We start from the raw sequence: 144,179 nt of genomic DNA on the forward strand, positions 1-144,179 counted from the left end.
ACAGAATCATCAACAGAAACAATGCTTTGCTTTTAACAGGTAGAAGAGCGAAATGGAGAGGACTGTGTTGATGATATGATGTTCCAGTCGCCAGTGGAAAAAGGACAGGAGAGGTTCCGAGGGATAGGGGAAGTCAGAGGACATGTCTCAGCCAGCCTTCTGGGTCTGGGCAAAGCAGTGTCTAGTAGGGGGGAGAACCACCCCCAACCCGTGTCATCTGTGTGTGAAAGGTACAGTATATAGAGGCAGCGCCAAGGCTCTACAGAGAGAGTATCTGCCCTTTTTTTGTTTACTGAGATATCTTAACAGCCAGTCTATCACAGTCGATCCCTCTTCACCTCTCTCCCCTTGGCCTCATAGTATCTTCCCTTTCCCAGAGTCATGGTGCCCTTGAGATACCTGAGAGCTGGAGGAATACGTTAATAAACATTCTGTGAGGATAACTTTTCTCTATACAGCCATTGGCCACAGGAAGATAGCACAAAAGACGTGGAGGTCATTCTCTGTGTAGTGAAGGAGTGGGAGATTGTTATATATAGCCACTAACCTCTGCCCTTCCAGGAACAAATGGCAAGTGATAAACATGAACATACCCTTTGTGCTTCATACAAGTGGAAACCTTTCAATACCGCTCACTGAAGACTGTCCTTCAATAAGATAGAGACCTAGGCCAGGATTCAAGCAAGCTGCACTGTGACGACATCACACTGCACTTGACTTATGAAGGTAATTTACGCTTGAGCCGACATCTGCAGTATTGACCAATTGAATTTACCAGTAAAAAAAACTATATGATATTGGTCTAGTTTGTTGGAATCCTGGCCAGAGACCTTAATTGATAGGCAGAAGAGCTTTGACGCGAGCGACCAGTGTGCATCATAACATCTCCAGACACACACACTATTGTTTCTCAATGCATAGAGACACAGGTTGGGTGGCTGAAACCAGAAGCAACACCCGGCCACAACGTGACAATTATCCTGATTACTAAATGCTTCAAGGGCCTGCTCTGACCCCCTCTGCCTCGCCATCTCAATCTCTCCCTGAGATCTGTCACAGAGAGCAGAAAGGGCCCCTCAGCCAGCCAGCCAGCCAGCCAGGGCCAAGGCACATACAGCAATCAAACAAAAAACAAATTCCCCTCCATCATCAAAAACAGCAGGCCATCTTTCAAAGGTGCCTTTGCCGCCTCGGAGCCCAGGGTGGTGTGGAGGAGGAAGGCCATCCAAGATGGCACTGCAGTGGCTGTGGTTCAGTACCCACCCACCCACCCCCTCCCTCCACACGTCCCCATCCCGTCAGTCCTCCTTACCCTGGGTTTGTTTAAGCACTGGTGAACCCTGTTGGCCCTGGATGAGGGGGAGGGAGGGAGGGCGTAGATAATGACATGCCATATGCCACTCTGCAGCCGAGGGAGGCCCTGCACGGATGGAGCCATGGATGGGCGGTCACAAGTCTTATTGAAAATGTCATTCCATTATCCTAATTTGGACTGAGCATCCATTGTCGCAAAGGAGCCTAGAAATCCTAGATAGAGGCCAGTGCAACAGATTCCACTAACAGTAACCTCCCTTGGGACAGACGGTTTGGAGGCTGTGTGGGACCTAAAATAAAGCCCCCTATCCCACTCCATGAGGGGTACATGTTAATAGTATTACTCCATACTAATACTAACAATACAAAATAATCACTTTCATTGACCAAGGGAAATGTTCTCTATTTTTATCCATGGAACGATAAATTGAAGCGACTTTCTTTTGGGATGTTTAAAGATTTGGCCCAGTTAAGATTTGGCTCATTAAGAGATGTTAGCGGCCATGACTGAATTCAAACATGAGTTGGTTTCAGGGTGTGGTTTGATGTGGGTGTCTCTCGTGTATGTTCACAGGTGGGAAGAGTCATTTAGCCAATTAGCTGGTGTGGCAAAGTTGGTTTGACCTTTTTGATTATTTATTTGATTGACATTTGGAGCTATTGACCTTTTTAATATATTGTCCCGTGTACATAGTTTAATTTACTGATGGTCCCACTTGGGCTCCCGAGTAGCGCAGCAGTCTAAGGCACTGAATCTTAGTGCTTGAGGTGTCACAAAAGACACACTTGTTCGAATCCAGGCTGTATCACAACTGGCCGTGATTAGGAGTCCCATAGGAAGGAGCACAATTGGCCAGCATCGTCTGGGTTTGGCCGGTGTAGGCTGTCATTGTAAATAAGAATTTGTTCTTAACTGACTTGCCTATCTAAATGAAGGTTACATTTTTAAAAAAAACAGCCCCATAGTGATGTCAAATTGAATGTCAGGTCATGGGCATTAAGATGGGGTCATGTGCAGCGCTCAGAATTGACAGCAACTTACTGTTGGCATGTGAGCAGGGTCATTTTACGGTACCCTTCATTCCGTGACACATTTTCTTCCTATCATCTCGCAAATATTTATGACCAAAATTATCTTATTTACACTTCAGAGTCAAATTTGACACTAGAGTAAAGGTTGCTGACTTATATCGATGCCACATAAGCCATTTTCAAAAAGAGAAGTTGCTTTTCAAGGGCAGTTGCTCTTTAATTCTAAACCACAGTATTATCCTCTACCCTCTCATAATGACAACTCTGAAAAAGCAGAGAACTGCAAATGGACATTAAATAAATCACTTGTCTACAGGACTAGAGTTTGAGAGAATAGTGTCCATAATGGAGCTCAGAGCTTTATATTTGGATATAATATAAGCCTCAATATAGGTCTGTGTGGAGCACAGACAGGAAAGACGAACCAAGCTGAGTACTAAAGTCCTGCACATCCACTGTTAAAACACAACCTCCCAAAAGATGACAGACAGATGACGACAGGCCAGGCCGGAAGAGATAACCACCTAGAAGGGTGCTCCGAGACGTTCCTTTTGTGGTGACAACGATCTGACAGACACGACCAAAAGAAGAAAGACAATCCGTCACAATGCCAAGTCCCCGGGGACTTGTGTGGTTAACTTGAGTGTCTGCCACAGTGACGTCAGAGGCAGTGAGCTCACAGTTCAGACCTGTTCCTAACATAGCTATATCCTTTCAATTGTCCAATGATGAAAAAAAAACATGAATAAATTCTAATGTATTTTGTCATTATCTAAAAAAACAGTAATAGACAAAATATGTGATGGGAAACAACAGGAATTAATAAGGGATATATTCAAATATTTATCAACAGTTTTATGGATTATTCTCTCCCTAAAGATAATCCCCCTGCTCTCTGAAAAACAGGGTAAATTGCATTACAATCCTGTGGACAAATGTACGCCACTCCCACTGTCTGTCGGCCTGGCGTTATCCAATACTCCCATTAGATGGGAGGCGCAACACCAATAACCTCTCCTACACCAAATGCTCCACACACTGCCTGTAGTCTCACTATAGCTCTCCTCCAACATCATGTGACATGGTTTAATGCTTGGGTGCTGAAGCCAAACGGAAAAGGATTTGGAATCTGATACATCTTCTGTCAAAATCTGTCAAAATACTTCAACAAGACTGAATAAAACGATGCCAGAAACATGTGGTGGGATGTTAAGCTGTTGAAACAACGTGAAAATATTTCACTGTGGAATGTTAAACGTTGCACTAATACTTACTGTATTAGTGCAAGTCTAGATACTCCTTGGTCTAAGAGCTTTGCTTTGTCAGCCTTCCAAGGATTTCCACAAACACTACTGTTTTACCGTATTAATTTAAAGTGGCAATCAGCTATGCTACATATATTTTTGTACTTTTAAATGAATGATATGAATACAGTGCCGTGAAAAAGTATTTGACCCTTTCTGATTCTCTATTTTTGATTTTTTTTTTTTAATACTGAATATCAGATCTTCAATGAAAACCTAATATTAGATAAAGGGAACCTGAGTTTACAATAACGAAACATATTTTATTGATTTAATTAACAAAGTTATGCAACACCTAATGCCCCTGTGTAAAAAAAGGTTTTGGCCCCTTACTCAATAACTGGTTGTGCCACCTTTAGCTGCAATGACTCCAACCAAACACTTCCTGTAGTTGTTGATTAGTCTCTCACGTCTCTGTGGAGGGATTTTGGCCCACTCTTCCATGCAGAACTGCTTTAACTCTGCAACATTTGTGGGTTTTCAAGCATGAACTGCTCATTTCAAGTAACAACATCTCAATTGGGATTAGTTCTGGACTTTGACTAGGTTTTTCCAAAACGTCAAATTAGTTTGGTTTTTTAGCCATTTTCATGTGTGTTGTGGATCATTGTCTTGCTGCATGACCCAACTGCACTTCAGCTTACAGACGGATGGCCTGTCAGTCTGTGAGCTGAAGCTAACGCCCAGATGGGTCATGCAGCAAGACAATGATCGAAAACACACAATCAAGTTTACATGAAAATGTTTAAAAAGCAGCATATGTGAAGTTTTTGAATGGCCTAGTCAATGTCCAGGCCTAATCCCAATTGAGATGTTGTGGCAGGACTTGAAACGAGCAATTCATGCTTGAAAACCCACAAATGCTCCTGAGTTAAAGTACTTCTGCATGGAAGAGTGGGCCACAGCTACATGAGAGACTGATCAACAACTTGAGGAAGCGTTTGGTTGGAGTCATTACAGCTAAAGGTGGCACAACCAGTTATTGAGTGTAAGGGGGCAATTACTTTTTCACACAGGGGCATTGGGTGTGTCACGAACGTCGTCAGGGAAATGACCGGAGCAAGGTGCAGACTGGTGAGCATACATTTATTTTTATTATGAATGTCGCCAACAAAAACAAGAAACAACAAAACGAACATGAAGCTTACTAGGGCTATATAGGCCACTAACAAAGTCTGCCTAAGTATTATTCCCAATCAGAGACAACGATAGACAGCTGTCCCTGATTGAGAACCATACCCGGCCAAAACATAGAAATAAAGAAACTAGAATGCCCACCCTTGTTACACCCTGGCCTAACCAAAATAGAGAATAAAAGCCTCTATGGCCAGGGCGTGACAGTACCCCCCCCCCCCCCCCCCCGAAAGGTGCAGACTCCGGCTGCAAAACCTGACTCTATAGGGCAGGGTCCGGGTGGGCATCTACTTCGGTGGCTGCTCCGGTGACTCTATGGGGGAGGGTCCGGGTGGGCATCTACTTCGGTGGCGGCTCCGGTGCGGGACACAGACCCCGCTCCACCTCTGGCTCCCCCCACTTTGGTGGCGCCTCTGGACTGGGGACCCTCGCCGTAGGCTCCGGACTGGAGACCGTTGCTGGAGGCTCCGTGCCATGGATCATCGCTGGAGGCTTCGTGCCATGGATCATCGCTGGAGGCTTCGTGCCATGGATCATCGCTGGAGGCTTCGTGCCATGGATCATCACTGGAGGCTTCGTGCCATGGATCATCACTGGAGGCTTCGTGCCATGGATCATCAGTGGAGGCTTCGTGCCATGGATCATCACTGGAGTGAGGAGACTTATAGGCAGCCTGGTGCGTGAAGCTGCCACAGGGCTTACCAGGAGACATACTGGAGGCTTGGTTCTTGGAGTATGCACCGGATACACTGGGCCGTGGAGGCGCACTGGAGGACTCGAGCGTAGAGCCTGCACAACCCGTCCTGGCTGGAAGGTTACCCGGTAAATGCGGGGCGCTGGCACAGGACGCACTGGGCTGTGCAGACGCACCGGAGACACAGGGTGCAGGATATCCTGGGCCGAAGAGACGCACTGGAGGCTAGGCGCGCTGAGCCGGCACCATCCATCCTGGCTGGATGCCCACTCTAGCCCGTCCAATGCGGGGAGCTGGAATGTAGCGCACCAGGCTGTGAATGCGCACTGGAGACACCGTGCGCTCCACCACATAACACGGTGCCTGACCAGTACCACGCTCCTTACGGTAAGCACGAGGAGTTGGCTCAGGTCTGAATCCTGACTCTGCCACACTCCCCGTGTGCCTCCCCCAAAAATGTTTTTGGAGTGGCCTCCCGGTCTTTCGTGCCAGCTGTGACCCTGTGTAATCCTGGGCCCTTTATCTCGCTGCCTCCGCCTTCCTCGCTGCTTCCACCTGCTCCCACGGCAGGTGATCCTTTCCCGCCAGGATCTCCTCCCACGTCCAGGATCCTTTCCCATTCAGGATGTCCTCCCATGTCCATTCCTCCAGAAAAAGCTGCTCCTTCCGGCCACGCCGCTTGGTCAATTTGTGGTGGGTAGTTCTGTCACGAACGTCGTCAGGGAAATGACCGGACCAAGGTGCAGCGTGGTGAGCGTACATTTCTTTTTATTATGAATGTTGCCAACAAAACAAGAAACAACAAAACGAACGTGACGCTTACTAGAGCTATACAGGCCACTAAACAAAGTAAACTACCCACAACTAAGGTGGCAAAACAGGCTGCCTAAGTATGATTCCCAATCAGAGACAATGATAGACAGCCGTCCCTGATTGAGAACCATACCTGGCCAAAACATAGAAACAGAAAACATAGAAATAAAGAAATTAGAATGCCCACCCTAGTCACACCCTGGCCTAACCAAAATAGAGAATAAAAGCCTCTCTATGGCCAGGGCGTGACAAGGTGTTGAATAACTTTGTTTTGGAAATAAGTGTTTAATTGTTGTGTTATTTGTTCACTCGAGTTCCCTTTCTCTAATATTAGGATTTGGGGGAATATCAAATAATATTCAGTATCAAACATACACAAAAGTAGATAACTATAAAAGGGAGCAAATACTTTTTCCCAGCACTGTATAACTTGTTTAAAATATATATATATATTTTACCTTTATTTAACTAGGCAAGTCAGTTAAAAACAAAATCTTATTTTCAATGACAGCCTAGGAACAGTGGGTTAACTGCCTGTTCAGGGGCAGAAAAGCAGCTTTGTACCTTGTCAGCTCAGGGATTCGAACTAACTTTCGGTTACTAGTCCAATGCTCTAACTACTAGGCCACCCTGCCGCCCCACCCTTATATATGCCTCATGAGCTTAGTTAACTGTCGCACTCCATCAGAACACAACATATAAGCTCTTTATACTCCATTGTTTGTAAACATTGTAAATGTAAACAAACACTGTACAGCCTCATAACATGGTTAAACTATCATTTGGATACCATGGATGGTAAGTCCTTGCATCCATAGCTGTCTTTAAATTTGAGAGTAATTACATTTCTCCAGCCCCATCACCCTGCTTTTTACCGAAATAGTGGTGGGGAAAACGCTTTGGTAATGTTTCAACTGCTGATTGCCACTTTAAGGTTCATGGTAAAGGGGGTTATCTTGAGGGGGAAATGCAAATCACATTTGCTGATGCGTTGAGGTGCAAAACGATGAAAGTTTCAGTTTTGCCGTTAGTCATCTCTAATAAAGCTAAGGTTATAGAGTTGGAATATCTTCAAATCCTGGGATAGAAAAGACTGTAGGTCGATAAATACTTTCTTTCAGCGGTAGGCCTATATGAACAATGGTATGGACGCGGCTACTTGAACACATTGTGGCAAATTTAAAAGAAGATCAATCCATTATATAAAGGTTCGTTTTTGTGGAAGAGGTTCCACGGTGATCACAAAAGCATTTATGAAGCCTTTGGGACATGGTTGTTGATCGTATAAGGTTATTAAAAAGGACCCTTGCTTCCTAAATGGTTTCAGTTCAACTTTAACACACATTCCACACACAAACCTCAGATCTATACACACCACGATGAGACTTGCCAAAAATATGACCCTCTCAAGAATCATAGATATTTGGCTTGAGTCCATCTTTTTCTCTATCAATTTTTCTTGTGCGGAATATAAAAAATATAAAAAATAATGACAGACCTCACAGCCAAGATGTGGCTTCTGAATATATTCTTAAATAAGATTTATTTTACACCTCAAAACAGAAAAGTATGGGGATCGGGCACGTGGTACATTGGGAATGTATTTACAACTGTAGTTTACATTTTTTTGGTGTAAGCTCAGAGAAAAATGTTAATACAGTCATAATAATTGCACTTCATAAATATCCACTGTTGCCAGCATTTCCACATGACAAAGCCTCAGCGCTCTCTCCAGTTAATAAACTCAATGTACCAGTGAAATTTGACTGACCAAGGAAATGCTAATTTAGGACCATAGGACTGCTGCACTGATCAATTATTATAATTTTTTTTTTTTTTATATTTTCACTCGAGTCCCTCAAGCCAAGGCATTAGACATTTCAGTAATTTAAGTGCAGTACATTCAAGGGAAACTCACAGTCATAATAAATATTTCAATGTTCTGAATCCTAAAGTCAACAAATGACTCGGGCTCAATGCGTCTCAACCATGGGCTGAAACAGACCAGGAAAAAGCAGTGTACCTTGTCTCATCTCACATCACCCGAGAGAACAGGGCATGATTGTTTCACATCAAGACTCCCTTTTGGTCCCAGCTCTCACTCCTCCTATATGATAGTGCCCAGAAGTGAAAAGGGATATCCCACTTCTACCATACTTATAAAAGGGAGGCATGACAGGAATAGCACTATAACGGAACAAAGTCAAAAGCATCCCATAGCAAAAAGCTGATTCAGCCTCATTTTTCAGATTCCTAAACTGTTGTTTTTTTTTTGGGGGGGGGGGGTGAGTTTAGGGAAAACAAATCTAGGGATTAAAAGGAATATATTAAAATAAATATATTAAAAGATGTATAACTAAACCACACACAAGAGGTCATGCTGGAAAACCTCCCAATCAGACAGTAACAATCTTCAATAGAGAGAAAAAAAACATTTTTTTTTTGTTGCAACATTTTCTTTTTAGTAAGTGTTTTCAAGATGTACTGTAGATTCCAGTGTTGTTTAGAGAAGATAGCTCTCTGGCTAGGTTACAGAACCAGAGCAGCGACTATGCCTTATACCAGGACATCAGAAACTGCACGTCAGCTTGAGGAGGAATAACAAGAAACAATAAAAAAATTTGAGACACTTTTCCCCCATAGCAGCCTATGCATATAATATACCTACAAATATAGAAAACAACAAAAATAGGTTCAAGTTTTCAAGTTTCTTAAATATATCATATCCAAACTACCCAATTCCAAACTCCAAAGTTAACAAAGTTTTAAACTCCAAGCAGTGCAATTTATGGGATCAATTATAACAACAATAATTACTAATATTGTCATATATTTTTCATTCAACATTGTGACATGTGTGTATGTGTGTATGGGTTTTTGAGTGTGTACATGTGTATGTATGAAAATGTGTGCGAGTATGATGTATTTCTTTAGGGACTTTAGAAAGCAGCCCTACCCTTTGGCCCTTTGGGGCCTTCTTTGTGACTATAGCACCCCAGTTGCTTTGTATTTGGATGGGGGAACAACAGAGGTGGCTGTATGCACTTTCATAACCAGCTAGAATTCTCACCAAAAAAGTTGAATCGACTCAAAACAACAACATCAACAATAAAACAAGAAAGGAACAAATACAAATAAAATCACCCCCAAATTCCTGTTGGCAAACCACACTATGGGACATCTGAAGAATCTTCTGTCAGGGCACCCAAAACCACCGAAACCTTTTTTCTCCCTGACTGATAAATAACCAGTCTGGGCTGGGAGGGAGAAACCCCCCAGCCCGTCACCCAACACAAGATCCACTCTAACACCATCGCTTCCCTCCCTGGAGCCTCCGAGCTGCTTCAAGCAGTGCCAGTCTCAACAGGCCTATATGTCCCCAGGAAATCAAGGTCTTCTTCTCTGTCCCTCAGCTTTTGATGCAGATTTCGCATCATTCATTCATTCTTGTCCCCTGGCTCTCGCCCTCATCCCCCCACGCTCTATCTGTAAACTGGGAGGCGGATGTGCGCGTGCTGGTGGTCCAACAGCCGTGGCACCGACACAGTCTCGTAGCCTTTGCCCAGCATCTGCTCTTTGATGCAGGGTGGGTGGACGTCGTTGATCAGGTACTCCAGAGACTGCAGGCTGCTGCTCAGCACCGATGTGTTGCACAGCTGGTTCTTACTGGGCAAGCTGCAGCACAGGCATCCCCCGCTCCCGCTGTCTATTGCGGGGTGGTGATGATGATGGTGGTGGTGATGGTGGGGATGATGGTGGTGGGGGTAGCCCATCTCCCTGTGCCCCCCAGTGGCTGGCCCTCGGCTGGTGGTCCCCAGGAGCTCCTGGTGCGGGTTGTAACAGTCACTGTCGGGGGTGACCAGCACGCTGTTCCAGGGTGGGGCAAAGTACTGGCCCACCGAGAAGTTCCCATGCATCCCCATGCAGTTCAGAGGGGAGGAGCTGACCTTGTCCAGGCACCCCCCACCCCCTCCACTTCCCCCCGTCAGGTGGTAGGGTCTGGAGGAGGAGGAGGATGACACCTGCGCCTGGGCCATGATCCCTGCTCCCCCCGGGGCACCACAGCTTTCAGGGGACTTACTGATGGCCCCTCCTCCCCCGCTGCCCGCACTATACATGCGAAGCACAGCCTGCTGCTGCTGTTGCTGTTTCTGCCACAGGATGTAGTCCATGCTGTCCGAGTACATCCCGGCCTTCATGGCCTCGCCACTGTGCACCGCCAGCGGCAGCCCTGCCCCTGTGTACACCAGGTTAGGCTGGGGCGCCATGCCGCCCACGTAGCCGCCTCCCGAGGAGCAGGAGGATACCCCCATGATACCCCCCGCACCCTGCTTGGAGGGGCTGGGGTTGGTAGAGGGTGCGGTGGAGGAGTTTGCACCCTGGCACACCTGCTGCAGAGCCTGGGCCTGGCAGTGTTGGTTGATTTGATAGATGATGCTCTGGATGGAAGGGAGGTTGGACTGTGGGGGTAGCTGGACCAGGCCTCGTCCCCCTGTCACAGGGATCCCAGAGCCGGCCACAGTGACGTTAGGCGGCACCGAGAGGGAGAGGCCAGGGGCCTCGGGGGGCTGCGAGGGTCCAGTGTGGTACACCATCCGGCAGTGGCCATTGGCTAAAGTACTACTGCTAGGGGGAGGGTACGGAGCGACAGCTATTTGGGCTGGGGAGAGCTTAGTTCGCCTGCCTTCCGAGTTCTTGAGGACACCCTTAGTAGGGGCGAAGGGGGAAGAGACCTTGACAATGGCCAGGAGGCCTGTGTAGCCGCCGGTATGGAGGTGTGGGTAGGGGCTGTAGCGCTGGCTACCTGTGGTGTCAAAGCCGTTCACAGTCCGGTTAAGGTGCTTGTGCTGGGGGACTCTGATGTTGGTGGGGAAGATCTTGATGGAGAGTGGGCTGCTCTGCGTCTTCTGGGCGTAGGCATCCAGCTCAGCCACGCTGGGGTAGCGGGGAGAATGCATGGGAACCACCATGTCACCTGCAAGATAAATAGACAAGAGACACATGGGAGTGAGCACAAGAGACAGAGCTAAGCATGGAATAAAGTAATAAGTCAGTACAGGTCACCACACTTATAGGGTAGGATATTCAACAAGCACAACACTTACACAAATGACTGATGACTAGCTGAGAGAAATTGATGATAAAAATATTGTGTGATCTGTTTTGTTAGACTTCAGTGCGGCTTTTGACATTATCGATCTTAGTCTGCTGATGGAAAAACATATGTGTTATGGCTTTAAACCCCTTGCTATATTGTGGATAAAGAGTTACCGGTCTAACAGAATACAGAGGGTGTTCTTTAATGGAAGCCTCTCCAACATAATCCAGGTAGAATCAGGAATTCCCCAGGGCAGTGGTCTAGGCCCCTTACTTTTAAAAATCTTTACTAATGAAATGCCATTGGCCTTGAATAACGCCAGTGTATCTAGGTACGCGGATGACTCAACACTATGCAAGTCAGCTACTACAGCAAGTGAAATCACTGCTGCGCTTGAGAAAGAACTCATCTTAAAGTTCATCTTAAATATTTCCAAAACTAAAAGCAATGTACTTGGGAAAAAGAATTCACTAAACCTTAAACCTCAACTAAATCTTATAATAATGTGGAAATTGAGCAAGTTGAGGTGACTAAACTGCTTGGAGTAATCCTGGATTGTAAACTCTCATGGTCAAAACATATTGATACAACAGTAGCTAAGACGGGGAGAAGTCTATCCATAATAAAGAGCTGCTCTGCATTTTTAATAACACTATCTACATGGCTGGTCCTACAGGCTCTAGTTTTTTCGTACTGTTCAGTCGTGGGTTCAGGTGCAACAAAGAGGGACCTTGGAAAATTACAATTGGCTTAGAACAGGGCAGCACGGCTGGCCCTTAAATGTACAAGGAGAGATAACATTAATAATATGCATGTAAATCTCTCATGGCACCAAGTGGAGAAGGAATGGACTTCATCACTACTTGTTTTTGTAAGAAGTGTTGACATGCTGAATGCACCAAGCTGTCTGTTTAAACTACTAGCACACAGCTCTGACACCCATGCATACTCTACAGGACATGCCATTGGACTATTGGAGTACTACATAGAGCCATGGCTACATGGAACTCTACTACGCATGTTTTAAATAGCCGCTTAACAAGTGTCTATGGTATTAAATGAAAAGGGAAACCTTTTCGGTAGAATCAGATTTTAAAAAACTGAAAAATACACCTTATGGTGTACAGCGAGGACTGTAAAGAGATACACACAGGCACAGACACACAGACACACATACACATGATAAGACACGCACTCGACACACACACACGTGGATTTTGTATTGTAGATATGTGATAGAGAGTAGTGGCTTGAGGGAACAGACTTAATGTGTTGTGAAGTGTTATGAAATGTCATGTCATGTAATATTTTAAATTGTATATAACTGACTTAATGTTGCTAGACCCCAGGACCCCTCCATCTCATTTTCACCCCCCCTGTGAAAGTATATCCCGCGACAAATGGATCTTTAAAAATAAAAAAAACTAATTCTGTTGAAGGCTGGCACCTTAGGCACTGTTAAATCAGTGCTTTGTGAAATTAATTCAGACTCTCTTTAGCGTCGAATTGGGTTAGCCTTTGATATGAGGAGAGGGAGGAGGGGGAGGGGGTAGAGAAGCATATTTAATTGCAGTGGCACAGTTGAGATTTATAAGTAGTATCACTTACTGGGTTTTACCCTTCCTCAATGATTCGACCCAGGACTACTTGGAGATGGGGCGATGGAAACCCTAACTAAAATCACAATTAACCATCTGTAGGGAATTCTTAACCTGGTTTCAGGGTGAGCTAAATAATGAGAATAGCAAGTCACGTTTAATACAATGTGTTTCAACCCTGCTGCTACAAAACAATAAAGAATGAACATAGTAAAGTGTACCTCCAAAAGGTTTAGTTTTAAAATCTCTGATTTGTAAAGTTTAGATTAAAGTTGGCATATGGCTTATATAGTTGTTATTTCTCTGTAATTTCAGTATTGGGGTCCACAGAATTCACTAGAACACATAGTAATATGCAGTCATATGTAGATATGTATTTCTATGGCTGTAACACTAGCTAGATATCCTGCCTAGTGCCAGAATTCCACTATCATAGGCAAGATCCTCTGTCACTCACAACTAAATGGTGGTTGTGGTACGCTACCTAGTACTTGGAGCCATTCCAAACCCCAAATGAAATCCCACAACGTCTGAGTTCGGTCACACAGACTAGTATTATTGGCTTTTACTCAGGTAGCGACAGCTTAATCGACCCAGAGATGAGGTGGCAAATCAGGAAAATGTCCCTTTCTAAAAGCCCACCATTATTTGTCAGTGTTGGGGGGGTGGGGTACAGAGATTGGATTTAAATGATATTCAGGCAATTTCATGGCTACTTAAAGTTGACAGGCAAAGGTTTCCCTGTCTTTCCAAACCTTAACACTAAAACAGGCATGACTTACCTGTCAACATTATCTTTTGGAATGTTTGGAAAGGATGTCATTTGAGGGCATTGTGAAAGTTCCAGAATTTGAAAATGTTCAAATTCCACATATCACATGCTCAATATTGTACTGTTGAGAACACAATCAGAACTCAATTTCACATTTGATCAAGCTAATCTGTCAAGAGATAACCTTGATAGTCTGGCTGTAGCTAGCTACTGGGATTTCAAAGTAGTTTATATTTTTCACTAGTGCTGCACTGTGACAGTCGGTGGTCGGAGCAGATTTATGCTGCAGAATGAGAAGACAAGATGCTGTTCTCCTTCTATCTAACTATAATAAATCACTTGAAACGACACTACTGTTTACAGTGATCTTTATTAAGGGCCAGCTCAAAGTAGTAAGAGTATTTGTGTATGAGTATATGCTTTTAAAAGCAATTTCCCTAGGAGAGATCATGATCATGGATGTTTTTGGCTAGCTAAACCACACTTGGGCTAGCTAATGTTTGCTTACTAGCTAGCTAACCTTGAGTTCACAGTACAATTAGTAAGAAAGGGTCTAGCTATCTACATATGGTAACATTTGATCAGAAATAACTTCATTGTTTTCATGTGATAGCCACATTTTGGTTAGCTAGTTAGCTTTTTGTCTGCAATGGCTGCAGTCAGTGTAGCTAGCTAGATAGCATACATATTGTTTCCCAAGAAGTAAAGTTTAAGTTTATTAGCTAGGTAACTAGCTGGCTAACATTCATTATACATGTGTTGTTTCATACAACCAGTCTTACCAACTAAAACATTTAGCTAGCTAGTTAGCCAGCTAGTCTTAGCTGTTTGAATGGCAGCCTCAGCACATTACTTGGCAATACACTGTCTAGCTATAGCTAGCTAATTAGCTATCTAGATTATATCTCATTATCTGAATATGAATAATGATTGACATACATGTTTATTTTCCAGATATACAAGTGTCTTCTCACATCCTGTCAGTTTCATTCGTTTAATTTCTGACCCAGAAAATTACTCATAAAAGCCATGTATGTAGCTTGTGTTCCTTGCAGTATTAGCCATTGCTCTTTCCTTTCTGCTCTCAAATAACATCATCCATTCATTCTATGGCCAGAAAATGACATCTTCACCAAAAAGTAGAAATTACAACTAAAATATACTCATAGGCAAAGATGTTGTTGAGGCTTCTTTAAAAAAGGTGCACTATGCAATAATCGCTCCACCATTTCCTGGTTGATAAAATTCTAATATTTAGCCTAATTTCAGTTTATGTGACAAAACAAGCAAGTATAGTGCAGATAATCAATGTACCATCTAAACCGCTGTGAAATGTATTTTCCATAACCAAAAGTATTACATTTTCAGCTGTTTAAAGCTGGTGTACAAAGACGCAAAAACAAAACTTAAGAACGGGAAGCATATAAATAGGGCACAAAGAACAGATCTACCGCTTCTAAGACTTGCTTTCAGTGAGAATTTACAGATCTATACCTAACATTTCTATGTCAATTTGGTCGTGTCGCCCAAAAGGTTCTTTATTATTTAAGTGTTGTGGTTTTTATGGAGACCTTTGCCTGTCACCTTTAACAAAGTAAAACAAAAAGAGGGGCATCGGGGGAAGAACTCAATTTCACATAAATAAATAATCTGCCACCAATGACTCACAACCCCTTACATTTTTTTTATTTTTATGCAAAAGCAAACAAAAAAAAACACCAAGACAAAACAAAATAGAAACGCGCCAGTCAGCGAATGTCGTGGTGACCTGAGGAGTTGAGGCAAGGAGCTTTATGAGCGGGACTCACTCCATTTCAGTTTAAAGATACTTTACAGCCAAGCAGTCACCAACTCTTATTCTTCTGCTCCCATTACTGATAGCATGAGAAGTTAATTTCTACTATTCAATGGGCCTCCAACTGTGAAAATGATTAAATCTACAAGATCCATAATCATAAAGGAAATAAAGTGAGAGTTAGAACTTGCATATTATTTGCGTCTGTGAAATTGTGAATGCTCCAACTACAAGACAATACTATTTTATTTAACCTTTATTTAAATAGGCAAGTCAAGTAAGAACAAATGGTTATTTTACAATGACAGCCAAACCCTCCCCTAACCCGGACGACACTGGGCCAATTGTGCGCCGCCCTATGGGACTCCCGATCACGGCCGGTTGTGATACAGCCCAAGATCAAACCAGGGTCTGTAGTGACGCCTCTAGCACTGAGATGCAGCACTTCAGACCGCTGTGCCACTTGGGAGATTGTTGAAGTAAATAAAACATATTGATGCTTCAAGCAAATATATTAGGTATACACATCACAATGTTTTCAATAGTCAATGACAGTACGATCAGACTCCAGCATCACAACTGGTCCTAAATAAGACGAGAGACAATGTAGTATCCCTTTCCTGCAGTCAAATGACCAAATCACCCTCGAGTGGGGAATTTTATTCATATTTTTCATAATTAATTAAACAAATTTAAATGCTGGAAATCCAGTGTTTCTACGTGAAACGGTTTTGTTATATTTTAGTCTTCTGTGATATATGTATATAAAGTGTAATATCGGGATGCAAACTCTAAATATAATATGTTTCAACTGTATATCTGACATGGTACAGGTGTTTTTAAACCCATAACCATGAGTGTGAGGTGTATACTTTAGTTTAAAAGTAGATTTTTGTTTAAGACTATTTAGCCCACTGGAGTAAAAGGTTGAAAAAAAATACAATGTTATGTTTATGGCTGTAAATGAATCTGATCACATTGTAATGGGTTGGGCTGAAAGGGTCATATATGACTCGGAAACCAAGGAATGCTTGACTGTCCTTAGAAGGACACAGGCATGAACATAGAGATCCAGATCAGTGGGCAGCAGGACTGAGGCTGCCTGACTGGGGCACAATTCTCCCAACCTAACCTTCCCTGGTGACAGCGTTGATTGCAACACGCTTTGATGTTCCCACAGGCAGGGGAAACTGACAGAAGACTTATTTAATGTGCTCCAAAGAAGAAAAAATCTCTGCATTCGCCAGTCCACATGCAAATGGGCTGGCTGCATTTTTAAATAAACATATTTGATCATCACATGGTTTAAATGAGGAGCGATATTCTGCTTTGGCATATGAAGGGGCTGTGCCCCTCCTCACCCCCCCCCCCCCCCTGCAACATGCCCATCATTCCCCCTAATTACTGCCACATCAATTTAAAAAATGTTGCAAAACAACCAGAAAATTCATTCAAGGGTGGCAAATTCTCATTCCTTGTCAGTGACTGAGTCCATATTTTCCATGTCTGACTCTACTGTGCTGTCTCTCCTTCTGCTGCGGACAAAAGTTCCACTACTCCCGATCTCCTCAGTCTCCTTCCATCTCTCCTTGGCTCGCCCGTTGTTTGTCAACAGGCAGAGCCTTTGGGGAGCGACCTGGCATCAAAGGGTTTCACACTTCAGAGGCCACAGGGATTAGAGGCTTGACAGGTCCCACAAAACCCATCTCAGCCCCACAAAGGCTTCCGGTTATTAGAGCCTACTGGCACTGAGGAAGAGGAGGAGGAGGCAAATGAGCGTCTGTGCTCTTTCGGATTCTAGTTGTCTACCAGTTGCAGAGTTGATTAAATGTGACACACACACACACTTTGACGTGCTGTTTGATGTGCATGGCCAGGGAATCTTCATCCGTCTTCTCCCAGGAGGAGCTGTGGGTTTGCAGGATAAGCAAGCAAAGGGCATAGAGGAGGTGAAAGGAGAGCGCCTAACGGTGTTGAGGCCAGCTCTGCAGCGCTGCGGGACTTATTGGCTCCAGCTACAGTAGATCACAGCGTACAGATGTTACTGGCTGATAAACAGCCACCGAGGTGCCCGCCACTGCCTTCCGCTGAGCTTCCCTACCTCCTCCTCACAGGGCTTGGGTTTCCTGTACACACACTCACGTGTACACACACATGCACCTACGTGCATATGCGCACACAAACACAGTGGCATCAGTGGAGCATGTTGTTATGCTCTGCTCTGTGCGCTCTGCTGAAATGTAGGGCAGGGACGACAACAGGTGCCTGTGCAGGCGACAGCCTGCAATGCCTCCTGGGCTAAATGCTTCACACTTGCTTCATTTCAACACACGACAGCCTTGTACGGATTCATTATTACCCTTGGGGATGGAATAAGACACTTTTTATTTTCCACAACAAGGCATGAGGTGACGACCGGCACTCTCACATGCACATCTGAAACGGCATCACCGAACAGAGAAAAAATGGAAAATATGCTATGAAGCCGTGCTTGTCATGTTACAATATCACTATCCAAACCCAGACTTCATAGTGAGGTCATCCTCATACCATACGTTTCAATTGCGTATATACTATAGCAGTGAAGATAAAAGTGGCAGAGCCAGCACCGTACAGCTAGTGGTGGTGAGAGCTGGGAGCTGGGTTTGGCTCCCACGCCAGGGAGAGGAGATGGCAGGGAGGCAATTAACGGACTGACCTTCGTCCTTAATCACCCAGCGCCTGGCACACAATGCCTGTGTGTCAGAGCAGGCACATCTCGAAATGCCATGGCTCATTAGCGCCTCGCACCCGAGTGAGAGAGGCTATGTGTTTGTGTGTATACACCATAGCATGGCAAGACAGAACTGAAGTGAACTGAACAGCAGAGGGTCTTTCTCAACAGAATCGTGAAGCTCTTTAACCCCTAAGGTTTATAAGCATAATAAAAAAAATCTCCATACTCTGTCAGTTTAAGCTAGAAATATACGTTTTTTTTTTTTTGCATTGGATGAGTCTCAATCCACCAAATCCGCCTATGTCGCACTTCTGCATCTGCGGTGAAAGGTAACAGAGTTAGAGCAGTGTCTGTTAGACCATGAGACATCCTCAAAATCCCTCTATGGAAAGATGACCCTCACAAACACAATAGTGTTCTCCCTTTTACTCTACGACCTCCACAAGTGTCCGTCGGGAGACCAAGGAGAGTGATGAAGTGCTGCATCAGATGACCTGGCCTCCACAATAACCCTACCTCAGCCCAAATTGTTTGTATTTTTATTTTATTTAACAAGGCAAGTCAGTTAAGAACACATTATTATTTACAATGACGGCCCCAATTGAGATGGTTTGGGATGAAGTGGACCGCAGAGTGAAGGAAAAGCAGCCAACAAGTGCTCGGCATATGTGGGAATAGCTTCAAGACTGTTGGAAAAGCATTCCAGGTGAAGCTGGTTGGGAGAATGCCAAGAGTGTGCAAAGCTGTCAAAGGCAAAGAGTGGCTACTTTGAAGAATCTAAAAATATTTAGATTTGTTAAAAAAATGTTGGTTACTACATGATTCCATATGTGTCATTTCATAGTTTTGATGTCTACACTATTATTCTACAATGTAGAAAATAGTACAAGTATAGAAAACCCCTTTTGACTGGTACTGTATACTAAAAGTTATGGAGTTAAATACATGTAATAAATAAATAGAATAAATGTTTCCTGATATTTCTTATATTTACATTTGAGCCATTTAGCAGACGCTCTTATCCAGAGCAACTTACAGTAGTGAGTGCATACATTTTCAAAGTGGTCCCCTGTGGGAATCAAACCCACAACCCTGGCATTGCAAGCGCCATGCTCTACCAACTGAGCTACACGGGACCCCTCTCAGATATAGGAGAGGCACTAAGGAAAAAACGTCCTTTTGGTATGTTTTTGGGACCATTTGTTGTTCCATGTCATGAATCAGTTATTCAATGTGTCTGTATGGGCTAATGGCATTAAGCCCCCCGAAGAAAAAAATCCTCAAAAAAATGTTTTACAATATTTTTCAAACTTCAAGGGTTCTTAAAATTCCAAATCAAATAGCAAAATGATCCTTGGTATGACTTTCTTAAAACAATTCCATATACCAGAATTAATAGTACCCCCCTCCCCCGGCTTAGACAGGGCTTAGACACTAAAAGAACAAAGCAGATGGGGGGGGGGTGTAACTGTTCTCCCCACTGTCTTTTGAGTGACGTGGAGTTCCTCAAGCACATCATCCTTGGGGTGCCCTGTGCCATCTTTGTGGGTGGTTGGTGTGCTCGTGTGTAGCTCAATCCTGAACACTCAATTAACACTCCTTTAATTAGCCAGCGGTACTCTGAATTTTGATGAACACATTTTTCTGTGTATGGGGTTGGAGGAGGGAAGGGTACGAAACAGCAATAAGGAGAGAATTGGGAACGGGATCAGACTCTTAAAAAATCCATTAAATTTGGTGCACTTCTTCCAAGTGAGGGGTCAAATTGTGTTGATCAATAGAAGCAGTGGCAGATGGACTGAGCAGGAGAGTGTAGAGTTAGGCGAGGTGGAGGAAAAGGAGAAAGTAAGGGAGGGAGGGAAAATAGGAGAGCAGAAAAGGAGAGACAGACAGGGATGAGCAGTCAGAGGTTGTGCAGAGAGAGTGCAGTATGAAATTCAGAGGAGCATAAAACTGCTTTGCATTCTAATTAGTGGCTTAATTGAATATTCACAGGAATAAGCCGGAAAGAACTGCCTGAAATCCTCTCCCTCATTTCTCCCATTTATTAGAGCTCCAAATGTTCTGAAATCATGAGCAGGTTGGAGACATTTCTAGTTAGTAGTGAAACCAACGGGTAACACCGACACATCAGATCTGCTGTGTTCTCAATCTTTACTCTCAGCAATGTGGCGCTTACTTATACACATTCATCCATCCCCTTTCTTTCTTTCTTTTTCTTTCTTTCTTTCTACAGCAACAAAGCCAAAGAAAATACAATTTAAGTTAAAAAAAAAGAGGGATGTAAAGACCATGTGGTTGAGCGGTTTGCAATGATGTCTTCACAGAACGATGAGCACATAACACGCATTAGCTTTGACCAAATAAGCAGAGGCTGTGAGGATAACAGGGTTAGGGCAATTCCAACAGGAGTTGATTCGTAGTGAGAGAAAGAGCGACAGAGATGAAAGAAAACACTAGGTCAGCAGCAGTGCAACATCCACCAGGTTCACCGGGAACTTTTTCTCCAGAGAAGAGAAGCTGCTGTTAAATGTGCATGAGCTGTCAGCACGAGTGAAGCCCAGAGAGGGCATTATCCGCTGCAGTCCGGGGCCCCATCACCCACCCCCATGTGTCCTTTTATAACCACAGGTCCCTATAAATTACAATGCTTTTAGGCCAAGCCATGCTAATCTACTTTTTTCCCCCCTTCCACCATCCTGCTGCATATTCAATCTATCCTGTCTCCACGGAGCAAGCAAGCGACGCTTTGCCCTTTCCACCTCATTGTTATGGAGCTATTCAAGTTAATAATTCATGTGTAGAACAGCCTTCGAATCCCTCATGCTTGAATCACTTACTTTGGAAAAAGTTTGACTTGTTCAAACGCATTGCCGTTCGGGAATGGAACGATATGAAAATGCATTGTTGCGAAGGGACACCCTTGACCCGTGCCTATCGTTTGGTCCTGGGCTAGATAGACCCTGATCCTATGACAGACATCCTCTCCGCCCCCCTCTGTTACCAACACCAGACAAAAGCTGGGCCATGAAAGGAGGCGCAGGCGGGGGTGGAGGGGGGAGCTAGAGACGGCTTTGCTCGCTGAACAATACCTGCCTTGTGCTAATGGAGGTGTCATCTGCCACAGGGCTGACTAGTTAGCGATTACAGGCTGGCCCTGGATTGCCGTGACAACTGCTGCAATGCACAATGGGCCCTGATAGAGCCAGCTGTTTGGTCCTCTGCAATTAACCCTGCATCCCTGTCGTCTCAGCCGGGGCGCCGCCTCTAATTGACTATTGGGCACACAAAGCAGGGGCTGTTGGCCAGACCCCCAGGACAGCACCCCCCACCTCCTCGTCGGAGGTAAAAACAATATTAATAATGCTCTGCCGTCTCGGCCGTCAGCCAATCAAAAACCTGGCTCCCCCGCAGGAGCTTTCTGAGGAGAGCGATGGAGAGAGAGAGACACTGCAGAAGAGAGGAGGAGCATGTGTGAGCCAGCGATCAGCGGGGAAGAGTTGCCTGGTGGGGGGGGGTGGGGACACGTTGAATATGCCCTCAGCTAGGGGAACTAATCAATTCAAGTCTGTGTTGGGAGGGGGGGGGGGGGGGGGGGGCAGCTTGCTCTGCTCGGCAACAGGAAAAAAGGAAAAACATTCCAGGTACACATCTATCTAGGTTCATCTCAAGGTTGATGATTATTTGCTAGGGGACGGCGTAGTTTAAAAAAAAGATATACGATTCAAAGATTAGGCTAGCTATAATTGTGCAGATTTGTATCAAAGCTCATGATGATGATATCTTGAATTATGATGATGATGATATCTTGAATTATGATGATGATGATGATGATGATGATGATACATAGGTTCTACAACCCCACCCCCATCTGTGTACTCCCTGTCCCTGATGGTTACCCTGACTGAGTAACAGAGATGTAGACATACTTCCCATAAGGCTTTGGAGGGAATTGAGAGTGTTCTACTAATGGCCCGTTGAGGCACTCTGCAATCTCCACCGTGATCTATCACAGCCGGCTACTGAGTCATAAGGGCCGTGTCAAAAAAAATGGATTTAGAAATGAATATGGAAAAAAGCTCGGACATGACTCCCAAATGTAATATTTGATTTCATTAGAGTCTCTCGCCTCAGATTCAATCAATTGATTTCCTGGCAAAAGCTTTAGCCTTCGGACACTGTGAGCACCTTTCCTTTTCTCAGGGTCTCAGTACACTGGAGTATCTTAGTTTAGTCTTGGTTTGATCTGTATAAGCTTAGGTCTGGGAGATAAACTTCACTGTAGTACATTAGCTTTAACAAGTAGACAAGATCATTTTCTCCTCATTTTAGCATTTGTTCCCCAGAAATCTCAATATAACGCCTAATAAAAGTCCACACACTCCTTACACAGTCTTCACATTTTACTGCCCTGAAATTGAAAAGGGAATAAATTCACCGATGTCCACAACCTTTCAAAGTGAAACAAAAATGATTGAACATTTTGTAGAGGGCTGCATATCCCCGACAGAGATCAATGCGGCGCGGTCTGCATTTCTTCATGCTGAGGACGGGACCGGACGGTCAGATAAAAACTTGATACAAATCTATATTTTTTCCCCCCCGCAGATGATTTGGAAACGGCTGTCTTTCTGCGTTGTATGCGTCAGCCTACCTATTCACACCATCTCAGAACTCGCTGATTCAAGTTCAGTAGCTTACCACTCCTTTCTAAGCAAAGTCACATAAGTTGTATAGTGATTAACATGATTTCTGGTCCCTCAGTCAAGCAGTGAATTTCAAACACAGATACAACCACAAAGACCAGGAAGGTCTTCCAATGCCTTGCAAAGAAGGGCACCTATTGGTAGATGGGTGACAATAAAATAAAAAAGCAGACACTGAATATCCCTTTGAGCATGGTGAAGTTATTAATTACACATTGTATGTCTCAATACACCCAGTCATTACAAAGATACAGGCGTCCTTCATAACTCAGTTGCTGGAGAGGAAGGAAACCGCTCAGGGATTTCACCATGAGGCCAAAGGTGACTTTACAACAATTACAGAGTTTAATGGCTGTGATAGGAGAAAACTGAGGATGGATCAACAACATTGTAGTTACTCCACAATACTAACATAAATTACAGAATGAAAAGAAGGAAGCCTGTAGAGAATAAAAATGATTCCAAAACATGCATCATGTTTGCAACAAGGTAAAAGTAAAACTGCAAAAAATGTGGCAAAGATACTGACTTTATGTCCTGAATACAAAGCATTATGTTTGGGGCAAATCCAACACAACACAATACCGAGTACCACTCTTTTCAAGCATGGTGGTGGCTGCATCATGTTATGGGTATGGCTAAAATGCTTGCTCGTTAGCCTAACTCCCTTTCATGGGCAACGGTGAAGCAGCTAGTTAACATTAGACAATTACATCAAGCTACATATTGAACTACCATCCTCTCAGGCCAGGGGCACAATGTATACATTTATGTTTGGATCAGAATTGTCTTAATAATATTTAGCCGAAACGGAGAAATAACCACAAGTCCAAATCCCTATCGCCATTCACGAATAATTTAGCAAAGGGCCCATTTTAGCTAGCTAGCAACTAACTATCTAGACACCGGTGGAAAACAACATGAGATGCAACAATTCAACTTTTTTCCGTCAATTAAGTTTTGCTTTCGATGTGAAGTGATTGGTGGGAAGCCAAATCACTGGCTTCCCTTAACTTTTTTTGGGTGCGCCAGGACCATTCACAGTTGAACTCAAGTTTAGCTCAATGCTGATTGGCTATTATTTTATACTTTTTTTTATCAAGGGAGGTCAAATGCTCGTTTTGCTTCCCCTGCATTCAATGCTATGGGCGGCAACAATGTTATAGTCTTTTTGACCAGACAGCATCAGATAGATACAGAGACAGAGACAGAGGGGCACGGTTTCACTCGCTCGGATGCTTTCTCCGGAGAGATACAGTCAGCCTCTTGCGAATTGAAGGAAAGTTATGAAACACAGTGATATGAAAGATACATTACATGGCCAATTATATGGGGAAGCCTGGCTTCCCTTGGCATCCATCAACTCGTGCCACTGGAAGAATCTGGTTCAAAATTAATCACAGCTCTAATGGCTGCCAAAGGTGCATCCATCAAGTATTAACTATGGGGAGTGAAGACATACGCAAATCAAGACATCTTTTATTTTTTTAAAGAAAATGTTATTGCATTTTTCTTTCACTTTGAAAATGTGAAGTAGGTTGTGTACATCGGTGGGAAAACAACCCAATTGAATAAATCTTTAGCTTTTAAGGCAGCAAAATGTGAAATTTGTGCAATGGGTGTGAATACTTTCGCTAGGCACTGTATATAGCGCTACATCAAAACTACACTGAACAAAAATGTAAACCCAACATGTAAAGTGTTGGTTCCATGTTTCATGAGCTGAAAAAATAAAAAAATAAAAACTCACAAAAGCTAATTTCTCTCAAATGTTATGTACAAATGTGTTTACATCCCTGTTAGTGAGCATTTCTCATTTGCCAAGATAATCCATCCACCTGACATATCAAGAAGTTGATTAAGCAGCAAGATCATTACACAGGTGCACCTTGTGTGTGTGTGTGTGTGGGGGGGGGGGGGGCAATAAAAGGCCACTTTAAAATGTGCACTTTTGTCACACAACACAATGACACAGATGCCTCAAGTTTTGAGGGAGCGTGCAACTAGCATGCTGACTGCAGGAATGTCCACCAGAGCTGTTGCCAGAGAATTTAATGTTCATTTCTCTACCATAAGCTGCTTCCAACGTCGTTTGAGACAATTTGGCAGTGCGTCTAACCCGCCTCACAACCGCAGACCGTGTGTAACGACACCAGTCATGTGAAATACACAAGTTAGGGCCTAATTCATTTATATCAATTAACTGATGTCCTTCTATAAACTGTAACTCAGTAAAATCTTTGAAGTTGCTGCATATTGTGTTTATATTTTGGTTCAGTATAATTAGCTGGTTTGATGTAGCAACCTGCTTTTTATGGGCTTTTGGGGAAATGAGGACTGAGGATCGATTGTTTCTGAAGAATTCCACTGTACACAGGGCCTAACACACACATGTGCACGCACGTACGCGCAGGCACACACATACACCACATCCTTTTCACTTCCTCTAGTAACTAACACCGTGCATCATTTGAAGAAGTTTGGATTTTCTCCTTCCCTCTACCTCCTTTCCTCCTTCTATCTTTCAGTCTCCACCCCTCCCTCTACCCCCCTCCACGTCTCTTCTCTCTCCCCGAGTAAGTGAGGTCCATTGGGGGTGCTCGCCGCGTGAAATCACCTCGGGCGAACACTTTATTATCTGTAGTCAAAGAGTCACCACAAATACCATTCTACACACACAAGTGTCACTTTCCATTTGTCCGCTCTCGGGCTGCATTAGGCAAGCCCAGCCGAGCCTAGAGCAGAGCCTCGTCTCAAACGCGGCCGGCAGAGGGAAAGCAACAGCGTGGGAAAGCACCGCAGCATTCCTGCCCTGCAGGCACCCCTGCTACAACTCCATTTGACCTGGAATTCCTCTTATCATTTTTAGGATTATTATTAGAAGGAGGACTAATCCTAGTAGTGCTGGTGGCCATGTCGTTATGGTGCCTCTATAGTCTTTTTAATACACAGAAAGACCATTTCCATATGTCACGGTCAAATAACTCCTATGGCTGAAATTTCAGTGAAGTTGCCGTGTCTTGCTAAATATTCATGGGCATTTCTTGCTTGTTGGTCATCTTGGCTCCATGTAGGTCTGTCCTTGAGTTGTTGTTGCCTATTGACGTTTCGTATCATGCCGTGTTTGACATTCCGTGTGGACCCAGAGACGAGTAGCTACTGTGTTAGCAGCAGCCAATGTGGATCCTAATAAAGTACTCAAAACTAAAGCTCAGCGTTGTTTGTGCAGTGTGTCACGGACAGCCTGTATGCACCCTATTCCATTTGGACCCTAGACAAAAGTAGGGCACCATATAGGGAATAAGCTGCCATTGCACCAAATATTTATGTTTAATCCCCACAGAGAAAAAGGAGGTTGCTGACTATATTAAAACAGCGATTCTAGCCCTCCATCACCCTGTTTGCTAGACGAACAACAACAGGGAGAGAGAGACAGAGAGACACATACAGAGAGAGACAGAGAGTGCGAGAGAGAGAGAGAGAGTAAGAGACACAGAGAGAGAGAGAGAGAGAGAGAGAGACACAGAGAGAGAGAGAGAGACACAGAGAGAGAGAGAGAGAGAGAGAGAGAGAGAGAGAGAGAGAGAGAGAGAGAGAGAGAGAGACAGACAAACACACAGAGAGAGAGAGAGAGAGACAGACAAACACACAGAGAGAGTGAGAGAGAGAAACACAGAGAGAGTAAGAGACAAACACACAGAGCGAGTAAGACACACAGAGAGAGAGACAGATAGACACAGAGAGAGAGAGACAGATAGACACACAGAGAGAGAGAGAGACAGATAGACACACAGAGAGAGAGAGAGAGACAGAGACACAGAGAGAGAGAGAGAGACAGATAGACACAGAGAGAGAGAGAGAGACAGATAGACACAGAGAGAGAGAGAGAGACAGATAGACACAGAGAGAGAGAGAGACACAGAGAGAGAGAGAGACAGAGAGAGAGAGAGACACAGAGAGAGAGAGAGACAGATAGACACAGAGAGAGAGAGAGACACAGAGAGAGAGCGACAGATAGACAGAGAGAGAGAGAGACAGATAGACAGAGAGAGAGAGAGACACAGAGAGAGAGAGAGACACAGAGAGAGAGAGAGAGAGAGAGAGACAAACACACACAGAGAGTAAGAGACACACACAGAGACAGAGAGCGAGAGACACAGATAGACACAGAGAGAGAGAGAGAGCTGGCCCAGCCGGTCCCTCTTTGTGCTGGCTGGGGAGGAAGAATGCAGTCCGTCAGCAGCCGCCATGTCGGCTCTATTGTGGGACAGCGGCTTGTGCACCAAACAAACAGAGAATCTGGGGCAACATGTTTACCCCCACACTTCACGCGATACCCTACAAATAAAACAGGCCAAACAAAAAGAGCTATGCTTCGTTGTTTGTTCCCATGAAAGACAAAAAGGGTGTTCCAATCAATCCTGTAGAAAAAAAACTACTGAAAATGTTTCATCTCACACCGCCGGCAAAGCCTGTAGCCCCAATCTCATTTCAAGCCCTGAGCCTCGCCAGTCTTTTTCGTTTCCATTTGCAATAATTTATGGGGCCCAACGGGTGACATAATAAATTAGAAATTGAAAGGAAAATGACTTTATTCACCGGCCTGTCCTTTGATTCGATTGGAGTATGGCTGTGACGAGACTGCCCCTCTCCCTGAGGCAAGCCTGGGCCACCCTCATTGTGCACACAGCATGGTCTAGAATGCAGAGCGCTATCAGCAAATACCCCGAGTCAGCAGCACTAGCCAGCGGCGAGCGGTTATGCGTTGCGACTGGCACACCAGCCGATATTGTCATGTGCGATTAGGCCTGTGCTCAGGAACCTGTGAACTCATTCCTGTGGCATCAAAGTCAACCCAGCCCCCTGCCCTCTCCCTCCCTCTCGCACTATTTATCTCCCTCTCTAGTCCCCGTCCAGCCCTGCCCCCTCCAACACAATGTCCCCCCCCCCTTTCATTGTGTTCTGTGTTTGAAGCTGCACTAAAGAGCCGACATTCAATATCAACCCAGACTGGTTTCCAATTCCAAAACAGCACGAATGGACATTTCTAATATATATATATATATGCTGTGCTGTTTTGGAATTGGAAACCAGTCTGGGTTGATATTGAATATATATATATATATGCTAATGATCCCTGAGACATCGGGGTCACCCACCAGCATGCACTGGGGCACTTGTTTCATCTCACCACACCTCTCCAGATGTTGGCCCTGATAAACAGGGACAAAGGGAGGCTCTGTGTTAAGCAGCACACTGTACCCGTCTATATCACCTGTGATGACAACGAGGCACCTCTTCTGTCCTGGCTGCTGTCCTTCAGTAGTATCTGCCACTGTGCTACACTATTCCCTCGAGAGCCGAGAGCCGGTGGTTGCACGCGCACCCACACACACTTCCTCCACATGCACAGCCAAACCCAGAGTTTGAGTACGGGACCTGAGGCCTGGAGATTGTAGGAGCACACTGAGACAGAGGTAAGAGATGAGGCAGAGCTGAACGGAACAGCAGAGGGTGGGAAAGGGAGAGAGGGAGGGAGATATGGGGGGGGGGGCCCTGGGCAGGCCTGGGCTGTCAGACTGGAGGAAGCGCTGGTTCGCGGGCCTGCACGCAAATGGGAGAAGAGAGGCACCCGCAGGCTGCCTGAGGCAAAAGCCCGGGCCCTTCTGTTCTATCATTTAGGAGACAAGTCCTCCACTGATTCCCAATTAATATTTAACACTGCACAGACAACAAGGCCCTCCGCTGTCTGCACTACACCAGCAGCCAGGGAAGAGAGAGAGTGAGACACATGGAGAAGTAGAGGGAGCAAGAGGGAGGGAGGGAGCGAGCAAGAAGGGGAAAGAGAAAGGCCAAAGAGTTAGGAGAGCGATAGAGAGAGAAGGGGGAAGAGCCGAAACAGACCGACAGAGAGAAAGCAGCAGTAAAGATTACAGCTTTTCAGAAAAAAAACACCCTCCATTGACTCAAATCACTGTCCAATATGGATGGATACTGTGGTCTGGATATATGAGTAAGGAATTTTATCGGGATGAGTGGTTAGAATGATTCCTTTTAGCCCTCAGGGATCCCCAGAGCAGAGGTGACAGTCAGGGTCAGCAAGAACACTCCATCTATGTCACACATCTGACATTTACTGAACACTGCTCTAGGTCTAATAGCTTGGATGGCCGACCTTGACACAGTTACTGAACGCTGCTCTAGGTCTAATAGCTTGGATGGCCGACCTTCTGACACAGTTACTGAACGCTGCTCTAGGTCTAATAGCTTGGATGGCCGACCCTCTGACACAGTTACTGAACGCTGCTCTAGGTCTAATAGCTTGGATGGCCGACCCTCTGACACAGTTACTGAACCCTGCTCTAGGTCTAATAGCTTGGATGGCCGACCCTCTGACACAGTTACTGAACCCTGCTCTAGGTCTAATAGCTTGGATGGCCGACCCTCTGACACAGTTACTGAACCCTGCTCTAGGTCTAATAGCTTGGATGGCCGACCTTCTGACACAGTTACTGAACCCTGCTCTAGGTCTAATAGCTTGGATGGCCGACCTTGACACAGTTACTGAACCCTGCTCTAGGTCTAATAGCTTGGATGGCCGACCCTCTGACACAGTTACTGAACGCTGCTCTAGGTCTAATAGCTTGGATGGCCGACCCTCTGACACAGTTACTGAACCCTGCTCTAGGTCTAATAGCTTGGATGGCCGACCCTCTGACACAGTTACTGAACCCTGCTCTAGGTCTAATAGCTTGGATGGCCGACCTTCTGACACAGTTACTGAAAGCTGCTCTAGGTCCAATAGCTTGGATGGCCGACCCTCTGACACAGTTACTGAACCCTGCTCTAGGTCTAATAGCTTGGATGGCCGACCTTGACACAGTTACTGAACCCTGCTCTAGGTCTAATAGCTTGGATGGCCGACCTTGACACAGTTACTGAACCCTGCTCTAGGTCTAATAGCTTGGATGGCCGACCTTGACACAGTTACTGAACCCTGCTCTAGGTCTAATAGCTTGGATGGCCGACCTTGACACAGTTACTGAACCCTGCTCTAGGTCTAATAGCTTGGATGGCCGACCTTGACACAGTTACTGAACGCTGCTCTAGGTCTAATAGCTTGGATGGCCGACCTTGACACAGTTACTGAACCCTGCTCTAGGTCTAATAGCTTGGATGGCCGACCTTGACACAGTTACTGAACCCTGCTCTAGGTCTAATAGCTTGGATGGCCGACCTTGACACAGTTACTGAACCCTGCTCTAGGTCTAATAGCTTGGATGGCCGACCTTGACACAGTTACTGAACCCTGCTCTAGGTCTAATAGCTTGGATGGCCGACCTTGACACAGTTACTGAACCCTGCTCTAGGTCTAATAGCTTGGATGGCCGACCCTCTGACACAGTTTTTATTATTAATTCATTTTTTCACCTTTATTTAACCAGGTAGGCCAGTTGAGAACAAGTTCTCATTTACAACAGCGACCTGGCCAAGATAGAGCAAAGCAGTGCGACACAAACAACACAGAGTTACACATGGAATAAACAAACGTACACACGCGCACGCACGTACATACATGCATATACAACAGAGTTAAGATGGGCCACACTAATTCAAGTTACAGGTTCTTTAGAAGCCATGCTTTTAGCATTGTGCTGTGGCCAACATTCGCTGAAGTGTTTTCACAGTCCATCCCTCTCCTCTCTCTCCATCCCTCTCCTCTCTCTCTGTCTGTCTTCTCAGTCCACCCATCTCCTCTCCCTCCATCCCTCTCCATCTTCTCAGTCCAACCCTCTCCTCTCTCAGTCCAACCCTCTCCTCTCTCAGTCCAACCCTCTCCTCTCTCTGTCCAACCCTCTCCTCTCTCTGTCCAACCCTCTCCTCTCTCTGTCCAACCCTCTCCTCTCTCTGTCCAACCCTCTCCTCTCTCTGTCCAACCCTCTCCTCTCTCTGTCCAACCCTCTCCTCTCTCTGTCCAACCCTCTCCTCTCTCTGTCCAACCCTCTCCTCTCTCTGTCCAACCCTCTCCTCTCTCTGTCCAACCCTCTCCTCTCTCTGTCCAACCCTCTCCTCTCTCTGTCCAACCCTCTCCTCTCCCAGTCCAACCCTCTCCTCTCCCAGTCCAACCCTCTCCTCTCCCAGTCCAACCCTCTCCTCTCCCAGTCCAACCCTCTCCTCTCCCAGTCCAACCCTCTCCTCTCCCAGTCCAACCCTCTCCTCTCCCAGTCCAACCCTCTCCTCTCCCAGTCCAACCCTCTCCTCTCCCAGTCCAACCCTCTCCTCTCCCAGTCCAACCCTCTCCTCTCCCAGTCCAACCCTCTCCTCTCCCAGTCCAACCCTCTCCTCTCCCAGTCCAACCCTCTCCTCTCCCAGTCCAACCCTCTCCTCTCCCAGTCCAACCCTCTCCTCTCCCAGTCCAACCCTCTCCTCTCCCAGTCCAACCCTCTCCTCTCCCAGTCCAACCCTCTCCTCTCCCAGTCCAACCCTCTCCTCTCCCAGTCCAACCCTCTCCTCTCCCAGTCCAACCCTCTCCTCTCCCAGTCCAACCCTCTCCTCTCTCAGTCCAACCCTTTCAGTCATCCTTAACTGGACTGAAAGGACAGAGGCCAGGGGAAAACTGTCTGTCACCATAGGCAGTGCTGGATATGGACAGCAACTGTAAAATTATCCATCCGAAAGATGGCGTCGTTAGTAAGAGCACTACAACATTGTTTATGAAGAAAGAGTCCTAATCTTGGCAGTGACAACAGAATCTCACAGCCCCCATGACACCAATGTGCAACACCTCCGCAGCATCCTACGCCCCAGCCCACTGAGGGCTCAGCTCAGGAGATGGCGGGGGCTATCATGTCATTTCCTGTGGGACAGCAGGGGCCGTGGACACTCCTTCCCCTATTAGTAATATGGTGCTACTGTCATGCACCTGTGATGCCCAAATGCCAGCTAGCTGGGAGGGGGTTTGGCTTGGAACGGGAGCCTACAGTATGTTTCTAAACCAAGTCCCACTGTGGCCAAAACTAGAGCGGTGGCCTGCCTCCCAGAGCCTAACTGCACTATGCAGTAACAATACTCCACACCCCCACCCACACGCCACCTCCTTGCCCCATTAACAGACGGCAGAGGGCAGAGCAAAGAGGCATGGCACTGTGGGATGCGGCCCGCCGGAAATGATCATCTGAGTGCCAGCGCTGAGATGCCCTCCACCATCCTGGCACAACAGAGTGCCAGTGAGCATGAGACAGGCTGCTAGTGCTTGTACTGTTTGCTCAGACTGTGCCTGTCCTCAAAACCACGCTCAGGCCTGGGTTCAAATAGTCTTTGTTTTCTTCTTCTTTAAAAAAAAATGCCTTCCTTCGGTGCCAAATTAGGGCGGGTTTGAACTTTTGGGACTATTCCATTGGTTCCATGGTGCCAAGCAAGCTCAATCAATTGTAGGTAAAGTTGTTACCTCATGAAAACAAATTGGTGCGTTCAGAAATGTAAAAAATAATATATATGGGTGGCTGTTGTAGAGATAGACTTAGGCATACTGAGAAGAGTGTGTATATCAGGGAGTGTGGGCAGGGGGTGGAGTATGGAATTCTTGGCTGTCAATCACCTCTCATTTTGAAAAAAAAATCCTTCTGACCTCTCTCTCTCTCTGTTCTCTGGCTAAAGCAGAATAAGTGGAATAATGACGGCGGCAGGCTGGCCTTGTGCAGGGAGTCTGTGGAATTCCAAACAGGGGATGGAAAAGAGAGGCAGTTCAATCAGTGGGGAAAGGTCAAGTGCATGCAGATTCTCCCCAGGTCCACCGCTGCTTCTCTCCCTCTCTTATACCCTCCCTTTCTCTCTCCTCCACTCTGCATTTCCACTCCAATCCTCTCTCCCTCCGGGCTCAAAGGCAATCAGGGAAAAGGTTTGCTATTTCTGCTGCCACTCGTGACCACATTTAAATATTCTACAGAAAACCTTTCCCTTTTTCTCCCCACTTAACAGGTCGTGGAGGTACAGTACTTCAATTGGATATTGAAGGGTAATTCTACTGTCATGTCTACCTCTGGCTCAAACACGAGAGCGAGAGAAAGAGCGAGAGCGAGAGCGAGAGACTGGAAGTCATTATCTGGAACATAGGCTGTGTCTATATAGTACACTACTTTTTGACCAGGGCGCACAGAATATCAGCATAGAAAAAGAATGACAAGAACTGACATTCCCATTCTTTTATTTCTTGTTCTACTCATTCTCCATGCACCTCCCCGATTGGCTTCCAAAGGCCTGCTGGATGATGATGTCAGCATGCCTTCTGGACATTGGGTTTAGAGCCAGGGCCTGCTGTTGGCTGGAGGCATGACAGGGAGACACAGATTGAACCTGAAGTCTGATCCAATCACAGGACAGAGCCCGAGAGGTCTGATCCAATCACGGGGCAGACACAGGAGCGGCTGTGACATGTGCGGTCTAACGAGGGAAGGACCTACGGCGGTCCGACCGGGGAAAAGAAGAACCCACCAACGTACAGAACCCATTCTGACAGGCCTGTCACAAACACACCATATGGATAGCCATGAGCGTCATCGTCACTCCTGCTTATCTTGCCAACATTAAACCCACCATACAAGAAAACAAATGACGTTACAGAGAATAAAATGGCCTGGACACATTCTTACATTCTTGTCAAATTGTAGACTGAAATCGTGTAGGTGAAATTCTGTAGAGAGTACAGTACAGTGGCTTCTGTCTGGGGCTAGAAAGAGGTGCTATGGAAGGGCTGCTGCGTGCTGCGGTCCTGCCCAGCCCTCTTAGAGCTACTAACTCAAACCTCAGAACCCTTCTCTGTCCACACCTCCCTATCTAGGGAGAGGCCAGTTCCACGGGGGCTGAAGGCTGAGGAAGTGAGAGGGGGGGACTGAGGTCAGTGGCATCCTTCTCCCCGAAAGGCCCAGGGCCATCCCTCGCTCTCCTCTGACTGGGATTCCCCTCTCTGGGGAACTGCTTGACGAGAGACCCTGACTCCACCGCCGTCTCCTCCCCTACCTCCATCTAGGGCAGCGTATACATTAGCTGCAGACAGGCATGATGGGGGGTTGGAGGCTACAAATGTCACCTACAAAGGGAGATTTAATAAAAAATGACAGGGCCTGGCACCGGGAGTGTGCAGCCACATACTCTGGGAATTTGGGGATGCTGAAAGCAAGTGCCTATGATTTATAATTTAAGTAATGCCTCCACACTCCTTTTAATTCCACGGCCAGAAAGATAAAAACATTCACCCAGCGAGCAGTGGCCTGTATTCAACGATGCCAAGGGAAGCCAGCCCCCACAAAAAAATCTGCAATTTTTTTTTTTTTTTTACATATCTGTATTTCTGTATGTGTAGGCCATCTATCTAAAGTGCCGTCTGGTCAAAAAGAGTATTACATTGTTACTACCCACAGCATTGAATGCAGGGGAAGCCAGAGACCACTAGGCTTCCCTTGATATTTATCTTTTATAATAATAGCCGATCATCATTGAGCTAAAGTGAGTGAGCTCAACTGTTAATGGTCCTGGCTCACCAAAAAACAGTGTCAAGGGAAGCCAGTTTGGATTTGGATTCACACCCATCACAAGCCAAACATAATTTACAGAAAAAACTTGAATTGTTGTGTCTCTTTATGTCATTGTCCTTCGGTGGCTGGCTAGCTAGCTAAAATGGTCCCTTTCCTGAATTAGCCATGGATGGAGATAGGGATTTAGACTTGTGGTTTTACTTAGTTCTCCGTACAAATGATTATAACGGAGATTCTGATCCAATCATAAATTCATACATTGTTGTGCCCCTGGCCTGAGAAGATGAAAGTTCAATATGTAGCTAGATGTAGTAGGCTAATGTTAACTAGCTGGCCTAGTGCATCGTTACCCATGAACATAAGTTAGGCTAGGGAGCAAGCATTTTAGCCAGGTAGCCTAGGACAACAAAAACTAAAAGCGTGTACTATATGAGTCATGAAAGAGAGGAGGATGGCATTGGCATTTCTGAGAAAGTCAACATGTTTTTTCCCCTACTCAATCTCAAACACACACACACACACACACAGACACCCATTGAACTAAATAGTTTTTGGTACACGATATATACAAAAGTATGTGGACATCCCTTCAAATTAGTGGATTTGGCTATTTCAGCCACACCCGTTGCTGACAGGTGTATAAAATCCAGCACACAGCCACCCAATCTCCATAGAAAAGCAATGGCAGTAGAATGGCCTTACTGAAGAGCTCAGTGACTTTCAACATGGCGCCATCATAGGATGCCACATTTCCAACAAGTCAGTTCCACAAATATCTGCCCTGCTAGAGCTGCCCCAGTAAACTGTAAGTGCTGTTATTATGATATGGAAATGTCTAGGATCAACAATGCCTCAGCCATGAAGTGTTAGGCCACACAAGCTCACAGAACGGGACCGCCGAGTGATGAAGCTCGTAGCGTGTACAGATTGTCTGTCCTCGGTTGCAACACTCACTACAGAGTTCCAAACTGCCTCTGGAAGCAACGTTGGTACAAGAACTGTTCGTCATGAAATGGGATTCAAGGGCTGAGCAGCCACAAGCCAAAGATCACCATGTGCAATGCCAAGTGTAGGCTGGAGTGGTGGAAACACGTTCTCTGGAGGGATGAATCACACTTCACCAGATGGCAGTCCGACAGAGGAGTCTGGGTTAGGCGGATGCCAGGAGAACAATACCTGCCCCAATTCATAGTGCCAACTGTAAAGTTTGGTGGAGATCGAATAATGGTGTGGGGCTGTTTTCATGGTTCGGGGTAGGATATCTTAACGCTACAGCATACAATTACATTGTAGACAATTCAGTTTGGGGAAGGCCCTTTCCTGTTTCACCATGGCAATGTCCCCATGCACAAAGCGAGGTCCATACAGAAATGGTTTGTCGAGATCGGTGTGGAAGAACTTGACTGGCCGGCACAGAGACCTGACCTCAACCCCATCAAACACCTTTGGGATGAATTGAATGACCTCACTAATGCTCTTGTGGCTGAATGGAAGCAAGTCCCCACAGCAATGCTCCAACATCTAGTGGAAAGCCTTCCCTGAAGAGTGGAGGCTGTTATAGCAGCAAAGGGGGACCAACTCCATATTAATGCCCATGATTTTGGTATGAGATGTGTGACGAGTAGGTGTCCCAATACACTACATGACCAAAAGTATCTTAGTTGTCACTGTATAGGTGATTTGATGATGAAATATTGAAGTTGAAGTGATGCTGGAATAGTGGAGGCAGCTCCTGTTTTCTTTGCGACTTGCGGTAAATCTCTGTGGTTCTAAATCAATAGTTGTTTAGTAGTCCGAAAATGTCTGAAACATTAACTTGCTTTACCGTGCTGTAGTAGGTCATGTACAGTTGAAGTCGGAAATTTACCTACACCGTAGCCAAATACATTTAAACTCAGTTTTTCACAATTCCTGACACTTAATCCTAGTAAATATTCCCTGTCTTAGGTCAGTTAGGATCACAACTTTATTTTAAGAATATGAAATGTCAGAATAATGGTAGAGAGAATGATTTATTTCAGCTTTTATTTATTTCATCACATTCCCAGTGGGTCAAACGTTTACATACTATACACTCAATTAGTAATAGGTAGCATTGCTTTCACATTTTTTTTTACCTGGGTCAAACATTTCAGGTAGCCTTCCACAAGCTTCTCACAATAAGTTGGGTGACTATTGGCCCATTCCTCCTGACAGAGCTGGTGTAACTGAGTCAGGTTTGTAGGCCTCCTTGCTCGCACACGCTTTTTCAGTTCAGCCCCAACATTTTCTATAGGGTTGAGGTCAGGGCTTTGTGATGGCCACTCCAATACCTTGACTTTGTTGTCCTTAAGCCATTTTGCCACAACTTTGGAAGTATGCTTGGGGTCATTGTCCATTTGGAAGACCCATTTGCGACCAAGCTTTAACTTCCTGACTGATGTCTTGAGATGTTGCTTCAATATATCCACAAAATTTTCCATCCTCATGATGCCATCTATTTTGTGAAGTGCACCAGTCCCTCCTGCAGCAAAGCACCCCCACAACATGATGCTGCCACCCCCGTGCTTCATGGTTGGGATGGTGTTCTTCGGCTTGCAATCCTCCCCCTTTTTCCTCCAAACATAACAATGGTCATTATGGCCAAAGAGTTCTATTTTTGTTTCATCAGACCAGAGGACATTTCTACAAAAAGTAAGGTCTTTGTCCCAATGTGCAGTTGCAAACTGTAGTCTGGCTTTTTATGGCGGTTTTGGAGCAGTGGCTTCTTCCTTGCTGAGGGGCCTTTCAGGTTATGTCGATATAGGAGTTGTTTTACTGTGGATATAGATACTTTTGTACCGGTTTCCTCCAGCATCTTCACAAGGTCCATTGCTGTTGTTCTGGGATTGATTTGCACTTTTCGCACCAAAGTACTTTCATCTCTAGGAGACAGAACGTGTCTCCTTCCTGAGCAGTATGATGGCTGCGTGGTCCCATGGTGTTTATACTTGCATACTATTATTTGTACAGATTAACGTGGTACCTTCAGGCACTTGGAAATTGATCCCAGGATGAACCAGACTTGTGGAGGTCTACAATTCTTTTTCTGAGGTCGTGGCTGATTTATTTTCATTTCCCCATGATGTCAAGCAAAGAGGCAATGAGTTTGAAGGTAGGCCTTGAAATACATCCACAGGTACACCTCCAAATGACTCAAATGATGTCAATAAGCCTATCAGAAGTTTCTAAAGCCATGACAAAATTTTCTGGAATTTTCCAAGCTGTTTAGTCAACAAAGTCACTAAGTCAACTTATTGTATGTAAACTTCTGACCCACTGGAATTGTGATACAGTGAATTATAAGTGAAATAATCTGTCTGTAAACAATTGTAGGAAAAATTACTTAGAAAGTAAATGAAGTAGATGTCCTAACCGACTTGCCAAAATCATAGTTTGTTAACAATACATTTGTGGAGTGGTTGAAAAACGAGATTTAATGACTACAACCTAAGTGTATGTAAACTTCCCACTTCAACTGTACCTGCTTGCTTGTGGACTTCACCGGACAGATGTTGCGCTCTGGTTTTGTTATAAACAAAGGTGGGGTTGAATTTATCTTGCCCCCGTGTCTTCTTATTGTCTTTGCCACCGTTATATGTATATAGGCCTAGGCTAAGGATATGAACTTATAGGTTATATTGCAAACAACGCAACTGTCAAAACACATTTTTCCTGGCTTGGCTTCCTCAGTGGTATTACCTACACACTGGTATTTTTAAGCCCCCCCCCCCTCCCCGCCTCCCGTTTCTCCCGCTAAGCTCTGTGCGCTCAGGGGAAATTGATTGTCTGGCAAGCCGATCTGAATGCTTTCCGCCAGTTAAGTCCTTTTTTATTGAGGGTATGAGGTATTTTTAATGGGAGTCACGTCAATGAACTGTGCAGCCCCTCTGCATTTACATGCAGGGGGGGGGGGGGGGTCTAATACCCCTGCTGCCCCACTCCTCACCCCCCCCACCCATCCACCCACCGCCGCTTTCCTAAGCACCCACCCTCCTCACTGCTTTTGTGCAAAGGACAGAAGATGCAAATGGGAGAGCAGCTCCCCTCTCCTGTCACTGCCAGGTAACAATCTCCCTCCCACCCTCTTTCTCTCTGTGAGCGGTTGGAATCGTTCAGGCTAGGCAGAGACAGGCAGCAGCGTTCTACTGAGAGCCCGGGTCAACTTACCCCACAACGCCGCCTCCTCGTCCCTCATCTCTAACTGGGCCGCGGGTGATCGATCGACGATGACCTAGCTTTGCACGAGGGAGCTCAGTGTGTGCCCACATTCCCCCGGCCAAAGCCGACATCTGCCCCTCCGAACCCTTTTTGAGCCTGGCTGAACAATCCCCTCTCTCATTGAGGGGCAACGGCTATAGAGTACAGTACAATTCTGAAATCCAACACACAGTCTCACCTTCGCCGGGACAGAAAGGAGGCCAGTCTTCTCAAATCCACTCATTATAAACCTCAATGCGGCCACGGTGGTCATCTTTCAATCAACGGATTTAACAGGTGGACAGAGAGACAGAGAGCGAGAGAAGGGGGGACAAGGAGAAACTGTTCTTTTTATCTCCGACTCCCACTGGCTGCTCTTCAATAAGAGGCCCGGGGAGGAAGTGGGCTAATCCTGTCCAAATTGGAAGGAATCGATTAAGACGGCCATTCGAGGCCGACCTCTTTTGTCCTCGCACTCTTCATTTCTCCCCTCTTAATCACTTTCTCATTCACTCAACTGGACGGGCTTCACTCCACTATAGGTCTGCTCCATCCTCATGGAACCAGGAAACACTAACGTAAGGTCTGAACAACCAGGTCCTCTCTTTACCTCTCCCCTTTTGATAATTGACGCAGACAGGGGAAGGACATTGTTGAAAGCTAATTGGCCTGTCAGACCCAGGTTAGTATTTAATTTCTTGCCCTACAGCCAATCAGGGGTGTCGATAGCTGGGTAGAGCGAGGAAGGGGAGCAGGCACTGCCATCCCCATTAAAGGAGTAACATGTAACCTTTTAGCCATAATATTTGTGTGGGGTTTTTAAACTTGAGGAAGCGGAGTATCGCTTTACAACCTTATCGTACTTTAAAAAACATCTGTTACAAGTTGTCAACCTTGCAAACATGAATCAATCATGCAACAGTGAAAGGTGTACACAAGCTGGCCAGAACAATAAAGCTATTTTATTGTGGCATGCGGAAGTCAGAAAAGTATGTTTCCTTTACTACTGGTGATATGCTATTGAAAAGTAGGGCTATTAGCAGGTGAAATCGTTACGTGTACAATAGTTCCTTTAAGCTTCCCTAAGCTGAGGTAGACATTGCTAGGTTAGTGTGCTCCTTCTCTACTTCCCCTTTAATCGGCTTGTGAGGTACTAGGACTGCCACGCAAACATAGAACGTTCCCAGAGTATTTAGTGCCCTATAAGCGTAACAAGCCCGCCACACACACACACAGGACAGTTTTGTTCCACTAAAGGGTTAATCCTGAGGCTTCAGGGAATTTAGGCAGAAATTCACCTTCCAACGGGAATACGGCAGCTTTCTTTAATCCTTAGCTGGTCCAAACTAGTTTCTAGTTTCTTTCCCCTCCCGTTTTACATCATTTCCCATGGACATACAGTGTTTCATGTGAGGGAAGTTGGAGGCTTGTGTTCTGGGCTCAAACAGAGCAGCTGTGGTGCTTTACAGCCAGCCCACCGTGCCGCAGAGGCAGAGGCCAGACACTGTAAATGTTTACACACCCCGAGGGTCCCCGAGGGTCACCCAGGGCAAGGGAGGCACATTAAACACTAACACTGTTCAAACGCGGCGTTGCCAGGACTGCACAGTCAGCACAGCTAAACAGTCCCTCTCTTCACAATGAGGAACAACACGGCAACCCCAAAGACTCACTTTACTGTAAATGCACACCACATCAAATACAGTGCCTTGACTTTTTCCACATTTGTTGTGTTACAGAGTGAAATTAAAATGGATTAAATTGAAATTCTGTGTCACTGATCTACACACAATATCCCATAATGTCAAAGTGGAGTAGAAATGTGCTTAACAAGTTACATAATAAGTGGCATAGACTCACTCTGCATGCAATTATAGTGGTTAACATGATTTTTGAATGACTACCCCATCTCTGTACCCCACACATAGAGTTATCTGTAAGGTACACAAAGACCAGGGACGTTAATCAACGTAAGTTTCGCAAAGCAGGGCACCTATTGGTAGATTGGTGAGAAAAAAAAGCAGACACTGACTATCCCTTTGAGCATGCTGGAGTTATTAACTACACTTTGGATGGTGTACCACTACGCCCACTCACTAAAAAGATACAAGTGTCCTTCCTAACTCAGCTGCTGGAGAGGAAGGAAACCGCTCAGGGATTTCACCATGAGGCCAAGGGTGACTTTAAAACAGTTAGAGTTTAATGGCTCTGATAGGAGAAAACTGAGGATGGATCAACAACATTGTAGTTACTCCACAATAGTAACCTAAATGACAAAGTGAAAAGAAGAAAGCCTGTACAGAATACAATTATTCCAAAACATGCATCCTGTTTTCAATAAGGCACTAAAGTAATACTGCAAAAAAAATGTGGTAAAGAAATTAACTTTTTGCCCTGAATACAAAGCATTGTTTGGGGCAAATCCAACATATCACTGAGTAACACTCTTCATATTTTCAATCATGGTGGTGGCTGCATCATGTTATAGGTATGCTTGTCATCGGCATGGACTAAGGAGTTTTTTGGGGATACAAAAACAAAACAACACAACAAAACAAATTCATCTTTCAGTAGGAAAATTACAAACATACACTGGGGTTGCTTACCAAGACGATATTGAAATAATCCCAAGTGGCCTAGTTACAGTTTGCTCCTTGAAAATCTATGGGAAGACTTGAAAATGCCTGTCTAGCGATGATCAAGAACCAACTTGACAGAATAAATGGCCAAATATTGTACAATCCAGGTATGCAAAGCTCTTAGAGACTTACCAAAAAACTCTCATAGCTGTAATCATTGCCAACGAGGTTGAATACTTGTCTAATCAAGATGTGTTTTGTTTTACATAATCGTATACATTTTTCCTTCCAGTATGACATTAGAATATCGTGTGTAGATCATTGACAAAAAAGGACAATTAAATCCATTTTAATCTCACTTTCTAACCTAACAAAATGTGTCAAAAGTGGGGCTGACCCTATTTAGTCGACTGGTCGAGTTATTCGTTGTCTTTTGTTTGGAGTGCTCCTGTCAATCTTGAGTAAGGACACGCACCTGTTTATGCATAGAAGTACAGTCGGCCTAGGCTGCCTGGCCTGCGCGCAAATGTAGGCCTATAAATGTGCCCCATTTGGGGATCTGATACTATTTCTGATTGACTTTCTCACCATCACCGTGGAGCTTCTCAAAGTATTTTTTTATTTGAATCAAACAGCAAGTAAACAATGTCTATTTGACCTCCCTTGAGAATGACAATAGTTCCTTTGAAAAATATTTCCAGCGCTCTCCCTTTCTATAACCACTCAGCATGAAAGGAGAAAGAAATGTCATGCTCTGATCCGGTGGAAACGTCATAAAATAGGCCGATCTGATTATTTCTTATACCTTGCACAAATAGCCGACAGCTGTGGCTGTCTGTCCGGAGTTTAATGGCGCAGGAAAATCTGAGGGCCCAGAATATTTTATACAATGTTTCAAGTTTGCTAACACAAGATTTTGGATATAAGTTCATTGTTGATACAATGTTTCAAGTTCCTTGCAGACAGGCCATGCGTGGCCAATGTGATTTATAGGATATTTATCTTTAAATCGGGATATTTTCTACCTGCGGGCTGCAATGTTTTTACTTGTTGGCTTAAGGTAGGCTATTTGTACATATTGGCAATAGAAGTTACTTTTACATTTGTATCATTTTCATTTAGATATCATTTTGATTAACCACATGACATTGATTTGTAGATATTTAGACTTTATTATAAATTAAATTAAACTGTTCCACGAAAATGTGCATATGAAAATCATAACTGGCATGCAGAACAATAGAAATGGTACGATAACATGGCACTCCAAATGGAAAAGGTTTCAGACTGCTGGTGTAGCCTATTACCAGCAACTTCAGGAGCGTAACGGCAGAATCTGCTAAGGCCAGTAGCAATGGGCAGCGGGGGGAGGGGGACATTCCCCCCCCCCCCCCCTTCTGGTTAGGCTATATTGATCTCTGGCTCCCTCTTTAGTAATTTGTGTTTCTTAATTTTTAATTGAAGTGCATAAAGTTCAGTAGCCTACATATAGTTGAATTTATTCAAACAGTGTGTCTATATATGGAAAAATACACATTTTAACATTTCGACCAATCGATTGGTTGAAAGAACAGACGACTCTCGGTCGACCAAGATTTTCATTAGTCGGGGACAGCCCTGGTAAAAAGTCAAGAGGTGTGAATACTTTCTAAAGGCACTGTACATTTGGAAACAACAAATAACGTCAACCTAACAAAACACTTGACCTTTCTTATATTTCCTTGTCGTGGACTTACATTTTCGGCTGAGGGCTTGAGGCGGCTCCAGGGCCTTGCTAGCACACAGGGGGTGCTGGGAGGATGGGATGGGAGGGTTCTGCCTCCTCTGCAGGCAGGCCAGCATGGTGGGGGGGTGGGGAGACAACTACAGCCGGAGGACTGCCAAGGCCAACCTGGGGGAGAAAGAGAACGAGAGAAGAGAACGAGAGAAGGGAATGAAGAAAGAATGTGAGAAAAGCATCAGAACAGAAGAAGCAAAACTTCACGGGCATGGAAGTCTGTGAAGCTCAGTAGCAGGCTGGGACAAGGACTGGCTCGATGCCGCCTACAACTGCCTGTCTTCTTAGGAACTCTGTGACAATGATAAACATGCACCTGCCCTGTGCTGGGGGCAGAAGAGTTCAAACAGGTTAGAGGAAGGAGGGTCCAAACTGACGCTTTCAAACATGGCATCTGCTCTAGCGTGACTTCTGTCTATTAGATACACCTCTAACTAACACAAAGTGCCTTCAGAAAGTATCCACACCCCTTAAATTTTTACACATTTTGTTGTGTTACAGCCTGAATTTAAAATGTATTAAATAGAAGGGTTTTTGTCACTGGCCTACACACAAAATACCCCATAATGTCAAAGTAGAATAACGTTTTTGATTTTTTTGACTAATTAATAAAAAAATGAAAATCTGTAATGTCTTCAGTCAATACAGAGCATTCGGAATTTATTCAGACCCTTTGACTTTTTCCACATTTATTAATAATACAAAACGGAACTATCACCAGTGGTAAAGTATCAATTGTGATACTTGAGTAAAAGTATAGATACCTTAATAGAAAATTACTCAAGTAAAAGTAAGTCACCCAGTAAAATACTACTTGAGTAAAAGTCTAAAAGTATTTGGCTCTAAATATACTTAAGTATCAAAAGTAAAAGTATAAATAATTTCTAATTCCTTAAAATGCACTGATAGCCAGGGGGAACACTCATTTACAAATTATGCATTTGTGTTTAGTAAGTTTGCCAGATCAGAGGCAGTAGGGATGACCACGTGTTATCTTGATAAGTGCATGAATTGGACCATTTTCCGGTCAGCTTAGCATTCAAAACATAACGAGTACTTTTGGGTGTCAGGGAAAATGTATGGAGTAAAAACGACATTATTTTCTTTAGGAATGTAGTGAAGTAAATGTTGTCAAAATAAATAAATAGTAAAGTAAAGTGCAGATACCCAATAAAACTACTTAAGTAGTACTTTGAAGTATTTATACTTACGTACTTTACATCACTGAATAGAACATTTACATAAGCATTCAGACTCTTTACTCAGTACTTTGTTTAAGCACCTTTGGCAGCGATTACAGCCTCGAGTCTTCTTGGGTATGACGCTACAAGCTTGGCACACCGGTATTTGGGGAGTTTCTCCAATTCTTCTCTGCAGATCATCTCAAGCTCTGTCACGTTGGATGGGGAGCGTCGCTGCACATCTATTTTCAGGTCTCTCCAGAGATGTTTGATCGGGTTCAAGTCCAAGCGGCTGTCATGTGCCTTTTACTGAGGATTGGCTTCCGTCTGGCCACTCTACCATGAAGGCCTGATTGGTGGAGTGCTGCAGAGATTGTTGTCCTTCTGGAAGGTTCTCCCATTTCCACAGAGGAATTCTGAAGCTCTGTCAGAGTGACCATCGAGTTCTTGGTCACCTCCCTGATCAAGGCCCTTCTCCCCCGATTGCTGAGTTTGGCCAGGCGGTCAGCTCTAGGAAGAGTCTTGGTGGTTCCAAACGTCTTCTAAAGAATGATGGAGGACAGTGTGTTCTTGGGGACCTTCAATGCTGCAGAAATGTTTTTGTACCCTTCCCCGTATATGCTCCTTGACACAATCCTGTCTCAGAGCTCTACGGACAATTCCTTCATCCTCATGGCTTGGTTTTTGCCTTGACATGCACTGTCAACTGTGGGACCTTATATAGACAAGTGTGTGCCTTTCCAAATCATGTCCAATCAATTGAATTTACCACAGGTGGACTCTAATCAAGTTTTAGAAACAACTTTTTCCTCTGTAATGAATACGCTATTGTCCGGTTGGAATATTATTGAAGATTTATTATAAAAAGACCCTAAGGATTGATTGTAAACATCGTTTGAAATGTTTCTACAATCTGTAATGGAACTCTTGACTTTTCGTCTGGATTTTGCGCTCGCGCATTGTGCCTTTGGAATAGTGAACTAAACGCTCAAAAAAAATGGAAGTATTTGGACATAAATATGGACGTAATCGAACAAAACAAACATTTCTTGTGGAAGTGGAAGTCCTGGGAGTGCATTCCGACAAAGATCAGCAAAGGTAAGTGAAGATTTATAATGCTATTTATGACTTTTGTTGACTCCACAACTTGGCGGGTAACTGTATGGCTTGCTTTTGATGATTGAATATTGTGCTTTTGCCGTAAATCTTTTTAGAAATCTGACACAGCGGTTGCATTAAGAACAAGTTTATCTTTAATTCTATGTAAAACATGTATCTTTCATCAAAGTTTATGATGAGTATTTCTGTTATTTGATGTGGCTCTCTGCAATTTCTCCGGATGTTTTGGAGGCATTTCTGAACATGGCGCCAATGTAAACTGAGGTTTTTGGATATAAATATGAACTTGATCGAACAAAACATACATGTATTGTGTAACATTGAGTCCTGGGAGTGTCATCTGATGAAGATCGTCAAAGGTTAGGGATTCATTTTATTTATATTTCTGCTTTTTGGGACACCTCTCTGTAGTTGTAAAATGGCTGAATGCTTTCTGTGACTAGTTGCTGACCTAACATAATGGTATGTTCTGCTTTCGCCGAAAAGCCTTTTTGAAATCGGACACTGTGGTTGGATTAACGAGAAGTGTATCTTTAAAATGGTGCAAAATACTTGTATGGTTGAGGAATTTTAATTATGGGATTTCTGTTGTTTTGAATTTGGGGCCCTGCAATTTCACTGGCTGTTGGCGAGGTGGGACGCTAGCGTACCGAACGATCCCAGAGAGGTTAAGGACTGGGGAGTTTTTCAGGATAAAAAAGAAACGCAAAGGAGCTAAGCACAGGCAAAATCCTAGAGAAAAACCTGGTTCAGTCTGCTTTCCACCATACACTGGGAGATGAATTCCCAGGACAATAACAGCACAGTAACTGATTGTCAGCAGGACAATAACATAAAACACAAGGCCAAATCTACACTGGAGTTGCAAGTGTGGCCAAGTGGCCAAGTTACGGTTTTGACTAAAATCTACTTCAAAATCTTTGGCAAGACCTGAAAATGGTTGTCTAGCAATGATCAACAACCATTTTGACAGAGCTTGAAGAATTTTGAAAATAATAAATGGGCAAATGTTGCACAATCCAGGTGTGGGGAGCTCTTAGAGACTTACCCAGAAAGACAGCTGTAATCGCTGCCAAAGGTGATTCTAAAGTGTATTGACTCAGGGGTGTGAATATTTACGTCAATCAGATATTTCTGCATTTCATTTTCAATACATTTGCTAGAATTTCCAAAAACAAGTTTTCACTTTGTCATTATGTGTATTGTGTGTGGACGGGTGAGAAGTATTATTATTTTTATTCAATTTTGAATTCAGGCTGTAAAACAACAAAATGTGGAATAAGTCAAGGGGTATGAATACTTTCTGAAGGCACTGTACAGTACATACACACACACATACACTCCTGTGCCATGGTGATTGATAGCATTATCTCTGGACAGCAAAAAAATGGTAATCTTGAGAAACAGCAGTCTGTCTGTAGCAACTTAACATGCGACCGCTCTCGGAAACTGTCAGCAAAGGCCTGGGGGACCAAGATATGTATGTGTGTGTGTGTGTGTGTGTGTGTGTGTGTGTGTGTGTGTGTGTGTGTGTGTGTGTGTGTGTGTGTGAGAGAATAGGCAAATGGGTGGGGAGGGGGAGTGCCAACCCTGCATCAGGGCCAGTGACGGCACTAATCAATCTCCCCGTAGGCTATAAATCTCCAGCTCTATGACCATAAAGACCCAAATGCCTCACAGAATGTAAGTTAGTGTGTATAAACTCTATCGCCTCATTCGTTGTAGACTAAACACAATGTAAAAACAGTAGATCAGAACCTCAAACTATAAGTAAGTCTATAATGTTTAAAGCATGTGTGTGTGCATCCATTTCCATACCCCATTTAAAAGGGACTTCAATATTTTGTCTTGCCAATTCACCCTCTGAATGGCACACACACAATCCATGTTTCAATTGTCTCAAGGCTTAAAAATTATTCTCTAACCTGTCTCCTCCCCTTAATCTACAATGATTAGAATTAGATTTAAAAACTGGTCGTGATTGGGAGTGCCATAGACATGCGCACAATTGGCCCAGTGTCGTCCGGGTTAGGGTTTGACCGGGGTAGGCCGTGATTGTAAATAAGAATTTGTTCTTATTAACTGACTTCACTAGTTAAATACAGGTTAAATAAATTTAAATTAAAAGTTACAAAAATATGGATCAGAGCTTTCACCTGGGTTCACCTGGTCATTCTATGTCCTGTGTGTGTGTATATATATATATATATATATTATATATATGTTTTTTAGTTTATACATTTTCAGGATGAAAAAACACTTTCAGTGTAAACTTAAACAACTAAAACTCAGATATAAAGTACATAAATATAAATGGACCTACTGTCACGCCCTGGTCGAAGTATTTTGTGTTTATCTTTATTTATTTGGTCAGGCCAGGGTGTGGCATGGGTTTTTGTATGTGGTGTGTATGTATGGGGATTGTAGCTAGTGGGGTGTTATAGTTAAGTCTATGGCTGTCTGAAGTGGTTCTCAATCAGAGGCAGGTGCTTATCGTTGTCTCTGATTGGGAACCATATTTAGGCAGCCATATTCTTTGAGTTTGTCCATAGTGTCCTTGTTCCTGTCTTTGTTAGTTTTCACAAGTATAGGCTGTTTCGGTTTTCGTTACGTTTATTGTTTTGTAGTGTTTGTATTTAGATTCGTGTTACGTTTGTTGAATAAACATGGATCGCAATCTACACGCTGCATTTTGGTCCGACTCTCCTTCACACCTAGAAAACCGTTACACCTACATCTTTTTTTTATAACATAATCTTTGAGAATTTACAATCACCAAAAGAAAAGCTAAACAGTCAGGGAGAATTGAAAACCCCAAAAACACTTAATTTAGCAGCATTGATTTATTATGTTTAAGAAAAATAACATAGCTTTAGCCCATGGCAAAATGCATAGAATTTCAGCAAATTAGCTTTAAAACTGCAAAAAAAATTGCTTCACCGCCAAGACAAATAAAGCCTCTAAATCTTTTTTAGAAACAGTACCAGTCAAAAGTTGACACACCTTCTCATTCAAGGGTTTTTCTTAATTTTTTACTATTTTCTACATTGGAGAATAGTAAAGACATCAAAACTATGAAATAACACATATGGAATCATGTAGTAACCAAAAACGTGTTAAACAAATCAAAATGTATTTTGTATTTGAGATTCTTCAAAGTAGCCACCCTTTGCCTTGATGACAGCTTGCAGGCGCCCGACCTGCCACGAGGAGTCACTAGAGCACGATGAGCCCCCCGGCCAAACACTCCCCTAACCCGGGCGGCACTGGGACAATTGTGCGCCGACCCATAGGGCTCCCGGTCACTGCCGGCTGTGACACAGCTTGGGATCGAACCCCAGGCTGTAGTGGCGCCTTAGCTCTGGGATGCAGTGCCTTAGACCGCCATGCCACTCTAAAATATTCTCTAGAATTCATCCGCTCCGATGGGCCGACCTCGCTGATTGCCATGCCCCGCCCACCATCTAAGCCCCTTTTTGATGGACAAAAAGCCCTGGCGTTCATGTGCTGTATGCATAGTCAAAGAAGACCTATTGATTGCAGTATGTGCATGCACGCACATGCCAGGTGCCCCTGAAAAGCCTACTAGTGTGTGCAGTGCCATTTCCCCTCTCTCTCACACACACACACACACACACACACGAGGCAGGCCTGGCCCAAACACACAGGCACTTTGAGCTCATTACTGGCCATTCACAGGCTAAAAGCCTCTCTCTGTGTCCTCTCAGCCCATTTATTAAAGGTCCAATGCAGCCGTTTTCATCTCAATATCAAATCATTTCTGGTAACAATTAAGTTAGCACCGTTCATGCCCCGCCCACCTGAGGATGTATTTTTCAGCCATCTATTTCCTGTGTTTGAGTGGTGCAAAATCCACTTGTCACTCAAACCTCGCTGGATTGATATAGCTGTCACTTTACTCCGGTGGCTCTTTTTTGAGGCTCCAGTCTCCTCGGAGGCGTGGCTTCATGTCCCACCGCTGCCACCAAATGGGAACTAGGTAACGTGGAGATGTGGTCTTAAGGGTAGATATTCAGGAGGCTTTTCGAATAGTCCATCTGTACACGTTCTACAGACTATCAGTAACATTTCGATTAACTATAAACTAACTCTAGCTCTGATCCTTATCCTAACCCTAACCCTAAACTTAAGCCTTACCCTAATCCTAGCCCTAACTCTAACCCTTACTCTAAACCTTACCTTAACCGTACCCTTATCAAGCAGTTGCTTATCAACAGATCGTCAGATGCTTATGAACAGATAGTGTGACCATCATCTACAGATGGACTATCCAAATAAAGTGTGACTGAAGGTCTGGTGCAAAGGTGTCCATATTTATCCACAGTGTTCAATAGTGATAGCTGGCAAAGATATTCACAACACATACGAGTAGACAATAGACTTACATCTCAAACAAAATAACAAACCGCAATAGCTATTACAGGTTAGGAGTGTACCTCGCTCAAACAGACTCCCCACTTAAATTCTAAAGCAGAACTGAATTTCTCTCCAAAACGAGCCCATATACTGTATACCCAAGGAAAATACCAACATGTATGGCAACATGACACCAACATCGGGCTAATACCGATGTATTAGCTGTATTAGTAGGTTTGGTAATCAAGCCTACTACTGTTGTGTCGTCAGCAATCATCAAGTTTGCAGACGACACAACAGTAGTAGGCTTGATTACCAACGATGACGAGACAGCCTACAGGGAGGTGAGGGCTCTGGGAGAGTGGTGGGGGTGCAGTGGAGAGGATTTCAAGTTCCTTGGTGAACACATCACTGACAAACTTAAATGGACCACCCACACAGACAGTGTGGTGAAGAAGGTGCAACAGAGCCTCTTCAACCTCAGGAGGCTAAAGAAATGTGGCTTGTCACCTAAAACCCTCACAAACTTTTACAGCTGCACAATTGAAAGCATCCTGTCGAGCTGTATCACCGCCTGGTACAGCAACTGCACTGCCCGTAACTGCAAGGCTCTCCAGAGACAGGTGCGATCTGCCCAACGCATTAGCGGGGGCAAACATACTGACTCGACTCTAGCCACTTTAATAATGGAAAAATTTATGTAATAAATGTATCACTAGCCACTTTAAACAATGCCACTTTATATAATGTTTACATACCCTACATTACTCATCTCATATGTATATACTGTTTTCTATACTATTCTACAGTATCTCATTCACTTAATAATGCTTACATATCTGGCATTACTCATGTCATATGTATATACTGTATTCTATTCTACTTTATCTTAGTCCGGTCCGCTCTGACATCGCTCATCCATATGTGTTTGTCTTAATTAATTCCTACTTAGATGTGTGTTTTGTGTATATGTTATGTAATTTGTTAGATATTACTGCACTGTCGGAGCTAGAAGCACAAGCATGAAATATATTGTGTCCGAAACAGACATGAGCACTTCCATGTACACTGAATCATTAATGACAACTTCTGGTGTTTATGTCAAACAGTTTAGCTATAGGTCAGTCTTCTGTGATGTATGTAAAGTGTACTATTGGGATGCAAACTCAAAATTGAATAAATGTAAACTCTATATCTGGCATGGTACAGGTGTCTTCTTTTCTTTTAAGCCCATAACCATGCGTGTGAGGTGTATACTTTTGTTTCAAAGTAGATTCGTTTAACTCTACCAAGAATCACTCTGTGACCCTGATTTAGCCCACTGCAGTAAAAGGTTCAATTGGGCACACGTTAAACAACATCATGAACGGTTACATGAATGGAACCAGTCAATGGCGTCCGGCAACCTAGTAGCATATAGTGGTGCGCGCGATCCTAGCGCACAACCCAAATGACAGACACACGGAACTCCAACAATTCGGGAAGTATGAACAAAGAAAAGCATTAACAGGCCGAAATAAACCGTTTCTATCTCGTGGTGTTATGATGATTCTGTGCACCGAAACCTAGTTTCATCCTTGAGTAGGCTTAGAGACGGGTAAATAACTGCATGTATGTGTGGAAAGGAATATATTGTAATGAAACAGCAGGGAGCAGGTCTTGAACCCTCGACCTTCGAGCCCGAGGTCCGGCGCGCTATCGACTGTTCCGCAAAAGCATACTCATGCGGCAGGGTCGATTTCCGCGCTTATAAACCCAGGGTCGTTACACTATGAACATACCTTTCCAAACATTTTCCTACCGTACTGGGCATGAACTATAAACTGTATCTTACTGCTAACAAAGGAGCTAAATAATAATATAGTAATGTGCCGTATAATGTTTCTAGAAAAAAAAGAGCAAATTGTATAAATTAAATTGAATGCACTCCCTTGCGTTTGCCTTTCGTTGTCTGGCAACGTGACATTATTGCTCTGGAGCTCTAGATTTACCGTAAATATCAGTATCACAGTAGCCACCAGTTTGTCGCAAACTATTCAACAACGCAATAAACTTTACGAACATAAACTACTGTTGAATAATGCAACCAAACCATATTAGCTACACTCTTCAACAATTCACAAGCGTGTGCAGATAATTAATGTTTATTTTGTCATTCTTACACGCACTGGCTAAATGTCGCTTGCATATAAATGTGGCTTGCAATGACAATAAACACACCTAGGTAGCTATGCTAGCTAGCAATGTTAGTATATTAAACATAAACGTTTACCCCTCTCATACGAATATGTAAAAGTACAGTTCCACCGTATTAAAGCTATCTTAGAACAAACCAGGCTTAGTTTTATCAATGCCATGAAGTCATTATATGAGGTAAACGCAAAATGCCGATTGTTGATCAGTTGATCAGCTTCTTGCATGGGTGGTGGCTCACCCTGTTACTGCAATTTCAGATGAAAACTCAAGTCTAAAATTTAATAAAAATGTCTATACATTTAATCTGTTTCAAAAACAATGCTCTGCTGTTAGTATTTTTACTGTATGAATGTTGGGCTCAACGAGATAATTCTGTTTACACTGCCCAACTGTTGGGCAGGTGTCGTGCGCGCCCTACAGAGGTAGCGCTGGAACCCCGAGAAATATTCATTACAGTTATGTCTCTCAAGAATAGATATTCATTCTCATCAATGAGAATGAACCCTCAGATTATAGGAGGCACGTCCCCCTGCACTCAGGGGTCTGTCTGCCTAGACAAGCATCCAACCAGGTTGGGAGAGCAACCTCAAGAAAGGGCCTTGTACGCTCCAAAAGTGGAAGCCATTGTAAAAGAGTAGTCTGTCTGTTTGTGCGTGCAGCCCTGGTGATGCCCCTCCCCCTTCCACCAGAGCAGGTCAGGTCTGGGAGCCTGGTGGCGGGCTGACTGGTAGTGGGCGTGCTTGGTGGACAGGGCGGGGCTTGGGCCTAATTGAATAGTGACCCACCGGCTCACTGTGGGACGCCCCATGCAGCGCTTTTAACAAGCTGCTGTGTCTCCCCTGTTAATAAACCCAAACAAGTTAATCCAATCGACACACTCAAATCCCTTTCTTTTTTCTTTAACAAGGCACTGCCTCTACCCCGCAGATCCCCCAGCTCCCCCTCATGAATAGCGGGAGAATGAAAGGCCCCATTACCATTAGGAATGGCTGGTAAACTCCCCTGCCCTTTAACTTTCCTCCACGCACAGCACTATACACGCACGCACACATTGACGCATACACACTAGTCTACGGTGGATAGGGCACACAATAGAAGAGCTACAGACCCCAATTTGGACACACAAACACAAAGGGAGAGGCTCCCATAGATCGCAGACACACACTGCACCAGCACACACACAAATATAAACAACACACACACATACAAATCCTGAGAGGACATTTGCTGACAGGCACGCAAGCTGGGACATTAAATAAAGGCATTGTTAACCAACCCTCACAGCTCCACTAACAAGAGACACCGATTCCCTAGAACAATACAGGCCCCTAGACACAGTCTATACTCAACAGTCCTGCACAACCCAATACACCAGCAAAACAAAACTGGCCCTACAAAAGGCCATTGTGTGCTAAAGCCTACAGGAACTATTTGGTAGGTGACACATTATTTATATAACATGTATGGAGAATGGTCAGTGCAGCAGGATCCATTCACTTCACTGTTAGTAATCACGGAATGACAATACTTACAAAATCTTACCCTCTTCCACAGTAAACACGCCGAGCAGAAAGGAGCAGTTGTCACCAAACAGCCTAGTTTGTTTGCCTAAATACCAGGGCCCAGTTTCCCCAATAGTGATGGAACTTAGGCTTACGGGTGTTTTAGTGATGCATCTTTCCCACAGCGGCCGAAAGGCGTAACCCACGTTTCCCAAAACACGCAGAGAGAACCAAGTGCGTCGTTGGAGCATGTGTCGATACTGATAGGATCGAAAGAAAGGCCATGCTGCTCTCGGATCAGCTTTCTCAATTCAAATCTTACTTTAAGATTATAATTGTTTCACAATACTGAAGACGGATCAGCTCCTGGAGAGATATTATCACCTATGGCTGCACATATTGGTGTGGCTTACCCTATAAAAATGCACTAAATCACCGATTTGGCACATCATTGCTCACGTTAGGCTACACCATGAAATATACTGAGACAAATTATAGACCGTAGACTACAAGTAGCAAAATAGAACTACATTTATTGAACATGAAATGTATTTCAATGTGATTGAAATAGGCCTATAGCTACTGTATTTATATGTTAATGCAGTCATCGCACTTTTCATTTGTAGACTATTTTTATACGTCGCCTGTTTATCAATTGCAAAGACGCTGAAAGACGTTCTATTCGAGGTCAACTTTGTTCTGAGTTTATCCGCGGTCAAGAGACGGATAAACCATATGATCCTAAATTCAGGGGAGAACGTCTGTGTATAAAGTGTTGCGGAAGGGCAAAAAAAAGAAGCATTAACGACGCATTTAGCTGTTCTACGAGTGGTCTGAGGCAGGCGTTAGATTACAAGCGTTTTAAAGTGCAACGTCAATAACAATGGTTTTGGGACACAGCTCGGAGTTTTAACGATGCTCCTAAAAAAGGTTCCAAGGATTAACTTTGCTTTTGGGAAACCGGGCCTAGGTAAGTACCAGCTAAATCTGGGTTGTCAAATAAAATAAAGCAGTATCCTTTTGCTTCCATATTCCAGTCTGCGTCAGTCTTTCAGTCATGGTCTGCTGTCAGTCCAAAAGCAGTGAGTGGACTGCCATCTCGTATCACCACACGCTTGCATACACTAATGTCAACCATGTCATAGCAATGAGTACTAATTGACTTCTGGGCTGACTGCGGTGTCTCTGTGCAGGGCTTGTTCTATCATTAATGCCTAATAAAAGGCCACCCAAATGAGACAACCGTGACACTCTGACCAAGCAACAACCCCTTTACTGCAGTTCACATATGAAAAATGCATACAGTTAGAACCACATACATACATTACATACATACCTCTTAAAATGAGTGGATTTGGCTATTTCAGCCACACATGTTGCTGACAGGTGTATAAAATTGAGCACACAGCCATGCAATCTCCATAGACAAAACATTGGGCCGTAGAATGGCCTTACTGAGGAGCTCAGTGACGTTCAACGTGACACCGTCATAGGATGCCACCTTTCCAACAAGTCGGTTCGTAACATTTCTGCCCTGCTAGAGCTGCCCCAGTCAACTGTAAGTGCTGTTATTGTGAAGTGGAAATGTCTAGGAGCAACAACGGCTAAGCCGCGAAGTAATAGTCCACACAAGCTCACAGAACGGGACCGTCCTTGGTTGTATTACTCACTACCGAGTTCCAAACTGCTTCTGGAAGCAACGTCAGCACAGGAACTGTTCGTGGGGAAATGGGTTTCCATGGCCGAGGAGCCGCACATAAGCCTAAGATCACCATGTTAAGTATGCCACCATTTGACTCTGGAGCAGTGGTGTCGCCCTCTCTGGAGTGAGGAATCACGCTTCACCATCTGGCAGTCTGGCGGACAAATCTGGGATTGGCGGATACCACGAGAACGCTACCTGCCCCAATGCATAGTGCCAATAATGGTCTGGGCTGATTTTCATGGTTTGGGCTAGGCCCCTTAGTTCCAGTGAAGGGAAATCTTAACACTACAGCATACATTCTAGATAATTCTGTGCTTCCAACTTTGGGAAGGCCCTTTCCTGTTTCAGCATGACAATGCCACCATGCACAAAGCGAGGTCCATACAGAAATTGTTCGTCGAGATCGGTGTGGAAGAACTTGACTGGCCTGCACAGAGTCCTGGCCTCAACCCCATTGAACACCTTTGGGATGAATTGGAACGCCGACTGCGAGCCAGGCCTAATCGCCCAACCTCAGTGCCCGACCTCACTAATGCTCTTGTGGCTGAATGGAGGCAAGTCCCTCCAGCAATGTTCCAGCATCTAGTGGAAAGCCTTCCAAGAAGAGCAGAGGCTGTTATAGCAGCAAAGGGGAGGACCAACACCATATTCATTCCCATGATTTTGGAATGAGATGTTCGATGAGCAGGTGTCCACATGCTTTTTGTCATGTAGTGTGTATTGGTGCTGCTGTTGGCCTGTAAGAAACAAAAATACAAGTAGTCTGTCAGAGACGACAGAGGAAACACAGGAGCAAGTAGCACTTAGTCTCAGTGGTCCACTGCAAAGATGTGACTTCCCTGTGACGCCCCCCATGATGCTTCCAGCTCTTGACATGTCAGTGTGCCACTTCGATTGCTCCATCACCGACACCTCTGACCAACTGAGCATGTTACCACTCAAGTAGGACTTGATTACTGTTAAAAGCTTACTTATAAAATGATGCCTATATGCAAGTAGTCATGGAACGGAATCTCCCCCATCTCCCCTTCTCAATGCCTCGTCTCCAAAAAGTCTTCAAACCCTGGTCCAAAAAAAACACAGAAGTTTCATATCCCAGGATGTGTGTGTGTCACAGATAGATCTATTCATCGATTAGCACAACAACACGGTCTATTCTAGTACACACACACCCCCCACCCTCCTGAATATTCAAACACAGAGCGTCGTCTTCAGACGTTTTGTTCATTGTTTGTTGGTGCCATCGTTTCTCAGCTTGGCTCCGACAGATCAAAGAAAAGCCAACATCAGTTTATGAAGAAACCAAACAGACAAAAAGAAAGACGTAAATGGTGAAGCCTTCTCGCACAGACACCCACGCACACACGTCACATGCACGTTCGCACACAAAAGACTTCCGCCTGAAAAGATGCATGTCTGAAAATATATGTGTGGTGATCAATAAATCAATGGGATATAATTAAAAGGAAACATGATTTATTTCCTTGTTTCCTTCATGTTTAGTTCTGAACAAAAAACACTCCGTGCTGGTATTTAGGTGACCCCCAGGGTCTGACTGGAGGGTGTCACAGATCAAATGGTGGTGCAGGGTTATGAGGGCCTCTTCGTATATTGACACTGATCACATTCAATCAAACTGAGGGGTGACAGATTCCTTTATTTTTGTGCTGTTGGATTTGTCCACACAGCAAAACACAGTTAGAAACCTAGCAGGTGTTTTCCTCCTCACACTGAGTCCTGTTTTTAGACCTGAGACTAGCAACAGTTATCGGGAAAAAAAATGGACCGTTAAAAAAAAGAAATGGAACAATTGTAACTGTTGGACAATGGATGAAGATACTCAGTTCAGGCATTTTGTTGGGAATTAAGGTATTACATTTATTGTAAAATGTAACTTTTTCCTTTCTTATAATGCACTCATATATACACACATGTTCTTAGTATACCAGTTGTTTTTTGATACTTTCTGTTAAAATAACAAAAATGAGATGCCTCTTTTGCATATACCGCATATTTGCGTACATTAATAAATGAATATAAAAGGGCGGAACACCGCTGAAACGAACAAAAATGTGCTCTGTCTAGGCTACTGCTTGATTAATTATTCACTACTGTTGTGGTCACGTTCTCTTGTGTCAAGAGAAGGACACCCAGTGATTTAAACTAAAAACGCTTGGTTCTAGATGACACCTATCTAAACATACTTTACATTGTTTGTGAGATCGGACATAATATCACACTATTATCCCAGTGTTAATTTTCAGGAAGTTGCTTTCATTTCAGCACATCTAATTGGTAAACATTTCAACTGTATTAAATCATAACTTCTTTTTTCAAAAATCAATACCCGTCAAAACAAAGTTATTTATTATCTTTATTGTGATGTAGGTGTCAAGACGCTATTGTTAAATCCCCGACCAAGCTTCAGTGCTCTTATAGATGCAACGGAAAGCCAATGTATTCAGCTGAGCCCATTGCAGCCATTACCGGAGTGTGTTTGACAGGTCATTACAAACGTTTCCGCGGTCGTTACATTAACGGAGAGAAACGAATGGTACGAGCAAGAGTGGGAAAGAGTCGCCAGAGTAAAATGAAAGCAATCAATCCAGCGAGATTTAAATGACAAGTGGATTGTGCACCCCCTCAAACACAGGAAATACTGAGACTCAAAAATAGTCCTCCCTCTACTCTGTAATGCTGAGTAGAGACGCCACCAAGCTGTTACCATGGAACAAGGAAACATTTGATAGAGACCCATATGACAGGTAGACTTGTCTCTCTCAGGCTCACACAACACTGAGCTCTAAGACAAATCGGAGAGAACGAGTGTGTGGAAAGATGAACCGCAAATGTAGAGTGAGAGCGGTTGTCATCTAAAACAAAGAGGGAGAAAAAGGTGCGATGTTTCCCATGAGGATACTCTCCCGTTAACACAGCCCTTGTACATACAAAAAGCCATCCCTTCTGGACTATGGGTCCTTTTGCACGGTGTGTGCTAATATAACCTTTTCCTCCTTTACATACACCTCAGCCAAATACATTTCAACTCCATTTTTCACAATTCCTGAAATCCAATCCTAATAAAAATTCCCTGTCTTAGTGTCAGTTAGTATCATCACTTTATTTTATGAATGTGAAATGTCAGAATAATAGTAGGGAAAATGATTTATTTCAGCTTTTATTTCTTTCATCACATTCCCAGTGGGTCAAAAGTTTACATACACTCAATTAGTATTTGGTAGCATTGCCTGAAACAATTTAAACGTGGGTCAAACATTTCGGGTAGCCTTCCACAAGCTTCCCACAATAAGTTGGGTGACTATTGGCCCATTCCTCCTGACAGAGCTGGTGTAACTGAGTCAGGTTTGTAGGCCTCCTTTGCTCACACACACTTTTTCAGTTCTTCCCACAAATGTTCTATAGGATTGAGGTCAGGGCTTTGTGATGGCCACTCCAATACCTTGACTTTGTTGTCCTTAAGCCATTTTGCCATAACTTTGGAAGTATGCTTTGGGTCATTGTCCATTTGGAAGACCCATTTGCGACCAAGCTTTAACTTCCTGACTGATGTCTTGAGATGTTGCTTCAATATATCCACATAATTTTCCATCCTCATGACGCTATCCATTTTGTGAAGTGCACCAGTCCCCCCTGCAGCAAAGCACCCCCACAACATGATGCTGCCACCACCGTGCTTCATGGTTGGGATGGTGTTCTTCGGCTTGCAAGCCTCCCCCTTTTCTTCCAAACATAATAACGGTCATTATGGCCAAACTGTTCTATTTTTGTTTCATCAGACCAGAGGACATTTCTCGAAAATGTACGGTGCAGTTGCAAACAGTAGTCTGGCTTTTTTCTGGCGGTTTTCAGCACTCTTCCTTGCCGAGTGGCCTTTCAGGTTATGTCGATATATGACTTGTTTTACTGTGGATATAGATACTTGTGTACCTGTTTCCTCCAGCATCTTCACAAAGTCCTTTGCTGTTGTTCTGGGATTGATTTGCACTTTTCCCACCAAAGTACGTTAATCTCTAGGAGACAGAATGAGTCTCCTTCCTGAGTGGTATGGCGGCTGTGTGGTCCCATGGTGTTTATACTTGAGTACTATTGTTTGTAGAGATGAACGTGGTACATTTAGGCATTTGGAAGTTGCTCCCAAGGATGAACCAGACTTGTGGAGGTCTACATTTTTTTTCTGAGGATTTGACTGATTTCTTTTGATTTTCCCATGATGTCAAGCAAAAAGGCACTGAGTTTGAAGGTAGGCCTTGAAATACATCCACAGGTACACCTCCAATTGACTCAAATGATGCCAATTAGCCTATCAGAAGCTTCTAAAGCCATAACATCATTTTCTGGAATTTTCCACGATGTTTATAGACGCAGTCAATTTAGTGTATGTAAACTTCTGACCCACTGGAATTGTGATACAGTGAATTATAAGTGAAATAATCTGTCTGTAAACAATTGTTGGAAAAAAGTACTTGCGTCACACACAAAGTAGATGTCCTAACCGACTTGCCAAAACTATAGTTTGTTAACAAGAAATGTGTGGAGTGTATGAAAAAATTAGTTTTAATGACTCCAACATAAGTGTATGTAATCTTTCGACTTCAACTGTACCTGCAAGGTCTTAGTTCATTTGTAGTTCAGTGATGAGAGAGTGAAAAACTGCCTGCGTCATAACGATTTTAAAATGGTGACCACTTTCCATGACAAAGGGAGTCTGATAAAGAGCCTTTTTATCAGCGAATGTGACCAGACATTTAGAGATAACAACAAGGGCTGACAGATTATTAGTCTCTTTTCCTTCTCAAGAATTTGGAGAAGTTTGGTGCACAGAGAGAAAGAAAGAGAAAGAGAAAAAGAGAGAGAGAGAGAAGGAACTTGGAAGTTGGCCTGAAGTCGTCCCCTTCATTAACGTCGCTTGTGAAGTTCAAACTAAGTCCGTGTTCCCGGCACATCACAAAAGGCCCCTGAGACATCCATCTTCCTGTGGCCGCCTCTCCAGCAGATCAGTGGCTGCTGCTCCAGGTTGCATCCCTGTGAGTTACAGCTGTGTGCCCAGGTGTGTCCTTCACTGGAGACAGGTAGTGTTGCCAAGACCCAGAAATTAGTGAAGATGGAGACCATTATACTCTTTTCCTCTCCCAGGAGAAATAGCAAGGGAGTGAATTCTATAAATTCCGGCATATTAATTCAATTTTAAACCACTCCAGAGTCTGACACCTTGCTGCAGGGCGAATATGAAGGAAGGGTGAGTGTCAGCATCTGTACCGCGTGACCTCTCTGAACAAGTCCTTGACGTCACATACACGCGCAACAAAATCCCAATAACAACCTATCTCCTTCCTCTCTCCGAGACAAAACCAATTCTCACTCCTTATTCCTGACCTTAGCCATTACAACTGGGACCCTATCCATAATTAAACAGTAATCTAAAAACCCATTTTAGCTAGGTCGGTCGTTGTTCCTGCACCACCATGCCTCCCTCCCTCTCCTCCTTTTTTTCTCCCTTTTTTTGATCTAGTTGGAGAAGCTATTAGCATGAGAAAGCAGCCTAGTAATTGTCTTCACCCCACTGAGTGATCCCTGGGTAGAGGATTAGCTAGAGAGAGCCCTGTTTCAACTCTGCACAGATGCTGCTGCCTCCTGCTCAAAACCACCACCCACTCCACATTAGATAAAGACTGCAGAGGATGATGCCGAGCGACCCGTGACTTCAAACAATATGAAATCAAAACACACAGGAAGGAAGTTCACCGCCCCCATCCTACACAAGTGTTGACCCCCTCAGCTTTTTCTAAATGTCCTATTTTTTCTCTCCAAATCTACTAGCTAATATGCTTTTCTGTTGAAAATGGGGATTAAAGTATAGGCAGCTTAAACTTTTTCTCTCTCTCTCTCTCTCTCGCTCGCTCTCCCTCTGTGGTGATATATGTGGGTTATTTAGAGCTGGATCTGCCTAAATCGCCCCCGTGGGCCACCCTGTCCGCCTCTAATCCGCCTGGCCTACTCATATGGAGGTGTCACAATTCTGGCTCACTTTCCCGGGGATAAGCACTTCAAACACGGCTGCCTCTTCTCCTGACCTTTCCACGGAGATGATCGATTTAGCCCGATTGGATTGATTCCACAAACAGGCAACCATAGAAAAACAAGGAATTTACCCCTGAGGCACAACTTAAAATCCATAAGCTTCGCTGGCTTTCAATTTTCGTTGGTGGTTTCAACCCAATTTCTCGAATATATATATATATATATATATATATTTATATACAATGAGTGCAGAAAACATTAAGAACAACTTCCTAATATTGAGTTGCAACCACCTTTGCCCTCAGAACAGCCTCAATTCATTAGGGCATGGACTTTAGAAGGTGTCGAAAGCGTTCCACAGGGATGCTGGCCCATGTTGACTCCAAATGCTTCCCACAGTAGAGTCAAGTTGGCTGAATGTCCTTAGGGTGGTGGACCATTCTTGATACACACGGGAAACTGTAGAGTGTGAAAAACCCAGCAGCGTTGCAGTTCTTGACACATTCAACCGGTGCGCCTGGCATGTAAAACCATACCCAGTTCAATACATACACAATCCATGTCTCAAGACTTTAAAATCCTTAAGTCTTTCTTTAATCTGTCTCCTCCCTTTCATCTACACTGATTGAATTGGATGATTTTGTATTTTTTTTATTTAACCTTTATTTAACTACCCTAGAGATCGCTTGCAGTGGTGGTTTGGTATGGAAATTACGACACAGTCAAGACCTGCATCCCGATCCAGGGACCAACAGGCTCTTGAAAAGCCTCTCTCCCCAAGCCATAAGACTGCTTAAATAGCTAACAAGGTGCATAGACCATCTGAGTTGACCCTTTATTTACATTTGTACCCTGCCTCTATGAACACTCACACGCAATTATACTGATTCTACATACACACACACGGTCTTCATCTACGCTGCTTGCTACTCTGTTTATCATATATCCTGATGCCTAGTCACCTTACTCCTATACATAGAGTATCTACCTCGATCTCTCCAGTATCTCTGCACACTGTATGGTATTAGAGCTGACCCTGTGTATAGCTTCTGACTTTCTCGTGTTCTTATTTCTCGTGCGATTTTTTGGTTCTACCTTATGTTATTTTTAGTACTACATTGACATTGACTGTTGCATTGTTGGCTTTAGAGCTTGCCAGGAAGGCATTTTCACTGTACTCGTGCCTTTACAACTTTAAACTCATAGCAAACAGGTCAGAGTGTTTTCAGACTGACCCAGTGGACATACAACCACAACACAACGTTTGCCTCAATGTTGACTCCAAGTCGTGGCCCTCAATGTATCATTGCGGAGTGTCAATGTGCCATTGCTGCCACTCAGCAATGATACATTATGAGCAGCACAACAGACAGTAAAAGCTCTGTCGCTCCCGAGCAGAAAAAGCCATTCCGTTAGAGTTGTGCAGGCTTCCTGCTTTCACGCCTCTCTATGTGCACTTTACGCAGGGACAAGACGAAACAATCGGAAGAGAGCGAGAGCCAGAGAGACGTGGTGCTACAGGAGTAGAATACATCCCTATAGAAAAAGGTTTCAGAAATCATTATATTTATAGCCCTACCACACAGAAGCAAACGCTATTGTTGAGTCTCCCCAAACCCGGGTTGTGTTCATTAGAGCACATTGCATCAAAATGTTTCAAAATGTGGGCCTAAGGAAAATAACAAGAAGCATTTGTTATTGGACAAGTTCAGATAGAACCTCCCCATTTCACCCAGTTTCGGAGCGTTTTCTTCCATTTCTTGTCTGCTGAACATGACCTCAATGGGTGTTTGGTCTGAATAGACTGGCCAGTGAGCCCTGCCTCTGAGAGACTATTACTCTGTGCTAATCACATTTCATTTGAATAATGAGGAGATCGCACCCCTCCCTCCTGCCCAGTCCCTCTGCATCCTTCACTGGAGTCTCTGATACACTCATTCTAGTTTCATCTATAAAGCTCCTCTCATGCATTTTTTATCAAATCTATTACTTTAGGATTAAATTATAAAAAGACTGTCCTCCTTAAATTTTTAATAGTTTGCATAATTGGTATCAGGGCCCCGAATGCGAGCTAGAAAAATCCAGTACAGGACTAAAGGTCCGGAATTATCCAGACCAAGCCTACAGAGCACGGTCTGTACACAAACGACACATACACAAACTCTAGTAAAAATGAGTTTACCCATTTCTATACGAGATAGGTAAAGAGAACTGGAGAGCGAGAGAGAGGATGGGGGTAGGAAACTGCAGTGACAGCACAGTGGTGAATAAATTGAAAAAGGCTCCCGTTGAAAATTGTCTATCACTCATGACAAACGATCTGATAGGGTGGAGCGCGGCAGCGGTTTCTCCTGGCGACACGTTCGTTCCCAATAGAGCTGTGAATAACCAGTCTATCGCCACAATGCTTAGCACCGGACCCGCCGCACAGTTAATAATGCATACGCTGGTGTGAAATATATTCCTCCGGTTCAGATATGCAGTGGAGCTGCCACGGCACTAATTTGGAGAACAGTGACATGCCCAGATTTCCAAAGGGCGCTTTTGGTTTGAAGGATCTCACACACACACACACACACACACACACACAGGTGTGGAGAGGGTGCTGTTGGTGGTGTTTAACCCCAGTTTGAACTGACTGAAATTGCCTGGAGGAGCCGCAAAGTGGTTGGTGACTGTGGGGATTGGTGAGCACCTGCTAAGTAGCTACCAGGTGACCTCCTTTCCTGCCCCGGCTGTCTTCTGTTCTTTCTGATACAGCCGCTCTCTTCCTCCCACAACCCAGCCGAAGGCGGCTCATGTTCCACTAAAGAGACTAAACAAATATACATTTCAATGAATCCTCGTAAATCAGCAGTGAAAAGACAGAGCGGGTGACATCAGCAGTTTTGTTAGCCTTAATGCTAACTAAGTCTAGTTTAACCTGCAAAGCAGTTTGGAGTGTTTCCCCCACACATTTCAGACATCCTTTGAAAGCTTGATCCAGACAGACTTAGCTGAATAGGCTGTGATGTGAAAGGGATAGATGCTAGAGATACACACACACACACACACACACACAGCCAACAATCCCACTGAGGGCAGCGTTTGTTTGAGGGACAAGGTGACCCTGTCGCTCGGGGGGCCTGTGAACAGACACAATGAAGGTCTCTCATCCTCCACGCACACACGAACGCACACATACTCCCAGCCGGCTGCGTCGGTCGGGGCCTGCGACGGGACGAGAGGGGGGATGACAACACCCCAACGCAGCAGTGTTAAACCCCTATTCAGAGACAGAGAGCCCCCCCGAGATGGGCGCCTTTCAGATCTCGCACAGACGGTGTCAAATCCCCGCTTGTGACGCCCAGGCATGCAGCCGACAGATGGGGTGGCTATTGAGTGGCGGATCACCCTGGCAGAGGCGCCTTGGCTCCCCATCCATCCCCAGTGGAAACAATGGGGCGGCAGGTCAAGAGTGCTGTCTCAATGGGGAGGGGAGGTCAGGAGAGGTGGAGGATGCCTCTACACACACTACTGTTGGGCTATGCATCGCAACCCCTTTGAAAGTGAAAGAAATTCAAGATTTTGTGGCTGTGTGATCACATGATCACAGCGCTACTTGCGCTGGATTGCAGACATTGGTAGACTGAAGAGAGGCTGAATCTGGGACAGCAGTGTTTGTGTTGATTCTTATCTACTGCAAACAGGAACACAAAAAGAGGTCCCCTCACTGTGCACTAACACACATCTGCCAGGTCAGGAGGAACATTGACACATACAGTCTCACAAAGGTAAACCTTCACTCTCTCACACACACACACACACACACACACACACACATGAAAAGTCATGAAAAAGTCATGAAAAAAATCAAGACAGCAAGACTTTCCAGGGGGTTAGTACAAAGCAAACTCATTATTAAGCCTGATCATGTGACAGCATTGTATCAACATTGAAAAAGACTCAACATTCTGTTAGTCTAACAGCGATATGTCTGCAGATCAAGTGAACATTTACACCACATATACATGTACCACATTAGAATTCTGCAAGAATGGAATAGTTCAGACTAGTGCTTTACGTCATGGGTTATATTGTTCTGAACTCTATACGTGTCTCATTATTAATGTATTGATTGACAGTGTTTTTCAGAATAGAAGACTATGAATAGCTCTGCACACAGACAGAGGGAGAGAGACCACAGAGCATGACAGTAGTGGTTGACCAGAGGACCAGAGGGGGAAAGCCAATCCAACCCCATTGACCAGGACTGGGGGTCTGGTTTAGGGAGCGCGGGAGAGAGCCAAAGAGGGAGGGAGATGGGGTTGGCCTGACCCAGACCTGGGTGTCTTAGTCAGCCCAGCCAGGCCGTCTGGAGCTGAGCTGGGCCTGTCTGATCAGGTTTCTAATGAGACCACAACCAGGGAGCACCCGACCAAACTGGCCTGGAGGGGAGGGCATGGGAGACAAGGACACAAGTGCCCTGATAGAGTCTAGTATCTTCATACAAGAGCCACCATATCTCATAGAACAGCAACTCTAGCTGCTGTATATTTCTGTTATTTATGTGTATATTTCCACGTCATCCATTCTTAAATGAAGTGGGATTTAGTAGCAGTGCACACAGAGGCTATCATGACAAATTAAAGTGTCAAGAAGGCTTTTCCTTGAAAGGGGAAGTAATCTGGACTCACTGTTAGGAAATTTAATAACAATTACATGAAATAGTAACCCACACAAAACAAAATAACCCTTAGCAACCACAAGTCAGACAGCTTTCTTCTGAGAATAAAAAAATCATTGTGATGTAGACAACATGGGACCAGCTATGATCTCCACAGAGATGAATGTAAGTTAGGAGAAATGGGCTGTTCTACAAGGTTGCTGTTCTGTTATGCACAGTGACTTGTTGGCCTTGTTACTGTTGCATCTCTCAGTGAGAGGTCCCTACAGCATGAATTTCTGAATATACTGTAGCAATATTGAAACATACTGCTACTACAGAATGTATGAAGTTCCATTCTCCCATAACAAAACAGATAAATCATTCCATATATGCTTAGAATATTCAGACTGCCATCTTCCAGATCTGAGTACAGACCAGGGTTTCTGTTGTGAAAATGGTGTGCCATACATTTGACCAGCAGCATTTTTAATTTACCGGGCATTTGATCAATTTACTGGACCCAATGCATTAAGTGAGTGAACTGATTAGGGCGTTCACCCACGAGGCTCAGAATGACAGAAATCCCTGTTAGATTATAGTCCTGCATATTAACAGAACATGCAAGTCAAGGATGCAACGATGTGGTCCTTCTTGCCGAATTCTGACGTGCACTTTGAAGATGTAAGAATAGCTGTCCATATTTACCTTTTCTCAGCCAACAAGACGAGTAACGAACAACCAAATCACTAGTCTATATTAATCGACTATCCCCATAATAGAAACGTTGACCTATTCTATTGGTCAGCTTGCTGAGAAAGAAATAGCCTGTTCCAAACAGACTCTGGGACAGTTGTGGGACGATAGATCCCAAATTCATACAGCCAATGTGCACAAGTGGGCTATGCTTGAAGGTTCGTTACATAAAGCAATTAGCGGGATAACACCATCAAAAGCGCGCCACACACGAGAGCGGCTTCACGTGACAAGAGATGAACATATCCGTAACAAATATTGAAAGAGGGGATATCTAATATGCAAAAACTAGCATGGGTTGCTTATGTGACAAGGATTGTGCTTTTGGCTACTGGACAATGAAAGAAAGTTGATCTAAAATAATTGCCTCCGTGGATATGGTCTGATTTTGTCTAGGCTACTTTGAAGCAAGGTAAGACATTCCTCATATTATGTCGTAAAACGTTCAGGTTTCGAACAATTGAGTATATGTTTTCAACTTGTATACTGCCTCCGGTTCATTGCAAAGGGTTGTGTGACGTGCTGATGAAGCCTGGTTGCCGTTGGCCATCTATGCATTTTCTGTTTGAGATGCTGTAGCAGCGGCGCTAGCGCTGTCTGACAGTATTTTACGCTCAAAGGCGTTGTATCTGTATGCTGTGATAAATAAGATACATAACGAATATACTGTACACACGGACCAAGTTAATTCCACTAAATTAACCTATAGACCGATATGCATGACCAGTCAAATATATTTCCATCAATGAATAAACTAAAAAGCATTATTTCGCAATGGGATTTTCTCTTCTCCCGGACAATTGGCGGCAATTCTATTTTTCTGCTGTTAGAAAAACAAAGAAAACGGCCAAAAACAAGATATTGCCTTCTAATGGAAACCCTGGTACTGACACACCTACAGGAGAGGTGGAGGGTGTCCTAAATTGTTGACGCGTTGGGGTATCAGGATGCTTCTGACTGCACTCGTCAGGCCCAGTAGCGGTACATGGGTAAAATCACCGTGTTGTGATAATTGAATTGTTTGCTCTATAACTTGTTAGTTCATATGCCTTGCAACCGTGATATATGCTTAAGGCCAAGACAATAAGAAGACAGACACAGTGGCAGAATAAATTCAACCAGACCTTTGTTTCATCACAAAACCGGAGCGCAAACTCTGTCCTGTGAAGTCCACAAAGCATATTGCATGTAACAGTTACATGACCTACATGACTCTGTCATACAGTACAGGCGTTTATTTTTTGTTGTCCTAGGCTACCTGGCCAAAATGCTTGTTAGACTAACTTCCTTTCATGGGCAGCGTTAGCAAGTTAACATTAGCCTTCTACATCTAGCTACATATTGAACTTCCATCTTCTCAGCTAATTTAGGAATAGGACGTTTTTAGCTAGCTAGCAACCGGAGGACAACAACACAAGGAGATGCAACAATTCAAGTTGCTTCTATCGATGACGTATTTCTGTGATAGGAGTGAAACGAATCCAAACTGGCTTCCATTCACAGTTGAGCTCACTCAGTTTTGCTCAAAGCTGATTGGCTAAAATGTTATACTTTTTATCAAGGGAGGCCAAATGCTGTCTGGCTTCCCGTGGCTATATCATCGACTAAGACAGGACTAGTAAAGGCCCAGTGCACTACTTTTGTGTATTTTTTGTGGAAAAATGTATATTGTATTTTAATTCAGATTTTTGTTCAGGGGGTGCTGCAGCACCCTCAACACCCCTATGGCCTCTTCACTCAGGCTCATCTTTAAAAGATTAATAGGGGATGCTGTCCTTGTGGCAGAAACGTATTTGGAGGGGTTTCCAGGAAAAGTTTGAAAACAAAGCAGAGCGAGACACCATTGTCACGGTTACCAACTGGCTGTCGACGCCTGGCTCCATTGGTCTTTCAGCTTCAGCTGCCAATCACAGTGTTGGGGCATCAATGGAGAACATTTGAATGATAAAACCATAAGTCATGAACAGACCATTTCCTTGTCATCGGGGGGCTGGGTGGGGAGTGGCTGAATGGGGGCCAGGGGAGGAGAAGAGAGGTTTTACCACTACAGAGCCAAATGGAATGTTGAGATTCCGGATTCGCCCCCCAGTCAAGCCACAATGGCGCTTAATCACCAAACACCTTCCTCTTAATCCCCTGGTACAATTAGCAGCACGACCACATCACCGTAGAACAGGAGTGTTAAACTAATTTTGCCGCGGGGGGCGCATTCGGTTTCCAACAAAGTCCGGAGGATCGCACTGAAAGTGTGTTATATTTAATCTCACTCAAAATTAGTACAAAATAACCCCCCCTATCCATAGTTTTACATTTTCGATGCTCCCTGACTGTCTAGCTTTCATTTAAATGTTTAATAGGCGGGACACGGTCAAGGAGCTGTATGAATGTAGGTCCATAATAATTTCTACACAGTTTCGAATTGGTTTTAATTATGTGGACACCTGCACGTCTAACATCTCATTCCAAAATCAGGGCATTGATATGGAGTTGGTCCCCGTTTGCGGCTATAACAGCCTCCACTCTTCTGGGAAGGCTTTACACTAGATGTTGGAAAATTGCTGCAGGAATTTGCTTCCATTCAGCCACAAGAGCATTAGTGAGGTCGAGCACTGATGTTGGGCGATTAGGCTTGGCTCACAGTCGGCTTTCCAATTCATCCCAAAGGTGTTTGATGGGGTTGAGGTCAGGGCTCTGTGCAGGCCAGTCAAGTTCTTCCACACCAATCTCGACGAACAATTTCTGTATGGACCTCGCTTTGTGCACAGTGGCATTGTCATGCTGAAACAGTTGCCACAAATTTGGAAGCACAGAATCATCTAAAATGTCATTGTATGCTGTAGTGTTAAGATTTCCCTTCACTGGAACTAAGGGGCCTTGAAAAACAGCCCCAGAACATTACTGGCACTATGCATTGGGGCAGGTAGCATTCTCATGGCATCCGCCAAACCCAGATTTGTCCGACGGACTGCCAGATGGTGAAATGTGATTCATCACTCCAGAGAACACATTTCCACTGCTACAGAATCCAATGGTGGTAAGCTTTACACGACTCCAGCCGACGCTTGGCATTGCACATGGGGATCTTAGGCTTGTGTGCGGCCGTTCGGCCATGGAAACCCATTTCATGAAGCTCCTGACGAACAGTTATCGTGCTGATGTTGCTTCCAGAGGCAGTTTTGAACTCGGTAGCAAGTGTTGCAACCGAAGATAGATGATTTTTACACGCTACCTGCTTCAGCACTCAGCAGCTGAGCCATTGTTGCTGCTAGACGTTTCCACTTCACAATAACAGCACTTATAGTTGACAGGGGCAGCTTTAGCAGGGCAGAAATTTAACGAACTGGCTTGTTGGAAAGGCGGCATCCTATGACGGTGCCACGTTGAAAGTCACTGAGCTTTTCAGTAAGGCCATTCTACTGCCAACGTTTGTCTATGGAGATTGCATGGCTGTGGGCTCGATGTTATACACCTGTCAGCAACGGTTGTGGCTGAAATAGCCGAATCCACTAATTTGAAGGGGTGTCCACATACTTTTGTACATAGTGCCTTCGGAAAGTATTCAGACCTTGACTATTTCCACATTTTGTTACTTTACAGCCTTATTCTAAAATTGATTAAATAGTTTTTTCGTCATCAATCTACACATAATGACAGCTCTAGGAAGAGTATTGGTGGTTCCAAACTTCTTCCATTTAAGAATGATGGAGGCCACTGTGTTCTTGGGGACCTTCAATGATGCAGAAATTTCCCCGGATCTGTGCCCCGACACAATCCTGTCTGGGAGCTCTACGGACAATTCCTTTGACCTCATGACTTGTTTTTTCCCCCCTGACAACTGTGAGACCTTGTATAGACAGGTGTGTGCCTTTCCAAATCATGTCCAATCATTTGAATTTACCACAGTTGGACTCCAATCAAGTTGTAGAAACATCTCAAGGAAGATCAATCGAAACAGGATGCAACTGAGCTCAATTTAGAGTCTCATAGCAAAGGGTCTGAATACTTATGTAAATAAGGTATCTTTTTTGTTTTTAATACATTTGCTAAAATTACAAGGTATTGTTTGATGACAATTGTTTTATTTAATACATTTTAGAATTATTCCGTGACATAACAAAATGTTGAAAATCTCAAGGGCTCTGAATACTTTCCGAATCACTGTATAGTGTATATATAACCCTAAAAAAATATTTCTAAAACATATACAGTACCCTCAACCAGCTTCATGAGGTAGTCATCTGGAATGCATTTCAATTAAAAGGTGTGCCTTGCTAAAAGTTAATTTGTGGAATTGATTTCCTTCTTAATGCGTTTGGGCCAATCAGTTGTGTTATGACAAGGTAGGGGTGGTATACAGAAGATAGCACTATTTGGTAAAAGACCAAGTCCATATTATCGCAAGAACTGCTCAAATAAGCAAAGAGAAACAACAGCCCATCATTACTTTTAGACATGATGGTTAGTCACTATGGAACATTTCAAGAACTTTGAAAGTTTCTTCAAGTGCAGTTGCAAAAACCATGATGAAACTGGCTCTTATGAGGACAGTCACAGGAAAGGAAGACCCAGAGTTACCTCTGCGGTAGAAGATAAGTTCATTAGAGTTTACCAGCCTCAGAAACTCAAGTAACAGACACATCTCAACATCAACTGTTCAGAGGAGACTGTGAATCAGGCCTTCATGGTCGAATTGCTGCAGAGAAATCACTACTAAAGGACACCAATAAGAAGAGACTTGCTTGGGCCAAGAAACACGAGCAATGGACATTAGACTGGCGGAAATCTTTCCTTTGGTCTGATGAATCCAAATTTGACCACCCGCGGGCAGGATTGGACCCCCTCGCTGGCCGTGTGTTTGACACCACTGCCGTAGATGGAGAACAAAATGTAAATGGGACTGGGAGACGAGCCTGAAGTGACACTTAATTGGAGTCATCGAGGCATTCTCTCACTCAGCTCCAGTCAACAGTATCCATCAAACTTTGTTCAAAGCCATCGCATCGCAGTTTCAGCAGCAGCTGTCTGTCTAGGGGTAGAAAACCAGAGGTCTATGCCTGAGGCCTGTTTTAAAATAGTACAAGTCATCCACTACTTCTGTCTCATAACAAAAGCAGGAAGGTGGAAGAGGAAGGTGGATGGCAGTGTCATGACACTATCCTCAAACTGACCTCTTCTTAGTCAGTCCATATAGAATTATATGCTACATGTTTCCTTTTCCATGTGCCATTCCACAAATCCACCAACAGCATGACAGAAGGTAAAGACAGACCGCATCAGAGAGAGGGGGAGAGGAAAGAGCAAGCCATGCGTTGATGGAAAGAAGAGGCAGAAAACAAGCCCAGTGAACAGCTGTCCTCCCTTTCCTTCACCACAGGATCATCCCAGGAGGAAGTCCCATGTGCTCGCTCTCCCAGATCCTGGTTTGTGGCTGACAGAGGAGACTGGCACTCTGCTCTCCCCCACCTCACTCAGGCGGCTCTATGGGCCTCCTCCTCCTCTCCCTCTCCCCATGCTGCTAGGAGGTTGGGAGCGAGTGAGGGGAGCTACATGAAGGAGAGAGTCTCCCAGTCGGTTGTTGTCAGGCCCAGGCAACTATCGCTGGGACTTTGTTTACACACACGTGCACAATCCAGAGGTTGAGAATTGTTAGTAGGGATGGAGCTTAGAATGAGAACAGAAAGAATTGCAGACAGAGCCAATTCCTAATGTATTTGACAATGTCCAAAACAGGAATCACACTCATCATCAGATAAAGAACACATGAAGGTGTGTGGGATTTTATTATTTATTTTTAGGTGGTTTATATTGACTCAACCAAGTCAACCAAAATGACAGGTTCCAAGATCCATTTTGGGTTGCTTAGCGCGGTACAGGGTGGATGCACTGTATATAATGTATGTAAACGGTTTAAACTCCACTGTTTGTATTCTGTCTCTAAATGTAGACACTAGCAGCACCATATCAACAAGTACAATTCCGTGTACTTGGTGAAAAGGTGTTCTGAAGTTGCCTATGTATGCGCCGCCAAACAGTAGGGTGGACGTATTATAGCTATAATGTAATAGTGTGAGACTGCGTAACGAACAAACCCATCGATATGTCAATACCATGTCAGCCATATTGAATGTACCTATGGGAGTGCAGTCAAATTGTCGTGTTCCAAGGGGCCGTCCACTTCCAAGGGGCCGACCACTTACATGGTCAGTACAGTGGTCATGTAGAGTGAACATGCTTGACACACTTCCGTGGTCTTCAGAAACAAGAGTAGAGACATGCTGTCCCTTGCCCGTTCAGCCTCTACAGATGTTGCCTTGCTTGGATACCAGCTGACTGGCTGGCTGTGGTGACAGCTGGACAGCTGTTCCTTCCCGGAGACGCAGTCACAGAACCATACCACAAAGGGAGGGAGGAGGGGTAGAATGTTTCATATGTCTGTATGAAGTTCCCCGGACGAGGGAAGCTGTCAAAACATAGCAACGGATGTAGCAACGGTTTCTTGAAGCTAAAATTTCAAGAGAGATGGTACTAAACAGAAACCAGAGTGAGTGAAGCAGCACACAGTTGAGCGAACGCCAGACAGACGTGGATGAGACGCCCACTCTGCTCCTCAAAAAAATAAGCAAATACTTCAAGATGTAATTCTACATCCAAATGTGTGCTTTATTAAACGCAACACCAACCATACCACAATTTTAACCCCAAGTATTCTGGTCTGTATTCAGGTTTTCCTGATTGAAGATGTTCACATTTTAATTTGAACTTCTAATTAATATTTTACCTCTACATACAAGGGAAAAAGAGGAGAGGGAAGGGTGATTTCAGAAGCAGCGAAGATAATTGGCCAGGCGTTAAAATGAGACTGGACTTTGGCACACTTGAGTGACTGCTAGGACGAAAGCCTGTGTAAATTGCAGTCATGTTCAAATAATATGCCTTCATCCTGCCATTTAAAATACAGACCAACCTACCATACCTACCTACCCCCGACTCCAAGTTACCTGCTCAATCAACAGAGCACAAATCTTAGGTTAAAAAGCTTGGATCCGTGCCAGTCATTTCTGCCAAAACTCGCACAGCAGGCAATTCATTATGCCACCAAGGGTCAGCAAGTCCTTCAACTCAATAAAAATGTTAATAAAACTAAGAGCTCACAAAAAGGAACGCTGATCCCCCCTGGTCTCTGAATATGTGTGTGTGTATGGGGTTGGGCGTCAAACTCCAAATGCTCACAGCCAAAGTAGATAATGCATCAGCGTATATGCTACAGCAGGTGGTTTGAACTTATTGGGAAAAGGAACACACACAAAACACAGGTTGTTGAGTCAAACATTAGATCTCCAACCCTCAAACTCAAATCTCCAATTCCATATCCACCCCCACCCCCACTCATCTAAATACATTTAAATACTATTAGGCAGATTTCACAGGATGGCAGTGGGTTTATAATTATACGTGACATCTTTGAGAGATAAAAAGTGATTACTCTGGATGCCAGTCGGGCCGTGGGGGGGGGGGGGGGGGGGTCATTATCTTCAGGAGTGGATCGAGGTGATCCATCCGTCGAACTCTGGTGGCTCGCCCATCTCCCCTGCCCACCGCCCTCCCTCCATCTCGCTGCCTTCTCCCCGTCCGAATACAAACAGAGATAAAGAACTCCGCAATCGCTCGACACACAAATAGGTTAACACAATAAAGCCGGCTTTGACTGGCTCACTCGAGGGAGGAAAGCAATTCCAGCAGCCGGCAGGAGGTAATAAAACAGGCGCGAGGAGAGAGAAGTGGGTGTGTTTGTCCATATGTGTCCTGGCGCCATTGTTTCTATGTTCCTGACTGTACGCGAGTGAAAGCAGGCACGGAGAAGCCAAGGGGCCTCAGATCTTAATATCGCAAGGATTTCTAACCGTGGGTTTAGCCTAGAAACATATACCAACTACCACCCCCATCCCACCCTCCTCGCATGCTCTCTCACAAATCTGTCTATAGCTTAAAAATTCAAACAGGTCAAAGTTAAATGACTTATCTGTGCATGCCTCGGCTTTCCATTCCGTGTCCCCGGTACTAGGACCGGCAGTAAAAGATTCAAATCTCCAGAGTTTTATTAAATCGTGTTGCGTTCACGCTGAGCTGGGGGAAACAAAGAGGGGTGGCTTCTCCAATTACCATGCCGAACAGACATTCTTTTCACCAGTCAGTGGAAATTGTATTACCTTTACAGCAATGCCATCAGAATTGGGTAACGGACTCTATTTTGTTTTTGTCACAGACGCTAACGGTCGCTGTGTCACCCCCGTATAAGTAGTATCCATTTGCAACAATCAAGTCATGTAGCCATTGTCACACACTCCCAAAGCCAGGCTTCTGAACACATTACAATCCCTATCGTTTTGAATTATATAATATCTGAATTGGCCGAGCAAAATTGCAGTAGTAGCTTATTTCTGAATGACTGCATTCTAATTAAACAAAATAGAACTATGAGACATCCATACTGCTGAAGCCAATCTACAGCACAGGCCCTGAGGGCATAGGGTGACCTAGGTCATTAACATAGGGCATCAAACCCCTGTGTAAATCTGCCAATATGTAAAGAGCACTTGGCTCCCATAGCCAGAGCTACCTAATCATTAAGGAAATTAATAAAAAAATGGCAGACAAAAGTTCAACCCATTTAAGTCATATGGCTATTCGCAATTTTTTACAATCATTGGCTCTGTTTATTCATGCTGACAGCTCCAACAACCAGGTGATCAACCAATCAGCAGATGAAAAGACATGTAAAGTGCGGGCTACTGTCACCGGAGAATGACCAAAGCATAAAGACAAAACGCTTTATCTTGCCCTCCCCACAAGGAAGGGCAACTGACCAAAATCAAAACAGAGATGGAGATTAGGATGAGATGCAGTTCCTTGTTGCATTATAGTTTGATCTTCCTCAATAAATGAGGAGAATCAGATAGTTCCCGTTCCAGATTAAAGTACACCAGCATTGGGGGGGGAAAGAGATTAAATCAGACGCTCGCAGGAGATAAAAAAAACATCCCTTGCTGCTTCTGGCATGGAAACAACTGGCGATAAAGAGTTCAGGAGATAACACAAAACAGCAAATCAAACGGCATCCAAGCCTCCACAACGAATCAAAAGCTTCCTTCATGCATAATTGTTGATGAGGCCAAGACACACATAGGTTTCTGGGGGAATAAATGGCTCTAATCATATCCAAGGCCTCAACGCAATGCCGAGGTGTAAAGAACCCCTTTTGGCTCAAGCACACCCCCAGAAGGAAAATAATTGCTATTTAGCCTTTTTAATGCACTGCTGAAGTTGAGGTGGCTTCATTGAGCTTTTGAGTTGAGTTATCATTGTGCCGTGTCTCCATGGTCCCCCCGCTCACAATCCTTGAGATCAATGTCATCACCAGGGTGATTTGAGAGCAGCCAGCACTGTCACACATGACAAATCAATGTTACCATGAGGCAAGGCCAGAGAGGCATCGTTTTTAAAGGAGAACAAATTTGCGGTTGGAGAGCTTGTCAGATTTGTTTTATCCTCTCCCTCTTTGTTGGAAAGTTTTTTTTGGCGGCAACACGTCCTTCCTTCACTCCAGCTCGATTGGTTATGAACCTAGCAATATTCTGTATTGCCGCCTCAGCAGCTGAGGTGATTTCATTCAGCCTATTAATCTTCGTTGTGCAAACCTGAAACGTATAGGATTCACATAACTATCCTTACTGGGGACAAGGATCTCTTGGGAGATTCCACCTTGTACCTTAAATTCATAACTGCGTTCTGTGTGTTAGGCTTCTATATGACCCTTTTTGAGAACTGGTTAGCTTATCACGGAGTAGGAATAGAGTGTCAACTGAGCCTGGTTCCGTACTGTTGGATGTGTTAGTTATGCTATAGTTTCACTCTTGATCCTGAAGAAAAGCCCACTGCCTGCCAATCCCTATGGGTTACAGTGGATGAACACTTGTTTGGGCACATCACCAACCTGTCCTTCACAGTCCAAGGCAAGGTAATCACGTCTTGAGATGACCTCAAGGCACAGACATATAATAAGGCTTTGGGAACAAAACCAGCTCGCCAACACACGGCAGCCAGTGGAGACACTGCAGGGTGGCGTACACAATCAAGACTCAAAAAATGTTCTCTCTCTGCACTCTTACATCCAAAAAGAGCCAATGTCTTCTGTTTCTCTCACCAGATTTCTAAAATAAAAATGAGTGGGTCCTAGGCCCAATTTCAAACAGGGAAACAAGAAGGGAGACGGCTGATATCAGTAGCCAAAAAAGACAGCGATATTGGGGGGTGATATAGACTTGATATAAACAGATGTGATGTGCTTCTACACCTGATGTGTAGATAGATGTGCTTCTACACCTGATGTGTAGATAGATGTGCTTCTACACCTGATGTGTAGATAGATGTGCTTCTACACCTGATGTGTAGATAGATGTGCTTCTACACCTGATGTGTAGATAGATGTGCTTCTACACCTGATGTGTAGATAGATGTGCTTCTACACCTGATGTGTAGATAGATGTGCTTCTACACCTGATGTGTAGATAGATGTGCTTCTACACCTGATGTGTAGATAGATGTGCTTCTACACCTGATGTGTAGATAGATGTGCTTCTACACCTGATGTGTAGATAGATGTGCTTCTACACCTGATGTGTAGATAGATGTGCTTCTACACCTGATGTGTAGATAGATGTGCTTCTACACCTGATGTGTAGATAGATGTGCTTCTACACCTGATGTGTAGATAGATGTGCTTCTACACCTGATGTGTAGATAGATGTGCTTCTACACCTGATGTGTAGATAGATGTGCTTCTACACCTGATGTGTAGATAGATGTGCTTCTACACCTGATGTGTAGATAGATGTGCTTCTACACCTGATGTGTAGATAGATGTGCTTCTACACCTGATGTGTAGATAGATGTGCTTCTACACCTGATGTGTAGATAGATGTGCTTCTACACCTGATGTGTAGATAGATGTGCTTCTACACCTGATGTGTAGATAGATGTGCTTCTACACCTGCATTGCTTGCCGTTTGGGGTTTCAGGCCGGGTTTCTGTCCATTTGATTTGATGTGGTACAAACTTTGGTAACAAATTCAAATGAAATAGAATTCCGTTGTTAGGACATGAGATGTTGTCATGACTCATGTACATAGTTCTGGTCCAGCGTTAACCGTATCCTTTAACAACAATCATTTCAGCCTCATTAAAGACCCAAGGCATGTCAAAACCACATGCCTGGAACGTGGTAAACGGTAACACAGGATCGATCGTTCCTTAATCTTCACAAGCGGGCGAGACAAACCTCCTCCCTTTTTGTGTCCTTACATTGTTTGAAAACACAGTACGAACTAGCCACATCGACCGATCCATTTCCTCTTTAAGAAAATGGTATTTAAGGTATTGTGCTAAGGCAGCAAGACCGGGGAAGAAATAGTGTCACTGAAGATACTATAGAGCCACTTGAGACAGACTACACCCAGGTTCCATCCTTGCTAATATGCATATGGCATATTACCTGTACCTCAAAATGGCAAACGATACAGGGCTGCTTGTAACACAAACCAACGCTCACGGGAACATCTTTCCTTCATTCATATGGAAATTGTTAACACAAATAATTGTGCACAGTGTAGTCTCGGCGCAAATATATACAGTACACTAACTTCCCCGCACGAGGAACTCTTTGATCAATATCTAATGAGATGCCGTTTGGACACCCTTGAGAGAGAAGGTTCATGGACCTAACTCCCAAATGCCCATGTGTCACATTACATTTTTTTTGTTTGTTGCCTAAATGTATTTCCTGGAAGGAAAGAAGCAACTTAATATTGTCAGTGGTTGTGGAAGCTGTGCCACAGGATGAAGATAGGATCGCTGCTTTTCATTCCCTTTACTTTCATATACAAAATATAGGCTATACAGAATAAATCAAAACACCTCGATCTGGAAAACAAATGTGCTATTGCGTTGCTGTAAATATATCACAAATAATTACGTGGGCACAGTAAGCTCATTTTATATTGAAGATAAACCAAAGCAGAGGATTTAAATATATATATATCATACAAGGTATGTTTGCAGTGGCACGGCACACGTTGAGCTAGTTGGGTTTTGTTGCCTCTGGGTCTGCATTTAGACAATCAAACCATAGTGGGATATAAAAAAGATGAATACATAGAACAGGAAATTAAAGTTGAGCTATTATAAAGATATTCATGAGCCAACCTTACTAATTCTCACATGGCTGCAGTTTACATAAGCAAGGAGTACAGTGCATTCACACCAAGGCTATCAATCAAATCCAAATAATATTTCAGTGTTGGAAATTGAAATAGTGCCTGGGCTTGCTTAGTATAACTTCTGTTTTAATATCTTACTCAAATGTAATCAGTCCTTCAACCACAATTCTGTGCACGTTAAGAAGGATACTTGTTGAAAGCTCAGCCAACGGCATCAGGTTTGTTCTGCTTTTTAGATGGTTTTGGGGAGGCAATTAATCAAAAACAAAGATGGACTTTGAAAGATAGGCTCGTCTTATTGCACTTACCCGGTGTAGTGTCGAGTTTACCTAGGATGGAACCGCCATAACCTTTTACTGCACAGGGCTAAATCAGGGTCACACAGAGTGTTTCTTGGTTGTCTTAAAACAAATCTACTTGGAAACAAAAGTATACACCTCAAACACACGGTTAAGGGCTTTTAAAAAAATAGACACCTGTACCATGTCAGATATATAGCTAAAATGTATTAAAAAAGTTTGAGTTTGCATCCCAATATTACACTTTATATACATTACAGAAGACTGAAATATAACAAAACCATTTGACATAGAAACACCGGACGTTGAGTTTAAAAAATAAATGTTGATTCATTATGAAAAATATTAATAACATTCCACCCGTGTGACCACTAGAGTGCTTTGATCATTCGACCACAGCTAGAATCCTTAGTTTCTACATCCATTTTTGGACTTACTGTATAAATGAATGATATACAGTTCCTTCAGAAAGTATTCATAGCCCTCGACTACAGCCTGAAAAGAATAATAATATTATTTCCTCACCCATCTACACATAACATCCCATAATAAAATCAAAACATGTTTTTAGAAATGTGTGCAAATGTATTGAAAATTAAATACATAAATATCTCATTTACATAAGTATTCACACCCCTAAGTCTATACGTTGCAGAATAACCTTTGGCAGCGATTACAGCTATGAGTCTTTCTGTGTAAATCTCTAAGAGCTTTCCACACCGGGATTGTGCAACATTTGCCCAAGTTCTGTCAAATTAGTTGTTGATTATAGCTAGACCATCATTTTCCGGTCTTGCCATAGATTTTCAAGTAGATTTAATTAAGACAAAACTGTTACTTGGCCACTCAGGAACATTCACAGTCTTCTTGGTAAGCAACTCCAGTGGAGATTTGGCCTTGTGTTTTAGGTTATTGTCCTGCTGAAAGTTGAATTACTCTCCCGGTGTCTGGTGGAAAGCAGACTGAACCAAGTATTCCTCTAGGATTTTGCCTGTGGGTCACGCCATTCCATTAAGTTTTTTATCCTGAAAAATTCTCCAGTCAATTACAAGCATACCCATAACATGGTGCAGCCACCACTATGCCTGAAACTATGGAAAGTGATGCCCAGTAAAGGGTTGTATTGGATTTGCCCCAAACATAACACTTTGTATTCAGGACAAAAAGTGAATTGCTTTGCCACATTTTTTGCAGAATTACTTTAGTGCCTTGTTTCAAACATGATGCATGTTTTGGAATATTTTTATTCTGCACGGGCTTTCATTATTTTCACTGTGAACTAGGTTAGTATTGTGGAGAAATCTTACAGATAATTGTGTGTGGTGTACAGAGATGAGGTAGTCATAAAAAATTTAAAAAATCATTCTAAATCACTGACATTATGGGGTATCAATTTAAAATTCTGGCTGTAACATACATTTTATTCTGATAGAGTCAAGGAATGTGAATACTTTCTGAAGGCACTGTATGCCAATTCATTCTTGAAGAATATAAATGTCTCAACCGCTTAGTGTAACTGTTGTACCGATTCAGAACCCAAAACAGTTTCTCTTAAATGTAAACAAAACACTGTATAGCCTCAAAACATGGTTCAAACTATACATTTAATACCATTGATGGCCAGTGCATTAATCCATAGTACTGTCTATGATTTTGAGTGTGGTTACATTTCTCCAGGCCAATCCCTCAGCATTTTAGCCCAACAGGGGCAGGGAGATTTCTTTGTGATGGTTTCAATTAAGGATTCATTGAATTCATAAAAATAAAAGAATTACAATAGAAACCTTGGGTTAGTTATTTTCTTTATGGATTTAGAATCCTTTGAATGAGATTACGACAGTAAAAACAATCAGCTGGGATATTTATTTTTGAAAAATATGTCAGGATACTTTATCAAAATCCCAATTCCTAAGTAAACACTTTAAGGCCACCATGTTAATTTTCAGCCTTCAGAGCCAGTATGAGTCATGATATTTTGTTAAAAAAAACAAAAAAAAAACTAAATCCAAGAGGTAAATCACTGACCTAGCCTACATATTAGGCTGTCCTTCTAGCACCAGTAGCTAACCCCATCCTCCCCAGCTACCATCCCCAACCATCATGTTGAGTTAAGGTAAGGATTATGCTGGGGAGACTATTTGTTTTCAGTGAAGAACAGCCGCAGCGCTAATATGAACACAATTTGCTCAGCGGGTCATAGACGCCGAGTGGAGGAAGTAAATGAGGCGGCTCTGCCCCCTCAGGTGAAGCCTCGGCCTCGTACATCACCCAATGTTTTATTCAATAGTAGCAAACAGGCGCCGTGCTATGCTATAGCTGGTGCCGCACAGGGCTAGCGACACTAGGAGCCTGGCCCTGGATGTAGAGGGGCCCCATGTTAGATTATCAATGAGCAAGCGAGGGAAGGGAAACCTTCACTGTGCTCAACTGAAGGCTACTCCACTATCCAGCCACTGAAAAAATGCAGAGATTGCTTAAAGTATCTAAGGCCTGAAGTTGTCTGTAAATGGATTATCCAGGAGTATTAGCTAGCCACAAACTCCAGGATATCCACATTGGGAAAATAACTATTTGCTTAAATTAGGGTTTGTGTCCCCCCCCTCTGGTCTATGAAGATGAACGTGTGTGTGTGGTGTGTGTCAGATGAGGCTGGTGGGAGGAGCTATTAGGAGGACGGGTCATTGTAATGGCTGGAATGGAACCAAATACATGGAAACAACGCATTTGAGTCCGTTCCATTGATTCAATTCCTGTCCTATAGCTCCTCCCACCAGCCGCCTCTGGCGTGTGTGCGTGTCCTAATGGTCCCCATGTTAAATCCTAAACAAAATATAATATAAATATTTCCTGTCAGCACCTGCTGTTTACAACACGTTCTAATTAAGCAATAAGGCACAAGGGGGTGTGGTATATGGCCAATATACCACAGCTAAGGGCTGTTCTTGGTCATATACCACAAACCCCCAAGGTGCATTATTGCGGTAATAAACTGGTTACCAATGTAATTAGAGCATAAAAAAATAAATAGTATGAATAAATTCATCAAAATAACATTTATAAAAATGTCAATGTGTTGGTAACACGTTGTATAAACGGGTCTAACAGCACCCGTGTCAATAGATCCTCCAAACACAGGCATTAACACTTAAATAATGTCAGAGAAGCTAGTGTCGAGGATATTGACACAGCTGTTAGACCCTAGACTGTCGCCACAATGGGGGTTTGTAGAAACGTTACAGACTGTCCCCTGACAAATATTTTGCAACATTGTTCCAATATTGAAATTCGATCTCCACTGTCCTACTGAGAATGTAGCGTCAGGACAAGACTCATCTTTCCTCAGCTAGTCGAAATTATGAATCAGCATAATTCGGAAAGTATTCAGACTTTCCAAATTGTTACGTTACAGACTTATTATACTTTTTAAATATTTGTTTTAATCCTCCTTAATCTATACACAATACCCCCTAATGACAAAGCAAAAACAGGTTTAGACATTTTTGCTAAAGTATTAACAATAACACGGAAATATCTCATTTACTTAAGTATTCAGATCATTTACTCAGTACTTTGAAGCACATTTGGCAAGGACTACAGCCTCGAGCCTTCTTGGGTATGAAGCTACAAGCTTGGTACACCTGTATTAGGGGAGTTTCTCACATCCCTCTCTGTCGATCCAGTCAAGCTGTTCGGTTGGACGGGGAGTGTTGCTGTACAGATATTTTCAGGTCTCTCCAGAGATGTTCGATTGGATTCAAGTCCGGGCTCTGGCAGGGCCACTCAAGGACATTGAGAGATTGTCCCAAAACCACTCCTGCATTGTCTTGGCTGTGTGCTTAGGGTCGTTTTCCTGTTGGAAGGTGAACCTTCGCCCCAGTCTGTGGTCCTGAGCACTCTGGAGCAGGTTCTCGTCAAGGATCTCTCTGTACTTTGCTCCGTTCATCTTTCCCTTGATCCTGACTAGTCTCCCAATCCCTACCCCCACCATAATTCAATGGTGCCAGGTTTCCTCCAGACGTGACGCTTGGCATTCTGGCCAATGAGTTCAAATAAAAAAAATCACATACACGTTAGCATATTTTATTGCGGGTGTAGCGAAATACTTGTGTTTCTAGCTCCACCAGTGCAGTAATATCTAACAATACATACAACCTAAAATTAAATGAACGGATTAAGCTAGATAGATAGATTACGATGAGCGATGTTGGAGTGGCATTGACTAAATCTAATTGTCACATGATCTCAGTAATATATATAAATAAATAACACACCTGTTCTGAAAGGCCTCAGTGTCTGCAGCACCACTAAACAAGGCATAGCACCAAGCAAGTAGCACCATGAAGGCCAATGAGCTCTCCAAACAGGTGGGCCAAAGTTGTAGAGAAGTACAGATCAGGGTTGGGTTATAAAAAACATATCTGAAGCTTTGAACATCCCACAGACCACCATTAAATCCATTATTTAAAAAAATTGAAAGAATATGGCACCACAACAAACCTGCCAAGAGTGGGCCGCCCACCAAAACCCACAGACCAGGCAAGGAGGGCACTAATCAGAGAAGCAAGAAAGAGACCTAAGATAACCCTGAAGGAGCTGTAAAACTCCACAGCGAAGATTGGAGTATCTGTCTATAGGGCCACTTTAAGCCATACACTCCAGAGAGTTGGGCTTTACGGAAGAGTGGTCAGAAAAAAAAGACATTGCTTAAAGAAAAAAAATAAGCAAACACATTGTCTTTGCCAAACGTGCTCCCCAAACATATGGAAGAAGGTACTTTGGTCAGATGAGACTAAAATTGAGCTTTTTGGCCATCAAGGAAAACACTATGTCTGGCACAATCCCAACACCTCTCATCACCCCGAGAACACCATCCCCACAGTGAAGCATGGTGGTGGCAGTATCATGCTCTGGGGATGTTTTTCCATCGGCAGGGACTGGGAAATTGGTCAGAATTGAAGGAATGATGGATGCGCTAAATACAGGGAAATTGAGGGAAATCTGTTTCAGTCTTCCAGAGCTTTGAGACTGGGGGGTGAATAGTTATGCACACTCAAGTTCTGTTTTTTAGTCTCGTTTCTTTCACAATAATAAATATTTGGCATCGTCAAAGTGGTAAGCATGCTGTGTGAATCAAATTATACAACCCCCCCCAAAAAATATTTTTTATTCCAGGTTGTAAGGCAACAAAATAGGAAAAATACCAAGGGGGTGAACACTTCTGCAAGCCACTGTCAGAGCGTTGCCATTTAGAAAGGAGGACTGGCTCGCATCCATAGATGCAAAAGAAATGGGTCCATCTCAAACAACCCAGCTAACTGATAGAATGAATGGCCAGCAGGCTTGGCTAGCATCTATAGATGTATCGGGGACTAGGCCTATATTTGTGTTGAGGGATGAAATAGTAGCCTATGAATACATTTATCAAAATGTATGTAATACTTTGGCAAACCTACTCAGCTCCGCCTCAAAACCTATGACCGCAGCACAGCTGTTTCATTTTTTTTAATCATCATTAACAATTGCTTTTATCTGAAACATTCGGACGATTTCCGCATTTAGATTAGAGATAGTCAAACTGCGGATTTAGTCTTGGAAACTGTTCTTCGGCACATGTACTCTGGCATAGTTTCTACTTCATATCTACATCGAATGGGACAGTGGTAGGCCTACCGGTAACACTAGGCATAGGCTACAAGGACCAGCTGAAAAAGTTCTGAGGAATTAATCACTGGTGATGCTCTTTCATTTGAGGAAGAGAACATCGGAGAGCTCTGATCAACATCAGTGTATGACATTAACTATTTACAGAAACGCAGCGCCAGTTACACTTATGGGGAAATCATTAATTTCCTTTGAAACTATATTTACCCACGGCTGATTAAAAATTATATGACGCATGGAGGCATACAGAAAGGAATTTCACACCCTAATTCTGAGCCTACTGTGCCAGTGCCTTGCATAGCCCACTTCCCGGCAATATATTTAATTGCTCCCAATCCTTGAAATACCAAATACTACACATCAAAGCAGATCCTAAAGCCATTCAGTAACTGACATCGATTTTTACAACGCTTCCTTTATTGTAGGTTAGACTATGCATGAACACAAAGGTTTTCTAGCCTATCCTATCCCAGAATCCTATCAACATCTGTGCACCATAGACCGAGCATTTTACATCCTCATTCTATTTTCTTACAACACTAGCCATCAATTGTTATACACTGTGCTGTCCTTCACTCTATCCATCAATTATGATATGCGGACATGTCGCCAAATGACCCAAGCTGCCATTAATCAGGCTGCAACAAAATCCCAAATTTACGCAAGCGATGAATTTATTACTAGGCCGATATCGTTTTGGCAGGTGAAGATTTAGTTAGAAAGGGGAACATATTTACCATAAATTGTTTCGTATTGCAGACTAGAATCCCATGCAGGTTAACTGGCGCTGAGCAGTCTGCTTCAGAGCATTGCCGTCCAGAGAGTAATCAAAAACGTTTCATCCCACTCTCCAAAACCACTCGTCGTTGATCAGCAATACAGTTTATTCTGCCCTTTTCAGTGCCGTGAACATTCAGAGAGTGAATCGGATTCCAAACCGGAAAAACCAAATAGTTAAGATAATTGCTCTTTCTGTCAAGGAACAATATTGTAACTGATACGTTTCGTTTCCTGGACTGGACGACTGCGTATTAAAATAACAGGTCGGCAACTCCAGGAGCGTTGCGTGTCAATCTCTCCAGTTAAACGGTGGTTTCACCTAACGCAAAGCATAGTCAACCTTTCGCCCTCCGAAACAAAGTAGCCTGTCAAAATGATCCGCTTTCGTGTTCTTTCTTCTCCTCGTTTCCTGGATAATATCTCCAAAAAAGCCTTGTCACAAAACAGAATTGTCAATCCAAAAGAATTGATATAGTTTAGGCTATAGGCAAAGTGTTTCCCCTATTTAGTCTAATCAATCTGGATTTGTCAAGTAGACAAAATGTTTCAACGTAGTCTATGGCACCGAGTAACCGGACAGATTCCAAAGCTTGGCTTTGAAACAAATGCAGTTGTTGGAAATAAATGAATAGGCGCAATTAAATCCTGGCGATGAAGCTCTTTTCGTCTTAAACACTTTCTCTGCCTATCAGAAACCTCTGTCCTCCCGGTAACAGACTCCGATTTCCAATTGAGGTGACAAAACAACAAGCTCTAAACATTCCTCTGCGTTGTTCATTTCTTTCATCTAAATACCAAGCGATATCGATAATGTTAGTCTGTTTTAGGCAGCTCACTGCGCTTCGAGATGCGGTCCTCTCCGTATGCCGAGCTGCCCAAACTGACAATAACCGGAACGATGCAGACTCTCCCAGCTCTTCAGACCGCCCACCAACCAATCATTGCACTGAGGGAATTGAAACGTTTGCACGGGTTAGCCTATCATTGGTAATTGAGGATTGTTACCACGGTGACGCTGTCAGCGTCCAGGCGTCTTTATTGAAACCACGTTGTTTATTCGCGGAAAATCTATCCAATTTAATGAAATTAGTAGACTAGTTGCCTAGAATGCAGAGATTCAGTGTAGGCGCCTCGATTGCACATTGTAAATAAGAAACGTGAATCCGTTTATTACAGGTCCTATAATAAACGGAATACAAGGATTGACCATTCTCTCTTTATTATAGGCATAATAAAGCCCTGATAAGGGTCTTCTAATTTACGAAGGAGAAGCCATATAGAGTAAATGTAGGTATATCGTGTGCTTTAAACTGTTATTACATTAAGCCTATATATGTAACAGACTCTCCTCATGGTTTTCACAATTTTTCAAACAAATGCTAGAGCCTGCTGCTGTGAGCACTAAATAGGCACAGCCTGGCAACATGGGAGAGAGCAACCCAACCCACAATTAAAAACCGTCTGTTAACCTTTCCCATTTTTTAAAAATACTTTAATTAAGACATCTTATTACATGTAGCATCCACAATGAATATGTAAATTAAATAACTTACTCTGTCCACTTGAATTTGAACCCAACATCTTCTAGTCTATCCATCATTGGAATTCTGCTTGCAAAAATGCATTCCACATTTAGGAAACTATCACAATGAATACAGGGAGCTACATGGAGTTTGCGGTGAGTGACGTGAGGGCATCTCCACAAGCACTCTGTCCAGCCGGCAGCCTGGCACACACATACAGACCCTGCTAGAACACACAAAAGCAGTACAAGGCAATCACATCATGGCCTCTCATAATAAGCTGACGCTGGGAAGTGGGTGATGCAGCCCTCAGCTTATGCCAGTGCCGATAAGAGCCTGAAAGTATTACCTCGCTGTGGCAGCCCGCTCTTCTAGAAATCCATCCTGAGCCAGGTCATCAATTCTGCCCTATCTGATTGCTCACCAATCCCCCTCTTGCACTGGCAGTTCCATGCTATGTTACTGGCTGTCCTGGCCCTTCCCTTGAAAATACTCTGTATGACTTGCACTTTCATGCTAGTCTCAGTGGGCAAAAAAAAAGTCACATCTCTTTGGAGAATACATACAGTATGTGGTCTTTTATGTGGTCTGAGACACTGGACACTACTCTCTGGGTATCATCCTCTAGGTAGTTAGTCACTGCTCAGTGGGCACAGATGCCAGTTCAACATCTAGTTTAGATTTATATTTGGTTGAGTTGTCAACTAACGTTAACTTGAAGTGAAATCAACAAAGAAAATGCACCATGTCATTGGGTTTTGGTTAAAAGTAGGGTGAAAAAAATACAAAATGCACTTACGTTGATGACTTTTTGCAAATCCAATCAGTTTTCCACAATGATTCAACATCATAACATGGACTTTTTTTTGGGGGGGGGGGTTGAAATGATGTGGAAAAAACGTTGATTCAACCAGTTTTTGCCCAGCGGGTGGGCTCTTATTGTTCTCCCCTTCTGGTCACCCTCCAGTTGTCATGCGCTTTCTTTATTGAAGGATCTGTCTGGTTGGTGAGAAACAATCCTATCTCGACGAACAGTGTACATTGAATACAGCCAGTCAATCAACTCAATATCTTAGAAATTGAAAAATACTCAAGCAGAGCACTGTTGTGCCCGAGCGACCCATGCAAGCAAGCTATTTGATTAGCTGATAAGCAGATGACTCAACTGTTAATTCTCAACAAATATTCAAAGCATGTTTACTCAGTTTTATTAGAGTACGCCCAATACGCCAAAGAATGGACACAACTGCGTTGTGAAAACACTTAGCTGTTCCAATCCCCCAAGGTACCATGAGGGCACATACGTACAAATAATGGATTATTTATACAGGAGACAAGCACAATATCACAGTGGATCATTTTCTGTGCAGCTATATTAAATATAGGTTTCAAAATAATATGTCTGAGCTTGTGCATCAGCTGGAAATGATTCCCGATGATATCTGTGCCATTAAGGCCTGATGATAGGCCTAGCAGATCCCACTGAACATTTCCCTGCCAAGAGACCTGGAAGTAAAACTTCCCCCATGCAATGCACTGGTAACGGTTGTTTTCTCCCTAAATGTTACTGATCCGAAATGGCCTGTTACAGCTACAGCTATTTTCCTATTTGAATTTTTTGGGTGGCCATTTGGCCAATATTGGATAAGCCACTACTGTAAATCCAGGGAGGTGGCTGTTGTTTACCATTTTTTATCAAGATTAGTCTCATTAAAATATAAGAGAGACATTATTTCACAAGAGCGAACTTCTATCTTTGACTCGGCAATTGTATATCAACTTTGCAATAACATTAGTGAGAGTAAATCTAACCTCCAAAGACACAAGTCCCAGTTCCTTTTTTGTCATGGGGCACCTCATAAATAGTGTTTGTCTAAGCTTTGGCAGGGATTTTGCTGTCTGTTACTCAGATACAAGCCTCGCCCTGTTACAATTTGCTCCCCAGGCAAAGTCAACTGGGGTTTAATTGAGCGAAATTCAAGTCTTCTCAAACACCAAAGTAACAGAAAATATTTTTATGGCAGCAGAGGCATGGAAAAAAAGAGATAGCATTGATTTATCTGCCATTGATTTGCGCTGGGATTGCTGTATTGTGGCCCACTGGTGAAACACACACTGTCTGCCAAATGATGGGATGAATCTGAAAAGGTGTCAAGTGGTTAGAGGACACAGGGGTGGATGATGAGGTGGGGGTGGAGTGGTGACAGGGAAAGGACGGTAGACAGGGGTGGGGGCAAAGGCAAAAAAGTGTCAGATTGAAAAAGATGGTGTGGATGGATAAGACTGGATCCCACTGGGCAAAAACTGGTTGAATCAACGTTTTTCCCATGTAATTTCAACAACAAAAAAATTAAATGTGATGACGTTTAATCACAGTGGAAAGTTGATTGGATTTGCAAAAAGTCATCAACGTAAGGGAATTTTGTATTTTTAACCTAAATCCTATGACATGGTGTCATTTTTGTTGTTTTCATGTTGAATTCACATTAGTTGACAAGTCAACCAAATGTAAATCAAAACTAGATGATGAAATGACGTCTGTGCCCAGTGGGATGAGGTAGGCTATAGACGACTTGTGAGCTGCAAAAACTGGTTAGGGACAGATTCTGGAAACAGTGATGCATTTATGTGTCCAGACCATGTGTGACATGGCTAGGGGGTGCTCAGGGTAAATCAACTACCGATTCCCTGGAAACCAAGAACACATAACTAAGTACTGATGGAAAGTACTGATGGAAATTACTGTAGCACTGATGAAAAGTACTCACCATAATATGGCTTTATCCAGGATGCAGGTGTGGTACAGTATTAGTGTGCACACATTTACACTGAGTGAACAAAACATTAAAGACACCTGCTCTTTCCATGACATAGACTGACCAGGTGAATCCAGGTGAAAGCTATACTCCCTTATTGATGTCACTTGTTAAATCCATTTCATAGTGTAGATGAAGGGGTGGAGACATGTTAACAAGGGATTTTAAAGTCTTGAGACAATGGATTGTGTATTTGTGCCATTCAGAGGGTAAATGGGCAAGACAAAAGATTTAAGTACCTTTGAAAGGGGTATGGTAGTAGCTGCTAGGCGCACCAGTTTGTGCCAAGAACTGCAACGCTCCTGGGATTTGTCACTAATAATGTTCACATATTTTTGCTTTACTCATCTCATATGTATATACTGTATTCTATTATATTATATTTTAGTTTATGCCACTCCGACATTGCTAATATTTATATATTCCTTAATTCCATTTTTTTACTTTTAGGTTGTGTGTAGTGTGTGTATTGTGTGCATTGTTGTGAATTGTTAGATATTACTGCAATGTTGGAGCTAGAAACACATGCATTTTGCTACACCCGCAATAACATCTGCTAAACATGTGTATGTGACAAATACATTTTGATTTGATTTTGATTTGATTTTCACCCTCAACAATTTACCGTGTGTATCAAGAATGGTCCACAACCCAAAGGACATCCAGCAAACTTGACACAACTGTGGGAAGCATTGGGGTGTGGGGAGCGGCAGGTAGCCTAGTGGTTAGAGCGTTGGACTAGTAACCGAAAGGTTGCAAAATCGAAGATCCCCCCCCCCCCCCCCCCCCGAGCTGACATGGTAAAAATCTGTTGTTCTGCCTCTGAACAAGGCAGTTAACCTACTGTTCCTAGGCCGTCATTGAAAATAAGAATGTGTTCTTAACTGACTTGCCTATTTAAATAAAGGTACAATTTTAAGAAATTGGAGTCAATAGGGGCCAGCATCCTTGCGGAACGAATTGAGGGCAAAAGGCAAGGGGCAACTCAATATTAGGAAGGTGTTTTGTACACTCGGTGTATATTTTTTTAATAGATTTTGCTTACTGTAGAATTAGATCACAAAATATGTAAAGTTTCCAGGGTCAATCATCAACAGATTCTCAAATAGAATGACATTTTGTAAGATATTCAACTTCAAATGTCATGCCTAATTGTTCATGAAGTTTTTGACTGACATAGTGGGTCAAATTGTCCCAGGCTATTCCAGCGCTCTGTCTTTCAACTCTTTCCCATGCATATAAAGGAATACATACGTAGCTGTATGCATTGTGTGAATGACTTTATTTGAGATGTAATATTCATGACACAAAGTTGACATGTATTTGTCTGGAATCCAACGTGATTTTCCTGTGACTTGACTTGTAAACCAGCAGCACACCAAAGAGGAGTGGGAAGGTCAGACCGAGTGTGACTCCTCTCGCCTGAGGTGTGAAAGGTCATACGGCCTTTCTACACTTGTAAAACAGGAGCTGGGCTTTCATCTTTGTCACGGCATAACCACATGGATGTCATATTCAGAACTAAAGCACTGAGAAAAGGTTTCCTGCTTTTACACGTGAATACAACGCAACGGGATGCATCAGTTGTATGTGATATGGTTATGTACAGTATATTTACATTTCACATGTAGATGTGCTCAAGCACAACCTTTCCCCTATAGCTGCTCTGTCTGTACAATAATGTGTAAACACTGTACATGCATTAGGTAAACTACTTTATGACACAATTCAGGAAGCTCTGTCATCATCTCAAATGTTTAGAGTTTGGAGTGGAGTGGACTTGTCCTGGGTATTTTACACATAGAAGTGTGAAGTGGCTTAGGGTCAAAAATGACAACAGTTGTTTTGGACGGTCTTGCCAACAGCACAGCAAACTCTGTTTATTCTTTGTGAAAGCCGTGGTAGCCTCGCTAACCCTCTCCTCTTAGACAAGGCCGTTGTTCCCCGATACCTCGGTGTGACAGGTAAGAGGGCTGTCCATCACACCCAGCATACTCATACAGAAGCCTGGCAAAATCTTGTCACCAATTACTGCTGTTACTCTTGCTGTCTTCCCCAAATAACACACTAATGGTAGGATATGCTAGAACACAAAGTAAATGTAATATGAATGTAATAAACAGAATAGAATGTTGAGAATTCATTACCAGTTATTTATTATTATTAATAGTGAGTTTCTTTATAGGTGTTTTATTCAGTAGCGCTATTGTTAGCTTTTCTAACTACATTGGTGATTTATGGAGGAGTTTTTGTAGTTACACCTGGAGATTCGGCTGGAGACACCCTCCTTCCTTCTGTCTCCCCTCCATCTCTGTCAGTCAGGCTCCAGTGGACAGAAGGACCATCATCCTTTGCTTCGCGCAACGCTCGGCTCTGCCCAATTTTGCACCTCCGTTCGCAAGTGATAGAGTACTATCAGTTCTGACAGCCCCCCAGAGCCATTGGGATTTGAGTGCTCCCTTTTTTCACCCACTGCCCCCCACCCCACCCCCACCCCTCTCTCTCTTCTGTTTGTCTGTCTCTAAAAAAAGGACAGGGTCTGGAGATGATAGGCGGAACAAAAGCTGTCAGAGAAAGACAGAGAAACAGAGGAGCGAGGGAGAGAGAGATCTGCAGGGGATGTGGAGGACAATGGGCTACTTTGTCCCTGGCTTCATGATTGGCCTGTGTTTAATTTCAACCAGACAGCTAATCACATTCGAGACAACCTCTCTCTCTCTCTAGAACACTACAACACACCCTTCTCCATGAAAGTCAAATTAATACTTTCTCCTCGGTCTCCTTCCTCACAAAGGGTCCTAGTTCAGAGTGGAACGACTGACTATGAGGGTTAGACTCCCGTCCATACTTCTAAATATCTGCCGAGTAGTGTATTATCCTTTCGGTTGGACGACATCGCTTGCAGGAATTGTCCTCCTAAAGCATCATCACTGGGTGTCAAACATTTTCAGTAGTGAACATTGTATGATGATGATGATGATGATGGAGACATTGTTGCATGCTCATTCCAATCTCTGAAATGATGCCCCTAATGTCACTGTTACAGTATATCGATTCTTCAGCCTTTTTTCATGATGCCGAATGAAGCCAGAAGACTGACTAGGATGACATCTGTGGTTCCTTTGGTATCCTAGCTGATGCTCAGTGCTACATCTACGGAATGCTCACAAACTCCCTGTACATAGTCAGTTACTTGTACTCGTTATTCACTGTTTATTTATTCATCATGTCACTATTTATGTATTTGACTTTTTATCTTTAACTCTGCATTGCTGGAAAAGGACCTGCAAGTAAGACTTTCTGTAACGCTCGTCGTCAAAAGGAAGAGTGGACCAAAGCGCAGCCTGGAAAGTGTTCATGATCTTTATTGTCAAGAATCACTCAAACAAAAATAACGAATACAAAAACGAAAGCGAACAGTTCCGTCAGGCACAGATAGTAAACGGAAAACAACACCCCACAAAACCCAAACGGAAAATGACAACTTATATTTGATCCCCAATCAGAGACAACGATAGACAGCTGCCTCTGATTGGGAACCACACTAGGCAAAAACAACAAAGAAATAGACATAGAATGCCCACCCCAAATCACACCCTGACCTAACCAAATAGAGAAATAAAACGGCTCTCTAAGGTCAGGGCGTGACACTTTCACTGTTAGTCTACATCTGTTGTCTACGAAGCATGTGACAAGCAAAAATAGATTTGAATATTATTTTTTTTACATCATTGTGTTCATTAAGGTGCACAACAGACACCTTTTTATCACTTGGCAACGAGAAAATGAACATTTCTAATTGGACAAGTCCCAGGTAGTCCCTCTATAACAATACAGGGCGAGACCAAGATGCAGATACGGGAGGCAGATGGTTAGAGTCTCTGATATTTATTATAAACAAGGGGCAGGCAAAACATCATAAGCCAGGTCAGAGTCCAGGAGGTACAGAGCGGCAGGCAGGCTCGAGGCCAGGGCAGGCAAAGGTCAGAACCGGGAGGACTAGAAAAAGAGATTTGGGAAAAACCAGGAGCACAGAAGAACACGCTGGTTGACTTGACAAAACAAGATGAACTGGCAACAGACAAACAGAGAAAACAGGTATAAATTCACAGGGGATAATGGGGAAGATGGACGACACCTGGAGGGGGGGGTGGATTGGTGCCCAATGAACAGCTCTGGTAGCTGGGCAAAAACACTGTGGTTCTTCGGGAAATGAAGTACACAAAGTATGAATGAGGACAGAGAGAGGGTACTAAAATCAGGGTCCTGCGGGTTGAGAGTAGAAGAGCCAGAGCAGAAAAGAAACATGCAATCACTACACAAGGGGGGACCCAGTTCAAACAAGCAACATGCAATTAGAAAGGGTTACAGGATGGAGGTCTGTACAATTAAATAGTCCATTTCCCATTTCACAGGATATAATTGACTCCCAGAGTGATTGTGTGCTATTCAGCTGATGTTGCTCTAAAAAAAGAGACAAAATGAAGCCTTTTGGATAACGGAGAGCCAGGTGCTCATTTTCCTTCCATCATATCCCACTGTCTAGAAACAGCTGTAAACCTCTGTTACGTGGTGAGCTTGGTCATGCTAATTAGGACACACCGTATGAATATTTAAATGGATATTTTGAAATGGAAAATGAAAGTTCAGGTAGTCCTTCCCTGTTTCAGTCTGCTTTCTTCTGTTTGGTGCCTAATGAACACGACTGTATTCTTCCGTTTTAGTGCCTAATGAACACGACCCTGGAGTTCAGAAGTTAATTGGCCTCTTTTCTCTCTGAAAAGAATGAGGGGTGTTTCCCTCGCTTTTCTTTCTCCCTAAAACTGGAACTATGTTGCTCTGTGTAATATCCACACGCTCACCATCTTTACCACAATTGCCCCTCTCTCCCTTTATTTTCCTGCTCTTCTTTCCAATCTTTTAAACCTTCGACATTTTCTGCCATTATTTTATCTATTTTTCTCAGCACTGTATATTCAGTATACATCAGTATACATTCAGTATACAGTGCCTTGCGAAAGTATTCGGCCCCCTTGAACTTTGCGACCTTTTGCCACATTTCAGGCTTCAAACATAAAGATATAAAACTGTATTTTTTTGTGAAGAATCAACAACAAGTGCAGTTACAAAACCCAGGTGTTAGAATGGCCAAGTCAAAGTCCAGACCTGAATCCAATCGAGAATCTGTGGAAAGAACTGAAAACTGCTGTTCACAAATGCTCTCCATCCAACCTCACTGAGCTCGAGCTGTTTTGCAAGGAGGAATGGGAAAAAATGTCAGTCTCTCGATGTGCAAAACTGATAGAGACATACCCCAAGCGACTTACAGCTGTAATCGCAGCAAAAGGTGGCGCTACAAAGTATTAACTTAAGGGGGCTGAAATAATTTTGCACGCCCAATTTTTCAGTTTTTGATTTGTTAAAAAAGTTTGAAATATCCAATAAATGTTGTTCCACTTCATGATTGTGTCCCACTTGTTGTTGATTCTTCAAAAAAAAATACAGTTTTATATCTTTATGTTTGAAGCCTGAAATGTGGCAAAAGGTCCCAAAGTTCAAGGGGGCCGAATACTTTCGCAAGGCACTGTATATTGTAATAGAAATAAGGCCATGCTCATTAATATTTTTTTTGTTAATACCTTAAACGGCACCAATTGCCACTGGCTTGGGTATGGACAGTATATGAAAAGGTGTGTACAGGAGTAGCTATATAGGATGAGCAATGATTAAAATAGTATGTACATAGGAAGTGAGAAAAACATTATGTAAACATTTTTAAAGTGACCAGTGTTCAATGACTCTATGTACATAGGTTAGCAGTCACTAAGGGGCGGAGTAGAGAAACGGGTGTTAGCCGGCTAGTGACAGTGTCTAAGGTTCAGGGCAGGGTACTGTGTGGAGGCCGGCTAGTGATGACTGTTCAACAGTCTGAGGGCCTGGAGATTGAAGCTGTTTATCAGTCTCTCGATCCCAGCTTTGATGCACCTATACTGTCTCCGCTTTCTAGTTTGTAGTGGGGTGAACGTGGCTTGGGTGGCTGAGGTCCTTGAAGATCTTCTTGGCCTGCCTGTGACACAAGGTGCTGTAGATGTCCTGGAGGGCAGGCAGTATGCCCCCAATGATGCGTTGGGCTGACCGCAACACCCTCTGGAGAGCCCTGGAGTTTCGGGCAGTGCAGTTTCCATACCAGGCGGTGATACAGCCTGAGAGAATGCTCTCGATGGTGCATCTGTAGAAATTTGTGAGGGTCTTAGGGGCCAAGCCAAATTCCTGGAGGAGAACTTGAAGCTTTTGACCCTCTCCACTGCAGTCCTGTCGATGTGGATGATGGTGTGCTCTCTCTGCTATCTCATGTGGTCCACGGTCGGCTCCTTCATTTTGTTGAGGGAAAGGTTATTTTCCTGGCACCACTCCGCCAGGGCTCTCACCTTCTCCCTGTAGGCTGTCTCCTTGTTTTTGGTAATCAGGTCTACCACGGTTGTGTCGTCAGCAAACTTGATGTTTGAGTCTGAGATATGATTGGCCACGCAGTTATGGGTGAACAGGGAGTACAGGAGGGGGTTGAACACGCTCCCCTGTGGGGCCCCTGTGCTGAGGATCAGCATGGCGGAGGTGTTGTTGCCGGCCTTCACCACCTGCAGTCAGCCCATCAGGAAGTTTAGGACCCAGGTTCACAGGGGGGGATTCAAACTCAGATGGATGTCCAGGTGGGATAGGACAGTATGCAGTGCATTGGAGATTGCGTCATCTGTGGATCTGTTGGGGCAGTATTGCAAATTGTAGTGGGTCTACGGTGTCGGGTAAGTGGAGATGATATGATCCTTAACTACCCTCTCAGAGCACTTTATGATGACAGAAGTTAGAGCAACGGAGTGATAGTCATTTAGTTAATTTACCTTCGCTTTCTTGTGTACATGAACAATGGTGGACATCTTGACGCAAGTGGGGACAGCAGACTGGCATAGGGAGGGATTGAATATGTCCATACACCCTCCGGCCAGCTGGTCTGCACATGCTCTAAGGATGCGGCTTGGAATACCGTTTGGGCCAGCAGCCTTGTGAGGTTTAACACGTTTTAATGTCTTACTCATGTCTGCCACCATGATTGGAAGCACACAGTCCTCGTGAGCGTCTGTGTTGTTATCCTCAAAGCAGGTGATGGTGTTTAGCTTGTTTGTGAACGGGGCATCGGTGTCCACCATGTGGCTGGCTATCCCTTTATGATCTGTGATTGTCTGGAGTCCCTACCACATGCACCTCATGTCTGAGTCGTTGAATTTCGACTCCACTTTGTCCCTGTACTGTCATTTTGCCTCTTTGATTGGCTTATGGAGGACATAGCTGGACTGTGTGTACACATCCATATTCCTAGTCACCTTGCCGGGGTTAAGTGTGGTGGTTTGCGCTTTCAGTTTCATCCTCTAACCACTGATGAACCCAGTCACCGAGTCAGTGTATTCTCAGAGGCAACCCAGAACATTTCCCAGTGCAGGTGATCAAAACAGTCTTGAAGAATAGATTCCGATTGGTCAGACCAACGTTGAACAGACCTTACCACAGGTGCTTTCTGTTTACATTTCTGCCTATAGCGGGGAGGAGTAGGATGGAGGTGTGGTCTGATTTGCTGAAGGGAGGACTTGTAGCCATCCTGGAAGGGAGAGCGACAATGGTCAAGCGTGTTCTCGCCACACATAACACAGAAGTGTTGACAGAATTTCGGGAGTGTTTTACTCAGATTTCCTTTATTAAAGTCCCCAGATTAATGTGGTCTCAGAATATGCGGTTTCCAGTTTTCACAATGTCTAGTGTAGTTCCTTGAGAGCTGTCGGGGTGTCGGCTTGGGGGGGGATATACACTGCAGTGAAAATGACCAAATAAAATGAACTCGGGAGGTAATTCGGTCGGCATTTGATGGTGTAGTATTCTAAATCGAGAGAACAAGAGGACTGGAGTTCCTGTACGTTACCACAATAGCACCATGAGATGTTAATCATGAGACATACCCTTCCACCTCTGTTCTTTTTTCCCTGTGCTCATGATGAACTGAGAACCCCGCTGGCGGTATGAATGGGGGCAATATTTCCGGAGAGAGCCATGTATCTGAAAACAGAATACGTTACAGTCCCTTGTCTCTCTGAAAGGAGATCCTCACCCTGAGCTCGTCTACTTTGTTGTCCAGGGACTGAACGTTATATACTCGGAAGCGGTGGATGGTTTGCTCGACACCTGAGCCGGACTAGGAACCCTCTTCTACGTCTACGTTTTGGTGTAGCACCCAGGATGAATGGGGAAGCCTCCGGGAGTCCAAAACAAAGGATCCAGGTCAGGGAAGTCATATTTCTGGTCTAATTGTTGGTGAGTGACTGCCAATCGAATGTCCAAAAGTTATTTTCGGCTGTAGGTAATAATACAAAAAGCATTCTAAATGAAATATTGTCAGAAAAAAATATATATATTGCAAAGATGGCTAGGAGCTAGAAACCGGGCGACTGTGTCTGTCGGTGCCATCTTGTCTCTTGTCTCTGACCCCAAAATATCACTCTTTTCCTGGTGAATTATTATCCTGTCTTCTACGAGACCCTGCCAATCTATTAATCTATCTTGCCATTTGACTGTCTTTTTTTTCTTCCCCCTGGCTCTGTTAAAGGTTGGCTGCCTCCCCTCTCTCTCTCTAGCGCTTTCTCTCTCCATCTGTCAGTCAGTCTTTGTGTGCAAATCCCACTTCTTTCTCTCGCAGACTGCATTATTCAATTTCGACGCCACTTGTTTCACAGCTGGCAGGAGAGGGACGGAATATGCATTCTCCTCTGTGTAGACCATGGTGCTAATCATCCACAACCCCCCCCCCCCCCATTTCTATTTCACATCCATTTCTCTTCCTCACCATTAGTGCCTGTGATGAGGACAAATCCTCACTTGAACATTGCCCCATATTTACAGTTGACTTTTTAATCGCTTTGGGACTATTTTCACAACTCTTAGTACAAAACTCCGAAATGGTCACACTTGTAACGCAGCCAGTCTTTCATTCAAAACCTGTCAATGTGCATTCATTTGGATTATAAACATCACTCAACACACAACCATTGATACAAAAATATACGTTTGTTGTGAAATGTAATGAGAACATAGGTTTCAATTAATCACCAAAACACAACATGATATCTTTTCAATTTAGTCATTTTAACTAGTTAATCCAATAGCAAACAATGCAAGATACGTGTGGCAAGCTCATGGGGATGGCGATCGTACACCTTCCTACTCTATGATGAAAATAATATCCTCAATAGGGTTGAGGAAAGGAGACTATGGGGGCAGGTAGTGGGTCACAAATCGTGGATGGGCCTGAAACCATGCCTGCTACTCTCTGTTATTAACTATGCATAGTCACTTGAATTACTCTACCTACATGTACATATTACATTGACACCGGCGCCCCCTCACATTGACATTGACTCTGTACTGGTACTCCCTGTATATAGCCCTGCTATTGTTATTTACTGCTGCTCTTTAATTATTTGTTATTCTTATCGCTGACTTTTGTTTTCTAGGTATTTTCTTAAAACTGAATTGTTGGTTAAGGGCTTGTAAGTAAGCATTTGATTTGATTTGAACCACCTCTGCATGGGGGGGGGGACCTGACATAGTCCTACATAATGACACAGGTTACCCCTTCACCTTGACGGGCCTGCTCAACTTCATTGAGAAGCACAATGAGGTGTGCAGCGTTGTAGGATCCAAGTAATGGCCTACTTTCTACCACACATCTTCAGAGATAGCTGCGCACATGGAGATGTTTCCCCCACGCTGTCCAAGCACTTGGACGGTCGCCCGTTAGCGCCCACAGCGCTGAGTTTTGGCCAGGTTGAAGCCTGGGTCATCAACAAAGATATACTTGTGATGGTTCGCAGCAGCATCAAGCATCATCACCCTCTAAAAATATATTTTGGTTAGTTAAAAAATAAATAAAAAAATCTTTATACTTCTTAACCTTTTTTTCTCCCCAATTGGTAGTTACAGTCTTGTCCCATTGCTGCAACTCCCGTACGGACTCGGGAGAGGCAAAGGTGGAGTGCCGTACGTCCTCCGAAACACGACCCTGCCAAGCCACACAGCTCACTTAACCCTGAAGCCAGCCGCACGAATCTGTCGGAGGAAACACCGTACAACTGGCGATCAAAATCAGCATGCATGCACCCGGCCATCCACCAGGAGTCGCTAGAGCATGATGGGACAAGGACATCCCGGCCGGCCCAACCCTCCCGTAACCCATACGACGCTAGGACGCAAATTGTGTGGCTGCCAGGGATCGAACTCGGGTCTGTAGTGACACCTCTAGAACTGTGATGCAGTGCCTTAGACATTTGCGTCACTCGGGAGGCCTGATAGTTAGTGATTTTTACGGTAGTGTCTAGTAACTGAGTGTTTGTATCTGAATTAGTTTTGGCTGAAGAGGTAATTGTAGGCCCCTCCCACTAAATTAGATAATGAGCTACACCTAAGAGAGGTAAGCAAGGATAGACTAGTGAAGATGATTATTTTATTCTTGGTCTTAATCTTTTAGTCTTTGTTTTTACCATTTTAACTCTTTGCTATTTTGAAGCCTGTTTTTGTGTTTGTATATTTATTGGAAATAAATCTCCAAATTTAGAAGAAACTCTTCCAGTTATTTTAGTAAACCCTTTTTTATGTGAAGGGCATCTGCCGGCCCTCTCACAGCGTCACATATGTGTGAAGACGAATTGAGGTGTTGCAACCTCCTGGGGAAGCTCAGTGTTTCACACCTGGAAATCAATTTGTCGAGACGAGCGTTTCCATGAAAGGCGCTATTATGATTCACTAATACCCCCGGTGTAGGGGTCGTGGGGTCTGCGCCCGCTCCATACCTCCTCTTAATTGGGTTCTTCGGAAAAGTGTGACTCACCTTACAGAACACAGAGGTTAGTTACGTTTCCGTTGCGATGCCATAATGTTGCAAGAGAATATGCAAATAGCCTTGACTCAAAGATATATATTTTTTATTCACTTGGACATGGTGATTTACTGCATGAAGGTGAATATATCACATTGTATGGAAATCTTTGGTTGCGGCTCACTGAAGCCAACAGGATTGGATTGGATTGTCACAGGATTGAAATATTTATGAGTGCATCCAAGGGGCAACATGATTCTCCATTTTGATGTATTTTTAAATTGAATGAATCTATAGTGACAGAAGATACTTTTAAATATACTCAACCTAAGTAGGCCTGTTGGTCTGGTTCTCTAAGTGGAACATTGTACCAAAATACAAACTGTCTTAAATGCTGTTCCCATAGAGATGTGGACCCAATTTCATTTGAAATGTCACCAAAGGACCAACATCCTTTTGTCAGTGTCATACACTTGTCCTCTATTCTCTGGGTTCTGACAAATGTGGCCCCTGGGGCCTGTCTCCTTCCCCATGCCATGGGCTTCAGCTTCTCTAGTAACACCTCTGCTCCAACTGCAAATGGAGGCAATCTGTTGCCTGGGCAACACACTTCCCTCCTGGCTTCTGCCATGCAAATCCATCTGAAGAAAGGACACGGAGTCAAGGAAGCCAATAGAGCCACTGTGCACTGTCTTGTGAGAGGGACAGTTTAAAAAAATATATATATATTACAGAAGGACTCTTGACAATAGAGGCCTTGGGTCTGTATCCCGTTTTTATCCCTCCCCACCTCTCCCCATAGGTGGCCAATTGAGTAAAGGAATCATTTTTTACCACAACTCCATTACTTCCTCTTTTAGACTCACACTCTCTTACAGGAACAAAGTTTACCTCTTGAAACATTTCCTCAACCTAAAAATGTACTGTACTTTTATCTTAAATTTCAAACGGAATTGGAAAAAAAGAACAGCCTATTAAGCTCCAAATAATCAATAAAAAAAGAGACTAACCTGTGTCAAATGAAATGTCGGAGTGCTCCTGTATACCCAGAGGACCCTAACGTGGGCATTTCTCCTCTCTGGCCTAATGCACTCTCTCACCTAATGGAAGGGAAGCAGAACAGATGGGACACAAATTGCACTTTCATACACCTTGAGGTTCAAGGCAATTTCCCCTCTTCCCCTGTGAACTTCTCGGATTGCCTCTCCAGCCCTTTGAGCTGTGCACTCTTCAAACGGGGTTTGGTTTGTTCTCTGCCCAAGCATACGTGCACACACACGCCTCCTCCAAAAGTACTCGTTCACACCCGACATTAGTTTTTACAGTCACTGTCCATTTGGCGTGACCACACAACAATGTGTCCATGATTGTATAGTTGGGTGTTGGTGCTAACCGCACCTCGCCACTCTAAAGTGACCAATCCCATACATGTTGGCGTCCCAATAGCACTGCTTTTGTATGACACTCGGGCAGATTATTACAGCTAGGAAAGGCCGATGTGTTTTTAAGGCGGAACAGCATTGGAGGTATAATTAAATGGAGGAGATTTGTTTCCTTTGATGTCGCCACTCGTCGTCTATGGTTCAATGGTCCAGGTGCTGGAGGAGCAGAGTGGAGGGAGCTGCTGAGGTAATGAAAGACCTCCAGCAACATTGTTTACTGCTCCATTAACAAACAAACATCGGGGCTCATTTGACTAAAAACTGCTGACAGAGAAGGCAGTGATTAATTGCTATGGCAACCGCCACTGGTTAATAAAGTGCTGGATGCTTTAGGGAAGGGAAAATAAAACATTTTTTGAAAGGGGATGGGTTTGTGTGTGCGTGCGTGTGCAGGTGAGTGTTTGGGAGGGTGATTTAAAAACAGGGGGGGGGGGGGGGGGGAGTGCTCTGTTTTATTTGTGCCCTTTGTCCGATGAAGGGAGGAGTAGGCCTGCTCTGCATACCAATCGAAGGGTTAACCGTGCAACGCAAATTACAACCAATTGTGGCGGTAGTTAGCAATTAGTGGATTAAATGTAATGAGTATGTCGTTGCCACGGCAACATCGTTTTAGATGATACTTGTCAAAATGAAGAGCACTTGAGAAAAGAGAGACGTTTCAGCTGTTGCAGCCTACATCCATTAGACGTGGGTTTTGCGTCATGTCCATAATCATCAGTTAGGTGATCAGTTAGGTGATGAACATGATTTGTTTTCTAGTTGTAAAGGCTAGTGGGCGGCATGAAATCAGCCATAAGGCAAAGATCCTTCATTGCTAAGATAATTTTATTAAGTACAGCAGATCCTGGTTGCCATCAGAATAGTTTTGATGGCCATGGTCTGTGGTAGGATTACAACTTGATATACGTGTGTGTGTGTATATATATATATATATATATATACACACAGAGTATACAAAACATTAGGAACACCTGATCCTTCCATAACATAGACTGACCAGGTGAATACAGGTGAAAGCTATGATCCCTTATTGATGTCACCTGTTAAATCCACTTCAATCAGTGTCGATGAAGGGGAGGAGACAGGTTATAGAATGATTTTAAAGCACTGAGACATGGATTATGTATGTGCCCATTCACCACCTGAAAGGCAAAATACAAAAAAAATGTAAATGCCTGAACAGGGTATGGTAGTAGGTGCCAGGTGCACCGGTTTGTGTAAAGAACTGCAATGCTGCTGGGTTTTTCACGCTCAACAGTTTCCCATGTGTATCAAGAATGGTCCACTACCCAAAGGACATACAGTCAATTTGACACAACTGTGGGAAGCATTGGAGTCAACATGGGCCAGCATCACTGTGGAATACTTTCGACACCTTTATAGAGTCCATGCCCTGATGAATTGAGGCTGTTCTGAGGGCAACTCAATATTAGGAAGGTGTTCCTAATGTTTTGTCCACTCACTGTATTATGGTGGAATAATGTATTATTATTCCTAAGCATGTTCTGTGACCTAATTATCAATCATTTATTCCATTCCATTCTGCAAGAGTGTGGCTCTGCAAGAGTGTGGCCTTGTTCTCAGCTCAGACCTATTGTTCTCTTATTGTGTCTTCTTAGTACTTTGTAGACGAAAGCAATATGGCTATAGATAAACGATGACATTTTGAAACCTATTGAAATATATTGTGACGGGGGGAGAGAGATAAAAAATAAAAAAAACACCAAACACCTTTTTGTTTTGCAAATGCAATTTAGTCTGGATATGTGACAGTTTTGCCAGTGCCTTTTTCCTGTTTCTTTATAAAAGTCCAGAGATGATTTATGACAGATTTATGAAGAGAGGCCGAGGGGGGAGAAACAGATTAGGACCAAATCTGGAGAGATAAAGATGAGACGTCTGTCTGCTGCTAAGGGCAACGGGACGAGCCCGAGCCCCCATCTGTATTGGGCTCAAGGAAATGTGCTCAGGGCTCTGACAGACATCAGAAGATCTCAGAGCAGACAACTTGAAAACAGGGATACAGTCAGCATCTTTTATTTTGTTTTCTTGGGGTGTGTGTGTGTGTGTGTGTGTGTGTGCGACGACGTAGACACAGACATATAATTGCCATATGTCTCATTTTGGAGCAGACTGGATACAAATGACAATAATAAATGCCCTCTCTTGGGTTCCTTCAGAGCAGTGTTTCCCAACGGTCCTCGAGTACCCTCAACAGTACTACTTGTCAACTAATCATAAAGCTCTTGACAAGTTGAATCAGGTTTGTGTGCTGTCGAGAGTACTCAAGGACCGGAGTCGGGAAAAACACTGCTTTAGAGCATGTTTTCTATTCCCAAAATGGGCTAGCTGAACAGGTTATAGTACAGATGCAGCATAACCTTAGAAAACATATTAGTAGGAGGATTTTTTTTGTCATGTTTCATTCTTTTAAGTTCTCTTCAAATAAATTGAGGACCATCCTCTTCTTCACTGGACGGACATCCTGTGGTATGGAATCCACACACTGTAAAGCTCCCTAAAGGTGCTTCTGCGGTGAGATCATCTGATAGCAGCTGCATAGGAGAGGTTTGATCCACTCAGCTGAGCTCATAAAAGAATAGACAGCATGATTTATCCAGTCTGCTGCTACTCTGGCTGCCAGAGGGAAGCAACAGTAGCAACAAAGGAGATAGCATGAGAGAGCCATGGCATGCATGCCAGGAATCTACATTAAAGCAGTCAAAAAGCCTGTTTTTGGGGGGGGGGGGCAATACATCCCTGTCTGTGTTTCATCCTGGGGAACGTCGTCTCAACGCTACGTCATCTGCTTCCAGAAAGAAGCCAGAGGGACTTTGTCATCAGGCCACGTTGAAAAGTTTTTGATGTTTTCGTACTGAGAGAGAAAAAAAGTAAAATTGTGCTGACGAATCACCATTGATCTGGGCTGATTCAGCCTGTTTCCACTGACTTCAGCTTCAATCTCCCTTTCATTTCTCCCCGCCGCACAGGTAGGATGCCTGTCAGCCATAATGCCAGTCAGCATGAGCTGGGCACAGCTGAACTTGGGCAGGGAGCTGGAAGGGCCTATGTGATTACCCATACCCCCCTGCTTGGAGCCACTGCAGCGGCAGAAGTAAAGAGAGGGAAGGGAGAGAGTGGCAAGCTTTTAATACCAGGCACAATAGGGCACCCCGGCCACAGACAGGCACCATATTTACACAAAGCGCAGGCTCTCCCTGAGCCTTATGACAGAGCAGGCGGGATGATGGCCCTTATGCCTCAAAGCCAGCCAGGGATCCATAATTCATGAGGTGAGGTGGATGGGGGCTGCAAACAGGGGCCATGCTTACCGGGGGGGGGGGGGGGCACCGCCTGAGCAGTGTGTCCTGAGCCCTCTGTGTCTAAGTAATTAAATGGGATTAGGTATGCGCTGAACCCATTTTCAGAGAGATTGGCTGGCATTGCCATTATTATTGGAAAAGATCAGAGGGGCTTATAGGCACTGGGAAGAAAGGTAACTGAAGAGAGAGGTTAGAGGAGATGCATTAATAGAAAAAGAGAAAAATGACTCTCTCGACTGGAAACCCTTTCTTTCTCTCACTCTTTTTCTCCCCAGGATGGAGGTGAGACACATGGTTTAGTGGCCCCTGTCTTTGTGGGGAGGTGGCCACCACATCAGAGGAAGCCCAGGGCTGAGTGGGTCCGCAGTACGCACCTCTCCTCAGCCCCTGAACGGACGTTTCTCATTTGTGTAACAATGCACCGCGTGAATGGCACCTGATTTGCAAGAGGTTGCCTGGAGCTGGTCTCATTTGAATATGCACACATCTGGGTTATCTGGGATCAGGAGACAGACAGAGCTCCCTGCCAGACAGAGACAAAATACACAGGCACAAACACATACAGATGAACAGAGCTCCCAGACAGACATAAAGACATGGCACAAACTCTTTCCTCTGTGTCTCGGAACACCTTTAATACCCCTGCCTAACTAACACTTCTGTGTGTGCGCCTGGACTTAGTGTAAACGTGCACAGCTAACAAATAGCTCCCCACTCGGTCTGCCATGTAACACCGCATTTTGTTCTCCAATCTGAATGGATGACAATTCCAGGCGAGCGTGTCCTACAGAACGATGATTTCCTCCTCCTGTTGAAACAGCTGAAGCTAGTTCTTGTTTGTGCCTCTTCCAGTTGTAGTTTTTTTCCCCTTCTTTCTTTCCAGAGAACCTTTTCAGCGACAGCAACCCCGGGAGAGATGCAGAAAGCACGTCCCCCAGGGAGAAAAGCTGCCTCGGGCTTCAGAAAGCCTATTTACAACAAGCTGTGCTTGTTCCTTTCATCAAAATAGAGCACTGAGCTTTTCTTCTGCCTTGTTTTTTTTTCCTTTGCACTTTTGACAGAAGCTTGTTATTGTAAAGCACCAAGTCTGACTCCGTTGTGCTCAAGGTTGTGGTGAGAGCCTAGCTTTCCCTTGTCTGAGGAGAGGAAAGGAGGAAAGGAGAGAAGGGGGGGAAGATTGGAGAGAGAGAGCGAGAGGATAACACCTTTTCTCTCGCTCCCCCTGTTTAATGGACCGTGGAGTGTTTTTCAAAGAAGGAGAGAAACCTGCTATGTCACTGAATTTCCCCAACCTGTGATCCTCAGCTGTACTCCATCAGGTTCAATTAGAGAGGATCGCTGGTCTCTGGCGGCCCCGTCTGTCATAATCTATCGGGTACCCTGCTTTCCAGATATTGAAGGGGAGGACAGAAAATCAATAGACTGAATTGGGACTGCCAGGCCCAGAGGGAGGTCTCCTTAGCCCTGCTCACCTGTCCAGCCTAAACTCTCTTCTCCTCCAAGGCTCTCTCTCTCCTGCTCTGTTCTTTTGTTGCTATCAAATTGAAAATGGAATTTCAGCAGTTGTTTGTTCTTCCACAGACTGAATTATTTCTGAATTACCCCTCCAACTTCCCCTTACAACCTCCCCACCCACAACAGACAAATATACACTGAGTGTACAAAACATTAGGATATTCGCTCTTTCCATGAAATAGACTGACCTGGTGAATACAGGTGAAAGCTATGACAGCTTATTGATGTCGCCTGTTAAATCCACTTCAATGAATGTTGATGAAGGGGAGGAGACAGGTTAAAGAATGATTTTTAAGCCTTGAGACAACTGAGACATGGATTGTGTATGTGTGCCATTCAGAGGATGACTGAAGACAATATATTGAAGTGCCTTTGATCTGAGTTTTTCACTCTTAAAAGATTTGCGTGTGTATCAACAATCGAATCCAATTGTATTTCTCACATGCGCTGAATACAGCAGGTGTAGACCTTACCGTGAAATGCTTACTTACAAGCCCTTTAACCAACCAATGCGTTTCAAGAAATAGAGTTAAGAAAATACTTACTAGATAAAATAAAGTCATTGAAATTTTTTTTATCAAAAAGTACCAAGAAAATTACATAACAAGAACGAGGCTATATACAGGGTGTACCGGTACTGAGTCAATGTGTGGGGGTACAGGTTAGTTGAGGTAATTTTGTAAAGTGACTATGCATAGATAATAAACAGTGAGTAGCAGCAGTGAAAAAACAAAGAGGGGGGTGGACATTTTATTAATTGTTCAGCAGTTTTATGGCTTGAGGGTAGAAGCTGTTAAGGAGCCTTTTGCTCCTAGACTTGGCTCTCTGGTACCGCTTGCCGTGCAGTAGCAGAGAGAACAGTCTATGACTTGGGTGACTGGAGTCTTTGACAATTTTTTGGGCCTTCATCTGACACCGCCTAGTATATAAGTCCTTGATGTCAGAAAGCTTGGCACCAGTGATGTACTGGGCCATATGTACTATCCTCTGTCGCGCCTTACGTACAGATGCCGAGTAGTTGCCATACCAACCGGTTAGGATGCTCTCGATGGTGCACCAGTTCTGAGGATCTGGGGACCCAGTCTCCTGAGGGGAAAAAGGTGTTGTCGTGCCCTCTTCACAACTGTCTTGGTGTGTTTGGACCATGATAGTTCATTGGGGATGTGGACACCAAGGAACTTGAAACTCTCGACCCGCTCTACTTCAGCCCCGTTGATGTTAATGGGGGCCTGTTCGGCCCTCCTTTTCCTATAGTCCACGATCAGCTGCTTCTTCTTGCTCACATTGAGGGAGAGGTTGTTGTCCTGGCACCGCACTGCCAGGTCTCTGACCTCCTCTCTATAGGATGTCTTATCGTTGTCGGTGATCAGACCTACCACTGTTGTGTCGTCAGCAAACTTAATGATGGCGTTGGAGTCGTGCTTGGCCACACAGTCATGGGTGAACAGGGAGTACAGGAGGGGCCTAAGCACGCTCCCCTGAGGGGCCCCTGTGTTGAGAATCAGCGTGGCAGATGTGTTGTTGCCTACCCTTACCAACTGGGGGCGGCCTGTCAGGAAGTCCAGGATCCAGTTGCAGAGGGAGGTGTTTAGTCCAAGGATCCTTAACTTAGTGATGAGCTTTGTGGATACTTGAATATATTGAACGCTGAGCTGTAGTCAGTGAACAGCATTCTAACATAGGTGTTCCTTTTGTCCAGGTGGGGAAGGGCAGTGTGGAATGTGATTGAGATTTTGTCACCTGTGGATCTGTTGGGGCGGTATGCAAATTTAAGTGGGTCTAGGGATTCCGGCATGATGGTGTTGATGTGAGCCATGACCAGCCTTTCAAAGCACTCATGGATACTGCTACGCGGGGCGGTAATCATTTAGGCAAGTTACCTTCACTTTCTGTTTGAAACATGTAGATATAACAGAACATGTCAGTAGTGACTTTTGCCAGTTGGTCCGCGCATGCTTTGAGTACACGTCCTGGTAATCTGTCTGGCCCTGCAGATTTGTGAATGTTGACCTGCTTAAGGGTCTTGCTCACATAGGATACGGAGAGCATGATCACACTATCATCCGTACCAGCTGTTGCTCTCCTGTGTGCTTCAGTGTTTTTTGCCTTGAAGTGAGCATAAAAGGAATTTAGCTTGTCTGGAAGGCTCGGTCCACCACCCAAAGGACATCCAGCCAAATTCACACAACTGTGGGAAACATTGGCGTCAACATGGGCCAGCATCCCTGTGGAACTCTTTCGACACATTATAGAGTCCATGCCCTGACGAATTGAGGCTGTTCTGGGGGCAAAAGGGGGGGTGGGGGGGTGTGCACTCAATATTAGGAAGGTGTAGTTTTTTTGTCTAGAGGGTTTCTCCTCTTCTATGTGTCCACCATTCTTAGATTGTCACATTATTCACCGTGATTTCTTTTTATTTTACAGAGATGATGATTGTGGCGGGAAAATAACCTCAGAGGTGAAACCTGAGTTGAAACATGTTTCTGTACCAACAATATTAGTAAATAAATGCTCTGGTTAAAGAGTAATGCTATAATAATACCAGTAAGTAACTTTTCAAACAAAGTTAAAAGGAAAGCTCACACAATCTTAATGAAATGTCCAAAGATCTACAGAGGTAGGTGCTTATTTTGATAACCCTGTTGTTGCGAGAAATGTCCTGCCCTGCAGGAAATGCAAACATATCATTTATTTGAGGTTTAAAAAGGCTTCTAAAGTTTAATTTCCATGAACGCATTTCAGACTTGATTTGCCTTAACAAAAAAATGTATCAACCCCTTCAAAAACCTCCATATAATTATAATCCACACAGTATTTCACATTTCCTGTTGCTGCAGGATTCTTTTCCTGCCGTGAGAAACTGGTCAAATTCAGATCCTACATCTGTACTAAAGTGTCAACACAAGACTCCCAGATGAAAGGGCAGATAGGAACTATGGGAGGAATCAAGGCCAGTGACTCCTTAACAAACCATTCTATCTGTAAAGTATTATCATGGCCATTACTTGCTCACGTCAATGGCCATGTTTTATTACCACCATCGCCATAGTAATTGATTCATTGTTTGTTGGGCCAATCATTCCTGGACGATTACCCCTTGATGATGTGATATCAGTGGGTGTGTGTCAGCAGCAGTGTGTGTTTGTTTGCATGTGACTTGCCTTACCAGGCCACCCCAAGGACACTGTCCAATCCCTCCACCACAGTAGACGTAGCAGCAGTGTTGCAAGGGGATATCGATCCTCCTCTTCCCATCAGGCTCCTTGTAGAAGAACGGTCATTTTGTGGATATGGTTTTGAAAGCCCATATTGTCAACTCTAAAAATGGAAATAAGCGTTTCTTATCTCCAAGCAGTCGCTCCCTGTTTCTGTTCAAATTCTGTCCGTTTGGTGCCAATTAACATGGCTCGAGTGTTTCTGACTTTCCCCTCTCCTCTCTTCATGTCTTCAAGTATGCAGAACAAACAATGAAAGAAATACCCCCCCCCCGAAGGAGGTGGTCTACCTCAAAATCTATAAAGTCCTCCATCAAAATCAGCTCCCCCGCTTTACGAGGACATTCATCTGCTGGCGTGGCACACTGCTCTGCTCTTCAAAGCACCTTGACAATGCCATTGTCCTTTCCTCAGCTGCTGGGGTTTCTTGTGTGCTTTGTTAAAGGAAATGAGAATCTCAATAGTTTATCAAACAGACAGAGAGAGAGAGTGTGTGTTTGTGTGTATGTAAAAGACAGAGAGAGAGGAGAGTGAGAGGGGAACAAACATGGAGATGAAAAGAGAGGGGAAAAAGAGAAAGAGAGAAGAAAGAGTATTGCCTCTGAGCAACAGCCCTGCCAATAGAAGCCCCCAAGGAAAAACAAAATATCCCTCTAAAATAAAAGTCTTAACATCGCCTTCCAAAAACCACTGCTACCTCCATCTATTACTCTCAAGTGTCAGATACATGTCTGGAGAGAGATGGAGGAGTCATCATTGTGGTTGTGCTTTCTTCCCCCACCTACACACACACACACACACACACCTCCTGCACAATCTCACACACACAACACACACACACACACACACACACACCACACACACACACACACACACACACACACACACACACACACACACACACACACACACACACACACACACACACACACACACACCCCTCCTGCACAATCACACACACACACACACACCCCTCCTGCACAATCACACACACACACACACACACACACACACACACACACACACACACACACACACACACCCCTCCTGCACAATCACACACACACACACCCCTCCTGCACAATCACTCACACACACACACCTCCTGCACAATCACACACACACACACACACACACACCCCTCCTGCACAATCACACACACACACCTCCTGCACAATCACTCACACACACACCTCCTGCACAATCACTCACACACACACACCTCCTGCACAATCACTCGCACACATCCTGCACAATCACTCTCTCACACACACACACACACACACACATTCTTCCTGCACAATCCCACATACACACACCTCCTGCCCAATCACACACTCCTCTGACACACACACCTCCATAGCCGACCAGGTCAGTCGAGCGAATGCTTGGCCGTCCAGATTTCACTACCATGCTGATTTAATTGGCAGTCTGTAGACGGGGAGAGTGATGTCAGTCCAGCCAGAAAGGCAGACAGAGGAGCAGGAGGGCAATAACAAAGACCTCCACAATCAGATGATTCACAGTTGCACCACTGAGGAACCAAATTCTTAAAACAAGCATCATTGATCGTGATAAAAGGCTCCTATGCCAAAGCCCCCCCCACTGTCATCATCTTCATATTTATCATCGGCGGTGCTCATTTGCTTCGACCAAAGTGCGCTGTTGAGATAATTTACGGCGCATTGGAAGGCCCTGCCCTCTCCTTTAACGGCCCCACCACCGCCTCAGGGTGGATGGAGAGTGCTGCCGGGAACCTGAGCAGAGCCGAGCCGGTGGCACTGCTCCCTTCCTTTAGTAAATAAATGAAGTGGGTAAATGAGGGCAGCGAGCAGAAACCCCACTCCTGTTAATGACGCCCTTGGCTGCATCCGAGGGACTCTGGCACACTAACAGGTGGGACCTGGGTTACTAATGGCTCCAGGTGGGCTTGTCAAGCCAAAGCAGTCCCCTCCCTACGTAGGCAACGGTGGCCAGGTGAGATGCCTGCATGGGGATCGTGCAGGGCAAGAGAGCCAATCAGAAATAGGATGGGGGGGAGGGCCAATCGGCCGCTAGTATCACTTAAAGCCCAGGAAGCACCGCCACTCAAGTCGTTTTCTTTTAACGTCCTTTTTTTAAAGACGCAATTCATAATCACAGACGAGAGACGATGCTGCGCACATCAAACGAGACGAGCGACTTTGGCTTCTACACAGCCACCTAATAAAAAAAGCAAACAAGCAATAAATAAAAGAGAATTTTATAGAGGGCCGTCTGTCGAGGTGCACAGGGCCGTGTGGAGGTGTCAGGGGAACAGGGGTTGGGGGGACGGGGATGGGGAGAGAAGGCACGGGAGACATCAGAGAGCACGTTGCCGTGACATTGCCTATTATAAATACAATGTGTCGCTATTTAAATGTGATGGCAGAAGCAGGTCGGCTGCGAGCAGAGCTGGTATGACAGCTCGTAATGAGATCCTTTGATGTGGCAGATGAGGGGGAACTGAGAGAGGGAGAGCGGTAGATTAAGAGAGAGGGCCCTCTGGAGGAAAGAGAGGTGAGGGGAGGCCAGCATGTCCCTCCAACAGGCACAGAGGAGAGGAGAGGAGAGAGGCTAGGAAGCAGCTCCTTAGTGGCCAAGCCAAAGCCAGGATCAAACAGATTGAAGCACTGAGAGAGAACTGCGTCAGACTAAAGGAGAAAGGTGTCCTACATGAGGCCACAATACAATATACTCCAGAGTCTGGAATCCAAGTCAACATTAAAGTCTGAACGACCATTTAGACACACACACACACTTATACACACATATACAGTACACGACACACGCACAAATACTCAGAGCACAAGTACTGGCTATTTGTCGAAAGCAGGTGGCTCCTACTGACTGGGTCCCGCCCTTCTGCCACAAACAGACCTCTTCACCTGCTTCTTCAAGCCTGCAGCGCAACATTTGGACACACACACACACACCTACCCTCTCTCAATCAAGACACACAAATCAAGCCGCTGCTAAGCTGGGGTGTCCTCTGGCTTCATCCACCCTACTCTTGCATATAAGCAGACAAACACAACACACACACACACACAGGCTCCACAAGAAAAAATGCACCACCATAAAAACCAAACCCGAGGCGTTGCGTGATGTCTTTTCCTCTGAACAAAGCGCAATGTGGAATGGAGGGATGATTTGACAGAAATAGATGATGTGACAATGTGTGTATGCTGAGTCCTCGTGACATCTCCAGGTGAGAAGTCATGTTCTCTCTGATTGGAAACCGACGTTTCATTACCCGGGTGTCATCACCTCATGATCCTATGGATGGGCGAACAGAGTGCAGGTGTGGCCTTGTGATTTTGGAAGCATTAACACACACCGTGGTGCCTTGATCTGGGTCAAGCTGAGCTGATCACGCAAAGTTCCTTAGTGTTGTTTTTCTCAACTTCTGGCCAAAGTTCTAGAGGTTCTTGAAAAGCTGATTGGATTTGTACTGAATGTTACCAATAACTTAAAATCAGAATGTACAGTATAAACTACTGTATTATTTCAAGAAGTGCAATTGACTGAGAAGAAAATGGGAAAAGGTTGATTGGAGTATAATGGTTTACTGCCGTTTATGGGGGTTATGACACTGGATCAGATGCTATGTAATTCTCACCCATTGGCAAAATCATATTGCCCACATACATATCAAATCAAATCAAATGTTATTGGTCACATACACATGGTTAGCGGATGTTATTGTGAGTGTAGCGAAATGCTTGTGCTTCTAGTTCCGACCGTGCAGTAATGTCTAACAAGTAATCTAACACTTCAAACAACAACTACCTAATACACATATCGAAGTAAAGGAATGGAATACGAATATGTACATATACAGTGGGGCAAAAAAGTATTTAGTCAGCCACCAATTGTGCAAGTTCTCCCACTTAAAAAGATGAGAGAGGCCTGTAATTTTCATCATAGGTACACTTCAACTATGACAGACAAAATGAGAAAAAATAATTAGCAAATAAATTCATTAAAAATCCTACAATGTGATTTTCTGGATATTTTTTTCTCATTTTGTCTGTCATAGTTGAAGTGTACCTATGATGAAAAATATAGGCCTCTCTCATCTTTTTAAGGGGGAGAACTTGTACAATTGGTGGCTGACTAAATACTTTTTTGCCCCACTGTACATATATGGATGAGGGATGACCGAGCGGCATGGGCAAGATGCAATAGATGGTTTAAGGTACAGTGTATACATATGAGATGAATAATGCAAGATATGTAAACATTATTAAAGTGCCATTATTAAAGTGACTGGTGTTCCATTTATTAAAGTGGCCAATGATTTCAAGTCTGTATGTAGGCAGCAGCCTCTCTGTGTTTAGTGATGGCTGTTTAACAGTCTGATGGCCTTGAGATAGACGCTGTTTTTCTGTCTCTCGTCCCAGCTTTGATGCACCTGCACTGACCTAGCCTTCATACAGAATCTACAAACCATAAGCTTTGAGATACGTAGTTGGGAAAGTCATCCGGAACGTCAACGCCTCATCAAGAATACAAAATGGACAGTCATAACACTGTCCCCCTTTCTTCTGTGGTATGGAACAACATTGTAATATTTACTGTCAACATAGGGTGACCAGGATCAGTTCCAACTGGAGATCCATAAGCCTATATGAACCTGGGTCCCATATTTACAAAGAGTCGGATTTGGAGTGCTGATCTAGGATCATGTCCCCCCCTATATATGTAATCTTATTCATTATGATCGACAAGGCAAAGCTGATCCTAGATGAGCATTCTACCGCTTTATGAATACAAGCCCTGAACTCAGAGTCCCAGCAACCGCCATATCACCTGGCTGGCGGGTGAGAACTCGTGTGGTACGCCTCATTTCCTCTGTGTCTTCATGCCCGTTGGCAGTCAAATGACACGAGCACACAATCAGCCTCTACACCGGAGACTGCAAGTCATTCACGTGGAGCTACACATATTGGAAATGACCTCTGTGAGATTAAGTTTGGCATTTGCATAAGAGAGACTTTTAGCATGAGATACTAGCAGCATTTTAATGTAATTTCAATAAAGTGGAAGAGGTAGCCTCCCGAAGAATTGGTTTGCCAGCTGATGGCCAAACCACAAGCCCCAGAGACTACATAACATCTAGAAACAGCCTGGGTTAAGGCTAGCCAAACCGAAACGAGTGTGCTCGCATACTCCCTTAAAAGACCATCACTTGAAGATTTTGAAAAAAGCAGCAATCGTACCAGTTGTCCATTTTGAGACACCGTAGACAGTATAGACTTCCTCAAAATAGTCAGAATAAATCTAAGATAAGTCAAGAAATCTGTCATACATTCTGACGTTTTTGCCGAGGAGATCTTAGTCGCGCAATTGTACATCTAATTAAGATGTTTTTGTGCGGTATTTTTCACAGAAAAATTGGCATGAAATGAGTCGTCTCTCGTTGAATAACAACAAAGGCTCTACTGAAGAATCCCTACCGTTGACCAATCACCGATTAAGGGGTGTAAACTTCGGCTCGTCTTCAGACATTTTTTGTGTGTGCCTGAATGCCCCCCAAAAAGTCCAAAACGTCACAAAATCTTGTCATAATACAGTGCCTTTGGAAAGTATTCAGACCCCTTGACTTTTTCCATATTTTGCTACGTTACAGCCTTATTCTAAAACAACTCCTGAGCAATCTACACCCAATACCCTATAATGACAAAGCAAAAACAGGTTTTTAGATTATTTTTGCAAAGAAAACACCTTATTTACATAAGTATTCAGACCCTTTGCTATGAGTGGAAATGTATCTCAGGTGCATCCTGCTTCCATTGGTCATCCTTGAGATGTTCCTACAACTTGATTGGAGTGCACCTGTGGTAAATTCAATTGATTGGACATGATTTAGAAAGGCACACACCTATCTATATAAGGTCCCACAATTGACAGTGCATGTCAGAGCAAAAACCAAGCCATGATGGTCGAAATAATTGTCCATTGAGCCCCGAGACAGGATTGTGTTGAGGTACAGATCTGGAGAATGGTACCAAAACATTCACGCAGCATTCAAGGTCCCCAAGAACACAGTGGCCTCCATCATTCTTAAATGGAACAAGTTTGGAACCACCAAGACTTCCTAGAGCTGGCTGCCCAGCCAAACTGAGCAATCGGAGGAGAAGGGCTGTCACGCCCTGACCATAGAGAGCCCTCAGGGTTCTCTATTGTGTTTTAGGTCATGGCGTGACTAGGGGGTGTTCTAGTCTTTCATTTCTATGTTGGTGTGAGTAGTATGGTTCCCAATTGGAGGCAGCTGATGATCGTTGCCTCTAATTGGGGATGATACTTAGTGTGGTCCTTTTCCCACCTGCGTTGTGGAATATTGTTTTGTTTAGTGCCTATGATTAATGCCTATGGCACGTTCGTTAATTCTTGAAGTAACTCACACTGCGCCTTGGTCCACTCATTCTTACGACGAACGTTAAAAGGGTCTTGGTGAGGTAGGAGACCAAGAAACCGATGGACACTCTGACAGAGCCTTAGAGTTCCTCTGTGGATATGGGAGAACCTTCCAGAAGGAAAACCATCTTGGCAGCACTCCACCAATCAGGTCGTTATGGTAGATTGGCCAGACAGAAGCCACTCCTCAGTAAAAGGCATATGATAGCCCGCTTGAAGTTTGCCAAAAGGCACCTAAAGACTTTCAGACCATGAGACACAAGATTCTCTGGTCTGATGAAACCAAGATAGGCCGTCAATGTAAATAAGATTTTGCCTAGTTAAATCAAATAAAATTGAACTCTTTGGCTTGAATGCCAAGCGTCATGTCTGGAGGAAACCTGGCACCATCCCTACGGTGAAGCATGGTGGTGGCAGCATCATGCTGTGTGGATGTTTTTCAGTGGTAGGGACTGGGAGACTAGTAAGGATCGAGGGAAAGATGAACAGAGCAAAGTAGAGCGAGATCATGAAATCCTGCTCCAAAGCACTCAGTCTGAGGTGAATTTTCACCTTCCAACAGGACAAAGACCCTAAGTACGCAGCCAAGACAACGTAAGAGTGGCTTTGGGACAAGTCTCTGAATGTCCTTGGGTGGCCCAGCCAGAGCCTGGACTTGAACCCGATCTAAGCTGAAAATAGCTGTCCAGCAACACTCCTCATCCAACCTGACAGAGCTAGAGAGGATCTGCAGAGAAGAATGTGAGAAACTCCCCAAATACAGGTATGCCAAGCTTGTAGCGTCATACCCTAGAAGACTTGAGGCTATAATCGCTGCAAAATGTGCTTCAGCACAATACTGAGTAAAGGGCCTGAATACGTATGTAAATGTTATATTTCAGTTTTAGATTTGAATAAATTAGCAAAAATTTAAAAAAAAAACTGGTATTGCTTTGTCATGATGGGGTATTGTGTGTAGATTGCTAAGAATTGTTTTTTAAAATCAATTTTAGAATAAGGCTGTAACGTAGCAACATTTGGAAAAGTCGAGGGGTCTAAAATACTTTCACAATGCACCCCTATATGCACAAACTCTGCTGAGCAGTTTCAGCTGGGAAGCATGCAGACGCCTTTAGAAGTACAACCTTACTGGTTCACGTCTCCACTGAGGGGGATTGAAGTCAACCGACTAGTTTTAAATCCCACAGCACACATCAAATAGAACGCATGGATCAAAATAAGGTTCTACGTAGAGATAAACAGCAGAGGCATTGAGAGTGTCTTGTAAAAACGTCAGTCAGCAGTGCACTGTTTGCTTTGCAAAAAAAAATCTATATGGGAGCTTAGTCAGCGACGAGTGATCAAGGAGCAGACAGAACCCAACAGTGAATAACTTAACCGCTGGCCCACCAAGGTTCAACATCGCTAACATTCTTTATGAAATTATTTCGAGTTTTTTTATTTTGATATATTTTCCTTCTTTGTTCACGTACTTTGTTCTCAGCACGTGTTGTCTCTGTGTTTTATCACAGGGAACTAAGCACCACGGTAACCTGCAGTAGGGGCCAACAAGGACACGGCATGGGGGCTCCAACTGTGCTGTTCCATTTACCCACAGGCCACTTCTTCTGAAACGCTGCTTTTCAGGCAGGCACTCCGCTTCCCCCTCTCCACTGACAGCAGGGGAGAGAGTCCTTGCCCCTTCCCTCACCCTACCCCAACAACTCCCTCACTCCCTACAGGAGATCAAAAGATAGTGCCTTGCCCCCCCCCCCCCCATGCAGAAGCCACAGAGTGTAGAATGTGATACCCATCATCTGTCTGTAGGGTCAGAATCCAAAGATTTTCTGCTTGCTTTTAAAGAAACTCAAATCAAGAAGGCTCATCAAAGGTAGCATGAATTTCACCCATATCTTTGAGGGATTCTGCAATTATTTTATTAAACCTTTCTTTAACTAGGCAAGTCAGTTTTGAACAAATTCTTATTTACAATGGCAGCCTACCAAAATGCCTCCTGCGGGGACTGGATTTTGACATTTGTTTTTAATAAAATACAGGACAAAACACACTACACTACATAGAGAGACCTAAGAGAACAACATAGCATGGTAGCAACACAACATAGCAGCACAAAACATGCTACAAACATTATTGGGCACAGACAATAGCATAAAGGGCAAGAAGGTAGAGACAAAAATACATTGTGCAAAGCAGCCACAACTGTCAGTGTCCATGATCGAGTCTTTGAATGAAGAGATGGAGTTTTTTGCAGCTCGTCCCAGTCGCTAGCTGCAGCAAACTGAAAAGAGGAGCGACCCAGGGATGTGTGTACTTTGGGGACCTTGAACAGAATTTGTCTGGTAGAATGGGTGTTTGTATGTGGAGATTGAGGGCTGCAATAGATATCTTAGATTGGGGGGAGTGAGGCCTAAGAGGGTTTTATGAATAAGCATCAAGCAGTGGGTCTTGCGGCAGGTATACAGAGATGACCAATTTACAGAGTATAGAGTGCAGTGATGTGTCCTGTAAGGAGCATTGGTGGAAAATCTGATGGCCGAATGGTAAAGAACATCTAGCCGCTCGAGAGCACCCTTACCTGCCGATCTATAAATTACGTCTCTGCAATTTAGCATGGGTAGGATGGTCATCCGAATCAGAGTATGTTTGGCAGCTTGGGTGAAAGAGGAGCGATTATGATAGAGGAAACCAAGTCTAGATTTAACTTTAGCCTGCAGCTCTGATATGTGCTGAGAGAAGGACAGTGTACCATCTTGCCATAAGTACTTGTATGAGGTGACTACCTCAAGCTCTAAACCCTCTTAGGTAGTAATCAAACCAGTGGGGATAGGAGCATTCTTCTTACCAATCCACATGACATTTGTTTTGGAGGTGTTCAGAGCAAGGTTAAGGGCAGAGAAAGCTTGTTGGACATTAAGAAAGCTTTGTTGTAGAGAGATTAACATAACATCTGGAGAGGGGCCAGTTAAGTATAAGACTATCATCTGCATATAAATGGATGAGAGAGCTTCCTACTGCCTGAGCTATGTTGCTGTTGTAAATTGAGAAGAGTGTGGGTCATAGGATCGAGCCTTGGGGTACTCCCTTGGTGACAGACAGTGGCTGAGACCGCAGATGTTCTGACTTTAAACACGGCACTCTTTGAGAGAGGCAGTTAGCGAACCAGGCCAAAGACCCCTAAGAGACCCTAATACTCCTTAGCCAGCTCACAAGAATGAAATGGTCTACCGTATCAAAGGCTTTGGCCAAGTCAATAAAAATAGCAGCACAACATTGCTTAGAATCAAGGGGAGTGGTGACATCATTTAATAAGACCATTCAGGTTGCAGTGACACATCCATTACCTGAGCAGAAACTAGATTGCATACCAGAGAACATATACTATAGACATCAAGAAAGTCAGTTGACTATTGACAAGTTTTTCCAACACTTTTGATAAACAGGGCAAGATAGAAATTGGCCTAGAACAGTTAGGATCAACTTGATCTCCCCCTTTAAATACATGTTTTACTTAACCTTTATTTAACTAGGAAAGTCAGTTAAGAACAAATTCTTATTTACAGTGACGACCTACCCCAGTCAAACCCAGACGGTGCTAGGCCAATTGTGCACCGCCCTACGGGACTCCCAATCACGGCCGGTTGTGATACAGCCTGGAATCGAACCAGGGTCTTTAGTGACGTCTCTAGCACTAAGATGCAGAGCTTTAGACTGCTGCAGTGCCTTAGACCGCTGCACCACTCGGGAAACCCTAAAAGATGCACCGTGGCTGCCTTCCAAGCATTGGGAACCTCCCCAGAGAGGAGAGACAGGTTAAAAAGGTCAGCGCTAGGCTTGGCGATGGTAGGGGCTGCAACCTTAAAGAAGAAAGGGACCCAGATGTTTTTTTGGGATCAAGTTTAAGGAGCTCCTTTAGAACCTCGGACTAACAGGGAGAAGCGGGGCAGGGGAAAAAGAGGGAGGAGCATCGGGGCTAGTCGCAAGGAGGCATGGCTGAGTCAAATAGGAATCCTGACTTAATGAAGTGGTGATTAAAGAGCTCAGCCATGTGCTTCTTGTCAGTAACTACGACATCATCAACATTAAGGGACATGGGCAGCTGTGAGGAGGAGGGTTTATTCTCCAGGCCTTTAACCGTTTTCCAGAACTTCTTGGGGTTAGACCCACAGAAAAAGAACTGCTCCTTAAAGTAACTAACTTTGGTCTTCCGAATAGCCTGAGTGCTCTTATTTCTCATTTGCCTGAACGAGAGCCAGTCAGCCTGAGTATGCGTGTGCTGAGCCTTTTGCCAAATGGAATTCTTGAGGTGGAGTAACCCTGCCAGATCACGGTCGAACCAGGGGCTGAACCTGTTAATAATTCTCATTTTCTTTATGGGCGGATGTTTGTTAACAATACCACTGAAAATATCAAAAAAAGGAAGTCCAAGCGATTGGATCAAGATGATTCTATACCAATTTACAGAGGCCAGGACATGAAGGAAGGCTTGCTCATTAAGGTTTTTTAGCAAGCGTCTATGACAAATCAGGACAGGTCGTTTCTCTGAGCAGCCATTACGAATACAGGCTGTAAAACAGTGATCGCTAAGGTCATTACAGAAAACACCAGACTGATACCTATCAGGATTATTTGTGAGAATAACATCAAGGTGAGTAGCCTTTCTGGGTGTTTGGAGTCATACTTTGTAGGATTGGTAATCATCTGAGGAAATTTTAGGGAGTCCCATTGCTTTGGTCAGGTGGATTAAGCATGTCCCAGTTCAGGTCACCTAGCAGGACAGACTTAGTGTAAGGTCCAGGAGAGAGCTAAGGGCATTTGGGGTACAGGCCGGTGCTGATGGTGGACGATAACAACCAGCAACAGTCAATTTACTTAAAACCAGCTAATCAAATACTTTGGGGACAGACTTGGAGGAGACAACCGAGCACTGAAGGTGATCCTTGGTAAAGAGTGCCACTCCCCCACCTTTGGAAGATCTTGTCGAAAAAGTTTTTTGTCGAAAAAGGTTATAACCAGAAAGATTAACATCAGTGTTCAAAACACTCTTTCTTAATGACCAACACACAGTGGTGGGCCGTCAGGGCCAGCAAGGTCTTCTTTGCTGGCCTAAACATCATCAGAATAGAATTTAAAAAAAATATATTTTCCCACAAATATATATTAAATTATTCCCCAGAGTAAGAGTTACACTCTTCATTTCATAGCGTTCCTCTTGGTTGCACTGCTTCCAGCCCCAGGTTGAGATTTGGAGGGCCGGTCTTTATGTTAGATCTTTTATCCAATCATATTCAGCCATCATGTGTTGCCAGGGGTCTAAAATCTGCCCTCAGGCCTTCAGAATCAACAGTGCGGGCGCTTGTAGCTTAAAGTGAATGGAAATTACAATTTAGTGTCAACCAATCAGCTTTAGAGTTGGCTATTGTACGCCTGCTTGCTGGCTCCAGTGTTACACAGGAGCCAGCTAGCAGGCGTAGTGCGTGCACGTCTTTTGATTGGATTACCAATATTGAGAGGCAGGTCCTATATGGGCAGGTCTCAGAACTAGGAAACTGAAATTGATCAACAAATTAATTTGCGTACTACTAAGCTGTTTTTTCAACCCACAATGGCGGAAGGAGAAGATATCGATTTGGTCGAGGATTGCACTGCAAACTGTACTGCTGGGAATGCCTACTATTTGCAAGTGATCGATTTGGTGTTTGGAGCCACACTGGCTTTGCAAACCTGAGTTGTCTAACCAAGGCAGCAACGAGACACCAAAGTACGGCTGGGCACTTACAAGCAATGGTGCTTTTGAAAACTTTTTGGGACACCCGAGTGGATCTACAGCTCAACGAACAAGCGCGCAGGGCAACGAAGCTGCATAATAAAAAGGTATTGTACTCTTCCCCTGCAATTCTCTGAATAAAAATGTCAATTTCAAGGTGACGCAATGCCTGGTTATACTGCGTTTCTGTCTAAATGTATAGTGTCTAGAGCCATGGCATCATAATGATGGTAATAAGAGGCGGATTAATTCGGGTGGGACTGTGTAGAACTTCACTGAAGGCCCAGGCCCCAGAACCACGGCACGCCACTGCCAACACATATGGATTGGATCTGTGAACCCATACTTTCAATTGAACAATTTTAGGTAATAAGCTTCTAGTGTTAACGTGCAGAAAACCCAGGCTTTTACGAGGGCAGGAATCAGATATCAGAGCACAAGTCAGAATTGGGGCTAGCAGCAGTAGATGGGCTAGGGTGTATGTGCACATTTCAAGTTATCATTAGCAGTAATACAATCCAGACACTGCAGAGGACAGTGAGAGCTCTGCACTGTTGATTTTTTTATGACATTTTACGGCACACAGGGCTCTGTAAGTCATTACTAATCAGACATCAGAAACCAAATAGGCTGGGGAATCAATGGAATCCAATCGATCTGGTCTAATGGATAGCTGATTTACCTCAGAGAGCACTGGAATTCCAACGTCAATTGTATAGAATGCGATGGATCTGTTTCCACTTTATAGCCGCGGCTGTCAGACCCAATTCCGATTAATCTCAGACCTCTGCATCTGAGTGGTGGCTTGCTCGTGCCTAACTAAAAGAAAAGCTGGGAGTGCATAAGGAATATTGGGAAGGAACCGGTCTAATGGAATCGCGCTGACTGGACAGATAAGATTCCCTCTTTCTCTCCCTGGAAGTTGACGTTTCCGATGTTCCCGACATTCCCATCTCTCCTACAGATGGGAGACAGATGGCTCCCAGTTCATTGATGGCGGATTTCCATTTCTTTAAGGTCAGACAAAGAAAATGTTTTGACCAATAGACAGTGAAAACAGTACACACAAATGACCATCATAGTCATGTTAGGGTAAGGTAGAACATTTAATAATGATGCTTGAATGATGTCATGGTGTTTTGAATTGACCCGTAGAATAACTTGGCCATCTGTTTGAAAAAGCTCTTCATTTATCATCAGACTGACTATCACTGAAATTGCCATGATAAGAGTTGGAAGCGTCCAGTATTTTTGTGTTTATATTTCAGAAGAATATATATGAATATGAATATTTTAGACATTCATTATGGTGAAAAAAATGCATGCTAAGGAAAAAGTTGTTAAGAACCCAAACACATTAGGGAACAATAAGGCCTTCTACGCCTCAGAAATTAGACTATTAAGAAGAAGAAGATGTTGTTCTAATTGAATCTCTTCAGCTTTTGTTGGAAAGGAACGTTTCTCGGATAAGAGCATCTACTGAAAAGGAATGAATATACCATTTCAGTTTTCACATAGAAATAAGTTGCATTTGCAAAGTATTTCAAGAAACTGGAAAACATCAAGCAAGTGTTTTTATTTCCCAGAAGTATTATCAGATTAACTATTTTGTACAGATAATTATCATACTCGAGTTACAAATGCTGGTAAACACTCAAATACATTAAGTTAAAATGTTTAGTGCACTGGGCCTTTGCTCATCCTGTATTTGTGGACCAATATAGACGTCTTCAGCGCGGGCAAAAAAATCGCAGGCCCTTCACCCCTAAACTGCTTCTTGCGGCTATGCCCACTGAAGCCACTGCTCAAACATGTCTATAATAGATATAAAGACTGTTACAATTCCCCCTCGGTCTCCCCTTACTACACCGAACAAAAATATGAATGCAACAATTTTCATTTTTTTACTGAGTTACAGTTCACATAAGGAAATCAGTCAATTGAAATACATTCATTAGGCCCTGAGGAGAAATGCTCACTAACAGGACAGGGATGTAAACACATTTGTGCACAAAATATGAGAGAGATAAGCTTTTTGTGTGCATGGAAAAAAATCTGGGATCTTTTATTTCAGCTCATGAAACCTGGAACCAACAGTTTATATGTTGTGTTTATAATTTTGTTCAGTATAATAGTAATGCACAACTTTCAAATAATTCCTCCCACTCTTCCCAACCAGAAAATTCTGATGAGTATTTGAGGATATTTTTCAACTAAAGTAAAGAACAGTAATGTTCTTAAAGTAAGTAAAGTAGGAGGCCCAGGTTTCAATAGGAGATAAGATATGAGTGTTTCATAAAAGGAGTGTATATATTTGGCCTGGCGAAGCGGTTTTAAGCTCTGACTGAATGGAACCTGATAAGTACTGTATGAGCTTTTTTACTCCTCTGGCCTTGGCTGGTCTCTGGAAGAAATGACAAGTGCTCACTGTCCGAGACCGAGTCAAGAACCGAGTAAAAATGTATCAGACACTGAGACAAGACAATAACGGTCTCCAGACCGGACTTGTCTCGAGTACTACAATCAACATTACAAAATAGTGAAAAGTGTTCATCGTTAATTCATCTTTAATCAATACTGTGTGCTAAAAGGTGGTTGTAAATTCCACAAATGTTCGTCTTGTTAGATGCTTACAATTATGGTACAGAACCCTGAGGCCTACGAGTCCACAAACCCAGCCTGAAAGAGAGGAGAAATCTCCTATCATATCAAGTGAAATTACTCCGAGCTTTTCTCAGCCTATTCTGATAAGATATAGATCAGCAGAATAGATTGGCTTTTTTCATTATCTGTTTGGAGATCTCGGAACGTGTTGGGTAGATAATTTGCTATTGTTTCCCGTGACCTCCCCAGATTTAAATTATCTTTGGCTACGTGTCAACCCAATCCTCATGTTTAGCAGAGAGTATACACTTCTCAGCACTGTGTACATTTTAGGACATCCTCAGCTTTAAGTCTCACCCCTACTTGAGTCCATCGTGCGAGGCTTGAGGCTGAGGATGTCCTAAAATATACACCATAGCCCAGAGCCATTCAGAGCAACATACATTATTACTGTCCTATATTTATTTGTTGTTATATGAGACTGTCAGAAGAGGTCTGTATTCCACATGAAGGGTATGAATTGAGCAGGTAGAGTGACCTATAGACCTTGTGGGTGTTTGGTAGAGAGGCGGACAGAGAACCAGTGGGATGTGTGAGGAGGAGGAGGAGAAGGAGAAGGGGGAGGATAAAGGGGAGGAGAAGGAGAAGGGGGAGATGGGGGAGAAGGGGGAGGAATTGGAGGAGGAGAAGGGGGAGATGGGGGAGGAGGTGGAGGAGGATAAGGGAATGATAATGAATCATAGAAAGTGGAAATTCCCTTTCAGCTGAGTGAAATGTCATGGCAAATTATTCAAAACTCAATTCACACTTTAAAAACAAACAAAACAGAAACATTTATTCTAGTGTCAAAATAAAGTCAGTCTCATCCAAAACAGAGATTTACAACATTGTATGCCACGGAATGAAGGGTAGTGTCACACCCTGACCGTAGAGATCTTTTTATTCTCTATGTTTGGTTGGTCAGGGTGTGACTCGGGTGGGATACTTGTTTCTATGTTTTGGCCGGGTAGGGTTCTCAATCAGAGACAGCTGTCTATCGTTGTCTCTGATTGGGAATCATACTTAGGCAGCCTTTTTTCCTTTTGTATTTGTGGGTAGTTGTCTTTGTTATGGGGCATTATAGCCTAAGTACGTTTCACGGTCGTTTCCTTGTTCTTCGTTTTGTTGGCGATTAAAGAAATGTACGCTCACCATGCTGCATCTTGGTCCGGTCATTTCCACGACGACAGCGATCGTGACCGGTAGGTAGCGTAACAATTTTCCTTAGGTTGGGCTCATTTCTAGTATTATTTGTCACATGCACAAGTACAGTGAAATGCTTAACTTGCAAACCCTACCCAACAGTGCAATATTCAATATCAAAAAAAGTATAACAAATTTAAAAAAGGAGAAATAAGAGGCAGCTTTTTACAGGGTCAGTCCCAGTAGCAAATGTACAATGTGCAGGGATGCTGTGTACTTGAGGTAGATATGTACATGTAGACAGGATTAGGAGAAAGTGACTGGTAGCAGAATAAATAATAATAATAATAATAATACACAGTGTGGCAGCAGCATAAGTGGTGGGTGTGTGTATGTAAGTGTAAGAGTGTTAGTGTGAGTGTGTATGTGCTAATTGGCACACCGGCCGGCTGAAGCTAATAGGCGAAAGAACTTGACTAGTAGTCAAGGCTACAACCAGACGCAAGACCTTTTTCAAGTTATCTAGAAGGATGAGTGGCTGTAACTGTGTACTGTTTTGGCAGAGTGAAAGTACAAACGCTTCCCACGTTCGAACACACACACACAAGAGAAACCAACATCAAAGCACACCTCCAAAAACCCAAATCTTGTTCTCAGTCGCATTTCCTACTGAAGAGAACTTAAACTTAGGCTAAATCAGAAAGAAATTACTCTGGTTGTTAGCATTTTTTAAGTAAGGTGCACATTTTATCCGTTTTATTAGTTCAATGTAATAGGCTCTTTTGATCTGGGAATATACGGAAGGAAAAATATATGTTTTCATTTAAAAACTGTTATATAGTTCTCTTTATTTAGATCAATACATAACATTGCAATTTATTTCCTCAATAGACTTTCTTGCATTTTTCTGCAACATACAACTTTATGAACCATTTAGGCTGAACTAACTTTGATTATGCAATTAAACTGTTCATTGTTTCAAACAAGGGAGCACAAGACAAATAAATCCACAAAGACTGATCTGTTTCTGGTCAAGCGCTGTTATGTGATTCATTCACCTTTCATCTAAGTAAGGTCTAGGCAGCTGTAATAAACAGCGAGAGGCAGGCAGTGACATGTCTGATGCATACTGTCAAATCAATCATGGCGGCAAAAGATATTCATATTAACAGGAGATTTGTCAACTTTCTCTCTGACATAGCACCTGATATCACAATATAGCGTTTACTTTGCCCCACAAGGCCACAGTAAGTGTTTGATGAAGAGATTACATTTAAATACAATTCTATGTTTAACATATTCGTAAGACACATTTACCTGAGGCATTGATTGTAGTGGGGCTCCCGAGTGGCGCAGCGGTCTAAGGTACACCATGTCAGCATAAGAACCAGTCCCTGTTTCGATTCCAGGCTGTATCACATCTGGCCGTGATTGGGAGTCCCATAGGGTGGCGCACAATTGGCCCAGCGTCGTCCAGCTTTGACCGGGGTAGGCCGTCATTGTAAATAATTTGTTCTTAACTGACTTGCCTAGTTCAATAAAGGTTAAACTCCCCTGATGGAATTGGCATAATCCTGTTATTTCTTGGTCCGAGAGGTGACTGCTGGGATGGTCATAGGAGTGTCAGGGGGAGGTGTCTCGCTGTGTCTGTCAACACCACTATGGTGGAAAGTCCAGGCCACACCCCCCAAGTGAAGTTACCGGAGGAATACCAGGATCTGCACCGGGTCTTCTCTAAGACCCAGGCTACATGCCTGCCTCCTCATCGCCCCTGGGACTGGGCCATTGACCTGCTGTCTGACGCAGCCCTGCCGAGAGGACACGTCTATCCCCTCTCCAATGTGGAGACCGAGGCCATGGAGACCTATGTACATGAGAGCTTCCAGCAGGGTTTTATCCACCCCTCTACATCACCAGCCTCCTCAAGCTTATTTTTTTGTTAAGAGGAAAGATGGGGGACCGCTCCCCTGCATTGATTATCGAACACTGAATAAAACCCTCATCCCAACCATCATCAAACAAATGCACGGGCGCAGTACTTCACGAAACTGGACTTGAGGAGTGCCTACAATCTGGTGCGCATTTGTGCAGGCGACGAATGAAAAGCGGCCTTTTCCACGACCACGAGCCATTATGAGTATCTCGTAATTCACTTTGCCCTGTCTAATGCTCCTTCAGTCTTCCATGCCTTTATTGACGAAGTGTTCCGGGACATGCTGGAACGGGGCATAGTGGTTAATATTGACAACATTTTGGTCTATTCTGCTAACCGCGCCCAGCATGTCTCGAAAGTCAGGTCTGTGCTGGGAAGACTGTTGGAGCATGATCTATAAGTTAAACAAGATAAACGTTTATTTTTTCAGTGGTCCGTGTCCTTTTTGGGCTACCTCATATCCACGGAGGGAGTGGAGATGGAGGAGCAACGCGTCAGCGCACTCAAGTCACGGACCATCCCCAAGCATTCCAGCGATTCCTGGGGTTCGCCAACTATTTCCGGAGGTTCATCCGGGGCTTCAGCACGGTGTTCGCGCCTCTTACCTCCCTACTGAGAGGATGTCCCCAGTGGCTTCGTTGGACAGTGGAGGCGGTGAGGGCGTTCAAGACACTAAAGGCATGTTTCACCACTGCTCCCGTGCTGGCACATCCCGACCCCTCACTCCCCTTCATCGTCGAGGTGGATGCCTCTGAAATAGGAGTCGGTGCAGTACTGTCCCATTGCACCGGAACCTCTTCAAAGCTGTGGCCCTGCACCTTCTACTCCATGCAGCTGAGCCCCGCCGAGAGGAAGTACGACGTAGGGGACCAGGAACTCTTGGTGGTCAAGAAGGCTCTGAAGGCATGGAGGCACTGGCTGGAGGGGTCCAAACACACTTTCCTGGTGTGGACGGACCACCTCAATCTGGAGTACATCAGGGCAGCAAAGAGGCTAAACCCGAGACAGGCCAGGTGGCTCTATTATTTGGCAGGTTACAATTCACACTTTCCTATAGGCCAGGCTCGAAGAACATGAAGGTGGACGCCCTGTCTCGCCTCTATGACGTAGATGAGAGACCCCCATCATCCCTCCTTTTTACACACGTCTTCCGGGCACTACGAGATCCCAGAGGACATTGTGTCAGATCGTGGCCCTCAGTTCACCTCACGCGTATGAAAAGCGTTCATGGAATGCCTGGGGGTCATGGTCAGTCTCACCTCCGGGTACCGTCCTGAATCTAAGGTGGAGAGGTGGAGAGGTCAGGTGGAGAGGGAGAGGGTCAATCAGGAAATGGGAAGGTTCCTGAGGTGTTACTGTCAAGACCGGCTGGGGGAGTGGGCGTATTTTCTACCTTGGGCTGAGTACCCCCATAATTCCCTCCGACACTCTTCCACTAACCTCACTCTAGTGTGTGTTGGGGTATCAGCTCGCCCCGGCACCTTGTCATCCAAGCCAGACTGAGGCACCTGTGGTGCACAAGTGGTTCCAATGCGCTGAGGAGACCGGGAACGCTGCGCACACTCATCTCCAGCGGCCCAGTCATCGGCACAAGGAACAGGCCGACCGTCACCACAGTGAGGCACCTGTTTTCTCCCCAAGCGACCGGGTCTGGCTCTCCACCCGGAATCTTCCCCCCTGCTTACCCTGCCAGAAGCTGAGCCCACAGTTTTTGGGGCCGTTTAAAGTTCGGAAAAGGGTTAATAAGGTAATTTATCGTTTGCAACTCCCTGCTGATTACCGCATTAAACCGACTTTTCATGTGTCTCTCCTCAGGCCAGTGGTGCCTGGTCCCCTTGCTGAGGCTTGATCCAGTGACGCCCCGCCTCCTCTGGACATCGAGGGAGGTCTGGCGTACTCGGTCCGTGAAGTCCTGGACTCAAGGCAACGGGCGGGGTGTCTCCAGTACCTCATCAACTGGGAGGGGTACGGCCAGAGGATCGGTGCTGGGTTCCTGCGATGGACACCCTGGACACTTCGCTGACCAGTGATTTTCACCGTCGGCGCCCTGACCCGGGACCGGTGACGTCCCACTGCTGGTGCAGCTCCAGAGGTCTACGTCTCCGGCCTTCTTGGCGTCACTGAACTCCCTGGACTGTCTTGTCTCATTACGGACACACAGTTCCCATTCCCCCTGATTAGTACGTGAATATATGTGTCCTCTGTTTCCCTTTGTCCTTGTCAAAATCAAATCAAATCAAATTTTATTTGTCACATACACATGGTTAGCAGATGTTAATGCGAGTGTAGTGAAATGCTTGTGCTTCTAGTTCCGACAATGCAGTAATAACCAACAAGTAATCTAACTAACAATTCCAAAACTACTGTCTTATACACACAAGTGTAAGGGGATAAAGAATATGTACATAAAGATATATGAATGAGTGATGGTACAGAGCGGCATAGGCAAGATACAGTAGATGGTATCGAGTACAGTATATACATATGAGATGAGTATGTAAACAAAGTGGCATAGTTAAAGTGGCTAGTGATACATGTATTACATAAAGATGCAGTAGATGATATAGAGTACAAGTATATACGTATACATATGCGATGAATAATGTAGGGTATGTAAACATTATATTAGGTAGCATTGTTTAAAGTGGCTAGTGATATATTTTACATCATTTCCCATCAATTCCCCTTATTAAAGTGGCTGGAGTTGAGTCAGTGTGTTGGCAGCAGCCACTCAATGTTAGTGGTGGCTGTTTAACAGTCTGATGGCCTTGAGATAGAAGCTGTTTTTCAGGCTCTCGGTCCCAGCTTTGATGCACCTGTACTGACCTCGCCTTCTGGATGATAGCGGGGTGAACAGGCAGTGGCTCGGGTGGTTGTTGTCCTTGATGATCTTTATGGTCTTCCTGTGACATTGTGTGGTGTAGGTGTCCTGGAGGGCAGGTAGTTTGCCCCCGGTGATGCGTTGTGCAGACCTCACTACCCTCTGGAGAGCCTTACGGTTGTGGGCGGAGCAGTTGCCATACCAGGCGGTGATACAGCCCGACAGGATGCTCTCGATTGTGCATCTGTAGAAGTTTGTGAGTGCTTTTGGTGACAAGCCAAATTTCTTCAGCCTCCTGAGGTTGAAGAGGCGCTGCTGCGCCTTCTTCACGATGCTGTCTGTGTGGGTGGACCAATTCAGTTCGTCTGTGATATGTATGCCGAGGAACTTAAAACTTGCTACCCTCTCCACTACTGTTCCATCGATGTGGATAGGGGGGTGTTCCCTCTGCTGTTTCCTGAAGTCCACAATCATCTCCTTAGTTTTGTTGACGTTGAGTGTGAGGTTATTTTCCTGAAACCACACTCCGAGGGCCCTCACCTCCTCCCTGTAGGCCGTCTCGTCGTTGTTGGTAATCAAGCCTACCACTGTTGTGTCGTCCGCAAACTTGATGATTGAGTTGGAGGCGTGCGTGGCCACGCAGTCGTGGGTGAACAGGGAGTACAGGAGAGGGCTCAGAACGCACCCTTGTGGGGCCCCAGTGTTGAGGATCAGCGGGGTGGAGATGTTGTTGCCTACCCTCACCACCTGGGGCGGCCCGTCAGGAAGTCCAGTACCCAGTTGCACAGGGCGGGGTCGAGACCCAGGGTCTCGAGCTTGATGACGAGCTTGGAGGGTACTATGGTGTTAAATGCCGAGCTGTAGTCGATGAACAGCATTCTGACATAGGTATTCCTCTTGTCCAGATGGGTTAGGGCAGTGTGCAGTGTGGTTGAGATTGCATCGTCTGTGGACCTATTTGAGCGGTAAGCAAATTGGAGTGGGTCTAGGGTGTCAGGTAGGGTGGAGGTGATATGGTCCTTGACTAGTCTCTCAAAGCACTTCATGATGACGGAAGTGAGTGCTACGGGGCGGTAGTCGTTTAGCTCAGTTACCTTAGCTTTCTTGGGAACAGGAACAATGGTGGCCCTCTTGAAGCATGTGGGAACAGCAGACTGGGATAGGGATTGATTGCATATGTCCGTAAACACACCAGCCAGCTGGTCTGCGCATGCTCTGAGGGCGCGGCTGGGGATGCGGTCTGGGCCTGCAGCCTTGCGAGGGTTAACACGGTTAAATGTTTTACTCACCTCGCTGCAGTGAAGGAGAGGCCGCAGGTTTTGGTTGCAGGCCGTGTCAGTGGCACTGTATTGTCCTCAAAGCGGGCAAAAAAGTTATTTAGTCTGCCTGGGAGCAAGACATCCTGGTCCGTGACGGGGCTGGTTTTCTTTTTGTAATCCGTGATTGACTGTAGACCCTGCCACATACCTCTTGTGTCTGAGCCGTTGAATTGAGATTCTACTTTGTCTCTATACTGACGCTTAGCTTGTTTGATTGCCTTGCGGAGGGAATAGCTACACTGTTTGTATTCGGGTTATGTTTCCGGTCACCTTGCCCTGATTAAAAGCAGTGGTTCGTGCTTTCAGTTTCACGCGAATGCTGCCATCAATCCACGGTTTCTGGTTTGGGAATGTTTTAATCGTTGCTATGGGAACGACATCTTCAACGCACGTTCTAATGAACTCGCACACCGAATCAGCGTATTCGTCAATGTTGTTGTCTGACGCAATACGAAACATATCCCAGTCCACGTGATGGAAGCAGTCCTGGAGTGTGGAATCAGATTGGTCGGACCAGCGTTGAACAGACCTCAGCGTGGGAGCTTCTTGTTTTAGTTTCTGTCTGTAGGCAGGAATCAACAAAATGTCCCATGTCCGTTGGTCTTGTGAGTACCTGTGCTCTGTTGTATTGGCTTTCATGCTACATGTTATGGTGTTATTGTGCACTTGTTATTATTACGGGTTGTTATTACAGGTTTCATCCCGTGTATTATTTATAGGTTTACACCTCACTTTGTTTGGGTTACATCCATGTGTTATATATATATCATCCCCGTCGTTTTCATTACATACTTTATTTTGGGTGGAGAAATAAAAACCACCTATTACATTTTCCTGCGCCTGTCTCCTATCATTATATAGCGTGACAGACAGGCCATGCCAAGTTGTTTCAGCTCCTTGGTCTTGCTGACATTGAGGGAGAGGTAGTTGTCCTGGCATCACACTGCCAGGTCTATGACCTCCTCCCTGTAGGCTGTCTCATCGCCGTTGGTGATTAGGCCGACCACCGTCTTGCCATCAGCAAACTTGATGATGGATTTGGTGTTGTGCGTGGCCACACAGTTGTTGGTGAACAGGGTGTACAGGAGGGTATTTGTTATTTTATTAGGATCCCCATTAGCTGTTGCGAAAGCCATAGCTACTCTTCCCGGGGTCCACACAGAACATGAAACATGACATAATACAGAACATTAATAGACCAGGATAGAACTACTGTACATTTAAAAACGGCACACATAGCCTACACATCAATACATGCACACAAAATATCTAGGTCAAATAGGGGCGAGGCATGGTGCGTGTTTCTTTATCTGTTTTTTGAAACCAGGTTTTCTGTTCATTTGAGCAAGTTGAGATGAACCGGAGTTCCATGCAATAATGGTTCTTGATTTTGGGACTATAAAAAAGTCACCTGTCGGCATGCCTGGTGGGGTAATTGTGTGTGTCAGACGTGTGGGTCAGTTGACTATGCAAACCATTTGGAATTCACTACACATTCATGTTTCTTATAAAAAAAGATGTGATGCAGTCAGTCTCTCCTCAACTCTTAGCCAAGAGAGACTGGCCTGCATAGTATTTATATTAGCATGCTGATTACCATAAGAGCAAGTTGTGAAGCTTAACTAGGCCTTTCTTAGCAGCACTTGACCGCGTGGCTGGACAATAAGATAAGACAAAACTAGAGCCTGCAGGGCTTGTTATGTGGAGTGTAGACTCCAAAAAGCAGAACTTCTCTTTATTACGGACAGACCTCTCGCCATCTTTACAACCATTGAATCTATATGTTTTCACCACGACAGTTTACAATCTAAGGTAACACCAAGTCATTTAGTCACCTCAACTTGTTCCACAGCCACACCATTCATTACCATATTCAGCTGAGGTTTAGCGCTTGGGGAATGATTTGTACCAAATACAATGCTCTCACAATTACATAAGTATTCAGACCCTATACTCAGTACTTTATTGAAGCACCTTTGTCAGTAGTTACAGCCTCAAGTCTTCTTGGGTATGGCGCTACAAGCTTGGCACACCTGTATTTGGGGAGTTTTTTCCATTATGTTCTGTATATCCTCTCAAGCTCCGTCAGGTTGGGACGGGAGCTTCGCTGCACAGATATCTTTAGGTCTCTCCAGACATTTTCGATCGGGTTCCAGTCTGGTTACTGGCTGGGCCATTCAAGGACATTCAGAGACTTGTCCCAAAGCCACTCCTGTGTTGTCTTGGCTGTGTGCTTAGGGTCGTTGTCCTGTTGGAAGGTCAACCTTCACACCAGTCTGAGGTCCTGAGTGCTCTGGAGCAGGTTTTCATTAAGGATCTCGCTGTACTTTGCTCCATTCATCTTTCCCTCGATCCCAATCGAGTCTCCCAATCCCTGCCGCTGAAAAACATACCCACAGAATGATGCTGCCACCATCATGCTTCACCGTAGGGATGGTGCCAGGTTTTCTCCAGATGTGACGTTTGGCATTCAGGCCGAAGACTTCAATCTAGGTTTCATCCGACCAGGGAATCTTGTTTTCATGGTCTGAGAGTCTTTAGGTGCCTTTTGGCAAATTCCAAGCAAACTTTCATGTGCGATTTACTGAGGAGTGGCTTCCGTCTGGCCACTATACCATAAAGGCCTGATTGGTGGAGTACTGCAGAGATGGTTGTCTTTCTGGAATGTTCTCCCATCTCCACAGAGGAACTCTTGAGCTCTGTCAAAGTGACTATTGGGTTCTTGGTCACCTCCCTGACCAAGGCCTTCTCCTCCGATTGCTCAGTTTGTCCGGGCAGCCTGTTCTAGGAAGAGTCTTGGTGGTTCCAAACTTCTTCCATTTAAGAATGATGGAGGCCACTGTGTTCTTGGGGAACTTCAATGCCGCAGAAATGTTTTGGTGCCCTTCCCCAGATCTGTGTCTTGACACAATCCTGACTCGGAGCTCTACGGGCAATTCCTTCAACCTCATGGCTTTGTTTTTGCTCTGACATGCACTGTCAACTGTGGGACCTTATATAGACAGGCGTGTGCCATTCCAAAACATGTCCAGTCAATTGCATTTTCCACAGGTGGAGTGGAACAACATTCCACAGGCCACAATCAAGAAACTGATCAACTGTATGCGAAGAAGATGTGTCGCGCTGTATGAGGCAAATGGTGGTCACACCAGATACTGACTGGTTTTCTGAACCGTGCCTCTGACTTTGTTTTAAAGATATCTGTGACCAACAGATGCATATCTGTATTCCCAGTCATATGAAATTCATAGATTAGGGCCTAATGAATTTATTTCAATTGATTGACGTCCTTATATGAACTGAAACTCAGTCAAATCTTTGAAATTGTTGCATGTTTGTGTTTATATTTCTGTTCAGAATATATTCAATATGCAGTTTATTGGGTGGTTGAAATTAAGTTGAATTTTAGATTTGAAAGGGACATTTTATTTGACCTTGTTTCAATGTTGATAGTGAAATGGTATGTTTGAATCAACATCATTGTTTCAACATCAACCGAAATAAAAAGCTTGAAATAAATAAATAAAATGTGGAGCCACAGTCCAACAATTTCTGCCTGAACTCCTTCTGGAATAGGAGGGGAAATACACTTCAGTGAGAACAAGTCTACCATCCAGATGCCTACCTCTATGTACCCTGCTTAGCATTGGACACAAGCTGTGTTTGTTTCGGCTGAGCTATCATGTCAACACATTTAAACTCATACTCATTTGCGTAGACTATGTAAATAACATTGAATAGTTGAAGTAACTCCTCTAACTTTTCTTTCACAAGCTGTATGTGAAAGTCAATTCAGAGTGGGACTGGGTTTATGTAGGCTACAATGGCATCTGATTTGCCCAACAAAGGACACCATCATTTCAATGTGTAGTTAGGTATACTATCATTCAATGGTTGATTGGATCTCTGGAAGTTTAGTTACCCGTAGCCCTATAAATAGGATGCCAAATTCATGATAGCAATAATTACCTTTAGATATTGTCTATTCCTTACATTGTTTGTCAACTATTGCTTTAGACTGCCTACTATTTCAGTTGTTCTGCAATATCGTAGCGAGAGTTGCTAAATAAATAACTAGCTAATGTTTGCAATGATGAGAAAATAAAAGCTCTTTTGACTGCCTGCATGTGTCTTGCTTGTGTTCCATCTGCTTGCCTGAAGGTACTGTTACAACAGACAACAACGAGGGAACAGACATGTCAATGTCTTTTTGTGTAGGCTACACGCTTGAGTCATGGAATGCATAGTTCGAACACGTCGACCATATCTATAGTGGACAACAAAGTTTCCCCCCTCCATGTCAATGAGAGGGAAGCGGCAGTGGAGCAGTGGGAGTCCTGAGCAGAAGCCATGTGGGCAGCAGAGTGGGCATCATCTACGTCCCCCCCCAAAGAAATCCTGCACGTGCCAGAAATCTCTGTGCCAATAGCCACGTCAAGTCGGGATCCAGATAATTGGGAACGGCACGGCAACCGCTAAAAAGGGCCCGACATTGACAGCCAAAACTTGGGCGACTTGTAATACACCGAGAGAGAGAACGGGCACATTTACCAAAGAAACGAGGGCAACTGCCATTTCATCCGGCAATCAGAGTTTTTCGAGACGGTGCTCAAATGTTCATTTAGCCCAGCGCCACCCCCCACTACATCCCTCATGGATTCCAGAGTTATTAAATCAACAGGAAGCAGTGCAGCTCTGTCACACGCCGTATTATAATGCAAGCCCCTTCCCATTACCAGGTGCAGTGCCTGTGATTTAAATCTTTGATTCTGTTCAAATGACAACAAAGGTGAGCCCAGCGCTGACGCTCCCAATTCATCATTTCCTGCATGACAAGAGTGGGGATTAATGCGTCTAATGCAGCGGGCGCAGGCAGTCATCCATTCTAGCCCAGAGAGGGTCCCTGGAGGAGGCTAGTAAAAAGGGAGAAACACCAAGCTGGCGGAGTGTAGAGTCAGGCTGTGAAATGGCATCCTATTCCCTATAATGTGCACAATTTTAGACCACTTCCCGCTTAGTGGACATTTCAGACACACCCTCAGAGCGGGGCTGGGCTGTGCTGATCTCAGCTTTCTTTCTTTCTTTCGTTCTCTCTCTCTCTCTCTCTCTCTCTCTCTGTCTCTTGCGTGTATTCATGGATGCCAAGGGAAGGCAGGCTTGACCAAAAACGTATACAATTTATCTTTGGACACTGTGTTTCACCATTTTTTCTCCCTGGAGAAAGCATCCGATCAAGCAAAACAGCGCCCCTCTGTCTCTATGTGTAGGCCATCTATCTATGGACCAGACAGTTGGAAACATTAACTTGCTTGACCATGCTGTAGGTGGTTCTTCACCGGACAGAGGTTGCATTTAACCACACAAAGGTGTGGTTAAATGTATTATGCCACTGTATTTTCTTATTGTCTCTGCCTTTAGGCCTATATATCACAGTCGCAAGGCAAATGAATGAACAAGTTACAGAGCAAGCAATGCAATTATCGTAACACATAGGTAATCTTACCCATGCACCGCTACTGCTCTCACTAACTCAGTCTCAGAGTCTGCTCGCCCTCCCAGCTCCCTGGCATGCATGGTGGCGTCCTCCTCCAGAGGGCCAGCGCTCTTCTTGCTTCCCTGCCCTGTGGCACTTCCTTGGCCACCATCCCAGGAGCAGATGGGCAGGGGCCTGGGGTGAGGTTTGACCTAAAATTATGAAAACGCTCAATTCAACCAGCACATGATCACCCCACAGATACACACAAACCCTCTCCCTCACCAGGACTCCTCTCTGAGGGGTGAAAGAGGTTTGTGGAGTAACCCCTTTAGTTGGCCATGTGGCTTTGCTCCCCCCCCCCCCCCCGTCCCCGTCCCCGTCCCCGTCCTTAACAGTTCATTATGCATTCACTCCACATTTAATTTAACACAACCTGTCTCCCTCCACGCCCTTCTCTACTCCCTCTAACTTGTGCAAACGCATCAGCGGTGGCATGAGATTTATCCATTATCCACATGTGCCTGAGCAGAGCGAGCTGACTGTCCCAGCTGTTTCTCCCTGTAGCTCTGAGCTTCACGTTATTACGCACTGAAGCGTCTCCAAACACGCTACTCTCCAGCATGATGAGATGGCAACTGTTGAATTGACAAAAATAGACTGGGTGCAGCCTGCAATTGTCTGCCACCCCCCCGCCCCCCTTTCTTCTCCCTGCCCCGCTCTGCTCCCATTGTGCCAATGAGAATATCACCTAATTGCATTACTGCAGAGCGCAATGAAGGGGATTGGTTTAAGCAGAGTCCGTCTGAGTGCCCACGTACATTATCAACGGAATCTGTGAGTCCCAATGTAATTCTCACAGACGCCTTAGTGGAACGTTCATGTACTCACAGAGTGTGGTGGCATCATCGTCTAATAGTGCTGCTTTAATGAGGCTGCGGAAACAATGGAGTGTTAATGACAAACTGGGTTAGAGTTATGCTCCCCAAATGTGCTATTCCACTAAAGCCAATTTTAGGGCTCGCATGAATTGTTTCATAATGACAAAGCAGAACAGGGGGAAATGGTGAGAAATAATGTACATTAATGATGCAACAAGAAAGAAACTAGTGTCATGGAACAATTGGGAGGATAAATAAAAAAAATCCCATTAAGCAATAAAGGTCTGCTTATAAACTGCTTATAAACATTGACAGTTTGTTAACCATTAAATGAAGTATACACATGTACGTGCTCATTATTCATATTTGATAACAGGTCCTGAAGCTGAAGATGTCTGTTTTTTTTAGTCTAAATCCACCGCATCTGTCAATGTTGGCCTTCCAGAGCTAGAGTGGTCTTTGTCAGACCAGGAGACATACTGAAAATCACTCTTCTGACGGAAACATCCGTAGGGTCCGAAATGTTTGGTGTTCTCCGTTTTGCTCTATGACCCCGACAAAATCAGTACCGCCGATGTGCCAACTTCTATCTGTCGCGTCCAAACGGGTTGGGTTACACACTAATATGACTCCACCATCGAAAAAGGGAGACTCTCAGTGACACCTACGTGGGTTGTTTTGCTCTACAGCCTGAATTTAAAATGGAATAAATACATTTTTGGGGGGCACTGGCCTACACACAATACCCCGTAATGTCAAAGTGGAATTGTGTTTTTAGACATTTTTACAAATGACTTAAAAATTTAAAACTGAAATATCTTGAGTCAATAAGTATTCAACCCCTTTGTTATGGAAAGACAAAATAAGTTCAAGAGTAAAAATGTGCTTAAGAAATGTCATGGAAAATGTCTGATTCAAAGGAGAGAGACTCTCATTTCTTCAAACAATCATCCTTCTTTACAATAATGAAGCTGGTCGGTCACACTCACACTCTGAAGTCTCAACAAGCAGATTTGAGCCACAGCATTTTATGGCGAAGTACATCCTCCTGAATGTTAATGACAAACAAGAGATGTATAGAATTATACAAAGGTACATAGTGCTATCAAGCAACAGACAGATGTACATTGCGCCAGGTTTCTGTCTCTAGGTCATTTACTGCTTGTTTATACAAGCTTCCCTTAACACAGAGATACTAGCCATTCAATGGAATGCAGGCTGTATCACCAAGGCATCGTAAATCAATTGCCAGCGCCAAGCCCCAGAGTCCCAACTCAGTCCCACAGACACAGATGAGAGAGTATTTATCAAAGATATTCGATGCATAAACAGTATTAAAATATAATCTTGTAATTTGTCTACCATAATCCCCCATTTTGGGACTTGTCTCAATTTAAAATATAATTACAAGTTTCAAAAAGACAATTCAAAATGTAGAAAAACACGAGGCATCAATCCGACCCAGGACAAGCATCATGATCCCACTATTTACAAGGGCATCGCCTATGGACTCTGTGTCATTATCACAAACCTGCTATAGTTCCTAAGTATTATCATCATCATTATCATTAAAAGGTCATTTGGTAATGGATATAAGTCAAATAAATTAGGATCAGTTTCACTCTCAGGATCAGAGGGTTCCCCCTCTCCACTCAGCAGGGCATGGTGAGAACAATGTCAACAGCTTTAGTACAACTTCTTTGCACACGTCACAATTAGCATAACAACAATCAAAACAATCAATCTATAAAACATTAATTGCTCCAGTCATATTATTATTAACATACTAAAAACGTACTCAAATCAGTCAGTTTACAAAAAATCTTTCAGTTTCCAAATCATAATTAAAACCCAATTCATTATCCAACCCAAATTTAGAATGACAATGCTTAGTGATTCACGTTAGTTCTATCACTCAAAGTTAAAACCCTCAATTTAACACACATCAACACAGGCAGAATGTACATTTATATTAACATACAAGATGAATATATTGTTGTGACGTGACTTTCATCAATCTGATGATTGTTATTTATTCAATCCACTAACTATGTTTAATTGTTACCCAAATAAATTAATCATGCAACAATTAACTCATTATGAATTTGGGGCACCATGGAACAAGGTATTTAATGAGATACCATCTCCCGAATTAAACTCAAGAAGATTTATATTCATTATATATCGATAACAGTCACTTATTAATCATTACCTCATATCAGTTCTCATTCTGAACAGTCGTAACCTTCTTGGATCCGCAAGAACCCGAGCCCCAAGAACCCCTTTGCTGATTATTCAGTACTACACAAATTGGTTTAATAATCAATTTACGAACCAACTAAATAATAACACAGAATACACATACACACTTACAGTTGAAGTCGGAAGTTTACATACACCTTAGCCAAATACATTTCAACTCAGTTTTTCACAAATGCTGACATGTAATCCTAGTAAAAATTACCTGTCTTAGGTCAGTTAGGATCACCACATTATTTTAATAATGTGAAATGTCAGAATAATAGTAGAGAGAGATTTATTTCAGCTTTTATTTCTTTCATCACATTCCCAGTGGGTGAGAAGTTTACATACACTCAATTAGTATTTGGTAGCATTGCCTTTAAATTGTTTAACTTGGTTCAAACATTTTGGTTAGCCTTCCACAAGCTTCCCACAATAAGTTGGGTGAATTTTGTCTCATTCCTCCTGACACCGCTGGTCTAACTGAGTCAGGTATGTAGGCCTCCTTGCTCGCACACACTTTTTCAGTACTGCCCACACATTTTTTTATGGGATTGAGGTCAGGGCTTTGTGATGGCCACTCCAATACCTTGACTTTGTTGTCCTTAACTTCTTGGTGACAGGGGGCAGTATTTTCACGTCCGGATGAAATGCATTCCCAAATTCAACTGCCTGCAACTCATCCCCAGAAGATAAGATATACATATTATTAGTATATTTGGATAGAAAACACTCTGAAGTTTCTAAAACGGTTTGAATCATGTCTGTGAGTATAACAAAACTTATTTAACACTCTCTCTTCAATGGGTTTTCATTGGGAATAATTTCTAACGGACCTTCTTGCAGTTCCTATCGCTTCCACTGGATGTCAACAGTCTTTAGAAATTAGTTGAGGTTATTCCTTTGTGTAATGAAATAGTACGGCCATCTTGAACGAGGGTCACTTGAAGTGTACTGTTAGAGGCTCGTGACCAGAAAGCATGCTTCAGTTTGTTTTCTTACTGTATTGAACATAGATCATCCCATCTTCAATTTGATTGATTATTTACGTTAAAAATACCTAAAGTTGTATTACAAAAGTAGTTTGAAATGTTTTGGCAAAGTTTACAGGTAACTTTTGAGATGTTTTGTAGTCACGTTGAGCAAGTTGGAGCCGGTGTTTTTCTGGATCAAACGCGCCAAATAAATTGACATTTTGGATATGTATGGACGGAATTATCAAACAAAAGGACCATTTGTGATGTTTATGGGACATATTGGAGTGCCAACAAAAGAAGCTCATCAAAGGTAAGGCATGAATTATATTTTGATTTCTGCGTTTTGTGTCGCGCCTGCAGGGTTGAAATATGGTTTCTCTCTTTGTTTACACAGGTGCTATTCTCAGATAATAGCATCGTTTGCTTTCCCCCGAAAAGCCTTTTTGAAATCTGACATGTTGGCTGGATTCACAAGTGTAGCTTTAATTTGCTATCTTGCATCTGTGATTTAATGAAAGTTTGATTTTTATAGTAATTTATTTGAATTTGGCGCACTGCATTTTCCATAGCTTTTGGCCAGGTATATCCCAGAGAGGTTAAGCCATTTTGCCACAATTTTGGAACTATGCTTGGGGTCATTGTCCATTTGGAAGACACATTTGCGACCAAGCTTTAACTTCATGACTGATGTTGCTTCAATATATCCACAAAACTTTCCTTCCTCGCGATGCATTCTATTTTGTGAAGTGCACCAGTCCCTTCTGCAGAAAAGCACCCCCACAACATGATGCTGCCACCACCGTGCGTCATGGTTGGTACGGTGTTATTCGGCTTGCAAGCCTCACCCATTTTCCCTCCAAACATAATGATGGTCATTATGGCCAAACAGTTCTATTTTTGTTTCATCAGACCAGAGGACATTTCTCCAAAAAGTATGATCTTTGTCCCCATGTGCAGTTGCAAACCGTAGTCTGGCTTTTTTCTGGCAGTTTTGGAGCAGTGGCTTCTTCCTTGCTGAGCGTCCTTTCAGGTTCTGTCAATATAGAACTTGTTTTACTGTGGATATAGATACTTTTGTACCTGTTTCCTCCAGCATCTTCACAAGGTCCTTTGCTGTTGTTTTGGGATTGATTTGCACTTTTCGCACCAACGTACGTTCATCTCTAGGAGACAGAACTCATCTCCTTCCTGAGTGGTATGACGGCTGTGTGGTCCAATGGTGTTTATACTTGCGTACTATTGTTTGTACAGATGAACGTGGTACCTTCAGGCATTTGGAAATTGCTCCCAAGGATGAACCAGACTTCTGGAGGTCTACATTTTTTTTCTGAGGTCTTGGCTGATTTCTTTAGATTTTCCCATGATGTTAAGCAAAGGCACTGAGTTTGAAGGTAGGCCTTGAAATACATCCACAGGTACACCTCCAATTGACTCAAATGATGTCAATTAGCCTATCAGAAGCTTCTAAAGCCATGGCATAATTTTCTGGAATTCTCCAAGCTGTTTAAAGGCACAGTCAACTTAGTGTATGTAAACTTCTGACCCACCGGAATTGTGATACAGTGAATTATAAGTGAAATAATCTGTCTGTAAACAATTGTTGGAAAAATTACTTGTCCTAACCTACTTGCCAAAACCATAGTTTGTTCAAAATAAAATTGTGGAGTGGTTGAAAAACGAGTTTTAATGACTCCAACCTAAATGTATGTAAACTTCTGACTTCAACTGTACAAGAGACAAAAGTCCCTAAAAAGTCCCTGAACTGACAAGATATGACACTTGTTACAACATAAATGGAAGGAAAGAGGGATAGAGAGGAAGAAAAAGGGTGTTACGGTTTTCTTGCGGTGAAGGAGAGTCGGACCAAAATGCAGCTTGGTATTCTTGATACATGTTTAATGACGATGAAAAAACGAACAATACAAAAACAACAAACGTAACGTGAAAACCTATACAGCCTATCTGGTGCAAACAAACACAGAGACAGGAACAATCACCCACGAAACACTCAAAGAATATGGCTGCCTAAATATGGTTCCCAATCAGAGACAACGATAATCACCTGCCTCTGAGAACCACTTCAGGCAACCATAGACTTTACTAGATAACCCTACTAAGCCACAATCCCAATACCTACTAAAACCCCAAGACAAAACACACCACATAATAAACCCATGTCACACA

General features: G+C 43.9%; 1 protein-coding gene across 3 annotated transcripts; it reads right to left on the reverse strand.

Annotated features, from left to right (window-relative positions):
• Window positions 1–7,817: 7,817 nt before the first annotated feature.
• On the reverse strand, window positions 7,818–86,515 carry fam222aa (family with sequence similarity 222 member Aa). Of its 3 annotated transcripts, none has more exons than XM_020489547.2 (3): window positions 85,571–86,511; window positions 43,041–43,195; window positions 7,818–11,266 (listed from the first exon to the last, which is right to left on the reverse strand). In XM_020489547.2, exons 2-3 carry the CDS (start codon window positions 43,144–43,146, stop codon window positions 9,774–9,776), a joined length of 1,599 nt encoding a protein of 532 aa, XP_020345136.1. In that variant the 5' UTR covers window positions 43,147–43,195; window positions 85,571–86,511; the 3' UTR covers window positions 7,818–9,773. The 3 variants fall into 3 exon arrangements, with proteins under 3 accessions (XP_020345136.1, XP_031686241.1, XP_031686242.1); XM_031830381.1 differs by lacking the exon at window positions 85,571–86,511 and adding an exon at window positions 66,554–66,906; XM_031830382.1 differs by lacking the exon at window positions 43,041–43,195 and having other exon boundaries at window positions 85,571–86,515.
• Window positions 86,516–144,179: the final 57,664 nt, after the last annotated feature.

The sequence above is a fragment of the Oncorhynchus kisutch genome, linkage group LG8, assembly GCF_002021735.2.
Source record: "Oncorhynchus kisutch isolate 150728-3 linkage group LG8, Okis_V2, whole genome shotgun sequence".
Classification (NCBI taxonomy): Eukaryota; Metazoa; Chordata; class Actinopteri; order Salmoniformes; family Salmonidae; genus Oncorhynchus; species Oncorhynchus kisutch.

Bases quoted from the DNA above. Each gene is read 5' to 3' on its own strand.
- fam222aa (XM_020489547.2), bottom strand. From the start codon at position 43,146: ATGCTGGCCTGCCTGCAGAGGAGGCAGAACCCTCCCATCCCATCCTCC. The intron at 11,267-43,040 runs GTAAGTCCACGA...TTTATCTTGCAG, and splicing joins TCAAGCCCTCAGCCGAAAAT to GTGACATGGTGGTTCCCATG.